Raw genomic sequence first — 121,896 nt, forward strand, 5'->3', positions numbered from 1 at the left:
AAACAGCCCAGGTATGTTACAATATAATGTAGTTTCACCTGGAGTAATTTATAATGCAATACTCATAGATTAAAGGCAGAATTGCGGGTGATCTACGCCAGTTGCCTTCATGCCTGTATGTACTTCTCGTTCCAGCCAGTGCGCCACAACTGGTATATCAAAGGCCGTGATATGTGCTATCCTGTCTGTGAGAAGGTGCATATAAAAGATCCCTTGCTGCATTAGAAAACATGTAGCGGGTTTCCTCTGATGACTACGAGTCAGAATTACCAAATGTTTGACATCCAATAGCCGATGATTAAGTAATCAATGTGCTCCAGTGGTGTCGTTAAACAAAACAAACTTATTTTAACTATACATTGGCTGTTTCATCAGTTGCCTTCATGCCTGTATGTATCGCTGTATCAAAAAACAGGAGATTTTAGCTATGTAATTGTATGGTAATTTGTAAAGAAACATTTTTATTTATACTGATTTTTGTTTTCAAAAATGTTTTGCGAGTTTAAAACGTAATATATTCTGACATGAATTTTAACGTTATTCATTATGGAGTTACCTTTTGACGCAAACGGACTATTCGGTTTGTCAGAAACACACGCAAACGCAACAACTTAATCTAGAGTTAAAACGAAAACGTCGACATCATCACCGTCACTGTGGCTGCAGCCTCCGGAAACAACATTTAATCTGTATTCAACATCAATGAGCAAAGCCAACATTCAAATTGCGAAATTTTTACATTATCGGAATGCTTTTAAGTGATCGGTGCTACTAAGCCCTGGTTTCCGATGTAGTTTAACTGAATTCAGAGTATTGCATCCCACTGGTTCTTTGAGCCAGTGTTTCGATTATTGAAGATTTAATACGACATATATACTAGCCTTGATAGCATACCAATCAATGTGATTAACACATTTTCTTAGTGTGGCTCGCCGTAAATATTAATTTGTTACAAATCGACTCACTATTTACCCCCACTTTATATTTCCTGTATCGACTATGGTTGAGTCGCAAGTGTACAGTATTATCAATATTTGTGCCACGCTTAGGTTATTTTCCCATTGACAAAAGTGTGCAATAAATCTGTATAACACACACTCACCCCAAAACACAACACAACACACACACACACACACATGCGTGGTAGTGTTGATATAAAGTGCTTAGCTCATTTGGTAGAGCACATACAGGCAGACAGACAAGACAGACAGACAGACAGATATATTAATGAAATTACCTTTCAACTGAATCACTGTTAGACTGGTAGGTTGCTCTACAACGGAAAAGCCTAATTAAGCATCTTGTTACTTTACTAATGGTGTATGCGCATCTCGTGGAACCACGTTAATGACTTGTGCATTGTCAACAATCTCCTGGTCGTCTTGTCTGTCGGGCAGAGGTTTAAGATTCACCCGTGGGGCAAAGATAAGCTCAAATTCCATGTATATCCGGCGTCCTTCTTTTATTTCACCCTTTCATTATCTTCGTTTAAAACAAATCCACACAGATATATACTGATGGAAAGAATTAAAAGCACACATGGTATCTGAGACCAAATTCATTACTGGAGTATGGTTATGTACGTATGACCGGCCTCGGTGGCGTCGTGGCAGGCCATCGGTCTACAGGCTGGTAGGTACTGGGTTCGGATCCCAGTCGAGGCATGGGATTTTTAATCCAGATACCGACTCCAAACCCTGAGTGAGTGCTCCGCAAGGCTCAATGGGTAAGTGTAAACCACTTGCACCGACCAGTGATCCATAACTGGTTCAACAAAGGCCATGGTTTGTGCTATCCTGCCTGTGGGAAGCGCAAATAAAAGATCCCTTGCTGCCTGTCGTAAAAAGAGTAGCCTATGTGGCGACAGCGGGTTTCCTCTAAAAAACAGTGTCAGAATGACCATATGTTTGACGTCCAATAGCCGATGATAAGATAAAAAATCAATGTGCTCTAGCGGCGTCGTTAAATAAAACAAACTTTACTTTTATGTATGTATGAAACAAAAACAGATATTGAATGTCAGTAACGTGGGACTGAATGTCAGTACAGTGGGATTCACGGTCAGTACTGCGGGATTGAATGTCAGTAATGTTGGATTCACTGTTAGTAATGTGGAATGGAATGTCAGTAATGTGGGATTGAATGCCAGTAATGTGGGATTCACTGTTAGTAATGTGGGATTGAATGTCAGTAATGTGGGATTGAATGTCAGTAATGTGTGACTGAATGTCAGTAATGTGGGATTAAATGATAATATTGTGGGACTCAATGTCAGTAATGTGGGATTAACTGCTAGTAACGACAAAACCGTTATCGACGATCGAGACCTAACTGCAAAATGCAGTGATGATGATGATAACTAGTTTAACGTGCCCATATACCACTAGGGTTTCGATAAGATCGGTGGCCTGACTCGGGATGAAAGGGGGGGGGGGGGGAATGGGCAGAATTTTGAAAATAGCAATTAGTAAAAAAGTTAATAGATTAAATAAAAAAATTTTTTAAAAAGGTTACAAGCCAAAATAAAAAAGAATCGACTGCTCGGCCGAATATTTATATAATTTGGAGCATTTTAGAAAGACAGTCCAAAATTAAATAAGAGAAAGAAGAGAGGATCGGACTATTTAATAATATACTCTTCAAAAGAAGAAACGCAAAACCACATTGTCGTAACATTTGGAGAATTGATTTAATTATTGAATGGTGAGTCCGATAATTACCAAATGTTGCAGGATTGTTCACAATTCACTCTAGTCCATTGTGAGTAAGTGATAGGACACACCACCAAGGTCAAGGTCATCTGGAGTCAATACCGGGTGTGGCCTCCGCGTGTGTTGACAACTGCCTGGCACCGCCTGCCCATTGAAGCAACCAGAGTACGGATGACGTCCCGGGGGATGGTGGCCCACTCGGCCTGCAAGGCTGCTGCCAGCTCGGGCAGGGTCTGGGGCTGTGGTTGTCGCTGTCGGAGGCGTCGGTCCAACTCGTCCCATAGATGCTCAATTGGGTTCAAATCCGGTGATATCGATGGCCAAGGAAGGACATTAATGTTGTTGTTCTGTAGGAAAGCCGTTGTGAGACGTGCTGTGTGAGGCCTGGCGTTGTCATGTTGGAACACTGCGTTGGCGTTGGCCATAACTGGAACGATGTGTGGCCGGAGGATCTGGTCAATGTAGCCCTGTGCATTCAGGTTGCCCTGCACGTGGACCAGGTCAGTTCTGCCAGTGTGTGAGATGGCTGCCCACACCATGACACTACCCCCGCCGAATCTGTCCACTTCCTGCACGCAGTTTGCCGCATAACGTTCACCACGACGCCTATACACGCGACATCTTCCATCATGACGTCGGAGCAGAAATCGGGACTCGTCACTGAACCACACCTGTCTCCATCGCAGTTGAGGCCATTGTCGATGAATCTGGCACCACTGCAGTCGGAGTCGACGGTGTTGTGGTGTTAAGATGACACCTCGAACTGGACGTCTGGCACGAATTCCTACCTCACGTAGGCGGTTCCGTACGGTCTGGTCGGATATCCTGCGCAAACCTGGTATTGCTGCGGCTGTGGAGGTGGCAGTAGTCAATCGTTCCCGAAGGTGGCGTACCCGGATGTAGCGGTCCTGCCCGGGGGTAGTGACCCGTGGTCGACCGGATCTAGGGAGGTCACGTGTTGATCCATGTTGCTGGTAACGGTCCCACAGTCTGGAGATGGTGCTTGGGGACACATGGAATGCCCTGGCAACGGCCGTTCTGGATTCGCCTGCGTCTAGTCGGCCGATGGCATTGTTTCTCTGCGGTTCACTGAGACGTGGCATGTCCTGGATTGTCAACTGTCGGCCAGATACAGAGGCCAGGCAAGCGAACACCCTGCACTTTTATACTGTCGGTGTTCATGTTGCACGTGCAGACAACGCACGTGCAGTGGTGACATGGTTTGCACGTGGCTGCGTTTTTGCGAATATTCACATTTTGGAACTTTATTGTACAGTAGCTGCGTTTTATCGAATGTAACCGTGGGAATGTGTTTGGGACATGCAATGACCTTATATTCACAAAGCATGAACCGGTAGGAAACATAAAATCGGAGTTATAACCCATTTGTACCCTTTTGCGTTTCTTTTTTTGAAGAGTATATTTAAAAAAAAAAAAAAAGTAATTTCGACATAAAATTTTGAACGCAGATCTAAAAGTTTAAGTCCGATCGATATGTCCACGCGAGTGGCCTCGTTAAGGCCGTTTGGGTGCACAGCTTAAAAGGACGAGATGGGTTGCATCCCGTCAAGAAAACCTCTAGATTGACAGTCGATAGACGTTGAAGGTGTAGTGCTGTGCTGAAATACAGATCTTGAGAAGCCGGATCCGTCTGAACGAGAGAGTATCAGACTAGGGTATAGTCCAGTCGTCATGGGTTGGTATAGTGGTGCGGACGGGCCCGACTCCGGAGGATACGAGATGGTATCACTATAAAGCAAGGTAAAGTCTAGAAAAAGAGTAATAGGGGCCGACCCCGCTTCCTATTTCTTCTTAGAGTGAGGCGGTCAATCTTCCAGTGCTGCTAGGACAGGCTCGGGCATGTAGAGACTAAACGCGAACAACCGTTGCGTTCTGCAGAATGGCCGTCATACGAGTGACGAAAAAAAACAAGTCGACAGTGAGACGGAGAAATGACGTGGAGGCAAGGAATCTCCTAAAAAAGAATCCAACCTGGTGGTGCAGGCTTTCGAAACGAGAAGCGTTCCAGCGTTCAATCAGTTCCAATGGCCGCATACATCCCAGTAGAAAAATTAATTTCGCTGACAAAAACAAATCGAGCACACGAAAGCATGTGCAGTGTGCACAAGCGAAACAAACACGTTTTACCGCGTGGAGCTCCAAACTGGGAATGTGCAAAATGCAGTGTTGAATGTGCATTTGGCAAAATAGTGGTTGATTCCACAAATGTCCGTCTAATGTTTCGTCTTGACTGCATCGCTCAAAAGAGGACTGCTACTCCCAGACTAGTGCACTACGGTAAATGAAAAGTACGACAGGACACGGGAAACGTCCTGATACTATTGATGTGGTTGCAGTCAATATTTGTTGTTACTATCCGTTACTATCTATGCGTTCCCTTATTTCTTCCCATCGGTATATATTTTCAGAAACATTTTTAATTATAAGACATTGGAAAGAAATACTTCACTTACGTTCTTGCATTGGCTTTGTTACTTAAAGCAGCGGTCTCTAGTTACCATCTTACACACTCGTTTACTGATGCAAGCTACAAAATTAATTAAAGCTCGCGCGTCTTCGCTAATAAGCGTATGCCGGCAAAAGGTTACGGTCACTGTTAAAGCCGCACACCCTAGTTCCATTCAGCGAAAATAAATTATAATTTGGTTAATCTACAAACCTGTAACACACTTAGATCACGTTTTTATCAAATGGAGTGAAAAAGCAGGTTTTATATCGATAAATACCATGGGAATCCCCATGTCCCAATTGCTTGAAATAATTTTGAAAGTTAGTATTCTGATGTCACCGGAAGAAGCACAACAATGCCTACGTCACGACAAATTTCACAGACTTGGGGTGCGTTCGTTTCACGTCTCCTGGACATGTTCCAACTATTCTGTCCTGGTCTTATCCCTAGAGGCACCGATTTTCCGGAATCGCGGACGGAATCGCGGAAATACCTATCTGAAACGGAATTCCCGATTTTTTTCCAAAACATTATTTAACTTTAAATAGCGCATTTGATTAATTAAAAATTATTTTTCGAACTAGAAATTATGGACACCGACATCTGCCTGTGCTACGCTACGACACTAGTACCTTTGTATGTTACGCCAAATGTAAAGTATCTAGACGTTTTACCAGTCGTGTTTTCTTCGCTTATTCCCGGCGATTTAACGGGAAAAACCGAAGCTAAAATTGTCCGATATTTACTCAAGTGAAAGATATGTTATGTTTGCTTATTAATTTTTAACATTTGCGGCATTGCCATATTTCTGATCTCACAAAGGAATGCAGTAATTGCATATTGTATGCCAGGCTTTGTTCAAAATAAATTATACAAGGGAAGTGGTTTATAGTGTGATCGTTTGTAATTATTTTCCCGATCATATCGTAAAGAAAACCGAAAATGTCCGAAGTCTGTGTCGTGGCGTATTCGTGTTTAAATTTAAACCAAAAATAAATACAAACTACTGACATGTTTTACCTCATTGCATATTTATTTTACACCAGCAATTAATTGCGGTGTGTGTGTGTGTGTGTGTGTGTGTGTGTGTGTGTGTGTGTGTGTGTGTGTGTGTGTGTGTGTGTGTGTGTGTGTGTGTGTGTGTGTGAAACAAAAACAGAATTTGTTTAACACTGAAACGGAAAAACCCGGAATTTGTAACATTATGAAACGGAAAAGGGAAAAATCTGAAATGGAAAATCAGTGCCTCTATATCCCCTCTCCAGATATCGTAAGACTTAGCAAAATTATTTGTCTAACGGTTTGTAACGTTTTGTATTGAGACACTTACTTGTCTGAACTTTATTGTTACTGAAAATGTTCACGAACTGTGAAGAAAAATCTCACAAATGAACAACAACAAATCGGATGTTTATTGCGCGAACCGTGCACGAGAAAACAAACCGAACCAAAATGATAACGATCACGTGATATACCAACGTCTGTGACATTGAAATGGAAATATCCCCTCTAAAAATAGATTGGACCTCGCTTGCTTAACGGTTTTTTCTCGACAACACGTTTTGTGAAAAAATGCAAAAAATGCATTTCGTGGTTTTACAAACATCAGGATTACCAAAAAGCACTTCAGGTGAATGGAAATGTGTATTCTAAATAATAAAATGTAAGTAAAGTGCAATTTTATTTGTGAAAAATGGGGTTTAATAGCGAAAAACAACGCCGTAATGGTTAACAAATAAACGTAACTAGGGTGTGTCCCTTTAAGCGGAAAACATTATTTATGTCAGTATGCTGGAAAAGGTTGTGCTCCGTTTCATATACATATAATTAAACAAAAAATACCAACACTTGTCTGAATTGAAAAAGGCCATTTACTAATGACAGAGAATGTAACAAATTATTCAACTATTCACAAACTTTCACAATAATTCTTGCTGAACCATGAAAGATGGGGGTCAAAAAACCGCCCAACGTCTAAAGTAACATAAATTCAGCTATCTGATACAACCCAGTTAAATGTTAAAAATCTACATAACCTACCATGCACATTCAACTAAAGCATAATCATAAATGTACATTTCGTCTAGTTAATAATGCTACCAGTTATACACATGAACATCTAGTCTAACTAATACTGCTATCAGTTATACATTTACGCATATACATCAATGGTATTAACATTAAAACAGTTTTTGACTAGGTGGAGGAGGGAGGGCAATTTCTTCTTAATAATCGTTGGTTTCGTTGTTTAAAATTTAAATGTTCACTTGTTAGCTTAGTCCTGGCGAGAGGAATTGCCAGGGGAGATCACCCCATATAAAATTATTCCAAGTTGGTGACAAAATGCGGACTGTTTCATTACCGTGCTAAAATGCGGATTTTTCTCATAGTGTAATTGACTATGGTGCATTTGCCATAAATTGTTTTATTTGCAATAAATACTGTTATAGTGATTTTGAGTTGTCAGGCTGAAAATAAAAGTACATTCGGAAGAATGGTTACCCAAGATAGCAATCTGGTTGAAATCACCTCTACTGGTCTACCAGTATTTAACCAGTGGAGCTGATTTTAATCAGATTGCCTAAATACGGGGTATCCTATAGTCCGTCCCACAGGGATCGCTTTTTTTTCATACTATGTAATTTACTACAAGTTATTTATTTCCGAGCCGATTGATTTGTATATTGCACACACAAATTGTATGTCTTTGTTATTTCCAAAACACTTTTACTTTTCTTCTTACGTCAAACCAAACTGAAATTATTTACACACAAAAAAAACATTTTAATAGAATGATGGAACGGATTATAGAATGAATGAATGTTTAACGACACCCCAGCACGAAAAATAGATCTGCCACTTGGTGTCAAACTATGGCAAAGGCAAAACTAAAGTGATGGACAACATCAATATAAAAATTCAAAAGTTAAATTAAAACACAGTGTAAAGAACTGTGCAAAAAATATATATATATCACAGATAGATACAATTATAATTTAGAATAAAAGTCAGTATCACGAAATAATTCCATCACATTTCTTTGACCAAATATATCTTTTCTAGTTTCGGTCAGATGCTTACATTCCACCAAAATGTCGCGTACCGTCAGAGTACACTGACAGTGGTCACATTGAGGTGGAGGATCTTTCTTTAAGATAAATGAATAGGTCAAAGATGTATGACCGATGCGAGCACGACACAAGATTATTTCATCCTTCCTACACTGTCTATATGAGGACTGCCACTTTCCCAAGACTGGTTTGATATCATGAAGCTTGTTCGCAACCGCACTGTCTCAATAATGTTGCCAAGTCGAAAAGAAAATTGGTTGATAGTATTTTTAAAATCAGTATACTAGTAAGGCACACCAACCCCGGCATGAGGCAAATCTAAAGCAGACTTGGCAGCTGAATCTGCCTTTTCATTACCCCTGATGCCAACATGGCTAGGCATTCAACAAAATACAATGTCTTTGTTGGCAATGGATAAAAAGACACACTTTCGTATCATCACCCCAATGAAGGGATGACCCAGCTTCATGTTTCGTAAAACTTGGAGACACGAAAGTGAATCTGTAAACATAATAAATTTGGATGCAATCGAATCCTTGATTTCTCCTAAGGCTTTAATGACTGTCCACACTTCAGCACTAAAGATACTAGTATTATGTTGTTTTTCTAATATTAGTATGTCTTTGGGACGGATTATCGATACAATCTAAACGTAGATACACCATATTAAAGATATACTAGTATTATGTTGTTTTTCTAATATTAGTATGTCTTTGGGACGGATTATCGATACAATATAAACGTAGACACACCATATTAAAGATATACTAGTATTATGTTGTTTTTCTAATATTAGTATGTCTTTGGGACGGATTATCGATACAATATAAACGTAGACACACCATATTAAAGATATACTAGTATTATGTTGTTTTTCTAATATTAGTATGTCTTTGGGACGGATTATCGATACAATCTAAACGTAGACACACCATATTAAAGATATACTAGTATTATGTTGTTTTTCTAATATTAGTATGTCTTTGGGACGGATTATCGATACAATCTAAACGTAGATACACCATATTAAAGATATACTAGTATTATGTTGTTTTTCTAATATTAGTATGTTTTTGGGACGGATTATCGATACAATCTAAACGTAGACACACCATATTAAAGATATACTAGTATTATGTTGTTTTTCTAATATTAGTATGTCTTTGGGACGGATTATCGATACAATATAAACGTAGACACACCATATTAAAGATATACTAGTATTAGAAAAACAACATTATGAAATGCGTTCATAAACTGCAAAAATTGAAGCTAAATTAGTGTAAATATGTGTTCATGCAATGAACAAATAGGTTAATGGGGAAAATATATCTACACATGACGATATGTAGAGACCAAAAGCTAAATCATAAGGAATATTGCTCGACAGAAAGGGAAATAAATTGAAAATTGAAAAATTGAATTAGGAACTAGGGGCTTGTGTCCCCTCTTTCCACACTTGAGGTCCAAAACATTTACTTTTTTGTCTTACTATGTATATAAACCAAAACAAAGTGTTTGTGCCCATACCTTCACACACACACACACACACACACACACACACACACACACACACACATCCCCACCCCCGTTCTAATATCTTTCTTGGAAGCATATAAAAATCGGCTTTAATATTACAAATGCTCTGGATATTCTGTTGGAACTACACATTACTTTATGTTATATTATTTGTATTATCAATATCAGCTTCTACATTTTTGTTTATGCTCGTGGTAATATCCTTCTGAATGGATTAATGATTCATATTTATGACAAATAAAAGATGTGCCGAGACAAGTATAATAATATTATTATTTCATAGAATCTCTTTGATCTTTATCTCTCCATTTCTTGTCTGTTTTTATCTTTTATTATTTAAACCTGTGCCTAGTGTTACCATCGCATGTTGAAATTTGTCGAGAACATCATGTGGCGTGTTTTTACGGAAATAGTTGTGGTTTAAGAACGCTTGATTCGTAACATCTGCATCGCACATTAACAAACAATAAAGGCGTCTGTACCACCAGGCACGGATCTAGGGGATGGGTGCCAATAAAGGCGTCTGTACCACCAGGCACGGATCTAGGGGATGGGTGCCAATAAAGGCGTCTGTACCACCAGGCACGGATCTAGGGGATGGGTGCCAATAAAGGCGTCTGTACCACCAGGCACGGATCTAGGGGATGGGTGCCAATAAAGGCGTCTGTACCACCAGGCACAGATCTAGGGGATGGGTGCCAATACGCTTACGGGATACCATTTTTGTAGGAGCGGGAAGTTGCCCAGTGGCAAAGTTCTGGCCTGATGTGCGGTCGGTCTAGGATCGAACCCCGTCGGTGGGCCCATTGCGCTATTTCTGGTTCCAGCCAGTGCTCCACGACTTGTATATTAAAGGCCGTGGTATGTGCTGTCCTGTCGGGGATGGTGCATATAAAATATATCTTTCTACTAATGGAAAAATAGCGGGTTTCCTCTCTAAGATCAAATGATAAAATTAACAAACGTTTGACATCCAATAGCAGATGATTAATAAATCAATGTGCTCTAGTGGTGTCGTTAAATAAAACAAACTTTAACATGTTACATTTAGAGTGATATATATATATATATATATATATATATATATATATATATATATATATATACAAGTCGTGATAATTTAGCCAAACATATTTTACACGGTCTAAAGAAAATGGGTCATCGGTTTTGAGAAGGGTTTTAACAAGGTACTTGTGCTTTTCTGAAGCAAAGCTACTTGAGATGCGAGTGTTCCTAACAAAAAAGGCTGCACACGCTTGGTGCAATTACATGTACGGCCGTCGTACACAGAATAAACCGTGATTAACCAGTTAAGTCAGCGCCACCTACAGGCGCTCGGACAGAAAAGGTCTCAAATCCGCGTTAATGGCCTCATTCGATTCCAATGAATAAAGTCTTAACACAGATACATCAGTTTTTCAGAATCGCCAAGACAAAAAAAGGAAAAGCTAATTCTGGGAGCCAATTTCACAAAGCATCGTAAGTTTATGTCTGCGACTAGCAGTTATACCAGTGGTTACACGTGTTTGGCATCAATTTCACGGAGAAAATTACATCATTACGAAAGATGGATCATCTTAAGGATAAAAGAAAACGAAATGATGTGTATTTCAAACTATATTTATTGTACTTTTAATAATAAGAATAAGAACTTTTCCTTTTTCTTTCTTTTCTTTATTTCTTCCCCACCCACCACCCACCACTACACACACATTTTCTGTACGTTTGTTATTGATGCTTTGATGCTGTTTAGGGTGAAAAAGATGTTTGATGAAATATATCTTAAACGGCCATTAGATTGGTACACAAGAATACCACTGTTTCGCGGTTGGAGCAGGTATTGGTGATGTCTTTAGATTCATTTCAATACTTTAAGAGGATCACATAACTGTATTGTGATATTTTGTGTGAAAGTGCATATAAAAGATCCGTTGCTGCTATGGAAAAATGCAGCGGGCTTCCAATTTCAACTGTCAGAATTTCCAAGTGTTTGACATCCAGTAGTCAACGATTAATTCATGAATAAACTCGAGTGGTGTCGTATTACGATATTTGTTTGCCCGTGGGATGTCCATCGTTTCTTTTCAAATAATAGAGCGGTTCAACAATGCCCAGCAGGCCATTTCAGCCGAATACTATGAAGTTTCAAATCTCGATTTTGTTTTACACTCTCTTTTTTTTCCTCTTTTTTTTCTTCTGTTTTTTTTCTTTATTTTGTTGGGTTTTTTTTTTTTTAGGAAAAGTAAACATCGATCAATGCCAACAAAACTTCAGTTTCAAGCATTTTCTTCAAATAAAGTAAAAAAATATAAAGAACTTTCACATTCTCGTTATGTTGTGTTTTGTTGTTATTTTTGGTTTCTGAGTTTTTGGTTGCTTTGTGCCTGTGCGCGTGTGTGCGCGCATGTGTGTGCGTTCGCGCGCGTGCGCGCGTGTGTGTGTGTGTGTACGTGTGCGTGCGTGTGCACTATTTCTTGTAGATTTCCACAGCTTCATACACTGTTTCAGTGGTTTGATCACACCATTTCACGTCACTGGGCTTTTGGTCTTGTCTTGTTTTGTTTGTTTGTTTGTTTATTTGTTTGTACGTCTGTGTGTATGTATATTTGTTTTTTTATGCTTTGTTTTCCAGGCTTTTAATGTTTCGTTCACGCAGCCATCTATTTCCACCTTTCGGTACTTAGGGGTTTTTCTACACACGGCAAACGATTTTATTTTTTTTAGCCCTAGAAATTCGTTTATCGTTTACAGTTTTACGAGGTGTTACATATTTCACTGTTTCTTTTAATGTACGCAGACGATACTGTGCTGCTATCAGAGTCTGTTGATGGTCTGCAAAAGATATTAGATTCGTTATATACTTATAGTACTAAATACCGGCCTCGGTGGCGTCGTGGCAGGCCATCGGTCTACAGGCTGGTAGGTACTGGGTTCGGATCCCAGTCGAGGCATGGGATTTTTAATCCAGATACCGACTCCAAACCCTGAGTGAGTGCTCCGCAAGGCTCAATGGGTAGGTGTAAACTACTTGCACCGACCAGTGATCCATAACTGGTTCAACAAAGGCCATGGTTTGTGCTATCCTGCCTGTGGGAAGCGCAAATAAAAGATCCCTTGCTGCCAATCGGAAGAGTAGCCCATGTAGTGGCGACAGCGGGTTTCCTCTCAAAATCTGTGTGGTCCTTAACCATTTGTCTGACGCCATATAACCGTAAATAAAATGTGTTGAGTGCGTCGTTAAATAAAACACTTCTTTCTTTCTTTCTTTCTATAGTACTAAATGGAATATTGATGTAAATATAGAAAAAAAACTAAATTGTTGTATTCAGAAACAGGGGGGAAATTATCAGTAAAGACAAATGGACTAACGTTAAATTACAATGGTAAATTTACAAAAACTCAAAAATTACCTGCTTTACAAGGCAGAAAAACCATGGGTCATATTCTCAGACTATGTAATAATCTATCACTTAATAAGGAACCACAGTTACATGTTTTTGATACTTCTATATCTAGTGTGTTCAATTATGGTTGTGAAGTATCGGGTTTTGACCCAGCTCATGATGTAGCAAAAGTTTATATGGATTTTTGTAAAATAATATTGAATGTGAAAAAAGGTACAATGAATGCAGCTGTGTTAACAGAATTAGGAAGATTGCCTTTACATGTAGTACGTAAAGTAAGAATTGTTAAATATTGGTTGAAGCTTTTAGAAATGAAGAATTGTATCTTGAAATCAATATATGATGATATGTTAGAAAGTCAGGAATCTTTTAACTGGCTACACCATGCAAAACATTTATTATCTTCTTTAGGATTTGGAGATGTGTGGTTTAATCAGCAAGTTGATAATCATGTAATATTTACAAAAAGAGTTAACATGCGCCTGTCAGATCACTGTATTCAAGAAATAGACAAATTGTTGAACAATTCACCAAAATGTAATATTTTAAGGTATTTAACAGATACTTTTTCTTTACAATATTATCTGAGGATATCATTACCTATTTGTTATTCATCTCTTATCACAAAATTTCGTGTTTCATCGCACCAATTACTCAATGAACAAGGAAGGTATTGTGAAACTGAACGATCACAAAGAAAATGTCGTATGTGTAATCGGGATAACATTGAAGATGAATTTCATTTTATTTTAATATGTCCATTGTATTTGCATATTCGCGTATTGTATGTAAAACAATACTACTGGTTAAGATCGTCTGTTTTTAAATTAATACAATTACTGTCTGTTCAGAATAGAAAACAACTTTGTAACCTTGGAAAATATTTAAAACATGCATTACATTTAAGATCGCAACATGTATAACTGTCTATCCTCTAAATAAACATCCACTTGTTTATGTTTATGCTGATGATTATTTATATATGACTTATAATATTGTATATACTTGTATGCTTATGTACGGCTTAAAGTAAATAAACTACTACTACTAATACGAATAACTTAGACTGTTTAATACTTCTAATAACATCGGATATTCTAGAAAAACTAATGTTGGATTCATAGAGATTATTATACGAGCTTGTGTGTCGTACTGATTTTACGAAATGAGTGTCAGGATTTTTGTATTACCCAAGGTTAGTTTAAAAGCACTGGCGTGCTTGAAGTAGTATTTATCAACAAATGTCTTTTTTAAAGTTTCATATCGTGGACAATGAAGAAGAAATTGAAACTCGTCCACAATAGCATTAATATTACATAGTGTACATATTCCGTGTATCCTCTCAATACGTGTGTACCTACCAGCTTCAGTATTTAAGCTATGTGCACAAATTCTTATTTTAGTTATTGCCTTTAAATTCCGTAAATTTATTGGCTTTGTCAGATGTTTGTAATTTATATGCGTTTAATTAACGTCGATATAGTCATCCCTTTGGCTATACTATTACTGTACTATAAAACTTTTGTTTAAATACATCACTTATTCTTTAATTATAATATGATAATATATAATTTGGATATGGGTTGATTTTCGTATAATTATAACTTAAGTCAAAACATATTACTTCCTGTTTAATGTATCGTTTGCCAGTTATTTCCATACTGATACATATCCTCACATATGTTTTTTAAAATACAATTATTGGTACTACCAGCTGCAGGTTTTATCGAATAGTTAAACATTCTCAGTTGCCTTATAATTACAAATGGCATATAGTTTTAGAAATGACCCTGTAACATCTTGAGCAGCAAAGGCATACCTGAATCGGGCGTTAGAAAACTGAGAATAGGAAATTCGGTGCATTTCAAACATACGATAGATAACAAGAGATCATATTTAAATTAAATTAAAAATTAGAGTTAGTGATTTGAATACTATCACTGACACGTGAATTGATGCAGTTGGTCCAAATCCCATAAATATACATCCCTTTTAGCATGTATATACTGTTCACACAAAAGTAACAAACACACACCAATGTTTACATTTCAAATCAGCTCACCCCAAGGCATGTAAAAAAAGGAATTCCTTTTAGTCAAGCTAAAAGGTACACCAGAATCATTTCAAATAGTGACAGGTTACAAATTGAACTAAATAGTTTGAAAAAACACTTGCTGAATAGACTTTACCCTCCTGCCATTGTAAATAATGCTATAGAAAAAACATTAATTGGACCCAAAGAAAAACATATCGAATCTCCTGCATCTACGTCTGAACAAGAAACAATGATACCTTTTGTCGTAACATACAACCCATGCCTACCAAATATTGGCCATATATTACACAGATATTGGGGAATTCTCGAACAGTCAAGTAAACTCAACATACTAGCACAAAGTAAACCAATTGTTGATTTTAAAAGACCACATAATCTTAAAGACATGCTTGTTCATTCTAAACTACAATCTAATGATGATAATAAAAAGCACTCTGCATTAAAATGTGGTAAAAGTAAATGTAAAAATGACAAATTCCTTGAAGAAAAAACGCACTTTGAAAGCAGTCAAACTGGACGCGTTTATCCCATAAAACATACTATGACATGCTGTTCTTCAAACGTGATTTATCTTATCACCTGCACAAAATGTAGTATGCAATATGGAGGACAAACAGGGGGTAAGCTGTCTTTACGTATGAATGGACATCGTAGCGACATCAATTTATATCCTAGCAAATCTACGTTGGTTAATACCCACTTTAATACGAATTATCATTCCATATCTAACTTTTCTTTTATGCCTATTGAACAAGTATTTAGCAATGATGAACATCATCGACTAGTTAGAGAAACGTTTTGGATACACGAACTGAGAACCAAAACGCCACATGGACTTAATGATAACGTTATATTTCATGTAAACACATCTTAGGCATTCAGTAACGTTATAAATATCCAATGCAGTACAGTGACATTACTTTGTGTTTCCATGTTCCATAATTAATTAAATAATCTTGTCTTTATAGTAATTTAATAAAATTGCTATAAAATGCATTTATACACTTATTATTACCTTTTTCTATTTAAAATGTGACATTGTTCTTTAAAATTTCAATATGTTCAGTTAAAGGTCTAATGTCTGTTTTGACGGCTACTTTTCAATGCATTAACCTGCTGTTTTTAGACTACTGTTGTATCTACGCAGATCCTGTACAAATTGATAAAACAATATTACAATAATGGAAATGAGAGTGTATAAATAATAAAAAATAATCTGTTTGTCTCAATGACGTCATGATGAGAATGACGTCAGGATGACGTTACGTCATCTTATTATTAATTTGAAAAAGGCAATATGCGGAAACATGTCATTATTTAAATGTAATTTTATATATATATATATATAGGGGGGGGGGGTGACGTATCCCGGTGGTATTTACCGTTCGTCTGATGCGCGGTCGGTTTAAGATAGATCCCCGTCGGTGGGCCCATTGGGCTATTTCTCATTCTAGCCAGTGCACCGCGACTGGTATATCAAAGGCCGTGGTATGTGGCAGTGTCTGTGGGATGGTGCATATAAAAGATCCCTTGCTATTAATGGAGAAAATGTATCAGGTTTCCTCTCTAAAACTATATGTTCGAATTACAAAATGTTTGACATCCAATAGCCGATGATTTATAAATCAATGTACTCTAGTGGTGTCGCTAAACAAAACAAACTAACTTTCTATATTATAATGTTCTACCGTATGTGCAAGGTCATTGCGCTTTGGTCAGCTGTTCCAAGTTTCGTGTACCATAATTGAATTTTTCTACATTACATAATGTTTACGCAAATTAGTTGTTAGAAAACTGTTTGCAGACGTGTGAGTAACACACCAAGACTCGGAGCCAGTACCGTGAATGATTTCCCTATAATAGAGTTATTCTACTGCCGCAGAGACACTAAACAGAGTTAGGACGTGATCCAACTTTGTGGAAGACAGATACTGTTAGGTAATTAATGTTATTCCTACTGCCGTTGGGACGCAATATAACTTAGTTGTAGAGCGATATCCGGACGTGCGTTGGGTTGGTGGATTGATGGACTCCGGATTTTTTGTTCACCCCGTCCAACCCAGTGCCCCTTGAATGATACATCAAAAGGATCGATCACCGTCGATGATTCTAGGTTTGTTTCGTTGGGGTTTTTGGGGGTTTTTTTCATTGTCCCATGTCTGCATCAAAGGTGGGGAAGTGCATATAAATTATGTTTCGCTGCTAAAAAAAAAAAAAAAATTCATTATCAAAATAATGATTCGCAATTGTGTGTGGGCAAACGTACGCTGTGTTCACTCTTAAATAAGTTAAAACAAGTTTAACTTTACTGGTTTAGCTAAAACACGTTTGGTTGGAAATGACGAGCGTTAACACGTGTAATAACTATAACCAGCATAAGACGATGGACTACGAGTCTGTTAGGATGTTGCTAACGCTCTTCCTGCTTATTCTGATTGTGACGTCACTGTTACTTCCGTCTTATACCGGCCTGCGTTCAGCTAGACCGAACAGAAAAACGTCCGCTAGACTGTTTAGGCGCATCACATTAAACCAAATGGCCACGTCGAGAACCAATCAAATAGTCCGCGAACGTTAGCGAAAGGTTCGCTGGCTGAACTTAACTAAAATTGTTTGCGTTCACTCTTATATTTAAACTGTTTTAGTTACACCAGTTTAACTAAAGTAGTGTCGGAAATAGAATAAAAATGATTTTGTAAATATTTTGTAAATACCTATTTAATGATAACCTACCTAATTTAGGATTTACCTGTTTTGGCTCTCATTGATGTACAAGATGGTGTTTACTCATGAAATTAAAATAAAGTTGTAAGTAAACAGGAGATGTGTGACCTTTACTGGAACAGACTATAACACATTTTGATGATGTGTGTCAATTTCATTTACCCTTAAACAAACTTTTAATTTAAAACTGCAAGTTAACTGATTATTTTGAATTGCGGCATAAATTATTAATTATGACCAGCATATTTAGTGAATATAAATTAAATATTAGTACATTAGAAATTATACAAGTTTGCAACAACTTAAAGGTGCTATATCATAGTTATATGTGAGTATCTGTTTGTGATAAAGATTTTCCAATAAAAATGTATTTTCTACTATAATATATTTCCTATAATCATTTATGGGCATATAGTTAAAGGTGTAGTCTTTAAATGTTAAAGCAAAATGTAATAAAAACATGATTTGCAATACCTGTCATTATGCAACTTTGAGATAGCACCTTTAATACCGGTATAATAGATCACAAACTCAGAATGGTTCTTGACAATTTTGCTTAAAAGTTACTTATAAACGTCTACAAATATTTTGTTTTGGAGAGGAATAGGGTCCCTCATATATTGTAACAGCAATGAAATTGATCCATGTTGATCAAAAGTTGTTATAATCTGTTCCAATAAAGTGCACAAATCACCTGTTTACCGACATCTTTATTTTAATTTCAAGAGTAAACACCACCTTGTACATCAATGAGAGCCAAAACAAGTAAATGCTAAATTGGGTAGACTATCATTAAATAGATGTTTACATAATATTTACATGTCTGTTTAATATGTAAGAAATAATCGACGAAAATCATTTTTATTCTATTTCCGACAGTACTATAGACCACATACCGAAGTGTTTTATCTATACCGGTTTAGTTATACCGACATAAACTGGTTTAACTGAAACATTTTAACCAGTTTAAAGTAGCTAATGACCATTTTATAAATATTTCACAATATGAATATTTATATGTTTATGTATATTTCATATTAAAGATTCAGTGGCGGAGCCCGAAAATCCATCATTGGGAGGGGGGGGGGGGGGATGACATGTAACCGAGGGCCACAAACGTTACCGAATGGATTCCTCGGATTCTCCAACGTAAAAAATGAAATTTTTTAAAATAAATATATAACTGTAATTTAGGGGTGGGGGCGGGCCCCTGGATCCCTTTAGATCCGCCACTGTGATCCATATGTGAAAATAGCAGATCGACTGCTTGATTGAGATGTTGAGTAATACATAATTATTTTATATAACATAATATACTGAATAACCGTGGAGTAGATATGACTAATAATACATGTATGTAATCATCCGGAGACTTTGTCACTTCGTCAGGTTTATTGGTGATCTCACTCCACAGTTTAATATCACAATGGACGTGTGATAACTTTATTGCTTTCTTTTTGTCTTCTGGCCTTGAGTTACATAACCATTTAGTCTTGTTCCTGATATGTGTAATTGTTACTTACTTTATGAATAACCACACACAAATTCTCTCTCTCTCTCTCTCTCTCTCTCTCTCTCTCTCTCTCTCTCTCTCTCTCTCTCTCTCTCTCTCTCTCTCTCTCTCTCTCTCTCTCTCTCTCTCTCTCTGTCTCTCTCTCTCTCTCTCTCTAGTATACATCAATACATACTAGTCAATGCCAGGTTTGCCCACTGTTTCATGCACGTGAGCGGGATCGACCGCGTAGCTTGTAGGCCCCATGCATGTGGTTGAGTTAAAAAGCATATTTTTATGGATGCCTCGATAGCTCAGAAGGCATCCATATGACAATTTGTGAGGCCAGAAAGGATTTAATTATCCCTGTGCCAGTGCGTTAATATTTATCTATGTAATAGTCGACCTCGACATACATACAATATATAGATATGCATACATCAATACATACTAGCCAATGTCAGGTTTGCCCACTGTTTCATGCATGTAAGCGGGATCGACCGCGTAGATTGTAGACCCCATGCATGTGGTTGAGTTAAAAGAGCATCCTTTTTATGGATGCTTCGATAGCTCAGAACACATCGTGGCAAGTTGCGTGCGCTTTAGTGCCACAGGTTCGAGTCCCAGCTACGGTATGGGACAATTTGTGAGGCCAGAAAGAATTTAATTATCCCCTGCGCCACTACGTTAATATCTATTTATGTAATAGTCAACTTCGACATGCATATAGTATATAGATATTCATACATCAATACATACATACGTACAATGAATCGGTATATAAACATGGCTCCTAAATTTATAATTTTGCGCCTAAAAAATATATTGGGTCCTAGGCAGAAAAGTTAACGTGGAGGGCTGAATTTGAGGCCTATCTATGCTTATACGCGTATGGGCTCACAGTTCTGTAGGTATGCAGGCTGGCTTTTCTCCGAATTGAATGCCCGAATCTGACTAACTACATTTATTCATATTAGCATTACTACCAAACAGATATATATAGGGTTGAAAACGAATCACTAAGCAATTTAATACATGGATTACAACTAATTTTGAGGGTAGAATGATAGAAACACATGGTAAAAAGGTCTCAGGTTAGAACATTTTGGTCGAATATCTGTATCATTTTTGCCCGAATTTGAGGTTTTGCTCCAGCAGTAGGAGGCAGTTGACCACAACCAACACCACACCACCCACACCCACACCCGCCGCCCATTGTCCCCACCCCACCCCACCCCTACGCTTATGCATGTCTGTTCTGCGAGTTCCGTCGTCTGCAATGCCATAATTATATGACAACCGTAAGAGTACAGAAATACACACGCTGTCTAGAGAAAGGCAATGAATATTAAAAGGATATTCCTGAGTGCTGCATTGTAAGATGTTTCCGACTAATAAAATATTTCTACGATTAAACATACATGTTAAATATATTTTCATGTTTAGAATATCAGTGTCTGTATATTCAATGTGTTTCTTGTCGTCTTAATATTTGTAAGAAGCCCAAACTGTATTTTCTTTTCAAATAATTTCGTACGTACGAATAAGACATTTTTAGGAAATAAAATGAAATTTAACCTAGTACAAATATCAGAACCATCAGAAACATGTTTAATATACATCCACTAATATTTTATGCAGAAAAATATACATGTATTTGATATGTAATTACAATCATTAAAAAGGTCTTTGTTAGTCGATAGCGTTTTAAAAATTGCAGCAAACTCAGGAATGTCCCTTTAAATCCGCACGCCCTAGTTCCATCCAGCGAAAATAAATTATAACTTGGTTAATCTACAAACCTGTAACACACTTAAATCACGTTTTTATCAAATGGAGTGAAAAAGCAGGTTTTATATCGATAAATACCATGGGAATCCCCATGTCCCAATTGCTTGAAATAATTTTGAAAGTTAGTATTCTGATGTCACCGGTAGATGTCTCTCGAAGCACAACAATGCCTACGTCACGACAAATTTCACAGAGTGCGCACAGACTTGGGGTGCGTTCCTTTCACCTCTCCTGGACATGTTCCAACTGTTCTGTCCTGGTTGTATCCCCTCTCCAGATATCGTAAGATTTAGAAAAATTATTGGTTTTAAGGGTTTGTAACGTTTGTATTGAGACACTTACTTGTCTGAACTTTATTGTTACTGAAAATGTTCACGAACTGTGAAGAAAAATCTCATAAATGAACAACAAGCAAACGACAACAAATCGGATGTTGATTGCGCGAACCGTGCACGAGAAAACAAACCGAACCAAAATGATAACGGTCACGTGGTATACCAACGTCTGTGACGTTTACACAGGAAGATTCCCTCTAAAAATAGATTGGAACTCGCTTGCTTAAAACGGTTTTTTCTCGAGTGCACGCGGCTTTTTAAGAAATACGAAAAATGCATTTCGTGGTTTTACAAACATCAGGATTACCAGGATTACCAAAAAGCACTTCAGGTGAATGGAAATGTGTATTCTAAATAATAATAAATGTAAGTAAAGTGCAATTTTATTTGTGAAAAAATGGGTTTAATAGCGAAAAACAACGCCGTAATGGTTAACAACTAGCCGTAACTAGGGCGTGTCCCTTTAACAATACGTCAGAATAGTGTTTAATCAGCGGTTGTCAGGTGTTTGATTTCGTCTGTCACATCTTCGATGCTAGCCTTTCATCAGTCGAGTCTATACATTCACATCAAATTAAGAAACTCTCAGTCGAACTAGCAATGAAGTTGGACGTAATTTCGTGCGCTCTCGACTTACCCCCCCCCCCCCCCCCCCACCTGGGGGGGGGGACTGATGGCTAGCTATGGCTTGCTGCTAGAGTACCGCGTCGCGTACACCGGGTCACGGGCAACCGGCAATATTCATATGACTTTGGTATATGGGGACGCGGCTACAGCCAAGAGGAAGAGAACAAGGAAGAGGAAACGTGCGCCAGGGGCGGCTCAGGCGGGGACAAAGCTGGCGGCTCAACCGCCAGCGGCGGTCCCGTCTGCGTCGCCGCCCCCACCACGACCAATCCGGACGGAGCGACAGGAGGCGACTCGCCAACCAGCAGATGCGGGAAGTGGAGCAGCCAACCAGTGCACCGCGACCAGCGTCACCTGTTCCCGCTCGTCGTTCGTCTGCGTCGAGACCCCCACCCACGGGGGACTCCGCGACGGCGACTTTGGATGTTCGGGCTGTCAAGAGGAAGGCCGTGACCCCGCCGGGGGACCAACCAGCCAAGACGCGGCCTTCTACTTCCTCTTCGGGTGACTGGAGAGTGGCAGCGCGGAAGATCAAAGGCCAGTACTCTAAGTACTTGGTGGGAGACGTCACGGACCCCGACAGACTGCCAGGCGGGGTCTACGAGGAAAACTTCAAGACGTTTCCCGATGGCCACCAGGTCGCCATCCACACGGTCAAACTACGGGGAGTGGAAGCTATTGTAGTGACGTCGCGCCGGGATGATCTTTACCGACAGGGATTCCTCAGCCATGACATGGATAACAACACCATCCACAGAATCATGAAGATCGTCACCGGCGCCCAGTACCCACAGATGGTCCACTGCCTTAGCACCCACAGCTACAGGAGACTGGTGCCTCACTTTGAGGAGAGGAACATCATCACCTCCCCGTAGATGCTGTGCACCCAAACGGCCTTAACGAGGCCACTCGCGTGGACATATCGATCGGACTTTAAACTTTTAGATCTGCGTTCAAAATTTTATGTCGAAATTACTTCTTTTTTATTTTTTATTATTATTAAATAGTCCGATCCTCTCTTCTTTCTCGTATTTAATTTTGGACTGTCCTTCTAAAATGCTCCAAATTATATAAATATTCTACCGAGCAGTCAATTCTTTTTTATTTTTGGCTTGTAACCTTTTAATTTTTTTAATTTTATCTATTAATTTCTTTACTAATTGCTATTTTCAAATTTCTGCCCAGTTTCAACCCCCCCCCCCCCCCCCCCTTCCATCCCGAGTCAGGCCACCGATCTTATCGGAGGTCGGACTCGGGATGGGCGTGTTCGAAACCCTAGTGGTATAGGGGCACGTTAAACTAGTTATCATCATCAACATCAAATTAATCCACACATCAACACCTGGTCTACACAACACAAAGGAAACGCACACCGCTCAAAATGAACTTTTATCGATGAAAACTCTGTGCAATTTGGGTGTGTTCTTGCATGGTTTTTTTTTTTTTTTTTTTTAGATTCAGCTAGTTTGCTGTTCGTTTGTTTCTATTCGATTTAATTCAGTTTCATTTTATTTATATATATTTTTAGTATTATTTATTTATCTTTTTTTCAATTTATTTTCGTGCTTATATCCAAGTAAGGTTCAAGCATGCTGTCATGGGCACACACACCTCAGCTATTTGGGCTGTCTGTCCAGGACAGTGGGTTAGTTGTTACTTGGTTAGTGGTTAGTGAGAGAGAAGAGGATGTAGTGGTCTTACACCTACCCACTGAGCCCTTAAGAACTCGCTCTGGGTTGCAGCCGGTACCGGGCTGCGAACCCTGTACCTATTATCCTGTAGTCCGATGGCTTGGCCACTGCGCCATCGAGACTTAGTAAGGGCGGTAACTCGAATGTAAGATTTTATACGTTAATTAATATCTAGAGACATTTTATTTCGATGTATATATTTTCGTTTAAATAAATTTTGTTTACTTTAACTACACCACTAGAGCACAATGATTTTATTAATCATTGGCTACTGGATGTCAAACATTTGGTAAATCTGACATAGTCTTGAACAGGAAACCCGATACATTTTTTCATTAGCAGCAAGGGATCTTTTATATCCACCATTCCACCGACAGGACAGGACAACACATACCACGTCCTTTGATTACTAGTCATGGTGCACTAGCTGGGACGAGAAATAGCTCAATGGGCCCACCGACAGGAATCGACCCCAAACAGACCATGCATAAAGAGAGCGCTCTACCACTGGGTTACATCTCGCCCTGGTTTAAATGATGCACTGACAAGTAACACGTAAAGCTGCTGGGAGGGAAAAGAAAATGAAAGAAACGTTTTATTTAACAACACGCTCATCACACTGTAATACCGATTATATGACGTCGGACATGTGGTTAAAGACCACATAGATAATTAGTGAGGAAATCCGCTGCTGTCACTCCATCAGCTACGTTCTGCTCTCAAGGTAGGAGAGAGTGTTATCGGACGTGTTATACATTTTTATGGGGATGGAAGGGTGTTTCTCAAGAGTTGCGTAACGTTTTCAAAACAATGTTTCATATTTATAAGCAGGACAGGATATACCACGGCTTTTGAATCTACTGAGGACGATCATAGGCGTATGGGCTCCCATTTTTGTTTCCAGCCAGTGCACCACGACTGGTACATCAAAGGCCGTGGTATGTGCTATCCTGTCTGTGGGATGGTGCATATAAAAGATCCCTTGTTGTCAATCGAAAAGAGTAGCCCATGTAGTGTCGACAGCGGGTTTCCTCTATCAATATCTGTGTGGTCCTTAACCATATGTCTGACGCCATATAACCGTAAATAAAATGTGTTGAGTGCGTCGTTAAATAAAACATGTCCTTCCTTCCTTCCCATTTTTGTTCGGGGTGAGGGAAGACGGAAATTTTTGCACAAATTAAACATACATGCCGTAATGGATAGCAACATTTATTCATGTTAGCTTTACTGTCAAAGAGCTATTATATATGGTTTTAAACGAATCACTATGCATTTTGACATGGATTACAACTAATATTGTTGGTAGAATGATGGAAATACATGGTGAATAGGTCTCATACCAGCGGATTTTTTTTACCTAATATCTCTCTTGGTTTTGCCCGAATTTGAGGGTTTGCTCCAGCGCTGGCGGCGGTGGGGAGCGAGGAAGTCGCTTACGTTTATGAGGACGATTGATCCTGACGAAGACGATTGATCCTGACGAGGGCGATTGATCCTGACTGTGCGTTTGTCTGGTTATAAAACAAAAATCAAACGAGAAAGTGTTCACAATAACCAGACAGTATGAGTATGAGGAATATAATCACTACTAGAAGATGGAGGAGGATCGGCCATATCCTAAGAAAGAAAGATGATAGCGTCTTCAAAACTGCACTGAGATGGACACCAGAAGGAAAAAGAAAACGTGCCCGGCCCCAATAAGTCTGGAAGAAAACTGCAGAAAAAGAACTAAAACAACTACACACAAGTTGGGGCCAGGCTGTAAAGCAGGCTGCAGATAGGAGAAAGTGGAGGACCCTTGTTTCTGCCGTATGTGCCAGTGGGCTCGATTTTTTTTTGTTTAACGACACCACTAGAGCGCATTGATTTATTAATTATCGGCTATTGGATGTCAAACATTTGGTAATTTTGACGTAAAGTCTTTAGAGAGGAAATCCGCTAAAAAAAAAAATTCATTAGCAGCAAGGGATCTTTTATATTATGCACCATCCCACAGACAGGACAGCCCATACCACAGCCTTTGACTGGAACGAGAAATAGCCCAATGAGCTCACCTACGCATCACGCGAGCGCTTTACCACTGGGCTACGTTCCCCTTCTGGGCTCGAAGGGGACTAAGAAGAAGAAATGAGTTAATCCGTACCAAATTCGTCAAGGACACAGATCTCAATCCCCGTGCCAAGACAGAATAGCAGCTTACAATTCGTCCCTTGGCTTGACAGATGAGAACTGAAGGATACACGCGGTCCCGGGGGTAACAGCGCTGTTGATAACTTAATTTAATGAGCTGGCCTTTCATCGAATACACACTGATCAACTGTCTGAAGCTGTCAGTGTTGTAAAATTGCGTAGGGGGATGTTGTTGAAAAACACGTTCGTTAAAGGTACACTGTCTTGTTTTCAAATGTTTATGCAAAAATGATACGTTCGAGATGGAAGATTTGTAAAATATATCTACATGAACATCTCCACTCATATTAACTTCTGTTCTAAATGGAAAGAACACATAGTTGGTGTGTGTGTGTGTGTGTGTGTGTGTGTGTGTGTGTGTGTGTGTGTGTGTGTGTGTGTGTGTGTGTGTGTGTGTGTGTGTGTGTGTGTACCAGGGACAGCGTGCTTAAACTATATGAAGAAAATAAAGTTGATAGGAAAAGTAGGAAGAAACGTTGTATTTGTCGTGTATGGTTTCTTTGTTGTTAAGCCTTGTGTGTTTGTTTTTTTTTTTGTTTTTTTTTTGTGTTTGGGGGGATGTTGTTGGTGGGGTTATAGGGAAGTGTGTGTTTGTAGTTTGTTGTTTGATTTTTTGCTTCTTTTTTGGGGGGGGGAGGGTTGTTCTTTTTAGCATATTTGTAATTAAAGTTTTTGTAATTGATCCTATCAGCCATTCATTAGGGAAAATACTGTGGTCTAGCATAAGATTAAATAGTTGCGGTTGAACTGTGCGTGTTTTTCCTGGATGTGGAATCAGTTGCCTGTATTACATAGGGAGATTTAACCTACAAACGATTTGATAACAATTTCTTAAGAAACCTTTTTATTCACACGGACGTTTTGAAGACTTTTTTTAAGAGAATAGGTATGGTGTTGTAACATAATATATATTTCAATATGAGTTTTAACGTTAATCATGGAGTTACAAGCCATTTCATCAGACATCTTTTTTTCTTCTTCTTCTTTTTTTTTACACTAACAGACTATAGGATCAGATGTCTTTTTCATTTGTGGCACGTCCTGTAGGGAAATAGCTTCCAAATGCCTACCATACATCTTTTAAGACTGCTTTGTAGTAGCTGAAAAGAAGTTTTGTATATTTAAAAAAATGTCGCATGTTTCTACATTAACTGTTCTGATTTGAGATTTCAGTGGCCTGGGGACACCGTTGACATTTATATAACAATCACGAACGTCAGCATTTGGACACGCTAATCCGTAAATAACACGATAGAACAGGTCCGAGTTTTAGCCTGGACCTATTAGTATAACTACTTAGACAGGGATCGGAAAATCAGCCTGCCGAAAAACGAAAAGCATTTCATTTTGTAGAATTATTTGAAATAAAAATTCACCTGCTAAAATTACAACAATAAAAAAATCGCAGGTCATTTTTCAAGAGACAGATGTATGTACGATCAATAAGCGTACGAGACAGAAGATCCCTCGAGTCAGGATATACCAATGACTAACAACAACGTTAAGTTTGTTTTGTTTAACGACACGACTAGAAAACATTGATTTATTAATCATCGTCTACTGGATGTCAAACATTTGGTAATTTGTATATATAGTATAAGGTCTCACTACACAGATGTCATCTGCCATTGAAACCCATGTTAAATTACCCGACTTCAAATGGAGATTGCCAATAGAACGGGTTCTCGTTGGCACTAACAACATACACCATTGCGAACATACATTATGTAAGCCTTTACTTTCACTCCAAAATTGAGAACATTTCCGTCTCAGTTTTTGTTTTGTTTTTTGTTTTGTTTTTTGTTTTTTTTCCTACATGACCGTATCTGGCTGTAGTACCGGTCCGAACAGGTGGTTCATTAACCGATTCACTCCGGCTGTCTCTTGTGTTATACACCCATGTCCCAAAAGGTCAATGCACAATATTACAAAATAGCATGGGCAAAATACAACCAGAAGGCTTACCATTAAATATATACATTGTTTTAATTCTTCAGCATTTCCTGGAAGTGAATATGTGAACCAGAACATGTGTCACAATTAGGAACTATAGTCGACCGTCATTAACGAACTCTCACCCGGAAGTCAACTGTGTAGTGAGACTTAAGACAAAACAAGCTACATTTTCCATTAGTAGCAAGGGATCTTTTATATTCATTATCCCACAGACATGATAGCACATACCACGGTATTTGATTGAAAAAATATTTTATTGTATAAAATATACAAAAGGATTGGGCATAAGTTATCCAGCTTACGAGGTCCTTTCCTAATTACAAACATTGATATACCAGTCGTGGTGCACTGACTGGAACAAGAAATAGCCCAGTTTGTCCACCTACAGGGTCAAATATTTATGCAAAATTATATGTTTGATATAGAAGATTTGTAATACTAGTATATATCCACATGCATACACCTACGCATGTATTAAATTCTGTTCTAGACAGAAAGACAAAGGGAATTTTCATATGCACCATCCCACAGACAGAATAGCACACACCACGGTCTTTGATATACCAGTTGTGGTGCACTGGCTGGGACTAGAAATAACCCGTTGGGCCCACCGACGGGGATCGATCTTAGAGCAACCGCGCATCGAGTGAGCGCTATACCACTCGGCTAAGTCTCGCCCAATTAAATATGACGATTTCTTAGAACGCGCGTTTCTATGTTAAGATTTATACCAGTGACTAACAAGTCTTGGGATTTCTTTCCGGATTGATTCGGACCGAGTGACATCCCGTTTATTTGCTTTCTACTTTGAGGTTCATCAGTAAGAAGTGGCGCACCAGTTACAAGACTGACAGCCTATAATGACCATTGTCACGTCGCGGTGCTCCAAGAAGTGATCGTTAGAGATTTATTTCCAGCATGGCGGCAATCGACACCAAGTAAATTAAATACTTAGTGATAGGGTTGTCTGCTTCAAATATTGATTGAATATATTTAGGACAAACACAAAAATAAATGCCTGTTTTGGGTGTTTTGCAAAAATTATATATATATATTCGAAATTAATTGGAAATAAAATCTAGTTTCGGCTTTCAGAAACATTCAGGCGATCTAAACATTCCATATGCAATTTTTGTCATTAAACATACTCTGTCCATCTGCAAACTTGGGACTCTCTTTAAGATGAAAGCTGGACGTGGCCCAGTGGTAAAGCATCCGCTTGATGCGTTGTTGGTCTAGAATCGATCCCTGCCGGTGGACCCATTGGGATATTTCTCGTTCCAGCCAATGCACTACGATTGGTATATCAAAGGCATAACAACTGTATAACAAATAAAAGTGTATTTATTAATTGTCAATGGTTAATAGTATTTGCATAAATAATTAATATCACATATTACTACCAATCACAGCCACAGCTATGTTTACTCCGTAAATATTTGAACTTTGACACGGAACTCTCTTCAATGGTACTATACAACCATAATGTGAACGGTGTAGACGATGCTATATCTTCGATGGCAGGGCCGTAGCTAGCGGGGGGCAAGGGGGGCAATTGCCCCTCAAGAAAAAATCCGCAAAGCATTGTAGAAATTTAAAGAAAATTCGCTTCTTAACTGTTTAAGGAGTTTTAGACTATTAACTACTCAGTTGCCCCCCCCCCCCCCCCCACCCAAACAAAAAATCCTAGCTACGGCCCTGGATGGTCACCGATAAATCGACGGATAGGAATCATGGGATGCCTGCAATATGTCATGTCATATAACAGTAATAATAACGAAATAATAGTGGAATTTGCAAATTAAAAAAAAAAATAACCGAATGAATCTATCACTGTACGTAACTTTGAAGTCTCACTACATAATTTGCACCATAGAAATTGCGACTTGTGCTGTGGTTAACATATGCACTTTTGGTAATTTAGGAAGAATTAAAATGGTTTGTATCGTTCAATGGTGAGTCCTCTGACAGAAGCTAAGAGATTGGGCTGCCAAGATGTTGGCTAATATAATGAGATCAAGCAGGCACTTTACGGTAATTGGGGAGACTTCAGACGTCTGTTGCGCATGATTACGATATATGGTCAGGTGGCATTTGCTGGTCTTGAGGGCGAACCGCAATGTCCTCTAAACAGTTGAGACGCGAAGAGTGCAATAAATAATTCAGACGCTTGTGAAATTCAATTGTTACCCTTCTGTGGTGGTGTTATTGAAAATATTCACATACAAAGTTCACGTATGAATAACTGGAAAAGAGCATGTGTTTAAAGTCAAAATTTCTGGTATATTTTCGGTATTTACTGGAATTTTCAATCAGTAACTCGTCTTTTCCCAGTTTATGCTTTCGATGTTATTTGTAATTTAGGTCACATTGTCTTAAAAGGATAACTGTTGTTTTAAAGTCGCACGCCCTAGTTTCAGCCCGCGAAAATTAATTCTAATTTTGGTTAATCTACAAAACTGTAACACACTTAGATCACGTTTCTATAAAATAGAGTGAAAAAGCAGGTTTTATATCGATAAATACCATGGGAATCCCCGTGACCCAATTACTAGAAATAATTTTGAAAGTTAGTATTCTGATGTCATCAATAGATGTCGCTCGAAGCACAGAAATGCCTATGTCACGACAAATTTCCCAGAGTGCACACAGCCTTGGGGTGCGTTCCTTTCACCTCTCCTGGGCATGTTCCAACTGTTCTGTCCTGGACAGCGAAAGGAATGAGTTTGGAACAGGAAGTTACTTTACCAACATGGGTGCTTCTGTTGAGGAAGTGGCTGCTGCAGCAATCATGATACTTGAATCGGAATAAGACGACAATGATAGTCCGTAACTGACCATGTTGACTATACTACAGTGTTTGAAATAATAAATTTTATATATAAACCGCAATTAGCCTACATTTGCTATTCGGCACCGGGTACTAGTGGCTAACCTATTGTTATTATCAATTAGATGCACCGTTTATTATTGTTGGTAGTAGTAGTAGTGGTAGTAGTAGTGGTGGTGGTGGTGGTGGTGGTGGTGGTGGTAGTAGTAGTAGTAGTAGCACAGTCTGTAGGAACCAGAGGTGGGGAGGCACTTCCCCTCCCCAGGACGAAAATGTAAGTGGGTTTTTTGTCCTACTCTATTTAAATAAAGGTAACAATATAGCTTGTGCCTCCCACCCGCACCCCCCCCCTCCCCCCAAGGTTGTATCCCCTCTCCAGATATCGTAATACTTTTGTATCGTTTTGTATTGAGATACTTACTTGTCTGAACTTTATTGTTAATGAAAATGTTCACGAACTGTGAAGAAAAACCTCACAAATGAACGACAAGCAAACGACAACAAATCGGATGTGGATTGCGCGAACCGTGCACGAGAAAACAAACTGAACCAAAATGATAACGATCACGTGGTATACCAACGTCTGTGACGTTGAAACGGGAAGATCCCCTCTAAAAATAGATTAGACCTTGTCTGCTCAACGGTTTTTTCTCAGACGCGCGTGCGTTTTTAAGAAATACGAAAAATGCATTTTGTGGTATTACAAACACCAGGATTACCAGGATTACCAAAAAACACTTCAGGTGAATGGAAATGTATATTCTAAATAATAAAATGTAAGTAAAGAGCAATTTTATTTGTGAGAAAATGGGTTTAATAGTGAAAAACAAAGGCGTAATGGTTAACAACTAGGGCGTGTCCCTTTAACGACACCACTAGAGCACATTGATTTATTAATCATCAGCTATTGGATGTCAAACATGGTAATTTTTGACAGTCATAGAGAGAAAACCCGCTACATTTTTTCATTAGTAGCAAGGGATCTTTTATATGCACCATCCCACAGACAGGATAGCACATACCACGGCCTTTGATATACCAGTCGTGGTGCAATGGCTGGAACGAAAAATAGTCCAATGGGCCCACCGATGGGGATCGATCCTAGCCGACCGCGCATCAGACGTGCGCTTTACCACTGGGCTACATATTTCTGATAAATGTAGCTGTGATTTTATTTTACATGAGTAAATGATGAAATAAACTGGTTAGACAAGGATGTAATGCATCGTATTCATGTGCTAACGACTGGGGAGAGGGGGCACTGTAAAACACGTGAGGGTGCGCACCAGCAACACCTTCCTCCTGGGTCCACGGCTGATGCTATCCAAAAAGCAGACAAACTGGTTAAAACAAATGAAAAATACATAGAGAATACTTCATGTTTTTTGTCAAATATGATTTATATCTCATAGAGTGAAGTTTGCAATCATATCTCACGAGTCGCGCTTGCTCGACGAGTGTGATATGATTGGAAACTTCACGAGATGAGATATAAATCATATTTGACAAAAACCATGAAATGTTCTATTTATTATTATAATGGCAATTTACTTTTATTTTTAAAATGCCAGCAGCAAAATAGTTCCGTGCTTTCTTATGGTGAAGACATCACTTTCTACAGTGACAATAACACATTTTAGAGTGAACTAGTGAAATTTTCACTCTAAAATGTGTTATCGTCACTGACTGACTGATAACTCTTTTATTTCACTGATATTTTAAGATATTTCACTAAATGTTATATAATAAAAACTATTTAATATTCAAAATGTTAATTGCTTTACTGCTTTTTTTTCAAAATGTTCTTTAACAAAATTAGAAAGCTGCTTAGAGATGCTTTGTAGTTATTTTCAAAATGTTCTTTAAAGTTAGAAAAAAACTGCTTTATTGTTCTATAGTTACAAAATCGTTTACCTTTTTGTATATCTTCGCAAGATAAGGTACAGTTCCGTAGAGTATACTACATACTATACGGAATAGTATCTTGGATTACGATGTTGGTTTTTTGCCTGATGTTCGTTCGGTCTAAGATCGATCCCCGTCGGTGGTCCCATTGGGATATTTCTCGTTCCATCTAGTGCACCACGACTAGTGTATCAAAGGCCGTGGTATGTGTTATCCTGTTTTTGGGATGATGAATATAAAAGATTCATGCTATTAATGGAAAAATGTAACTTGTTTTCTAAGACTATATGTACAAATTACCAAACGTTTGACATCCAATAGCGGATGATTAATAAATCACTGTGCTCAAGTGGTGTCGTTAAACAAAACACACATTTTTGTACTGTTGCATCCAGACGGAGAAGGAACTGGATGTTAATATCGTATTGGCCTTCAAGTTCATGTGCCGTTTGTTGTATCGCGCGATATATATTAACTCTACCCGAGGACTGAAAATACCGGCCACTTAAAGGGACACACCCTAGTTACGGCTAGTTGTTAACCATTACGGCGTTGTTTTTCGCTATTAAACCCATTTTTTCACAGATAAAATTGCACTTTACTTACCGTTTAATATTTAGAATATACATTTCCATTCACCTGAAGTGTTTTTTGGTAATCCTGGTAATCCTGGTTTTTGTAATACCACAAAATGCATTTTTCTTATTTCTTAAAAACGGACGCACGTTTGAGAAAAAACCGTTGAGCAGACAAGGTCTAATCTATTTTTAGACGGGATATTTCCATTTCAATGTCACAGACGTTGGTATACCACGTGACCGTTATCATTTTGGTTCGGTTTGGTTTTTTCTCGTGCACGGTTCGCGCAATCAACATCCGATTTGTTGTTGTTCATTTGTGAGATTTTTTTTCACAGTTCGTGAACATTTTCAGTAACAATAAAGTTCAGACAAGTAAGTGTCTCAATACAAAACGTTACAAACCCTTAAAACCAATAATTTTGCTAAGTCTTACGATATCTGGAGAGGGGATACAACCAGGACAGAACAGTTGGAACATGTCCAGGAGAGGTCTGTGCGCACTCTGTGAGATTTGTCGTGACGTAGGCATTGTTGTGCTTCGAGCGACATCTACATCAGAATACTAACTTTCAAAATTATTTCAAGCAATTGGGACATGGGGATTCCCATGGTATTTATCGATATAAAACCTGCTTTTTCACTCCATTTGATAAAAACGTGATCTAAGTGTGTTACAGGTTTGTAGATTAACCAAATTATAATTTATTTTCGCTGGATGGAACTAGGGTGTGCGGCTTTAAAGATACAGTATTTCTTACAGATCGTTTAGAAACACAAATTAGACTGGTAAATTAAAAATACCGGCTACTTAAAGATATTATATTCCTTACAGATCGTCACAGAAATACGAATTAGTCTGGCAAACTGAAAATATCGGCTACTTAAAGACACTATCTATTGGCAAACTGAAAATACCGGTTACTTAAAGACACTATTGGCAAACTGAAAATATCGGCTACTTAAAGACACTATTTGCAAACTGAAAATACTGGCTACTTAAAGACATTATATTCCTTACAGATCGTCACAGAAACACGAATTAGTCTGGCAAATGAAAATACTGGCTACTTAAAGACATTATATTCCTACAGATCGTCACAGAAACACGAATTAGACTGGCAAATGAAAATACTGGCTACTTAAAGACACTATATTCCTACAGATCGTCACAGAAACACGAATTAGTCTGGCAAATGAAAATACTGGCTACTTAAAGACACTATATTCCTTACAGATCGTCGTAGAAATACGAATTAGTCTGGCAAACTGAAAATATCGGCTACTTAAAGACACTATTGGCAAACTGAAAATACCGGCTACTTAAAGACACTATATTCCTTACAGATCGTCGCAGAAATACGAATTAGACTGCAAGACTAAAAATACCGGCTACTTAAAGACACTATATTTCTTACAGATCGTCACAGAAACACAAATTAGTCTGGCAAACTGAAAATACCGGCTACTTAAAGACACTATATTCCTACAGATCGTCACAGAAATACGAATTAGACTGGCAGACTGAAAATACCGGCTACTTTAAGACACTATATTCCTTACAAATCGTCACAGAAACACGAATTAGACTGGCAAACTGAAAATACCGGCTACTTAAAGACACTATGTTCCTTACAGATAGTCACAGAAACACGAATTAGTCTGGCAAACTGAAAATACCGGCTACTTAAAGACACTATATTCCTTACAGATCGTCACAGAAACACGAATTAGTCTGGCAAATGAAAATACTGGCTACTTAAAGACACTATATTCCTATAGATCGTCACAGAAACACGAATTAGTTTGGCAAACCGAAAATACTGGCTATTTAAAGACACTATATTCCTTACAGATCGTCACAGAAACACGAATTAGCCTGGCAAACTGAAAATACTGGCTATTTAAAGACACTATATTCCTACAGATCGTCACAGAAACACGAATTAGTCTGGCAAACTGAAAATACTGGCTACTTAAAGACACTATATTCCTTACAGATCGTCACAGAAACACGAATTAGTCTGGCAAACTGAAAATACTGGCTACTTAAAGACATTATATTCCTTACAGATCGTCACAGAAACACGAATTAGCCTGGCAAACTGAAAATACTGGCTATTTAAAGACACTATATTCCTACAGATCGTCACAGAAACACGAATTAGTCTGGCAAACTGAAAATATTGGCTACTTAAAGACACTATATTCCTTACAGATCGTCGTAGACATACGAATTAGTCTGGCAAACTGAAAATATCAGCTACTTAAAGACACTATTGGCAAACTGAAAATACCGGCTACTTAAAGACACTATATTCCTTACAGATCGTCGCAGAAACACGAATTAGACTGGCAAACTGAAAATACCGGCTACTTAAAGACACTATATTCCTACAGATCGTCACAGAAATACGAATTTGACTGGCAAACTGAAAATATCGGCTACTTTAAGACACTATATTCCTACAGATCGTCACAGAAATACGAATTAGACTGGCAGACTGAAAATACCGGCTACTTAAAGACACTATATTCCTTACAGATCGTCACAGAAAGACAAATTAGTCTGGCAAACTGAAAATATCGGCTACTTTAAGACACTATATTCCTTACAGATCGTCACAGAAACACGAATTAGACTGGCAAACTGAAAATACCGGCTACTTAAAGACACTATATTCCTTACAGATCGTCAAAGAAACACGAATTACTGTGATCATAGGTACTTGATGACAGGACAATAAACGATTTCCCCCCACGATACACTTACTGTATATTTAGCAACTATGATACAGTTACTGTATATTTAGCCACTATTGACGTTGTAAACGAGTATATAAGTGTAAGTTAGTTTGTCACCAAATCCCAAAATGTAATTTTTTTTATGAAGAACGGTTCGCTCATACTTTGTACCTGAGAGAGAAAACCGTGATCCCCGGTAGCCTATTGTTTACACTCTAAAGCTTGCCCAACTCTTCGTGATTCACTTTAGATGACTGATAGGTGTTTACTCCAAGACCTGACCACCAAGGTCAGTGGTTGATAGATCAACTTAAACCAAACACCATTGGATCATTGAGTTTCAGGATATTGCAGAGTTGCAACTATAGGCGACTGGCCGACTCTTTGATTGGGTTTTCCTGCATTGTATGCACATCTGACTCCGTGTCAAAATAAAGTGGGCTACGATTGTCCTTAAATGTTTACATAAAAGAAATCTCTCAGTAACAAACAAATAAGCATCGACTCTCTCTGCTGATTACTGTTTCATCCAAAGGAGTAATGGGCTGTGAAAATTCGCACTCGCAAACAAAAAACAAAAAAAGGTTGTTTTGTTTAATGACACAACTAGAGCACATTGATTTATTAATAATCGGCTATTCGATCTCAAACATTTGGTAATTTCGACATATAGTCTTAGAGAGGAAACCCGCTAAATTTGTCCATTAGTAGCAAGGGATCTTTTATGTGCACCATCCCACAGATAGGATAGCACATACCACGGCATTTGATATACCAGTCGTGGTACACTGGCTGGAACGAGAAATAGCCCAATGAGCCCAACGACGGGAATCGGGAATGAGCCCAACGACGGGCGCTTTACCACTGGCCTACGTCCCGCCCACACCCGCAAACAATGACTGATACACATTTAGACGCAAATTTCATTTGTCCGTGTAGTCCAGTGTTAAAGAGATGGTGCATATAAAAGATCCATTGCTATTAATGGAAAAATATAACGGGTTTCTTTTCTTAGACTATATGTCAAAATTGCTAAAAGTTTGACATCCAATAGCCGATGATTAATAAATCAATGTGCTCTAGTCGTGTCGTTAGAAAAACAAAAACAACGTTAACGTTTCCATTTGTCTGTAATCCGTATGTGGATACGTAGTCCATAATGCATATATCTGCGCAAGTCGTCTGCTTTTCGACTGTGATTGTTTCATGGCAGACAGCTTTAAAGTGACAACTATACTCAACAACGAAAGTTTAGCTAATGTTAAAAGAAATGGCATAACATTTATAAATTAACCTATTTTAATTAATTAGTATTCACATCTGAAATGTTTACCATTTACAAACAACATAACTAATCAATCTTTGCCCTAACACAACAGGAGGACCTGGTTTTCGTTTAAGTTTATTCAACCATGGCAAATTTAGACGTCAAAGATATTTGCTAAACTTTCGTTGTTGAGTATCTTAGACTGAAGTTGACAGGGGACAGTATGTAGTTTTCTTTTTTTTATGTGTAACTTGTTAACATTAAATATATTTTCTGGTAATTCCAGCCCATGTAAATGTAGTTCTGTTTATGTAAAATGATGGTATTTGGGATGTTTAAACCTATATCCTGCGAAAAAGAGCCGGACAACAGCCCCAAGTTCAGCCAGTAAACGTTTCGCTAACGTTCGCGAACTATTTGATTCGTTCCCAACGTAGCCGTTTTATTTACTGTGAAGCACAAAACCAGTGTAGCGGACGTTTTTTCCGCTCGGTCTGGTTGAACGCAGCCCAGGGGTTGTCTTTTTCAGGGTTTGTTGACCCCAAAATCCGCTGGCCTACTGATATTAATAAAAGTGCTATACTATAGCCATTAACGCTGAAAATAACCATACAGCGTAAATAATTGTGGTCTGTGGCTAGATCCATCCGCGATTAACAGCACGTGATATAAATTTCCTATATATATTTTATAGCATCTGTTTTATACAGTGGAAATTGACCAAGATACCATCACAATTAAGGCAATCTGTTAAGAGTGGATTTTTTTTTTTTTTTAATCTTATATCACTATCAGACACGATGCACCGACACCACACGCCAGACAAAACGTTTAGATGCAGGTGCGCATTTTAGTGCCAGCCAATAGACTGTTTGGCAGACGGCGTTACTAGTTTGTTCTCCGTGAATTACACCTTCCTGAAAGCACCAGCGATAAGTGCGCCAACTGGAAGTCTTCAGCGTGTTGACGCTTCGCAGCACGCCGGAAGTATCGTATAAAATTTAATTTGAGCGAAACGCATATATTAGAGACCGGAATTTTAAGCTGTTAATATACTGCAGAGTCTAAGATTCAAGGTTAATGACATGTAGATCGTACTTTTCCTGAGGACGAGCAACTGACAATGGATCATGGAAGCAATCACGACTTTGCTTAAAATATCCTTTCGACTCTGCCTTGTGCAGAGATACGATTTTGTCATTCATATTAATTTCTTTTTCTTCTTCTTGCAGGCCCCGTGCATATAAAACTTTTATAGAGTCCAAGGCTTCGTTCAGCCAGACTGAGCGGGAAACGTCCGCTAGACTGGTTTGTGTGCTTCACGTTAAACCAATTGGCCACATCGTGAACCAATCAAATAGTTCGCGAACGTTAGCGAAACGTTCGCTGGCTGAACTTGGGGTAGACTTAATCTCTAATGACGTCACACACATACAATTTGTATGGCGTTGTCATGACATTACTGCCTCAGAGTCTAGACTATTAGAGTCTAGACTTTAAAAAGTTTTATAAGCCCCAGGCCTTTTGTTCGTCTTCTTTATGGACAACCAATCGGACATAGGAAAATAACTATGGCTATTTGCTGTCTAACGAACGATTATTTCGACACTGCCACCACATAAGCTACTGAATAGCAACATGGACCTATTTTATAACCATGTAATTAAAACCAACATTACAATAGTTGGGCATAATCTAAACCCAAGTCATGTTCAGGAGGGCAAGCGCTCCGATCGCTTGCTAGACTGGTTTTTGCGTCTTAATGTTAAATTAGGGGCGGGAAGTAGCCCACTGGTACAGCGTTCGCCTGATGTGCGATCGATCTAAGATCGATTCCCGTTAGTGGGCCCATTGGGCTATTTCTCGTCTCAGCCAGTGCTCCACAACTGGTGTAACAAAGGCCGTGGTATGTTCTATCCTGTCTGTGGGATGGTGCATATAAAAGATCCCTTGCTGCTAATCAAAAAGAGTAGCCGATGAAGTGGCGACAGCGGGTTTTCTCTCTATGTGTGGCCCGATGCCATATAACCGTAAATAAAATGTGTTGAGTGCGTCGTTAAATAACACATTTCCTTCCTTTAACGTTAAATTAATGGGATATGAAAGAACACTATGGTACCAGTCAAATAGTCCGCGAGTGCCCACTCCCTGCTTCCTGGAATCGAATTGGTGTGCGACTTTAAGAGTAGTTTACTATAATGCGCTTGTTAATTATCACGATAACGAGATTGGAATGTTACACGAATATTATAATTAGGCCTACGGTTTCCTGATAATGTTTGAACTCAGCTGACTCCGGGGTTCACAGATTAACGAGGCATGGGTCTTCTTTTAGTCTCCAATCAAAACCCGTTATTTCCGCATGGTTTACAGTATTTCAATTTACTGGTACATTGTAATTATGTTGCTCGTTGGTAATTACGCTCCATAATAAATCTTCATTTATGACATGGTAGCACTGTCTATAATTCTCTAATGAAGCCTACGAATACATATCACAAAACAAGCCCCGACAGATGGCAATGATTAGTTAATTGTCAACATACACTATATATAATTAGCATGTGTACGTCAAACATAATATACATGTAAATAGGCAAAATTGTCCCCTTTAACAAACTCTCCCTTCAAACTCGGGCTACCTTCAACCTTAAGATCAGTCAATGGCCACAGCAGAATCTGGGCCCAGGTTCGACATGCCTGAACCTTGCATGGACATTTGAATGACAAATGTGTTTGGAATTGGAACTCACCCTTAAAACCAACTGGGGAAAACATCGGTTAAAATTGTTTCTAATATAACAGGCAGCAGCAGCCTTGGCCATCTTTTTTGGCAGTTGTGCATAAAAATGTAACTTCTATGTTAGTTAATGTTACTGGTGCATGTAAAACGTTTAGTCTAGACTCGAGACCCTAATAGAGTCTGAGACATTAATGTCATGACAACGCCATATAAATCGCATGCATGTGACATCATTTGAGCTTGAGTGTGGACTCTAAAAAAAAATTTAAGCACGAGCCCGTGCTTATAAAACTCCGGAGTCTGGACTGAAATCTCCAATGACGTCACTGAGTGTGTCGTTAAATAAAACATATCCAATGACGTCACACTCATACTTTTTGTAAATGGCGTTGCCGTGGCTTTAGAGGGTCTGAGAATCTTGTGTTTAGATCCCGTGTTAATAAAACGATGAGTCTGGAATCAAGACTTGCGGGTATGAGACTTTAAAGTCCTGCCAACGCCATGCAAATTACGGGGGGCGGGACGTAGCCCAGTGGTAAAGCGCTCGCTTGATGCGCGGTCGGTTTAGGATCGATCTCCACCGGTAGTCCCATTGGGTTATTTCTCGTTCCAGCCAGTGCTCCACAACTGGTGTAACAAAGTCCGTGGTATATGATATCCTGTCTGTGGGATGGTGCATATAAAAGATCCCTTGCTGCTAATCGAAAAGAGTAACCCATGAAGTGGCGACAGCGGGTTTCCTCTCTCAATATCTGTGTGGTCCTTAACCATTTGTCTGACGCCATATAACCGTAAATAAAATGTGTTGAGTGCGTCGTTAAATAAAGTATTTCCTTCCTTCCTTCCTTCCTTCCTTCCTTCCTTCCATGCAAATTACATACAGTCTTAGTTGTAAAGTTGTATGAGCACGGGCCCTGTTACACTGCTGCTAGTTCAAATCAAACTGTATGGATTTAGTACTCCGATAAAACACCACCTTATGACAAGTCCTATTAGATATTTCACCAATAACAGTCACGGAGGCATTCGGTGCACGTTTGAGGGTAATTCGAACTTTGACCTGACCGGTGAGATGCTGTTTGATTTAGTATAGTGCAACCTGTAAAGTTTAAAGATTGTCATCTGGATCATTTCTAAAGCTAATTAACCAGATTAATGAATGTGGATTTTATCTTTTCATGTTCGATTTTGTCAATATATTTACGAGTGAAAGGCCAATCATTCAGAGAGCCAGCAAACTGTTAAATATCTGGCGCAGAAAAAGGGGTGGGTGGGGGGGGGGGGGGGGCATACACACACAACCCCTTTTTTTCTCACCGACGTAAACAAAGAAAAAATAATAATAATAATAATTAATAATAATAAAAACCTGTTCAAACACCTCTTACCCTGTCTGGCGCCACAACACCCCCTTCCCCCTCACAAATCCCTGGAATCGAGCCTGAATATTTATTTTGATATTCTTGCACTAAAAAAGGAAACGAATAGTTATTTAACGACATGTGTTTACTAAAATAATTAGACTACATTTGGTCCGCTTTCAGAATTAAAACATACAGGTTTATACACATGGAGTTTCTGGTGGTGCAAAAACAAAATAGAAAAGGTCCACTTGGTTCATATTGGTTCTGAAGTCTCCTTTTGTCAGTGACGTTCATCCTTCAAAGTAGGAACGATGGATCACCGTGGGCGTGGCTGTCCAGAAGACGAAACACTGGTGTTTCAAGGCATCAGTTGCGACCATCTCAAAACATCCGTTTGACTCTACTTTGTACAGAAATACAATATGAATGCGATAATTATTTCGCCGTTCACATAAAAGTTTGTTTGTTTTGTTTAACGACACCACTGGAGCACATTGATTAATTAACTATCGGCTATTGGATGTCAATTGGTAATTCTGACACGAAGTCATCAGAGGAAACCCGCTACATTTTTCCTAATGCAGCAAGGGATCTTTTATATGCACCATCCCGCAAACAGGCTAGCTCATACCACGGCATTTGATAAACCAGTTGATCCCAAACCAACCGCGCATCAAGCGAGCGCTTTACCACTGGGCTACGTCTTGTCCCAACGTTCAGATAAAGACCTATATACATGTAGTTACAAATTTTGGTTTGGTTTGTGCGCAAGTTTCTGTTAGTGTTAGTTAGCATTTGCTTTTTTATACTTTCTTCCATTTCACATATAAATGTTGTCTTTCGGTTTTCATATATATTTTCTTGGACAAGTTAACCCGTTATGTGTCATTGGTGTGTGTAATCTAGTGCAGTTCGTCATCTGTTTATCATTTGTGTTGTTCCAGTTTGTTTCTTTAAAATGTTTGAATATTTTGTCTGCCACGTCTTTTGTATACCAACATTGCGTCGGCGAAATGACAAAACCTCGTAACTACACTTTTTAAAATTTTACAGGAGAGCAAAAAAACTGAATATTTTTGGAAAAATACGTTATTTTGTTATAGTCGTTGTTATGCGAACATATTAACAGTTAATAGTGATAACTACTTAATAGTGGGTGTACCATATATGTCAGGTCTACAAGTGTACTTACGACATTTTACACCTGAAATGTCGTTGAAAATGTCAGTTACGACATTTTGATCTAGAATTTAACACAGGTTGAAGGAATGAGGCAAGATCTATACATGGATTAAATATACATACAATCAGGTGTAATTAACTGGTTTTATTTACATGTAATCCATGTAATGTGTGAACATAATGCAGTGTTGAGCGTCATGTCCACACTCTAGCTTCCCGCTTTGTAGATACGACGTTTTGTCATTTTGTTTCATGGACCAGTTATAATACGACTATTTGTCATGTGACAGTCAACCACTTTCTAATAAACTGATAGCTACGATCTTTTGACAAAAGCAGAATATGAACATTCTAACTGGAAATTCCAAAAAGTGATTTCTCGCCAAAAGCGTAGTTACGACCTTTTGTTATTTCGCCGACGATTGTCTTTTAGCTTTGTGTGTGAGGGCGTTTTGAGTCAACAGAGGAAACCCACTACATTTTTTTATTTACGGTATATGGCGCCAGACATATGGTTAAGGACCACACAGATTTTGAGGAAACCCGCTTACATGGGCTACTCTTCCGATTAGCAGCAAGGGATCTTTTATTTGCGCTTCCCACAGGCAGGATAGCACAAACCATGGCCTTTGTTCAACCAGTTATGGATCACTGGTCGGTGCAAGTTTTACACCTACCACAGACAGGGAAATGCCTCGACATGCCACGGCCTTTTACCAGTTGTGTCTGTGCACTGGTTGGAAGGAGAAAAACCCATCAAGTGGTGAACAAAACAAACTTCTTCTTCATCTACAAGTAAAACGGATAAAATACAAAGCTAACAAACAGTTTGACGAATATACATCCAAAAACATAGCAGTTCACTGGGGGGGTGGGGGGGGGGGTGGGGGGGGGGTGGTTCAAGACGAAAGTTTGTTTTGTTAACCTCACTAGAGCACATTGATTAATTAATCATCGGCGAAAACATTTGGTAGTTCACTCAGAGGAAACACCTCAAGCGAGTGCTAAAAATAAAGACACTGTGCTCGACTACACTGTGCTCGACTAGTTCGGCCATGTGTACTATAATCAAATCAGCTGTGCTGTCGTCCACGAGGCTCACAGAAGTCAACTTTCCGGAACAGTCATCAGACGTGCAGCCATTATTAAATCTTCTTACTCCACTTGTTTTACACACCTCGATTAACGATTTGTCATCACTGTTATGTACGCTATCGTGAATTCAGTATATAGCTGTACTATCTGAGATATAGTCAACTGTGATGTTTGTAAACTATAATCTTTCGCTATCATGAGTTCGGAGTAGATAATTATTTACGCTATCTAAGTTCAGTATATAGTTGTACCATCGGACATATTGTCAACTGAGATGTGTAATCTTTATAGTGTTGATGACTATTTATCTGCTTGATGAATTGCTTTCGCCATCATTGAGTTCGGAGTAAATTATTATCAACGCTATTCTTAAAGAAAGAAAGAAATGTTTTATTTAACGACGCAGTCAACACATTTTATTTACGGTTATATGGCGTCAGACATATGGTTAAGGACCACACAGATTTTGAGAGGAAACCCGCTGTCGCCACTACATGGGCTACTCTTCCGATTAGCAGCAAATGATCTTTTATTTGCACTCCCACAGGTAGGATAGCACAAACCAGGGCCTTTGTTGAACCAGTTATGAATCACTGGTCGGTGCAAGTGGTTTACACCTACCCATTGAGCCTTGCGGAGCACTCACTCAGGGTTTGTAGTCGGTATCTGGATTAAAAATCCCAAACCTCGACTGGGATCCGAACCCAGTATCTACCAGCCTGTAGACCGATGACCTGCCACGACGCCACCGAGGCCGGTACGCTATTCTTAAGTTAAGTGAGCTCCGTGGTCTAGTGGATAAGCTGCTGGACAATCAAGCTGACGACAGTGGTTCAAATCCTGTCAAAGCTGGCTCACACATTCATTCATCTTTCTCATCTATCACCCTCTGCCTATCATTCTCATAATCTTAATATTAAAAAAAAACTTTCTAATTTCTCCCACGATTTCAATCTGTTTCAACCCTTTCTGTCAGTTTCTTCCGACTCTGTCTTCTGAGCTGTCCACACCATTGCCTACCTGTCATCCTCGTCATCTGCCGCTAATGAAGCTGGTCTGACCCACGGCACTAACTAACGACCGCCGGTAGTAGGGGTGCATAGTAGGTGGTTGCAAGTGCCTCTTAACAATGCCAGACGTAACTACTGAACACTCCCCGAAGTGGTCAGACTAAGCCCACAGCTAAAAGCTGATGGGGAATGGCAGGCGTGTGGCACAGATAGCCACAAGAGACAAGCACCTGTCTCGCGGTTGGAGAGACAAGGACTGGGATGTGGAGGTGGACAGCGAAAGAAGTTGAAAGATAGGAGGAGTTGCCAGACCGGGAAGAAATGAGATGGAATTCAAAGGAGAGAAAGGAAAGGGGGTAGTGGGATAAAAAAAAATTAAAAATATTTAAAACAAATATTTAAAAAAAAGTTAAGTATACAAATGTATATTTGTACGATCTGAGATATAGTCAACTGAGATGTACGTAGTCTGTATCGTGTTGATGACAACTAATCTGCGTAAGGTATGACATCTTAGATGAAAATGAAATTTGAAACAGGTGACCTTTACAGTAAAATAAAAACATAATGATAGTAACAGTTTTCTTTAATTATTTGTTTTTTATTTATTATGTTCCTCATTTTTGGTAACAATCTTCAAACTATACTAGCACAGTTTTTATCTGAATTTTAAAAAAAACACCCCATCTTATTTCCTTTTATTTGGCATGGACGCTTAATGTGTAAGAATTAAGGAAGGAAATGTTTTATTTAACGATGCACTCAACACATTTTATTGACGGTTATATGGCGCTAAGGACCACAGAGATATTGAGAGGAAACCCGCTGTCGCCACTTCATGGGCTACTCTTTTCGATTAGCAGCAAAGGATCTTTTATATGCACCATCCCACACAGGATAGTACATACCATGGCCTTTGTTACACCAATTGTCGAGCACTGGCTGGAATGAGAAATAGCCCAATGGGCCCACCGACGGGAATCGATCCTAGATCGATAGCGCATCAGGCGAGCGCTGTACAACTGAGCTATGTCCCACCCCATGTAACACTTATATACACTAAAGCAAATTGACCTTGAAACGCCATGAAGTTTTGCTATGGTACATCGTAGAGTAAACCAGAGTAAAATCCACACTTGATTTTCTACAGCATATTCCCATACATATAACTATAATTAACAGATAGTAGAGGTTTATTTGATAAACTAATTATATACTCTTCAAAAAAAGTAGGGGAACTCTAATAAGAATTTACAATTGCCAGAATTGTAAGGTACATTAGCTGTGGGGAATGGTTATATGATAATAGTGAATTAATTGGGCAAACATTACAACCGGTAGTTCAGTGTTACAGAAGGTTTTATGACCATCAAATATCTTGAAGGACGATTGGAGTCAGAAGTGAAATTTGAAAGTTGACGTTTTTTTATCATTAAATCGCAAATTCAAACAATAAACATGGCTAAAAAACAAAACAATAACAACTGTGTGATCAACAGAATGAAAGAGATTGACAGAAATGTTCCACAGTGATTAATCAACCTTCCTGGAAATTGTCAAAATTGAGAATGACACCCCACGCACGTGTACGGGGCAACTTCTTGATGCACGTGCAGACTATGGAATGTGTTTCGGTGAGTTGATAAACAGACCTGAACGGTCTTTACTAGGATGTCTGTGGTCAAAACGTATGTTCGGTCTAATAGTTGATATTAACATTAATATTTCAGATTCCACTACTTTTTTGGAAGAGTATATTTTGCTATAGTACATCGTAGAAAACAAATCACACAGTAAAACTCAAACTGATTTGCTACAGCATTTTACAATACGTAATTATAATTAACAAATTGTAGATGGGTTTTTTTTTTTTTGTAAATTAATTATATGATGAATTTATAATCGAACATTCGGTCATTATGCTTATTATAAGACAAAAAATGTAAAAACAACATAATACACTGTATTTGCCGAATATCATCCTTTATTATTTGGTGACATAAGGCAATATGGAATTGCTTTTTCCTTTCTGGTTTTTTTTCATGGGGAAGTATTAATGACATTAAACAATACATGACAAACACATACATAAGCAAACCTGGTTCCTGTGGATGGTTGGATGGATGGATGGATGGATGGATGGATGGTGGATGAACAGAAGGATAAATGGAATGGTTTTATAAATAAATGCATGAATGTAATGGTTTGACGGATTATAAGGGTCTGCAACTGATGGATGGATGGATGGATGGATGGATGGACAGGTTATTGATGAAGTCAACTGACTGATAGTATAGAGTACTGACTTCGCCTATGAACTCCAGATGAATGCAATATGTATCACTATTCTAATTTGTATTTCAAGACAACAGGTGGGGTTTTTTTTAGGGGGTGGGGTGGGAGGTGGTTAGCAAAGAACAAGAACAAGAACCGGAACAATTTAATGGGTGGCACTAAAATCCAGAATTCTGGAAAATTCTTCAACTTTGTTTTAACTGAAACATATTTTATTGCTTTTCAAAAACAAATGAATTAAGCACAAATTTTTCAACTAACGAGGCCTTGTCCATAAAAGCTGTTGTACGGTCTGGCCCAAATGTTTAATGCAAATCAAAGCCATCTATAGGATTATCAGTATTTTTCTTTTAAAATATTTTTCACTAAACACAGATATTTTTGGCGGTTGTTGTAGTTTTAAATATTTCATCAATTGCTACTTGTACCGATTTAATATTTGGTTTTTAAAACATTCCCTCACACACTGGTTAAGTTAAACAATACTGGAACAACTGGTCGTCGGTTAATCTTTGGTTAAAGGAATTTGGGGCGGAATTCACAAAGGTCTCTTAGTCTCTGCTAGACAACAAAGCATCATCTTTGCAAGTCTTTTAGCATTGCACTGCAAGGTCATAAAGTTGTGAGAATTTAGTGAATCAGGTACCAGGAACTCTTATTGATACTTTTATCATTTGGTGTCTTTGTTAGGTGGTTGTTGTGACCAGATCAACTCTTGCAAGCTATTGGCAAAACAGAATTAGAATTTAGTCCTAGTTATTTCCTTTGGCCAAAGAGCCTAGTGCTGTGACGATAATGAACACACAGAGACTTCAGTTAACACTTGCAATGCATCACACAACGTACTATAATTACAATACAGCATAACATGTAACACAGAACATAAAATGATTTGAAGTCTTTTTTCAGTCCAACTCAAGTCAGGTCTCATTATAAAAAACAAGCACTCAACACATTTTATTTACGGTTATATGGAGTCGGACATATGGTTAAGGACCACACAGATATTGACAGAGGAAACCCGCTGTCGCCACTTCATGGGCTACTCTTTCTGATTAGCAGCAAGGGATCTTTTATATGCACCATGCCACAGACAGGATAGCACATACCATGGCCTTTGATATACCAGTCGTGGTGCACTGGCTGGAACGAGAAAGGTCTCATTAAAAATAGATTTCCATAACTGCATATATAATAAATGCATAATTATCTTTTTGCTTCTCTTTGGCAACTTAAAAGATATTTGATCCTCTTAGCAGGCTAAAACTTACTGTCTTGTACATCTTGAAATAGTAATTTCTCAATGTCTAATCTGTGGAATTTACATCCAAGTGAATAATAACCTACAAATGTGTTAAATTTTCTGCATTCACCGATTTCATAAGATTTGTAACAATGTAACAAGACATGAATCTACTTGCTCTAGACGCACTGTTTACACTGTGTATTGTCTTTTTAAATGGTGTTTAAACACATTAACATTTTCATATTCCCCGAGGTATTTATGTAAAGATTATGCCCAAGATAGATTAATTTGTAGTTAATTTATTACAAATATACTAGTACAGTGAAAGCTATCAAAACCGGACTCTCTGTAAATCGGAATTCCCTCAAAACCGGACTGTTTTTTGCATCCCCTTTCTGAATATCTGTATGGAAGAGAACCTCTCTAAACCGAATACCTCTTGAAACCAGACTTTTTGCTTGGTCCCAAGGGTGTTCAGTTTAGTGGAGTTTCACTGTATGTAAAAATAGCAAAACTGTGTCAGTTTTAACTATGATATAGCACCTTTAAGAAAGAGACCGTTCAATACTTAAACAGACTGTCCTGAGTTTGTTGCAGTTGTTAAGATGTTGCCGACTAACAGACTTTTTAACAAATATACTTACATGTACATACATGTATTAAATATATTTTTCTGCATAATATATCAGTTTGTTTTGTTTGGTTTTACCGACACCACTAGAGCAGACTGATTTATTAATCATCGGCTGTTGGATGTTAAACATATGGTCATTTTGACACAGTTATAGAGAGGAAACCTGCTACATTTTTCCATTAGTAGCAAGCGATCTTTTATATGCACCATCCCAAAGACAGGATAGTACATACCACAGACTTTGTAATACCAGTCATGGTGCACTGGCTGGAGCTTGAAATAGCCCAATGAGCCCACCAACAGGGATCGACCAAAGACCGACCATGCATCAGGTGTGCGCTTTACCACTGGGCTACATCCCGACCCACATAACATGTCAGTGTCTGAATCATGTATATTAAATGTCTTTCTGGTCGTTCTAGTGTTTGTACTAGATTAAACTCCATAACATGTCAGTGTCTGAATCATGTATATTAAATGTCTTTTCTGGTCGTTCTAGTGTCTGAATCATGTATATTAAATGTCTTTCTGGTCGTTCTAGTGTTTGTACTAGATTAAACTCCATAACATGTCAGTGTCTGAATCATGTATATTAAATGTCTTTCTGGTCGTTCTAGTGTTTGTACTAGATTAAACTCCATAACATGTCAGTGTCTGAATCATGTATATTAAATGTCTTTCTGGTCGTTCTAGTGTTTGTATTAGATTAAACTCCATAACATGTCAGTGTCTGAATCATGTATATTAAATGTCTTTCTGGTCGTTCTAGTCTTTGTACTAGATTAAACTCCATTTTATTTCATTATAGATTTTTTCGTACCGTACAAAACTATTTGCAGACCAAATCCAGTTTGGGCTACTTACAAATATCAAGACTATCAGAAACACATAGAATATACAGACACTGACATTCTAAACAAAAAAATATATTTACCATGCAATTTTAGTCGTTAAAATACTTCATTAGTCAGAAATATTTTATTTTACAAAACAGCAAAGTCAGGAAAGTCCCTTTAATTATCACCCAAACTTACAGTAGATTGTCAAAACAAAACATTTTTTTTTTTTTTAAATCCAATTTACTGTGCAATTTTAGTCGTTAAAATATTTCATTAGTCAGAAATATTTTACAAATGCAGCGAACTCAGGAAAGTCCCTTTAATTATCATCCAAACATACAGTAGTTTGTTTTAAAAAAAAAAAAAAAAAATCTTTTGACAATGTACAAAATATAAAAATACGACATGTACTTGTATTGCACACAAACACAAAAGCTGCTGCTCTATCCCAGTAGATAGCTCGTGTGATCCTCACACTTCTTAAAGGGACAGACCCTAGTTTTTTAAACACTAAGGCATATTTTTCACCAAGACCTTAGTTTCAACCCGTAAAAATGGGACACTAAGTTTGGTTAATTTACAAACCTGTAACAAATCTGGATACAACAGAGTCTGTGATGTTGAAATACCCTTAAAAATACATTAAAACACGACTCCATAGCTGTTACTTCTCAGAAGCACGTGCGTTTTCAAAAATATGAAAAATGCATTTTGTGGTATTAGAAACACCAGGATGACCAGAAACAGTTCGGTTGTACGGAAATGGATTATCTAAACAATAAAATATAAGTAATGTTTGATTTCAGTGATCATAAATGGCTCTAATAGTGAAAAATATGCCGTAGTGTTTAAAAACCAGGGTCAGTCCCTTTAAACCAATAACAATTCATCGGTTTTCAGTAACAATTAATCACTTCTGCTGATTAACTATTAGTCATCATAATTGTTGAATAGCAATAAATCAGTTATATTTCTTAATAATAATTGGTCATTGTTGATTTGCTTAACTATGTTGGTTGTCTTTGTTGAGTAACATTTATTTAATTTTTTTACATTAACATTTAATTCTTATATCTGCTGAATGAATAACTGTTAGTCATCATAATTGTCGATCTTAAAATATCATCCCCTGAACTCAACTCATGTGGCACTGTGTATAACAGCCCTGTAATTTAATACTAAAAATTAATACTTCAGTATGATTTACTATGATCATTCTTAACTTGATATAAACCAATATTTGAGTATAATTTACCCTAATATTGTTGCTCTCTAGTTAAATGTTTAACCAATGATAATTAAATTTCTGTTACATTCATTACAATATAACGTCATCCCATTGGTCAAGCCATAGCAATGGCAGTTTGTTCATTTCTCGATGAACGTAAACAAAATTACGTCGTCAGGGAATGTTATATCTGACGACGTCATTTTATATGGGTAAGTTGTCTTATTGAGCGTTATTGTTTATGGACCAAAAATAATTCAAAATAAAGTATGAACGTTTAATGTTATTATTAGTAGGTATGTTTTAAATTTAATTATAAGGATTGTCTGTTATTTCTTTTACGTTCATCTAGGTAAGAACAAAAAAAAAAAAACATTCGCAAACTTATGTGAGAACGGCGATTCACCCAATTTACACCTAATTAATCCCACATGAATAAATTAGTTGTGTCATTGAAAGTTCTTTTAACTGTACTGTGAGACCTTTTTTTAATATTCACTACAATAGACTTCTGTTTGGAATTTCTTCATCTCCAGCAATCTTTCAATGATGTATGGATAATCTCCTTCGTGTAGATTTTTTTTTTCATACCCAGATTAACGTAAAAGAAATAAGACAATCCTTGAAAGCATAATGCAATAAATATGATAGAAGTAGATGTAGATAACCCTGTGTTAAGTAGCTTCCAAAAGATTCATCAAGAGAGACGGTCTCTAAAAGAGAGGTGACTTTTTAATACAGGTCTTAGTGTACTGTATAGAGTGGTGTGGTATAATACAAAGGGATCCATTTAAGACAGGTGACTGCTTAATGAGCACGTTTGACTGTTTTATGTCTGTTTTATTACCCTGTTTGTACATACTCCTCCAAAAAACTTTTATCTTTCCAACAGTATGTTGACATATTTTATAATAATATCAATAATATATCATACACACATGCCTGTGCCAAATCCCAAAAATGTCAATACCATAAATTGAAACTGAACAGACATTTATCCTGCAACCACTGTTTCTATTCACAGAATATGACGACAGATAAAGTAAAGTCATATCCGTATAGTAGCAGGATATGACTCTTGCTGTCGCACACGCGACGTCACACGCATACATGTAGCTACATTACAAAATCACTCATTTGACCTCTAGGTCACCCTTACAATGTAGCTGAAATAACAGAAATCATAGCTGTTCTTTTTAATTTTTATGGTCTGCAGGATAAAGATAATAGCTAGTTAATGACGTCGGATATCGGCTTTATCCTGTTCAGACTGAATGAGAAATTTCGCTTGGCAGAGCCTCGTGGAATTTTCCGTTTTTACCTTCACAGGATAAAGCTGATTATATCCTACATCATTCACTAGTTATTCTCTTATATACCTCACTGCCATTGCAATTAAAAAATATCTCTTGATCATAAATTCCTTTTCTTTTCTTTTTTAGAGGGGGAGGGGGGGAAGAGTATTTTTATTAATAATAAATCTCGAATCTTATATATTTGCATAATTATGAAACATGAATATGAGAGCGAAGGGTTTTTATGTAACCGTAGACCAAAATGTTAGATTCACAATGTTTAACCGCTAATAGTCACGTATTAAATAAGGTACTATGTTGTAGTAAGGAAATCATTCAAACATTCTTTTCCTTAGTGTTACTGCCTATTAATAGTTAAACAATGAAACAATTAAAATTTCATCTGTTGTACATAGCTGTATTCTAATCATTATTAAAGTCACGAAACACTAGTTCCTGAGATAAATACTAATCCTATTTTGTATTAAAAGCATTTTGAGCTACAGGATAAAAAACCCACACAGGGATAACCAAGTCCCATGCTTACACAATTTTAGAAAAACATTGTTTTGCTTAATGACACTATTAGTGTACATTGATTTTGTTAATCATCGGCTATTGGATGTTGAAATATTTGGTAATTTTTTTACATATACTGTTAAAAAGTTAAATAGTTCAGACTCAAATCTTTAATGACATCACATACATTCACATGCAATTTGTACGGCAATGCCGTTTAGACTCAAAACATTTTATGACCATGAGGCCTGAAACTCAAAATTGATTAAATATGTGAAGCCATTGGGCTATTTCTCATTCCAGCCACTGCACCATGACTGGTATATCAAAGACCATGGTATGTGCTATCCTGTCTGTGGGATGGTGCATAAAAAAGATCCCTTGCTGCTAATGGAAAAATGTAGCGGGTTTCCTATGGCAATATGTTTGACATCCAATAGCTGATGATTAATAAATGAATGCATTCAAGTGGTGTCGTTGAAGAAAACAAACTTTAAATATGTGAAGAGATAAAAGTCATGTGCAATCTAAGGATATAAAAGTTATAAAAGCCAAAACTATTTCACACTTCCTAATAACTAAGGTCAGGGTCTTTCTAATTAACAAAAGCTTCTGCTGCAGATGGGGTTTCTTGTTTCCACTTTGGCTTCCAGTTTCATCTTGTTAAAACTGTTATGAATATTTGTCCACTGCTCATTAAGAGAACACCAGACTGTGGTGAAACTACCATGGAGAGTTCATTCCTAGTTTAGTGCCAAAGTCCAATCTTGCTCGTTTTTGTCTGCGTACAGACAGTCTGAAATAGTATGAAAGAAATATATAACTAGCGCAAGACATCTATTAGTTCTTCTAGACTTGTAGAACAAATTAATATAACAGATGCAAGTGATTTTTGAAAGCTATAGGTACATGTATCTTGCACAAACATCCTTTTCTTAAATAAAAATATTAATTTAAATAAAAATATGAAGTCAGCATCCTAGGTTTTTTGTTTTAATTCATGATGTAAAAATATTTTTACAAATTAAAATTCATCAATTTTATTTTAAATAGGCAATGCAATGAATATTCGTAAAAATTCAAGTTTGTTGATCTAGGACAATGTAACAGTTGTGAGAAACAGAACAAAATACAAAATCTTGAGTACAGTTAAATGCAAAATAAATTATGAAAATTATATTTTTAGAAATAAATATACCATAGCTTTCTTTCACATTTAAATTTGTTAAAATATTAGAATAATCAAAAGAAAATATATTCACAATTATGCATAATTCTGCAAAACAGAAAGCAAATTGTTACATTTAACTGATATCTTCATCTTGAAAAAAAAACAAAAAAAATATTTTGCTTAAAAAATATCCTTTTTTTCTCTCTCATAACAGCAGATATCTGAACAGCCTATAATTGTAACAACAAACTCATTAATTCTGAGTTCTTATTAATGAACAGGAACTCAATATGTGTGCTCAAAACCACAAACAAAAGACAGCACAAAGGTTTCTGTTGGCTCTTACTTGATTTCTCTTCGTTTGACCAGCTCATTAACAGTAACAATAACAACAGGCCATGCAAGGCCCAGCGCCCACACAGCAGGGTGCACCTTGGAAAGAGGGAGGGATTTCTTCACATACAAGTTCTGTACAAAAGTATCACAGGCAAAATACACTATCTGCACAACCAATCTGAAATTAAAAAGTTAAATGTTACTATAAAAAGTTTTAAAAGGTAAAGCTTGTTTTGTTTTAATGATACCACTAGAGCACACTGATTTATTAATCATAGGCTATTGGATGTCAAACCATTGGTAATTCTGACACTATGTTCTTAAAGAGGAAACACGCTACATTTTCCCACTAGTATTGAGTATCAAGGTATCTTTCATATGCACCATCCCACAAACAGCAGTGTTTCCCCAAGGGCCCATTTGGATCCTGCACCGACCCCATGAATTTCTTTCCTTTGACCGTAAAATTTGCAACCAGTAAAAAAAGAAAAGGATTCACTTTTCCGATCAATTCGCCGATAGGATAGCTAGCACATTGTTACTATAAAATGTCAGTCATGTGTCAGGACATTGGCCTTGGTCATATATGGAAGGAAATGTTTTATTTAACTACGCATTCAACACATTTTATTTATGGTTATATGGCGTCAGACATATGGTTAAGGACCACACAGATACATATGTTCCACTTTATGGGCTAATTTTTTTTTTCAATTAGCAGCAAGTGATATTTTATATGCACCATCCCAGACAGGGTAGTACATATCACGGCCTTTGATATGCTAGTTGTGATGCACTGGCTGGAATGAGAAATAGCCCAATGTGCCCGCCGACGGGGATCGATCCCAGATGACCGTGTATCGAGCGAGCGCTTTACCACTGGGCTACATCCCACCCTGGTCATATATGGTTAAGATATCAACTTTAATTCTGGCAGAAGCTGGGTTTGCATTTTAGTACCTGCTCCCGTCTATCTATAGCAGGTTTTAATGGCTTGGTGTGCAGGTGTATGACCACTACAATGACTTCTGTCTCACTAGCTATTAACAATTAGCCATTTACCCAAGGTTTTTGGACATCATGATCATCATCATCACATTTTTCAAATTAATTTTACTCTATTTGATTTGGGCTACTGGTCACAAAAATACTCACAAGCTCAGTGCTTGATTAACTCAAGCTTAGCTGTTAATCTATGTCCTGCTATACTGTACAATGTAATTACTGGTGTGTGTGTGTGTATATATATATACTCTTCAAAAAAAGAAACGCAAAAGGGTACAAATGGGTTATAACTCCGATTTTATGTTTCCTACCGGTTCATGCTTTGTGAATATAAGGTCATTTCATGTCCCAAACACATTCCCACGGTTACATTCGATAAAACGCAGCTACTGTACAATAAAGTTCCAAAATGTGAATATTCGCAAAAACGCAGCCACGTGCAAACCATGTCACCACTGCACGTGCGTTGTCTGCACATGCAACATGAACACCGACAGTATAAAAGTGCAGGGTGTTCGCTTGCCTGGCCTCTGTATCTGGCCGACAGTTGACAATCCAGGACATGCCACGTCTCAGTGAACCGCAGAGAAACAATGCCATCGGCCGACTAGACGCAGGCGAATCCAGAACGGCCGTTGCCAGGGCATTCCATGTGTCCCCAAGCACCATCTCCAGACTGTGGGACCGTTACCAGCAACATGGACCAACACGTGACCTCCCTAGATCCGGTCGACCACGGGTCACTACCCCCGGGCAGGACCGCTACATCCGGGTACGCCACCTTCGGGAACGATTGACTACTGCCACCTCCACAGCCGCAGCAATACCAGGTTTGCGCAGGATATCCGACCAGACCGTACGGAACCGCCTACGTGAGGTAGGAATTCGTGCCAGACGTCCAGTTCGAGGTGTCATCTTAACACCACAACACCGTCGACTCCGACTGCAGTGGTGCCAGATTCATCGACAATGGCCTCAACTGCGATGGAGACAGGTGTGGTTCAGTGACGAGTCTCGATTTCTGCTCCGACGTCATGATGGAAGATGTCGCGTGTATAGGCGTCGTGGTGAACGTTATGCGGCAAACTGCGTGCAGGAAGTGGACAGATTCGGCGGGGGTAGTGTCATGGTGTGGGCAGCCATCTCACACACTGGCAGAACTGACCTGGTCCACGTGCAGGGCAACCTGAATGCACAGGGCTACATTGACCAGATCCTCCGGCCACACATCGTTCCAGTTATGGCCAACGCCAACGCAGTGTTCCAACATGACAATGCCAGGCCTCACACAGCACGTCTCACAACGGCTTTCCTACAGAACAACAACATTAATGTCCTTCCTTGGCCATCGATATCACCGGATTTGAACCCAATTGAGCATCTATGGGACGAGTTGGTCCGACGCCTCCGACAGCGACAACCACAGCCCCAGACCCTGCCCGAGCTGGCAGCAGCCTTGCAGGCCGAGTGGGCCACCATCCCCCGGGACGTCATCCGTACTCTGGTTGCTTCAATGGGCAGGCGGTGCCAGGCAGTTGTCAACACACGCGGAGGCCACACCCGGTATTGACTCCAGATGACCTTGACCTTGGTGGTGTGTCCTATCACTTACTCACAATGGACTAGAGTGAATTGTGAACAATCCTGCAACATTTGGTAATTATCGGACTCACCATTCAATAATTAAATCAATTCTCCAAATGTTACGACAATGTGGTTTTGCGTTTCTTCTTTTGAAGAGTATATATACATGTATATATATATATATATGTATGTATGTATGCATGCATGTATCTTTATATGTATATGTATATGTATATGTATATGTATGTATATATATATATATATATATATATATATATATATATATATATATATATATACATTGTGTATATATATATATATATATGTAACATGTATATATATTTATCATATAATATCTTACATTTTCAGTGCAATCAAAGTATGTGATATTTTTCAGATCACATACTTTAAGAATTTGATAACTTTGCAAATTAGATGTAAATTAGTCGAGGTCTCGGCACTAGCTTTATTGACATTTAAGCAAACGTACTTGGGTGACACTCCATGACTGACGTATGCATTCATAGTCATCAAATAAAAACATTTCAATGGCAATTTGACCCTGAAAGCTGTCCAGCGTTCAGAAAACAAAAAACGTTAGGCATAACTTTAGTTTGATGTAAGGACATCAAAATGACATCATTCAAGTTTGACGTCATTTCCATTCAAAAATACACCGCACCACACATTCTTACATCTAGTAATGGCGGACTGGAATTAAAGTTGTGTGTACAGTTTACAAAAACACATTGTATTAAGCTTGAGCTTATATGATAAAGAGATTATTACCCTCGTGTATTTCGGTATCGTCAATATCATATATTAGGAATAAAAATAATGTATCATGCTCACCAGAGGCTCGCATAATACAATTTTTATTCCTAATATATGATATTGACGATACCGAAAAACACGAGGGTAATAACCTCTATATATATATATATAACATGACTATAATTTGATTGAAGACTGAGCCATAACGTTGAGCCATAAATCTTAATTAAAAACAAAATTAGTGCTTATATCTACTAACGATTCAAGAATACAGACCTGGACAAACACTTCACCTCTCCAGGCTGTCTGTCCAGGAGGTAGGTTAATGACATTTGCAAATTTATCGATGTATATCAGTCACAAATTTATCGATGTATATCAGTCACAAATTTAGCATAAAATAGCTTCGCTATGCTACACGCTTTAATCAGGGCTGCTAAAATGTTATAAAATCCACTGGCCATGGGATGAGTGATTTTTCAAATTTACTAGATACGATTAAAAATTCACTAGCCCTACTTTACTTTAAGTTAGTACAATTTTATTAATAGTAATAATGTCACCTAAAGAGGGAGACAGAGCTTAAAACACTAAGATTGGGGAATGGGGGCTGGGCAGGATATTAATATTTATAAAATAGACTTAAATACAGCACTTGTCAACTTTTTTTCACTAGCTCTCGGGCACAGCAATAAAGGTTATTTACTTGCACAACATTGAATATCACTAGGCATGGGAGTGGGGCTACCATAATGTAGAAGCTCTAGATTTTATCCAATTTATGACTGTTATACATCGATAAATTCACAAAAAATTACAAACAATTCTTATTTAGAGATTGGAGTTGTCTCAGAATTATAAACTGTTACAAGGGGGAGGAGGATATAAAAAAAAGGTAAAATTATGCATTATGTAACTGATGAATGACCTCATTCTTAGGTTGGAGGGGTCCTGGGAAATGAATCAAGTACATACACCACAGGTCCAATGCAATATTTATACCTACTGAGGTCAAATGAAGGTCGATCATGTTAGTTATTGTAAATCATAAAATATTAGCGATCTTGGAATTTATGGAAATCCAAATAAGTGACATATTAGCGACATAGAACTTTAGCGAGGTCATCATATCAGAAACTTATAACAAAGAATAAGCTAAGTCGTAAGTTCAGCTGAAATAATATATTTGACCAATTTTAACGTTATGCAGGTTACAGACAACTTAAATTTAGTCGAAAAATTAGCAGTAATGTGCAGGTTAACTATTGTTGTTTAGTATCCTTTTGGTTTGATCAATAGCATGTAACCAGTGTTGTATATTTAGATAATCACTAATAAAACAATCGCACATACATTGTTTTGATTTTTTGGGGACAGTCTGTTGTCCATCTCTTTAAATTCAGCATCATGAAATAGTAGCATCTTGTATTATATTCACTAACATTTCCTGATTTACAGTATTTTGGTTGTTACCAATACTATGTTTTGTGAAAATACATGCAAATTGGACTAGGACCACATTAAAAGTTTGAACTACACTGGTACTCACAGAGTCGGGGTAATGATGGACCACAGTCTATTTGTAAATGGAGGTTTCTTCCACAGATGATCAGACCAATGGACGTAACTCATAGAGATACATGCTGAAAACCAAAACAGAGCTACTGGTTATGTACAGTGATTAAACAAAATTCATTCAAATTTCTGCTGTTGTACATACATGTAGCATATACCAACAAAATCACCAACATTCTGTAAAAGGTATGCAAGTATCCACAACTAAATACATTGTAATAAACTCACAAACAAAAGCAACAATGATAAATAAAAAAATTCAGGCTTGTTTTATGTTATTTATTGTTAACAAACTGTTAAATTATGTACTATTTCTGCAGCTTTCTTTCTTAAATCAAAAAAGTTTGTTTTGTTTAACACCACCACTAGATTTATTAATCATTAGCTATTGGATGTCAAACATTTGATAATTCTGACTCGTAGTCACCTTGGTGTATCCATTCAATTTATAATTGGGTTTTTCTCATTCCAACCAGTGCACCACAACTAGTAAAAGGCCGTGGTATGTGCCTTCCTGTCTGTGGGAAAGTGCATATAAAAGATCCATTGCTGCTAATGGAAAAATGTAGCATGTTTCCTCTGATGACTACGAGTCATAATTACCAAATGTTTGACATCCAAAAGCCAATGATTAAAGTAATCAATGTGCTCTAGTGGTGTCATTAAACAAAACAAACTTTAACTTTATCCACCATTAAACCTAACTGGCCTCAGTGGCGCAGTGGTTAAGCCATCAGACTACAGGCTGGTAGGTACAGGGTTCACAGCCCGGTACCGGCTCCAACCCAGAGCGAGTTCTTAAGGGCTCAGTGGGTAGGTGCAAGGTCACTAAACCCTCTTCTCTCTCACTAACCATTTACCAGTGTTCGAGATTAACGGTATCCCGATATCCCAGGGATACCAGAATTTAATTTTGGATACCAGACTTCAAGAACCCAGTATCCCACCAGGATACCACATAATACTAAATTCTCAGGTGGGATACCAGATTTTGAAATGTTAGTATCCAACTGGGATACTGGCCAAAAATCTTAATCTCTAACACTGCTAACCAACTAACTACTAACCCACTGTCCTGTACAGACAGCCCAGATAGCTGAGGTGTGTGCCCAGGACAGCGTGCTTGAACCTTAATTGAATATAAGCACGGAAATAAGTTGAAATGAAAAATTAAACATAATTACATATCATATAACCAAATAATATTATCAGTATTGAAAACATTTCACTACCCAAAATGAGAGACGAGTTAGAACAATTCATAATAGCAACAAAGTTAAATGGACATTCCTGAGTTTGCTGCATTGTAAGATGTTTCCGACTAATAAAATATTTCTACAATTAAACTTACGTATTAAATATATTTTCTTGTTTAGAATATCAGTGTCTGTATATTCAATGTGTTTCTGGTCGTCTTAATATTTGTAAGAAGCCCAAACTGGATTTTATTTTCAAATAATTTTGTACGTACGAAAAAATTTATTTTAGGAAATAAAATGAAAATTAACCTAGTACAAATATGAGAATGATCAGAAACACATTTAATATACATCCACTAATATTCTAAACAAGAAAATATATTTAATATGTAAGTTTGTAAGTTTAATCGAAGAAACATTTTATTAGTCGATAACATCTTAAAAATTTCAGAAAACTCAGGAATATCCTATTAAGAAATCCAAATACTTACCATAATACAACACTAGTAAAAAGAGAACTATATTTTGTGCGAGTATTAATCCACCGGAGTATTTTTCATACCACGAGCTGAATATTTTTTGACTACTGCTATTCCCAGAGTCCCTGCAAACAAAAATACTAACATTTTACTGCCATTTTATTTTCAATTTGACTCCTTTCTGGATTGGAGCATTACTGGAATATGAACCAAGTACATACAACATAGTCCCAATGCAATATTTATACTGCAGTTTATAAGAAATTATCTCTGGATAAATAATTTGAAATGAAAATAATAAAATAATCAATATTATTATTTAGCTTCTTTTTTTTTTATCAAGAAAGTTATTAATCTCAGACTGATTTGGAAAGAAAAATAAAAACATTTGTAAAAATAAAATCTTAGTTGCTATTAGAAATGTCAGGAGCATCATCAATAGCACTTTTGTGTCATTGGATAAAAATTACTGCCATCAGTCAAGCTGCTCAACAATGGCAAAATGTATCTACCTGGTATATATTATCTGCTAGTATTTAACATTTGCACGTTTTAAATGTCTACATACAACAAAATAACCTTTCAGTTATGTTGATTTGCTGCAAATGTCACTTACAATTTTTTTTAATCATAGCCATTTCATCATTGCCATGGGTGACAAATTTTTAAGTTCAAGCACTGCATGATGTGTTGTTTATTTCTGTACGAGAATAAAAACCTGAATATGTAGACATCACAGAGGTTGTATGAGAAATAATACCTCAATATATAGACATCACACAGGTTGTATGAGAATGAATACCTGAATATATAGATATCACACAGGTTGTATGAGAAACAATACCTGAATATGTAGACATCACACAGGTTGTATGAGAATGAATACCTGAATATGTAGACATCACACAGGTTGTATGAGAAACAATACCTGAATGTACAGACATCACACAGGTTGTATGAGAAACAATACCTGAATATGTAGACATCACACAGGTTGTATGAGAAACAATACCTGAATATGTAGACATCACACAGGTTGTATGAGAAACAATACCTGAATATGTAGACATCACACAGGTTGTATGAGAATGAATACCTGAATATGTAGACATCACACAGGTTGTATGAGAAACAATACCTGAATATGTAGACATCACACAGGTTGTATGAGAAACAATACCTGAATATGTAGACATCACACAGGTTGTATGAGAAACAATACCTGAATATGTAGACATCACACAGGTTGTATGAGAAACAATACCTGAATATGTAGACATCACAGAGGTTGTATGAGAAACAATACCTGAATATGTAGACATCACAGAGGTTGTATGAGAAACAATACCTGAATATGTAGACATCACACAGGTTGTATGAGAAACAATACCTGAATATGTAGACATCACACAGGTTGTATGAGAAACAATACCTGAATATGTAGACATCACACAGGTTGTATGAGAAACAATACCTGAATATGTAGACATCACACAGGTTGTATGAGAAACAATACCTGAATATGTAGACATCACACAGGTTGTATGAGAAACAATACCTGAATATGTAGACATCACACAGGTTGTATGAGAAACAATACCTCAATATGTAGACATCACACAGGTTGTATGAGAAACAATACCTCAATATGTAGACATCACACAGGTTGTATGAGAAACAATACCTCAATACGTAGACATCACACAGGTTGTATGAGAAACAATACCTCAATACGTAGACATCACACAGGTTGTATGAGAAACAATACCTGAATACGTAGACATCACACAGGTTGTATGAGAATGAATACCTGAATACGTAGACATCACACAGGTTGTATGAGAATGAATACCTGAATACGTAGACATCACACAGGTTGTATGAGAAACAATACCTGAATACGTAGACATCACACAGGTTGTATGAGAAAGAATACCTGAATAGGTAGACATCACACAGGTTGTATGAGAAACAATACCTCAATATGTAGACATCACACAGGTTGTATGAGAAACAATACCTCAATATGTAGACATCACACAGGTTGTATGAGAAACAATACCTGAATATGTAGACATCACACAGGTTGTATGAGAAACAATACCTGAATATATAGACATCACACAGGTTGTATGAGAAAGAATACCTCAATATGTAGACATCACAGAGGTTGTATGAGAAAGAATACCTCAATATATAGACAACACACAGGTTGTATGAGAACTAATACCTGAATATGTAGACATCACACAGGTTGTCTGAGAAAGAATACCTGAATATGTAGACATCACACAGGTTGTCTGAGAAAGAATACCTGAATATGTAGACATCACACATGTGCTGTTCTGCCTCCCAGCAATACGAGTGTAGAGTGAGACCGAAACACAGGAGTGGAATGATCACAGACGGGAAGTACCGGAGAGCGAACTGCACGGAGAACTGTAATATCATCTGTAATGAATAGACAAATTATTACATCAGCAAAATGTAACACTTACATGTATATAACAAGCATTCTGAGAGTACTGCTTAAACAGTACATTACCCCTACCGGGCCCTACCAAGTGTTTAAACCAAATGTATATCGTCCAAGTTCAAGATAAATTTCATTTTTGACACAGCTATGGCCCTTGAATAAATTCTCATAAAAAAAAAATAATAATAATAATTGTGTTTTGTTTAATGACACCACTAGAGCACATTGATTTATGAATCATTGGCTATTGGATGTCAAATATTTGGTAATTCTGACATTAACAAGGAAACCCGCTATATTTTTCCATTAGTAGCAAGGGATCATTTACATGCACCAACTCATACACATGATAGCACATACAATGGCCATTTTTTCCCCATCGTGGTGCACTGGCTAGAACAAGAAACAGCCCAATGGGCCCACCGACGGGAATCGATCCTAAACCAACCATGCATCAAGCATGTGCTTTACCTCTGAGCTACGTCCCGCCCTTAGACAAATTATTACATGTGAGACACAGAATGAGTTTTGGAATAAGAAAATTCCCATTTAAAATATTGGTTTTCCTTTTGAAACTATCAAAATTAGACAAATTTTCAGCTCGATAGCTCAAGGCATTGCAAATAAAGTCTAAAAAATTATGTTTGGGACAGATGATAGCAGGGCACAATATTTCACGCGAACCGCTGTTCTGTTTGCATGTCGGTTACGCAAAATTAAATTTACGCGAACCACAAATTGGTTACGTCATGAACTGTAAACGTTCAGAAATTAAAACTTGCAAACTTCACGATTACAGGAAGTTTATTCATCCAGACATACTACTACTAGTACTAGTATTCCGACAAATGTTTTAGGCTGAATTGTAGATACTTGATGCGCAGCAAACCAGTAAACAACATTATATTGCAACAGTTGTAACGTACGACCAAATTATCTACTGCTATTTTATCTCTTAAAGGTATATATGTAGATATAATATTGGATTGGCTATAATTTAGCCTATGTTAAAAACAGTAAAAACATAAACAGGAATCCAAAAGTGTCACAAAAAATGAAAAAGATTAACATCGCATAATGAGCTTTATAAAAACAAACATTTGGAACGTCACTGTAGTATAGAAGGACCATCGATAAAGTGAAAGTAGCGTAGCCAATGCAAAATGCAAAAAGGAATCCCTCCAAATGACAGGGTTTCTGCAAGAGGGTAAAACGGGTATGGCGCCATACCCAAATTTGTGTGGCATATTTAATTTTTTTAAGGTAACATTTTGACAAAATTACTCTTATCATTACTGTATGATTTCCTCAACCATAACCCTAAACTTAACCCATTTTCTCTCTGGGAGAGGTTGACTGCATGTGGTTGCATTCAATTCCATAGCGCCATACCCAAACATTTCTTTCTGGCAGAAACACTGAATGATTATGTATATATTTCAAAGGCTGTCTGTAATTGTTCTATAAAATATCCTCTTAAAATTGACTTGAAAAAAAAGATTAAAAAAAAAAAAGCCTCCGAAAAGGCTCAGATTGCATCTACAGGCATCCCGAGTTTCAAACTTTTCACAGGGGAAGGCCCCCCCCCCCCCCCCCTCCGAATATCCCCGCTTGGGCGTAATTGTAAAAAACATTCTGGCTACGCCCCTGTATTTTGTTTCAGTACTGGGGCTGATATTCGGTTCTTTTATAATATTGTTAATTTTAGCAAGCATTAAAGAAATTTTTATGGTAAAATGTTTTCTTTTGTATTTGTTTTAACTTTCTGTTTCAGCTAAAAACTATGTATTTAAAATATAATTTCAACGTAATTTTGAAGTAACCGATCAGGTAACCCACGGGTTTCGCAAATATAATTCATGTAACCAAACAGTTGGTTACCTAGGTAAAAACCACGTGAACCGACTTCCGGTTCCCTCAGATTTCGAAATATTTCAACTTATTTTCATGCTTATAATCCAATTAAGGTTCAAGCACGCTGTCTTGGGCACACACTTCAGCTATCTGAGCTGTCTGTCCAGGACCGAGGGTTAGTGGTTAGTGAGAGAGAAGAGGGTGTTGTGGTCTTACACCTACCCACTGAGTCGTTAAAACTCACTCTGGGTGGGAGCCGGTATCAGGCTGTGAACCCTGTACCTACCAGCCTCAAGTCCGATAGCTTAACGACGACACCACCGAGGCCGAAGGACAGACAAAAAACTTATAGTCCCATCTGGTTGGACCGGTATGGTTGGACTGGTAGAGAACTAATAACACCATTTACCGTACATGTATCTAAAGGGCAAAAGCAAATTGGATTTGTTTTTATACAATGAATTGTAAGATAAATGATATTTACATCGTTTATTATTAATATGATCTTTATTTTTTTCCTCTTGTTATGTTCATGATTCCAGGATCCACAAATGTACTCATCAGACTGAGTCCCAAGAAGCCCACACCACATCACACATGACAGAAGTAAATGTATTCAGCAATCAATATAATACATGTATAACAGAAATAAATGTGTTTAAAAAATCTTTGGATTTACTTTCTTTCTTTTTTTTTACATACCTGTTTAATAACATGATCTTTGTTTTTTCTTATTGCTATGTTTCTGATTCTTGGATCTACAGGATTACCCATCAGACTGAGTACGAGAAGAGGAACCACCACCAGGAGAAGCCACATGACATATATAACAGAAATGACTGTTTTGGGGTGTGGTTTTTGCCCATACCTGTTTATTAACATGATCTTTGTTCTTTCTTGTTGCTATGTTCATGATTCTTGGATCGACAGGATTACCCATCAGACTGAGTCCGAGGAGGGGCACGACGACCAGGAGGAGCCACATGACATGTCTGCTAGCGAGAATGGGCGGCAACAGGAAGACACTGGCCAGCATCTGGGCGAGGGAGATGGACAGGTTGAAACACAGCATCAGGTAGAAGCAGTTCCGCATCGCAAACGTGAAGTGACGAGCCTGAAATAGGGAATAAAACAACTAAATAAATGGTTGGGTTTTTTGTGGGTTTTTTTAACAACACAACTAGAAGACGTTATTAATTGTTGAAACACGGCATCAGGTAGAAGCAGTTCCGCATCGCAAACGTGAAGTGGTGGGCCTAAAACAAGAAATAAAAAATGTTTAACGACACCACTAGAGCAAATTCATTTATTAATCATTAAAACACAGAATCAGGTAGAAGCAGTTGCTCATCACAAATATGAAATGACGGGCCTGGAACAAGGAATATGAAAAGTTTAATGACACCAGTAGAGCAAATTTGTTTATTAATCATTGAAAAACCGCATCAGGTAGAAGCAGTTGCTCACTGCAAATGGCTACAGGATGTCAAATACTTGGTAATTCGGACAGTTGTTAACATGATATTGGGTTATATACATAAGACTTAAATTATTTTTTAACAACACCACTAGAGCAAATTGATTTATTGATCAACAACTATTCATTTGATTCAGTGGAAAACTATATGTAGGACAGATGGACAGACAGACAGACAAACAATCAGAAAGACCAACAGATAGAAGGATGGAGATGAAACCTATTGTCCCCTTCGGTTGGACTGGTAGGGACTAATAACACACTTGTCCCAACAAATCCAGCATCCACCCATGGAATAAACTTTTTAATTTGAAGCTGAACTGACCTCGGCTATGAGCTGCACCAGACATACGTTGTCCCTCCGTTTGAAGGCAATGGGGCACGGAATGTTAATTAGGGTGGTTCGGAGAAGGGAGGGTACCAATTGAATACACTGACCTCAGCTATGAGCTGCACCAGACACACGTTGTCCCTCCGTTTGAAGGCAATGGGGCACGGAATGTTAAGCAGGGCGCTGGCCACCTGGTTTGGTTTCATCTTGTCGTTACCCGACGGCTCAATCAGGATCGGGTGTTTGGCACAGAGCTGTGGGAAGAGTGGCTCAATTGCAAAACTAGTGAAAACAAAAACAAAATTAAAATGTCTCCTGTGTGATTGTGAAGATGGATGGATGGATAGATGGATAGATGGAGGGAGGGAGACAGAGGGAGGAATGGATGGATGTAGGGAGGGAGGAAGGTAGGAAGGGATGAATGCAGGAATGGAGGGAGGGATGGAGGAATGGATAAATACAGGGATGGATGGAGGGATGGAGGGATGAATGCAGGGATGGATGGATGGAAGGATGGACGGACTGATGAAGAATGAATTAATGATAACAAAAATTCAGTATTTCTTAATGACATTCTGTGGAATTAAAATAATTCCATATCATTAAAATGCTTACCAATTCAAACAGCTAAAATTTTAAAGCAGTTACTATACAATATAAATGTCTGAAAGTAATATTAAACTATTTTTTTACTGAAAAAAAACCCATCAGATTAACATATATTAGACAGAGAATTTTAAAGTATACTAAGATGTCATTTTAAAAAATCAACCCAGAAGTAGTCTCCCTTTCAAGTATTCAAATTTAACCAAACTGATTGGGGTTTGGCATCATCTGTCTTGGTTTGAATGCTCAAAAACCTGTGGTGTTCCTTGGTAAGTGGTAAGATTTGGAGTCTTTTAACCGGCCTTGGCAGCATCATGGTTAAGCTATCGGACATAAGGTTGGTAGGTACAGGGTTCGCAACCCAGTACCAGCTCCCACCTAGAGCGAATTTTAACGACTCAATGGGTAGGTGTAAGGCCACTACACCCTCTTCTCTCTCACTAACTACTAACAATTAACAACTAACCCACTGTCCTGGACAGACAGACCAGATAGCTGAGGTGTGTGCCCAGGACAGCATGCTTGAACCTTAATTGGATATAAGCACGAAAATAAATAAGGGGAGGGGCGAAAGGGAGGGCGAAGGGGAGGGGGTGAAGGAGAGGGGCAATGGGGAGGGGGCAAAGGGGAGGGGGAGTCATTTAAAATAGTTTTCCAATATTCTTCATAAAGAATATAAAATGTACGACAGCATAGTTTTGAAGCCCGATATGTTACAGTTTGCCCAGACTAAACCAGGGATGTTAAGATGTACCATAAAAAAAAATGTATGCAGTAACTGATTTGGGGGTGAAGGAGAGGGGCAATGGGGATGGGGTGAAGGAGAGGGGCAATGGGGAGGGGGCAAAGGGGAGGGCGAGTCATTTAAAATAGTTTTCTAATATTCTTCATAAAGAATATAAAATGTACGACAGCATAGTTAGTTTGCCCAGACTAAACCAGGGATGTTAAGATGTACCATAAAAAAAAATGTATGCAGTAACTGATTTGGTGTTAGCAAACCTTCAAGTAACTAGATTTACTTCCTTGGAACATTTTTGATGTGTTGTTCGTGGGGGTTTTAAAAACACTAATAGAGCATATTGGCTACTGGATGTCAAACATTTGGTAATTCTGTCACAGTCGTAGAGAGGAAATGTTGTGTGTTTCTGGATGAGATGTTATTCTTAGAGGGGTTGAGCAGGTGCTTGTTGTTTGTTGTCTCTAAGCAAATAAGAATCACCCAAACAAACAACAAATGAGAAACCTACCTACAGTCTGCCTGTAGGAAGATGGGCGTGTTCTGCATGTTCATGGAACTGCCAAAACACAGCACCACCTCCCCGTATTCCTGCAGGATCTTGATCATTTCTCTGGTGGCTGAAATCAAAACAATTAACCCATCATATGCTGTCAGGTGGGATAGGGAAAATTACACCATTGATGGTGAAATTTCGACCCTGGGATTTGGGAAGCCTCCACCACCTTGGGTGTACTTTTTCTATCCCACATGACTCCATATGATAGTCTTGTAGAATACTTTGACTAGATGGTAAAATACATGTATCAAACACCACTGAAAATTACTTGGGAAATTAATTTATTCATTTATTATTGAAAAAGAAAGAAATGTTTTATTTAACGATGCACTCAACACATTTTATTTATAGTGATATGGTGTCGGACATATGGTTAAGGACCACACAGATATTGAGAGAGGAAACCCACTGTGACCTACTCTATTTCGATTAGCAGCAATGGATCTTTTATATGCACCATCCCATAGACAGTATAGCACATACCACAGCCTTTGATGTACCAGTCGTGGTGTACTGGCTGGAGGGAGAAATAGCGCAATGGGCCCACTGACGGCGATCGATCACAAACCGGCTGCGCATCAAGCGAGTGCTTTACCACTGAGCTACGCCTCACCCCCGTCATGTGCGATAGGGAAAATACACCATTGGTGGTGGAAATATCGACCTGGGACTTGGGAAGCCTTGCCTCATGTCGAAATTTCAACCACCTTAGGTGTACTTTTTCTATCCCACATGACTCCATATGATAGTCTTGTAGTAACCTTTGACTAGATGGTAAAATACATGTATCAAACAGCACTGAAAATTACTTGGGGAAATGAATTCATTAATTTATTATTGAGATACATTACCTGATTTCCAGGGGCAGGATGTAGCCCAGTGTGTCATCGGTCTAGGATCAATCCCCATCGATGGGCTCATTAAGCTATTTCTCATCCCAGCCATTGCACCACAACTCAATATCAAAGGCCATGGTAAGTGCTGTCTGTGGGATGGTGCATATAAAATATCCCTTGCTACTAATGAAAAAATGTAGCGGGTTTCCTCTCTGAGACAATATGTCAATTTTTTCAAATGTTTGACATCCAATAGCTGATGATGAATAAATCAATGTGCTCTAGTGGTGTTGTTAAACAAAATAAACTTAACTTCACCTGATTTCAGTGAAGTAAAACACACTCATGCAAATTTCACTAAAGACTACCAAAACAGTTACCAACATTAATTTATCAAAGATAAGAGTTATAAAAAAAACAATTGTTATATGAGCTATGGTACAGGAATTTGTTTTAAATTATTATCAGAAATTGGGTGCACCAAGGGAATTTTATCTTACAATCAAAGCACCTAAGGTGAGCACTCTACCAACTGAGCTAGATCCTGCTGTCCCCTACCCCACCCCCATCCCCACTAAAGTTTTGGTTTAACGACACCACTACAACACAATGATTAATGAAATATCGGCTACTGCATGTCAAATATTTGGGTAATTCTGACTCGTAGTCATCAGAGGAAACCCGCTACATTTTTCCTAATGCAGCAAAGGATCTTTTATATCCACTTTCCCACATACAGGAAATACATACCACAGTCTCTGTCCACTTGTGGTGCTCTGGTTAGAATGAGAAAAAAAAACAATAACCTGAATGGATCCACTGAGGAGGTTCGATCCTGCGATGCAAGCACCTCGAGCGAGCACTCAACCGACTGAGCTAAATCCCGTCCCATCCCCACTAAAGATAAGACAGTCAAAAAGTTACTTTTAGCAGTGCAGTCTGTAAAGAGATTGACCAGTAGTGGAACATTGTCCACACTTCTCAGATGTGGTCGAATGTTCTCAATACCCCGCGGTAACTTGGCCTGCAAATAAAAGGATTCTTTGTTAAGGATACTTTAAAGTAGGGCCATTTAACATCTAACATGATTTAACAACACCGTAGCACATTTTAAACATGTTATTTGGCATCTAACATTGTTATTACAATAATTGGTCTGGACAGTAAACGAAGAAACACAATACCACCACATAGGATATTCCTATGAAACAGCAGAAAGGCATCTTTTATATTCAGGGACGGATGAATCAATGAATGATTGAATGAATAAATGAATAGATGGATGGATGGATGGATGGATGGATGGATGGTTGGATGGATGGATGGATGGTTGGATGGATGGATGGATGGATGGATGGATGGATGGATGGATGGATGGATGGATGGATGGATGGATGGATGGATGAATGAACTAACAAATGAATGAATGAATGAATGAACGAATAAATGAACGAACAAATGAATGAACAAATGAATGAATGAACAAATGAATGAATGAACAAATGAACAAATGAACAGATGAATGAACATCCAAACCTACCACATTGTCGAGAGCTCCAGTCAAGCTGTCGGTATTATCTGTGACGTAGCTCGACGTATATCGGCTGTCGGACAGGAATTCCACGTCCCCGTCCCCGTCCCCATCCCCGTCAATGTCCCCGTCCCCATCTGTACTCGAACTCCAGCCTCTCTTCCTCTCAGTACGAATCAGCGGTCCATTCTCTCCGTTAACATTCTCGTCGTCCTGATCGTCCACAGCCGAACAGTTCTCAGTTACGTCCCTTCCAAAGACTTTATCACACATTCTGTGCACGTCGAAGCGGACCTGGGGTTCGTCCACCTTGATCATGCTGGGCGCGCTCAGGCTGCGGCCTCCCATCATCTCACTGGTTACAGTGGTGCTGCCCCGTCGTGATGGGTCCAGTTGTGGGTCCGGTTCGGCCAGGTGGTGGCGGCTAGAGTGGTGGGAAGGGAGGTGGGACGCGTCGCACGGTGATGGGCAGTCATCGGGGCTGGTGGCACTGATATCGTGTTTGTTGTTGCCATCGCTGGAGACGAGAGACACGTGACAGTTCCATCCTGCTTCGAGTCCCATCTTCTCGGAAAATACCTGTCAAGTACGTGTGAAAAATAAAGAATTTCTTTAAAAATAAATATTTGACACACTAGTGTTGTTGCTGGGTGAAAATTAAAGGGGGCGCGGCTGCGCAACCCAAACACACACACACACACACACACATCTTTCCAAAAGAAATTTAAAAAATAGAGTGCATTTTGAAATAGCAGAGCAAATAGAAATAAAATTAGGTGTAGTAAAATATAGTAGGTAGCAGAAAAATAAAGAGGGGCGCAGAAAAATAAAGGGAAAAAGAAAAGGGGGTGGCAAAACATGAAAGGGCGGCACAGAATCCCCTAAAAGAGAAAAGTGAAGAGGGTGTAGTGTTCTTACACATACCCATTGAGGCATTAAAACTCGTTCTGGCTGGGAGCCAGTACTGGGCTGCAAAACCTGTACCTACCAGCCCTATGTCCGATGGCTCAACCATGACACCAACGAGACCGTTTTTTAAAGTTAAAATTGCTAACACAAGATGAAATCAGAATTATCTAAAGTGTCAAGGGACATAACTCTCACCCTGCTTCTTAGCTCATTTTCCTTGGAAAAATGTACAAATCTAATGCAGGCACTTTCTAGCTTGTCAATGAGCTGAACGATATCCTGGAATGAAAAAGAAATATAAACACTAAAATCACTATCAAGATACATTGAGAGAAACACTACAATTTATAAATGGAAACAAATCAAAATTAGAAATATTTAACCTATACAGTATTTCATTAATCAATGAAAAAAGATATTGTTTTGTTTAATGACACCACTAGAGCACATTGATTTTGTAATTCATTAATCAATGGTAACATTTTATTTATAAAAGACCACCAAGCCAAACTTAGTAAGTAGATGTACTCTGCATGTTTGGAATCTTAATGAATTTTTTAAATTGTACCATAAAATCATAAAATCAAATTATCATCTATATGTATATTTCAATGTATATTTCTAAAAAAAAATAAAAAGTCCTTTTATACAATACAGCAATTAAAAAGGACAGGTGGTTTTGCAATTTAATTTTATGTTTTTAATCTTATTCACAACTCCCTGAGAAAGTGGGTAAAATTATAAGTGGTTTATTCTGTTAAGTAATACATGTATGTGAAATAATCCAGGTTCTTCAAGACTGCCAAGTCTTAATTATCTCAAACTTAACAGCTAATAATCAATCACCTGTCGAGCCTGGTACTGAAGCGTTACCATGCCGATGAAGATCTGATTGTTCTGTATCTCATAGCAACCAGACACGTCGTCTATAGTCGTGTTACTACTCTCGGTTTCCAACAGGGAGTCAAAACTGAGACAGCGTTGATCCAATTTGAAAAACTCGGATTTTATTGTATCATCTAATTCAGCGTATCTACAATGAGAATTTAAAATCTTGATGTACTACGCATGTTTTTAACAACACCTTCATTCAGTATAAACTTCAGATATTTCAAACAAGCATTCTGGGAGTAATACATCGTCTCCTATCGGGCTCAATTAATTTTCATATCTCTCAAGTTCAAGGGCCCAGGGGTAAATCGCTATGAAAGTCAAACTTGATCTGTAACAGTACATCACAAAATGATGCACAAAATTTCAGCTTAATATCTTGAGGCATTGCAAAACAAACAAAAAACAAATTTTTGTTTTGCTTCGTATCTCCTAAGTTCATGGGTTTAACTGTCAAAAACATGTAAGTAACAATAAAAGTCAAAGTTTATCTGAAACAGTATGTGATAAAGCTATATATATATAGACAGACAGACTGACAGAAGGACAAAACCGAAATCTATAGTTCCCTCGGTTGAAATGGTTGGGGCTTAATACACTAAAGCTATTTTAAATTACCACAGCTGTCAACATCTGGTCTAATGAATAAGAGTCAAGATTGTTTTTGTTTTTTTGGTTTAACAGCACCACTAGAGCACATTGGTTCATTAACCATCAGCTATTGGACGTCAAACATTTGACAATTCTGACATAGTTTTAGTGGAAACCTGCTACATTTTCATATTACCAGCAACAGATTTTTATACCCACTTTCAAACAGACAGGACAGCACATACCACAGCATTTGACAGACCATTCACAGGACACTGGTTGGCATGGGAAAAACCTAATCAGAGAATGTGTTCACTGAGGGAGTTCAATACTCCAACCCAAGCACCTCAAGCCAGAACTCTATCAACAGGGAACGCCTTTTTTCAAACTATGCAATTTACTACATATTATTTATTTCCGAGCCGATTGTTTTCTAAATTGCATACAAAAATAGTAAAATAATTTGTTATTTCAAAAACACTTTTACTTTTCTTACATCAAACCAAACTGAAATTTTTATATAAAAAACATTTTTGTAGGATGGGATGGACATTTATAAACCCCCATTTAATAAATTAATCAACACAGTTCTTACTGCTGAGCTCTGGTTATGGACAGGGCCAACTGACTGTTATTATCCGGGAGCTGGATGTAAATGTTCTGTAGCGACGGTGCGATGTTGTTTGTTAACGGCCGGTAGGAGAAGGCGGTACAGTACGTGGTCATGCTATTCCGGTGGTAGAAGTCCAGAACCTTCTTACTGAAATAAAAACAGCTCAAATGTTAGTACCCATAAAAAAAAAAAATAATAATAATATAAAGCATACAATAAAAATGTTCAAATAACCTTCTGAGAACTTGGTGTCAAAAATTTGGACTGAAATCGTGCAATACAGTATCTAATATTACACTGTGTGTACAATTCACCGAGGACATATTTCTTATCCTATTATTTTTTAAACTTTTTATTCTGTGTACTTACAGATAACAACGAACTAAACAAGAACGGAGACTTCTGGCAACCCCATGCCTCACAATATCCGGTAAGTATTCGGAAGTCTGTGAACAATTTTTAAACAAAGTCTTTAGCCGAGACTGTCTTTCTGTAATTCTTAGTTTCTATAAAGTACTGTTTGTTTACATCTGGTGTTAAGCCAAACTTCTTGATGGTTTCTATCTATGATATAATATATGATATATATGATATCTATCCTAAACACACAGCCCAGACAGGTAAGTGTGGTCCCAGGACAGCGTGCTTGAATCCTAATGGTTAATAAGCACAATCATAATGAAAAATGAAAAAAAAAATAATAATAAAAAAAATTCTTAAAATGCACTCAACACATTTTTATTTATGGCTATATGGGATCAGACATATGGTCGAGGTCCACACAGCTAATGAGAGAGGAAACCTGCTATCATTACTACATGTGCTACTCAGTACTATTTTCAGTTAGCAGCAAGTGATCTTTACTATGCACCATCCCACAGACAGGTTAGTATACAATATGACTTCTGTTGTACCAGTTGTAGAGAACTGTCTGAACAAGAAATAGCCTAATGGGGCCCACAGATGGGAATCGATTCTAGATCAACCGTGCATCAGTGAGTGCTTTACCACTGGGGTATGTCCTGTCCCATAAAATGATATGACTCATAACTTTTACTGACTAGGGTCTCCACGAGTACTCGAGTACTCGGGCACGGGTCGAGTCTAGCAAGACTCGAGTCCGTTCACAGGACTCGAGTACCCATTTAAGGAAGAGAACTCTATTTAATTATATTTTTTACGTCATTTTGCCATATGCTCATCACCGGTTACAGTATAGAACTATGAGACATGGAGGGAAAACAAAAGTCGAATGTGTGGAATACAATGACTTGACATCCATGTCCAGCACTGGAATTAAGATGCACAATGCTAGTTTACTTTATTCCTTACTCTTATTACCATCTACTGTAAGTGTCGGGTACTCAGGTCCGGGTCGAGTTTGACCCTCGAGTACTCGAATCCAGTATTCTGGACTCGCAGAGGCCCTGTTACCGATCACTTACCGGTCATTCTCGGTGAGTAGACAAACATCCATTCCCGTCCAGAAATCAGTGCAACTCTCTAACAAGATGTCTGCCGTCCCCTGAGACATAAACTGAGACATTCCTATTGAAAATATAACCATAGTTACTATACATGAAGGTTCGGTGTACATCCATATTGAAGGAACAGACCCCTGTAACGGGATGTGTAGGCATTAACAATAGCATTTGTTTATTTACTGGAAGCATTACAAAATGTTTTATATGCTGGGAGTGAAAAATATCATTATTATATAAAAATATTTAAAAATCTGAAAATAAGCAAAATATTGGTATAGAATTAAGTAGGCATGAAGCAGGGTTTATAGATTATGATAGCCCCACTCCTATGCCTAGCGATATTCAATGTTGGGCTAGTAAATGACTACCATTGCCATGCCCGACGGCTAGTGAAAAAAAAAAGGTCAAATACTGCATTTAAGTCTATTTTGTAAATTTGAATATCTTGCTCCCCTCCCCACAAACCCAAACCCCAATCTTAGTGTTTTTAAGGTCTATCTCCCTCTTTAGGTGACAAAATGATCTGATTGTTACTTTCAGTAAAATTGTATTAACTTAAAGTAAAGTAGGGCTAGTGAATTTTTAATTGTGGCTAGTACATTTTTTAAATCACTGATTCCATGGCTAGTAGATTTTGTAAAAATTCTAGAAGCCCTGAGGCATGGAATTAATTCATTCATTTACATAGCAATATCACAGAATGAATAATATAATAAAACAAAGGGTAAATTCTTCCAACTTGTATTTAACAATTGTCTGTTATTTCTTTTACATTCATCGGGTATGAACAAAACAAAATCATCCGCAAACTGTGTGAATCGGCGAAGCTGTTTTCATATAATCTTGCAGATGATTTTTTTTGTTCATACCCAGATGAACGTAAAAGAAATAACAGACAATACTTATAATTAAATTTGATTCATACAGGCTAATAATAACACTAAAACGTCATACTTTATTTTGATTTATTTTTTTATCCATAAACAATAACGTTCAATAAGACAACCTGCCCATATAAAATGACATCATCAGATATGTTGTTCCCTGACAACGTAATTTTTACGTTCATCGAAAAAGGAACAAACTCCCATTGCTACATCTGGACCAACGGGATGACGTTACGTTGTAATGAATGTAACAGAAATTTCATTATTACTGGTTGAAATAATTCATCACTTTATCGGCAGTAAGATGCACACATTTAGAGCTCAATTTAACGACACATTTTGTTATTCATTTCACCTGAGATCTGATCCCTGACGACCACGGACAGCATGTTTGGCATGGGGATCTTGTGTTGGATGAACGACCGCGCTCGCTGACTTCTCTCTTTCGCAGCTTCCTCAGCAGGCTGAAATTAAATGTCTCGCCTATTAAACACTTCTTTGGTGTCATTGAAAAGTGCATCAATAGATATTCATCCCAATGTGTGTTATACAAACAAGAATTCTGCAGAATTAAAAGTCTTGGCTATCATACACTTCTTTGGTGCCGTTCAGAGTTGCATCAACAGATGTTAATCTCAGTGCATGTTAAACAAAAAGAAGAATTTCGCAGAATTAAATATCCCACACATCATACACTTCTATGGTGTCATTGAAAGATGCATCGATAGATGTTCATCTCATTGCAGGGTCGTACCTTGATTAAAATCCGGGGGGGGGGGGGAGGAGACACTTAAAATCGGGGGGGGGGGGGGGGGGGGGGGGGGGCACTACTTTTTATAAACAAATTAAACACTATACAAATTAAATCCTGAGATGTGTATGCTATTTTCTGGAGTAAAAAAAAAAAAGATCTGAGATTCTCAGGGGGTTAACTATTACGTCAGACATAATAGTTAAGGACCACACAAATATTGAGAGAGGAAACCCACTATCATCACTTCATGGGCTACTCTTTTCGATTAGCAGCAAGGGATCTTTTATATGCACCATCCCACAGACAGAATACTTCATACCACAGCCTTTGTTACACCAGTTGTGGAGCATAGGCTGGAACGAGACTGTTTAATGATGTCTTAGCAACATTTACAATTCTTATGTCCCTCTATTGTACATCTTTCCTAATTAACACAGTACTGATCTTAACTACATGTATGTTAATAATATGACATTAATTTTTTTTACTGTCTTTGATGGTCCATTTGGATATGATGTTAAAGGTGGTCAATCAAGTAGGTGCAGTGGGTTCAAATTCGGCCAATGTTTGTATTTTCAAGCATTATTCAGTGGTAGAGCACAGGAGCCCAATTCACAAAGGTCTCTTAGGCTGTGCTAGACAACATAGCATCCTATTTGCAAGTCTTTTTGCATCGCACTGCGATATCGCAAAGTTGCAAGAGTTTAGTGAATTAGGTCCCTGGGGCCTAATTTACAAAGCTCTCTTAGGCTCTGCTAGACAACATAACATCCTCTTTGCAAGTCTTTTTGCATTGCACTGCGAGATCGCAAATTTGCAAGAGTTTAGTGAATTAGGTCCCTGATCTGTTAAAATGTATTTATTGTAAGTTGTGGAGCTTTGGCTGGAATAAGAAGTAGCCCAACAGGCCCATTGGCTGCGATGGATACTAAATCGATCACGCATCAGGTAAGCGCTTTACCACTAGACTATATCTACGTCTCCCCACTATACCAAATAGCCATACTGTATATTTATATTTGTCACAGTTTGTGAATGTGAGGGCTTTTAAAAGTTTAGATCGCACCAAAGCTTAGGCAGTAAAGAGTGTGCTCAAAATAATCGAGCCCAAATTAAGTACAAACATGCTCACTTAAAAACATTTCACCTCAAAATCTATGGAATGTTAAGCTGTAATGAGATTAAAATAACTTGAAAAGCATTTCTAACTACAGTAAAGTACTCGTGTAACGAACCGGAAGGGACCACGAGAGTTAGTTCGTTATAGCAGTTATAGCAGTTGTACACATTTACATAAGGTGGTCATTAATATATAGGGAGATAAAACGGGACTTTACAATCAGGTTGCTCTATGCAGCAGTTCGTTCTAAACATGTTCGTTATAAGTGTACTTTACTGCATGTACAACTCTTTACCAGCTATTATTAACGTTACAGCACAAAAACAACCTTGGTGTGATGATAACAGACAAAAAGCCTGATGTGCCCAAATTCAGTGAGATTTAAAGTCCTGAATGTTGAGTTTAAAGAGATTCTCACCACTTGTCTGTACATGCCAAGAATCTCATTGTGGCTGAACGCTTTCCCAGCCTGCTCTGAGAAACCCATCTCCCTTGCAAGTTCACACAGACATCTAAAAACAAACATGAAATAATATTTTCTTGAGTCAACTATATATAGTCTAATGTAAGGAGAAAAAAAAAGGAGAAATGGTTTATTTAACGACGCACTCAAAACATTTTATTTACGGTTTTATAGCGTCGGACATATGGTTAAGGACCACACAGATATTGAAAGTGAAAACCTGCTGTTTCCACTTCATGAGCTACTCTTTTTGATTAGCAGCAAGGGAACTTTTATATCCACCATCACATAGACAGGATAGCACATACCACGGCCCTTGATGTACCAGTCGTGGTGCAACGGCTAGAGTGAGAAATAGCGAAATGGGTCCACTGATGGGGATTGATCCCAAACCGACCACGCATCAAGTGAGCACTTTACCACTGGGCTACATCTCACCCACCCCACCCACCCCTGCCCCCAATGTAAAAGTAAGAGATGTATATCAACTCAAAATGTCATTTGTAAATCCAGGTCTAAGTTCTCATTCATAGAATGGCCAAAACAAGTGAAAAAAAATTGTTTTGTTTAATGACACCACTAGAGCACATTGATTAATTAATCATCGGCTATTGGATGTCAAACTTTTGGTAATTCTGACATATAGTCTTAAAAGAGGAAACCCGCTACATTTTTCCATTAGCAGCAAGGGATCTTTTATATACACCATCCCATAGACAGGATAGCACATACCACGGCCTTTGACGTACCAGTCGTGGTGCACTGGCTGGAGCGAAAAATAACCCAATGAGTCCCACCGATGGGGATCGATCTCAGACCGACCGTGCATCAAGCGAAACGCTTTACCACTGGGCTACATCCCACCCCGGATGGTATAACAGAGGTCATATTCTATACTAACCTGTCTGTGGGATGGTGCATAGTAAAGATCCCTTGCTGCTAATTAAAAATAGTACTGAGTAACACACATAGTGGTGTCGGCAGGCTTCCTCTCTCATTATATCGCATTTTCCACAGCAGTTTTGCGGTTAATGTACATGAGAGGAGTTTAATTTGTCAGTATTACAACAACAACAAAAAGAAATTATAATAAGAAAACTGACACAGAAAATTGAAAGTTTTCACAGAAAAATAAATGTCACAGAAAAATAAATGCCACAGTAAATTTAAAATGCTGTGGCAATTGCCAAGGCACTACTGATTGCTGTGGTTATTTACAAGAGTTGAAATTCAAACTGCAATACCTTTAATGAGACTTAACATTGTTCATTTTGTGGGTCAGAAATGAATTATTTTTTTTTTAAAACATTTTGCTTAATCGCAAACAATACTCTGATTCACCTAAAAGATTGGCAATTTGTTTGTTGTTTCCACAATATTATATGATAAAATATTCTAGAAAAGTTATCTGTCCCTAGATATTTCATAATCGATCAATAAGACTTTTTGTTTATCAGAAACCTATAAGAATTAGCCTATAAAACTATGCAGGCTCTTGAAAAGAAAGGAATGTTTTGTGTACTTTCACCTGCAATTTTCCAAGGTCTTTCATTTTTGCACTGATCAGTTGGGTATTGATAGGTAAAAGTTAATTTTGTTTAACGACACCACTAGAGCACATTATTGGCTATTGAATGTCAAACATTTGGTAATTCTGTCATATAGTCTTCAGAAGAAACCCACTACAATTTTCACTTAGCAGCAAAAACTCTTTTGGTGTACCGGTCATGGGGAATTGGTTGTGATACAGAATAAGTAAATACTGATACACATGTACATAAACTGTTGACAGAGCCCATTGGGCTATTTCTCACTTCAGCCAGCACTGGCGTAGGAAGGTGCCAAAAAGTGGGGGTACACACTTTTATACTTACACAGTTGTATACTATTATAAAACAAATATAAAACAAAATATCAGAAAAGTGGGGGGCACTTGCCCCCCTTGCCCCCTCCCCTACTTCCTACACTAGTGGCCAGTGCATCACGACTGGTATATCAAAGCCCATGGTATGTGCTATCCTGTCTATGGGACAGTGCTTATAAAAGATCCATTGCTACTAATGGTAAAATGTAGAGTTTCCTTTCTTAGAGTATAAGTCAAAATTACCAAATGTTTGACATCCAATAGCCGATGATTAATGAACAAACTTTAACTTTAACATGTACATGTAAGTAGGTAACAGAGTGACATTGTATTTTAAAGACAGATTGTAGACACACAAGGTAATGTGTTTGCGTATGTTAGATAGGAAGGAAATGTTTTATTTAACGATGCACTCAACACATTTTATTTATGGTTATATGGCTACTCTTTTTGATTAGCAGCAAGGCATCTTTCATATGCACCATCCCATAGACAGGATGGCACATACCACGGCCTTTGATATACCAGTCGTGGTGCACTGGCTGGAGCGAGAAATAGTGCAATGGGCCCACTGACGGGGATCGATCCCAAACCGACCACGTATCAAGTGAGCGCTTTACCACTGGGCTACGCCTCAACCCTTTGTATTGAGATAGAAACTCGAACCTTCTGTTGACTACAGCCACGGTCTCCTCCTTCTCGAGGGCAGCACACATCACATGGTCGGAGAACTGGGTGTACGCCGGCACCGTCGACTGTTCACATGTGTTCAGTAGAATGTTCAAACCCTGAAATATAGCACAATGTTCAAACCCTGAAATATAGTAGAAAGTTCAAACCCTGAAATGTAGAAGAATGCACAAACCTTGAAATATATAACAATGCTAAAACCATGAAATATAGCACAATGTTCAATCATTAAACATTAACTTTATAACTGGTAGTTAAATATCAGGGTAAAACATTACGTATGTTTTAATTTCCAATAAATGTTATTTTAACAACAAAAATTAAGTATTAAAAATCCTGCATTAAAATTGCTTTTTGGCTAAAGTGGAAAATGACAGTAGAATAGTAGAATAGTGATGTAATTCGGGAGGATTTTCCCCAACTGTAGATTTGTAATGACTTACTGAAAACAATCTGGCCTGGTGCTTATAAAACTTCTAGAGTCGAGACTAAGAGAGTCTGAGACAGTAATGTCATGACAACACGATACAACTTGTATGTGTGTGATGTCATTAGAGTCTAGACTCGAGACTCTAAGAGAGTCTGAGACAGTAATGTCATGACAACGCCATACAACTTGTATGTGTGTGATGTCATTAGAGTCTAGACTCGAGAATCTAAGAGAGTCTGAGACAGTAATGTCATGACAACGCCATACAACTTGTATGTGTGTGATGTCATTAGAGTCTAGACTCGAGACTCTAAGAGAGTCTGAGACAGTAATGTCATGACAACGCCATACAACTTGTATGTGTGTGATGTCATTAGAGTCTAGACTCCAGACTCTAAGAGAGTCTGAGACAGTAATGTCATGACAACGCCATACAACTTGTATGTGTGTGATGTCATTAGAGTCTAGACTCGAGACTCTAAGAGAGTCTGAGACAGTAATGTCATGACAACGCCATACAACTTGTATGTGTGTGATGTCATTAGAGTCTAGACTCGAGACTCTAAGAGAGTCTGAGACAGTAAAGTCACGACAACGCCATACAACTTGTATGTGTGTGATGTCATTAGAGTCTAGACTCGAGACTCTAAGAGAGTCTGAGACAGTAATGTCATGACAACGCCATACAACTTGTATGTGTGTGATGTCATTAGAGTCTAGACTCGAGACTCTGAGACAGTAATGTCATGACAACGCCATACAACTTGTATGTGTGTGACGTCATTAGAGTCTAGACTCGAGACTCTGAGACAGTAATGTCATGACAACGCCATACAACTTGTATGTGTGTGACGTCATTAGAGTCTAGACTCGAGACTCTAAGAGAGTCTGAGACAGTAATGTCATGACAACGCCATACAACTTGTATGTGTGTGATGTCATTAGAGTCTAGACTCGAGACTCTAATGGAGTCTGAGACAGTAATGTCATGACAACGCCATACAAGTTGTATGTGTGTGATGTCATTAGAGTCTAGACTCGAGACTCTAATGGAGTCTGAGACAGTAATGTCATGACAACGCCATACAACTTGTATGTGTGTGACGTCATTAGAGTCTAGACTCGAGAATCTAAGAGAGTCTGAGACAGTAATGTCATGACAATGCCATACAACTTGTATGTGTGTGATGTCATTAGAGTCTAGACTCGAGACTCTAAGAGAGTCTGAGACAGTAATGTCATGACAACGCCATACAACTTGTATGTGTGTGATGTCATTAGAGATTGACTTTTATAAGCACGGGCCCTGGGGTGGCCTAACACTGAATAATGATTTTATTCTTGTTTCTGAATAAAGTTTGGAACATTTAGTATATGTATTCTGTAAGACGATTTGCGATGCTTATGTGAAAGCAAAAGTAGGAATAACACTTTTAACTTGTTATTCAGTAAAATATATTTAAACTATATAAAATGTAGCTCATATATGTAGCTAATAATTGTTCTTTTTTCAAAACTTTGCTCTTGTTCAAATAATCTTTTAAAGAATTCTTTTCAGTTTGTATAAAAATAAGTTGTTCCTTTTTTCTCTGAAGCTCTAAAAATGAGTTAGGCAGTTATGCTAAGAGGCTGATGACAGGATAGTACATACCATAGCCTTTGTTATCTCAGTTGTGGAGCACTGGCAGGAACTAGAACAAAAGGGGCTCCATCCTAGACTGACAGTGCATCAAGCGAGTGCTATACTACTGGGCTACATCCCACCCCTATTGTATTGTAGTTCAATTCAGTTCAACTTTATTTTCGTGCTTATATCCAATTAAGGTTCAAGCACGCTGTCCTGGGCACACGTTTCAGCTATCCAGGCTGTCTGTCCAGGACAGTGGGTTAGTGGTTAGTGAGAGAAAAGAGGGTGTAGTGGTCTTACACCTACCCACTGAGTCATTAAAACTCACCCTGGGTGGGAGCCGGTACCGAGCTGCGAACCCAGTACCTACCAGCCTTATGTCCAATGGCTTAACCACGACACCACCGAGGCCGGTTGTATTGTAGTGGTACAGCGCTCGCGTAATTGGTCTAGGACAGATCCCCACCATGGGACTATTTCTCATTCTACCCATTTTTTACCCCCCATCCTAGCCAGTTCTCAATAAAAGGTGTAACAAAGGTTGTGGTATGTACTGCCCTGTCTGTAGGATGAAATAAAAGATCCACTGCTGCTATAATCAAAAACTGTAGCAGCAGCAGCAGAGTTCCTCTTTGCCTGAGTTCTTAACTATGGTATTTGTCCAACACCATATACCCGGTAACCATAAATAAAAATGTATTGAGTGTGTCTTTCAATAAAACATTTGTTCCTTCCTATAAACTATAAATTCATAAATTATAGATTTAAAAATATTATAAATAGTGTTTGTTTTCAGAAAGTTCATTTATGAACAGAATTTTATTTAATAATTAGAATAGTTAAAATCTCTCTACTTGATACTATTTTTATTTTATATTTCAAACCAACTACATTGAGGGTACACTGTATTGATTTGGGCAGTTTGTTGCAATAAAAAAGATCCCTAAAAATGTGTAAAATGTTTAAAAAATAAAACATTAGACACATATATGTGTAAAATTAATCTTTTCTTTTCTTTGTTTTTTTTAAATCTTATTTCTAACAATTACACATTATTCATAGCTCTAGACTAAAAAAGAAGTATTTAACTCTTTTTTTTCAAAATAGATACACAAATTGACGTCTTTTAATTCATTGGTAGACAGCAAGATGTTATTTTTCGTGGCTAGTACACCAGAATAATTCCATTAATTCATGACAAAACGACCGAGAACTAAAACAACCTAGGTCAGACCTGCCTACTTTGTCAGATAGGCCACTACTTACAAAGTCAATGAATATCAGTAATCTTACCCATTATTTAATTCATTTTTATTTGAGATAAACCAGATTTCCTATTGACTATATATATATATATATATCCCTCTCTCCCCCCCCCCCCCCTCTCTCTCTCTCCCTCCCTACCTCCCTCCCTCCCTCTCTCTCTCTCTCCTTTGTTTCTCTCTGGGGCAGTCCATTTCTGACACTAAATAACCTTGTGATTAAAATGAACTCTCCCAATGTGATAGATTGCCCATTCATGATTTTTTGATGGACCAGTCCATATGTTGGTAAATGATTATTGTGCATTGCAGAAGTTAATTAGCTGATTTATTCCAGCCGATAAGTCCTATATAGAGAATTTTTCTTCTTTTCTTTATTGTACGAGCTTGTAAGCCACTAATAACTACACATCAATGTTATTAAATATGTATGAACATCTGGTATTTACTAAAAAAAAAAAATCAATTTCTGCTCCACACAACTTTTGTATTACTCCAGACATACACCTACGTTTTATTGGCTGATTGGTCTATGGGAATTTGCCTTGAATCAGTTTGGGTTAGGTATATTATCCCAATGGGGTGGAGTTCATTCCCACACTTGTATTTTTGCAGGTACGACTGGTATCTTGAATTGACCAGAGGTTCATGTACAACACTAACGGAAATATAAAATTAGAAAACACTACTGACTGAAATATAAAATCACAAATCATCTAGGCTGTGTACAATCGTGTTACCTGCACACCCTATAAGCAACATGGTACACACCAGTAGGGTAGTGTCAGGTAAACAACTCCACGTTACAGGATCCTGTTTGGTGTACTTAAGAAGACATTTCTACACTCTAGACATCCGGGTGTTACCTTGTTGCACTCCGCAGAGACTTGAGTGCCCTCAAGAGCATCTTATCAAGCTGTTTTTAATCTCGGTTAATGAACCCGAGAGCTGAATCAATATATCACATATTACGATTAACCTGCTTATGTTACAGCTAACAGGAATATCAGTCAACTAACAACACCTGATGTGTGGGAATTTTAATTACACAGAAGCAGGATTTAACTTTAGCAGGTGTAGAGAATGGGTCTTGGGGATCAATCCCCCAAAGGAGACATGTTGGGGGGGGGTTTTTTCTCTCTTTTTATTTAATTTTGTTTGTTCAATCAGTACCCCTAGGAGGACCTTTTAGGATTTGTTGTTATTGTTGTTTTAGAAGACATGTCAGGTTTTGTTGTTGCTGTTGTTTTTATTTGTTGTAGTTGATTATGTTGTTTTTTTGTTGAAGATGATGTTGTTTTTTGTTGTTGTTGCTGATCTGGTTTTGTTGTTAATGATGATGTTTTGTTTTTGTTGTTGATATTTTTTATTGTTGATGATGATCTTCTTCTTGATGTTTTTGTTTATGATGATGGTGTTTTTGTTGTTGTTGATATTTTTGTTTATGTTTGTGTTGTTGATGATGGTGTTTTTGTTGTTGATGATGATGATGTTTTTGTTGTTGATGATAGTGTTTTTGTTGTTGATAATGGTGTTTTTATTTTTGATGATGATGTTTTTGATTTTGATGAGGAGGATGGTGTTTTTGCTGTTGATGTTTTTGTTGTTGATGATGGTGTTTTGTTGTTGTTGATGATGGTGTTTTGTTGTTGATGATGGTGTTTTGTTGTTGTTGATGATGTGATGTTTTTGTTGTTGATGATGGTGTTTTGTTGTTGTTGATGATGGTGTTTTGTTGTTGTTGATGATGGTGTTTTGTTGTTGTTGATTATGATGTTTTTGAAGATGGTGTTTTGTTGTTGTTGATGATGGTGTTTTCGTTGTTTTTGATGATGGTGTTGTTGTTTTTTTGATGATGGTGTTTTGTTTTTGTTGATGGTGTTTTGTTGTTTTTGGTGATGGTGTTTTTGTTGTTGTTGATGATGATGGTGTTTGTTTTTGATGGTGTTTTTGTTGTTGATGATAGTGTTTTTGTTGTTGATGATAGTGTTTTTGTTGTTGATATTTTTGTTGTTGTTGATGATGTTTTTATAGTTGATAACAATATTGTTGTTGATGATGTTTTTGTTGTTTTTGATGATGATGTTTTTGCTGCTGTTTTTGCTGTTGTTTTTCTTTGATTTTTGTATTGAATGTTTTTTTTGCTAATTTTGTTTTTTCTCTTGTTTTTTCAATCAATACTATACAATTGGTACATATGAGGAAAGTCTATATACAAAATAATACATGCCTAATAATCAATGGTTTCAAGGAATTAACAGTGCCACAATGTTCAATCTCCTATCACATATATAGTGAAACCCCTCTAAACCAGACACCTTCAGGACAAAGTAAAGTTAGTGTTATTTAACAACGCCACTAGAGCACATTGATTATTTATCTTATCATCGGCTATTGGACATCAAACATATGGTCATTCTGACACTGTTTTTTAGAGGAAGCCCGCTGTCGCCACATAGGCTACTCTTTTACGACAGGCAGCAAGGGATCTTCTATTTGCACTTCCCACAGGCAGGACAGCACAAACCATGGCCTTTGTTGAACCAGTTATGGATCACTGGTCGATGCAAGTGGTTTACACTTACCCACTGAGCCTTGCGAAGCACTCACTCAGGGTTTGGAGTCAGTATTTGGATTAAAAATCTCATGCCTCGACTGGGATCCAAACCCAGTACATATACAAGCCTGTAGACCGATGGCCTAACCACAACACCACCGAGGCCGGTCCCTCAGGACAAAGTAAAACATTTAATTTTTAAGAGTATCCAGTTCTGTTCTGATTTTTGAAAGGGGACCATGAAATTTGTTTGAGGGAATTCCAGTTTATAGAGGGTCTGGTTTTGAGAGGTTGCTCCGTACATATCTTTACCGGTGCCACAATGATCATTTTCCGATTGCAAATACACATCATACCAGCAGCAATAGCCTCTAGGAATGTTCACACAATGTTCAATTTATTATCATAATAGAAGACATTCTATTTGTCTATAAATGAATCCATGCTGGATTTGGTTTAGAAACAAAAACAACAACATAATAATCATACACACATCTTACCAATGGTTTCAAAGAATTAACATGCTGTTTCCAAGATGGGTCATCAAAATGTAGCCCAAACGCATTCTGAAAAATAGGTACGTACAATAAATTAAAGCACGAAAAGCATTAGATTTTAATTACAGGTACAAGCATGGCTGAAACCATGATTTTGTATTTAAGGGGTGGGGAATTTCCCAGGGACGACTGGTGAGGGGAACCATATGCAATCTGCAAGAGAGAGCTCTTTTTCTATTCCACATGGTTGCGTACTACTGGTATGTAGTCTTTTTTCTCTCATCTATCTGGTAAATAAACTATGATTTTACACAAACTGACATATAAGTTAACACTACAAATGTACAAGACAGCTTTTGTAATGAAAGTTTGAATTTTAAAAAACATCAATCTAAAACAGCTGTGTGATGACCTCACATGACCGTCTTGTATTATTAATATGACACTATATAATATTATCAATGATGTCATACTACCCTTGTTAAGTGTAATCATGTAATAGCCCATGATAGATAGAAATATCTTTCATAACTGTCTTTTGTGGGATATTTGGGTCAGGACGTAGTCCAATGGTAAAGCGCTCGCACTGTCAGTCTGGGATCAATCCCCGTCAGTGGGCCAATTGGACTATTTCTCATTTCAGCCACTGCACCATGACTGGTATATCAAAAGCTGTGGTATGTGCTATCTTGTCTGTGGGATGGTGCATATGAAAGATCCCTTGCTACTAATGGAAAAATGTAGCGGGTTTCCTCGCTAAGACTATATGTTAAAATTACCAAATGTTTGACATCCAATAGCCGATGTCAATGTGCTCTAGTGGTGTCCTTAAAACAAAACAAACTTTAAACTTTTATGGGATAGCTCTGTCCTGTATACTTAAGAATAAGACCATCACAATAGCCATCCACATGAACGTTTGACTGACCTGAAACAGCTATTTTATTTAAAACCACTAAAACCTAACCTGATACGAGTTAGTGAAACATGTGGATAAAGGCCAGCCACTGAGCCCACAAGGGGCATAAGTTATAAAATATCTATCCACATGCAAAAAGAACATCAAGGCTTAAAGTTTGTTTTTGTTTAACACCACCACTTGAGTACACTGATTAATTAATCAGCTGCTGGATGTCAAACAGGCAGTCTTCAGATCAGCATCTACATTTTCCTTTAGCAGCAAGAGATCTTTTACGTGTACTTTCCTACAGATAGGACAGTCAAGTGTTTCTGCCAGAAAGACATTTCTAGGTATGGCGCTATGGAATTGAATGCAACTACAGTCAATAGCAGGGTTGAAATTTAACATGAAAACGATGGTCGCCAGCAGGGCCAGTTGAAGAAAAATCTTACCGGCCCATCTCATATTCAACTAGCCCTCCAATTATCACATTGAAATTTAACTGCACAACCAAATTCAAAACTAGAATGTTCTTTGTTGAGTAATAACCATGTGCTAACCGTATAATAGTTTGTTTGCGTCAAAAGGAAACCGATAATAAATAAATTAATAAAGTTAAAATTCATATAAAAACATGTTACTAAGTTTTAAACCCATACCAATTGAAATAACATTTCTTAAAAAAAGAAATCCATTGTAAATAAAACTATTTCTTTACAAATTACCATTTAATTATATACAAATTAAATATCATTTTTAATACAAAGGTGAAGACAAAATGCAAGAACAGCCAAGATATACAGCTTGACTTGCATTGTCTCTGAAGTAAAATATAATGCAGTACAAAGTTACTAAAAGTGTTTTAGTCAACTAATCTGGGAGTGGCAGTCCTCTGTGGTAATGCAAGAGGGATGGAATTTTTATTAAAGGATTTCCTCGGGAGTTGCTGCCCTATAAACGAGGCACTAGAGAGCCATGGAATCATTTACACATGTCATTAAATTCAGGATATCTTTTATATAGACATAACATGTTATACAAATGTTCAATTCTCAGAAGCCTGAGGTATACAGCTCTGTACAAACTGATGGCTGTTAGACAGAGGGAGGGGTACAATGTTTAAGAAGGGTTCCTCTATAGTATTAAAATTTCTCGCTCCAGCCAGTGCACCACGACTGGTACATCTAAGGCCATAGTATGTGCTATCCTGTCTATGGGATGGTGCATATAAAAGATCCCTTGCTGTTAATCGAAAAAGGGTAGCACATGAAGTGGCGCATGTGGGTTTCCTCCCTCAATATCTATGTGTTCCTTAACCATATGACTGACACCATATAACCGTAAATAAAATGTGTTAAGTGTGTTGTTAAATAAAACATTTCCTTCCTTCCTTTTCCTATAGTATTGAAAAGTATCACTGTATTCATTTGCTAACCTCTGATTTTTATGGGCCATTTCAAAATTAGGAGGTGTACACCCCTGCACCCTCCCGTGGATCCACACCTGCTATATACTGTGCTCTAGTGGTGTCCTTAAACAAAACACCACTTTATCCATTAATTTACAAAAAAACTGACTTTTTATTATACCCGACACTATGAAAAATCTTTTCTTTTTCTTTTTAAAAAAGAAAACAACCAAGTCTTCCATGATTAATCAGTGCACCGTTTGTTCTGCTGTCGCCTACAACAAAACCTGACCCTGACAGAAAAGAGATCACCACTACTGAGATAAATGGCCTGTTATTGAGTGTGGAGCTACATGATGCCCTGCTGTTATTTCTCTATTGATCCGGCTTCTGCCAGTGCACTGCAACCAGTACTATTAAGTGAGGTCAGCAGGAGGTGTGGTGCATTCAGGTCTGATGACTTTGTCCTGAGAATGCACTCTCCTCACCTACCCCTTCACACTGATATGGGTCAGACCTGCCTAACCTCCCCCTCACACTGTCATGGGTCAGGCCAGGCCACCATCTGCACTTTGCTGTCCCAGAAACAGAGGTGGCTGTCCTCATATGACTTCAGCTGACCCGGTGTGTGACCTCACAAAGGTAAAAGGTCTGTGCTTGGTCTATGAGTACTGGGAGCTGGTTGGGTTGTTATTAACAGGAAGAAAAGCTTGACTATTAATAATGGGAGAAGCATAGAAAAATGGAATCGTCCATAGTTCATGACAACCTGTTTGGTTTGGAATGTTTATTAGGGTTTCATGGTATTTGCTTTCATGGTCATTATAAATCTGCTAACAGCATAGTTTTTGTTATTTTATTATTTTAATCTGACAATGTCATAAAGTAATGTTTTTTGGGGTTTTTTTGCTTAGAATATTGTATTCTGAATTTTGTTTGAATCTGTATTATTACAATATAATAATAAGATTGAAAAATAAGTGATCCAATTTTGTATATATTAATTTTATCTATTCTGGAAACAAAAATATGTACTGAAATACATAATTAAAACTAAAAATGATTTGACTTCATATTTTTCTTTTTTCAAACTTTAACATTTTAAAAATATTTATTTATATTTTTATTACTTTTTTATTTTAACTATTATTATTATATTATATAGTTACAAATTATATAACAGAAATTCTTATTGTTCTTATTTTTAATTTAATATTTTTTTCATTTCTTTTTTAAACATAAATTTATAATAAAATAAACCAAAACATTTATAATAATTCTTTTCTCTTTAAATATTGTTTTTAATCATCAATTATTAAGACCAGTCAATGGAATGGAATTTTATCAGCTCTTTTATTAAATGACTACTACTATGTGCTTTTACATCAGTCTACTTTATATAAACTCACCAAAAAATTACATTTCCAAGGTGTTTTTATCTTTTTTTTCATGTGCTTTAAAATATAAATTTATAATTATTAAATTCCCCCTTCTCCTTTTTGAAGTAATAATCCAAATTGTCCATTAGTATTCTGTCCCGGACCAGGCCACTGGCTATCCAGAGACTTGGCCCGCGACAGATCTGCCTGAACCGTAGTGGAACATGGGCATGTTAAAGACACAAACACACACACCCCTCCCTCTCTCCCCCTCCCTCCCTCCCTCCCCCTCTCTCTCTCTCTCTTATAAATTGACTAATTTGGCAATGTGCTAGGTGAGCCATACAGGTACTAACAGTGAGTGACCATGCAATGTTTCCGATGTATTGCTATTTCAATATTTGTCATAAAATAACTTCAAAATATTGACTAGATTAATTTAAATACTGCAAAGGTTAAATTATTTGGAATCTGTTATTTTGTAATAAATCTTTTTAAACACTTATTAATTTTCTTAAACTGGACTATATTAAGATGCTACATATAGTAACAGAGAAAATGGTGGTGAGGTGTCTTAGATGTGACAAATCAGTTAATAATGTTCACATTATGTGGGTTTTTTGTTTAGTTTTTTTATACTAAAAAAGTAAATGCAGGTCTACAAATACAAAATAACAGATATGGAACAAATATTATACAATTACTGAAAATTTAAATAACAAAGACAGAGCAAAATGCAAACATTTATAACATGAATTTATGGAAATGCTGTACTAGAAATAACTGATAATGAAAATTACTAATAACAAGAGCAGAGAGATGTAAAACGATCCTATTTGGTGTCTAATATTGGTTATTTTGATTGAGAGAGAGAGAGAGAGAGAGAGAGAGAGAGAGAGAGAGAGAGAGAGAGAGTGAGAGTGAGAGAGACAGGCAGAGAGAGAGAGCCAGACAGACAGCAAGAGAGAGACAGACAGACAGACACAGAGACAGACAGAGAGAGGGGAGGGAAGGAGGGACAGACAGACAAACAGACAGACAGATTAAAAGTGAGTCATAGAGTGTGAGAGTTAAAATTTGTTTTGTTTAATGACTCCACTAAAATACATTGATTTATTAATCATCGGCTACTGGATGTCAAAAATTTGGTAAATTTGATAGTCTTAGAGAGGTAACCCGCTACATTTTACCATTAGTAGCAAAGCATCTTTTACATGCACCATCCCACAGACAGGATAGCACATACCACAGCCTTTGATATACCCGACATGGTGCATTAGCTGGAACAAGAAATAGCCCAATTGGAACACCAATGGAAGGAAATGTTTTATTTAATGACGCACTCAACACATTTTATTTTCGGTTATATGGTGTCGGACATATGGTTAAGGACCATACAGATATTGAAAGAGAAAACCTGCTGTCACCACTTCATGGGCTACTCTTTTCTATTAGCAGCAAGGGATCTTTTATATGCACCATGCCACAGACAGGATAACACATACCACAGCCTTTGATATACCAGTCATGGTGTACTGGCTCGAGTGAGAAATAGCCCAATGGGCCCACCGACGAGGATCAATCCCAGACCAACCGCGAATCAAGCGAACGCTTTACCACTGGGGCTATGTCTCAGACTCTCACCAGTGGAGATCGATCCCAAACCGACCGCGAATCAAGCAAGTGATTCTGCTTCTGCCACATAGTCTATTCCTGCTATTAAAGCAGCAAGGAATCTTTAACATACATTTTTCCAGACAGGGCAGTACATACATGTACCATAGCCTTTGATGTATCGGTCATGGGGCACTGGTTGGGAAACTACCATTAAGCTGTGTGGTCTATCATGAGTTTGTACAAACTGATCAGTGATTAATTAATGTCAATTAAAAAGTACACTTTAGGTACTTACATGTGAATGTAGGTTTTTCTCTATTTCATTTCATGAAGAATATTAGAAAACTATTTTAAAAGAATCTCCCCTCCCCTTATTTATTTTCGTGCTTATATCCCATTAAGGTTCAAGCATGCTGTCCTGCGCACACCTCAGCTATCTGGGCTGTCTGTCTAGGACAGTGGGTTACTTGGTCAGTGGTTAGTTAGAAAGAAGAGGGTGTAGTGGCCTTACACCTACCCATCGAGTCCTTAAGAACTCGCTCTGGGTTGGAGGCGGTACCAGGCTGCGAACCCTATACCTACCAGCTTGTAGTCCGATGGCTTAACCACGACGCCCCCGAGGCCAGTATTTCTCTATTAACAACTTTAAAATCTTTTAAAGAACGTTTGTTGGAAAACTAATTAAAATATTTAAAATAACTATATTTTTCAACAGTATTTCATTATATGATGCAGTAAAAAAAAACCAGATATTGAAGCAATTGTGCACTTTATGGTACAAGCATAAACTCTGGCATTGTTATACAACAACAGTGCTGCACCGAGGGCCTGGGAATTAAAAGGGAAATAACTCTGTCTTGTAAAAGATCACAAACTGGTTAAACCGAAAAAGCAAGTGATCCTCCATGTCATCAAGGTAATGAGCATATCATTATTGGAGGTGGACAGCAAAACAAGTTGAAACATTTGGGAGTAGCTGCTAGATTTGGTAAAATGAAACTGAACTTCAAGGGAAAACAGAAAAGGTGACACACAGGACATGAAATAAGTTATAAGCATTGAATAGCAATATTTGCAAAGCGAACATAAATTTGGTACAGCATTCTTCGAAAAGCTTGCTTTAAATCTGATCTTAATTTTTCACCTTTATATAGTGCATATATAACTGTTTAAACAACATATACATTATAGACTTGTGCAAGTCAAATAATTTTTTTAAAACATTACTATTACAGCTGAATAAAACACAAAAATAAACAAACAAAATATTCAGTCCAATTCTTAAACCAAATGGGAGTCTACTCCATATGGTATAGTAATTAGTAACCGTTAAGTCTCATCATTAAAGTCTGATGTTGGGGGTTAGGGAATGCACAAATCACAAAATAAAATTGTCATAAAATAATATTTCTGCTAATTCAAAATCCAGAGTTTATTTTTTTTTTAGGGGTTACACATTACAATAAAGAAAGAAAAGAAATGTTTTATTTAACAACGCACTCAACACATTTTATTTACGGTTATCATTATAATAACAAAAGGATCATAAAATAATATTTTTGCTACATGTAAGTCTGGTTGACGAGATTTGTTGGCATTTTTTGTTGGGTTATTAGTTTTTTCCCCACAAATTACGACAACAAAATTATCATAAAATAAAACTGGTTGCCATTTTGAAATATGGTGGGATTTGGGGGGGGGGGGTGTTGTTGGGGGGTGGGAAGGGCGGGTGGTCATAATGAAAATATAAAACAAAATAATGAATATTGTTTTCTAGTAATAAACAAGGAAACCTGCTGCCACCACACAACCTACTCCTACTGAACAGCAGCTAGGGCTCCTTTTTCATGCACTTTCCCCATAGACAATAAGCACTAGCACTGAACTACACCCCTCTCCAAATACTTAGTTACATATTCTACTAAGTACACAGTGCCACTTGTTGAGAGTAAAATACCATGCAGCAATGAAAATACAACCTGTGATGTAGAGAGTATTGAAGGAAGAAGGAAATGTTTTTATTTAACGACGCACTCAACACATTTTATATATGGTTATATGGCGTCGGACACATGGTAAAGGACCACACAGATATTTAGGGAGGAAACCTGCTGTCACCACTTCATGGGCTACTCTTTTTGGATTAGCAGCAAGGTATCTTTTATATGAACCATCCCATAAACAGGATAGCACATACCACAGCCGTTGATGTACAAGTTGTGGTGAACTGGCTGGTGCGAGAAATAGCCCAATGATCCCACTGACAGGGATCGATCCCAAACTGACCTCGCATCAAGCGAACGCTTTACCATTGGGCTACATCTCGCCCCCTAGAGATTTATTGAAGTAATATTAGGGTGACAGTTAAAAATAAAGTTTGTTTTGTTTAATGGCAACACTACATCGCATTGATTTATGAATCATCTGCTATTGGATGTCAAACGTTTGGTAATTTGTTGACATCTGGTCTCAGAGAGGAAGCCTGCTATATTTTTTTTAGTAGTAGCAAGGGATCCTTTATGTGCACCATCCCACAGACAGGATAGCACATACCACGGCCTACAGAGGATAACAAATATTACAGCCTTTGATATACCAGTCGTGGTACATACTGGCTAGAACTAGAAATAGCCCAATGGGCCCAGCAACAGGAAATACATCGTAAAAAGATCTCAAGCAAGCTCATTTTACCCGAATATCTCTATCTTTTTTGCCCGAATTTGAGGATTTGCTCCACCCACTGCCCCACTGTTTCGTACACTGATGATAACACGCATCCTTGCACCTGAGATACAGTACTAAGACACACTGATTTATCATTTTTCTTTTGGTAAGATTTGAGCTTTCTCACGATTGTTAGGTAAAAGAAATCAATTGGCCATGCACATATAAACAATGTGGTATGTTGTAATAAATAGAATACTACACTGCTCTCATGTATTATGAGAACATTTCTCTTTTCGACCTCATGGCTGTGATGTATGAATTATGCTTCTTTTCTTTTTCTTTCAATATTTATTTGTGTTTATATTTTAATTGCATAAATATACTACTGTAATGACGTGTATGTATTATAGAAAAGACCTAGCAAGCATTGTATAAAGTATTCCTAATCCATTTGTTTTTTGTTTTTTAAAAAGCAATAAAAGATCTTTCAATCAGATGTATGATTGAAAATACTTATAATATAAGCAGTGTCTTATGGGCACTCGTTTAGTATATTTTCTAAATATCATCTTATAAACATATATAATAATCATGCTATAACTTCTGTTGCCACAGAGAGAAAAAAAACGGTAATTTCATATTCAACAATTAAATATGTAACACAAACTCAATAACAAAATTAGTCTGTGTTAAATATATACTGAACCGCAAAAGAAACGCGACACATGTGTGGCTGAGAAAATATGTTTCAATTGATTAATATCAAAGATAAATTTTGAAAAATCTGATAAAAGTCAATTTATTGGATCCACTTTGACCACAGTCTCTGGGTCGTTTGCCTGTGTTCAGGTAGTGGGGGGATCCAGCACATCGAGATTGTAGGGCGTGACATGTTCAATACCGTGTATGTCCTCCCTGGGTGTTCAAAAACGGCCATACACCGTCGGTACATGGAGTGCACGAGGCGGTTCACAAAAGCCATTGGCACCTGTGCCCACACCCTCAGGAAAGCTGCCTCCAGTTGCACACGAGTTGTCGGCCGTGGGACCACCTGGTTAAGCCGTCTGACCACCTGGTTAAGCCGTCTCTGGATTTCATCCCACAGGTGTTCAATCGGGTTCAAATCAGGGCTGAGAGCCGGCCACGGCATGGTTCTGATGTTGTGCTGACGCAGGAAGTCCATGGTGATCCTGGCCGTGTGGGGGCGAGCATTATCCTGCTGGAACACGTGGTTATGGTGATGCGTGAAGAAGGGCACTATGTGAGGTGTTAGAATCTGGTCAACGTAGCGCTGCGCTGTGATGCCATTCCCTCTGCCTGCACCAACATTTTGGAGCGAGCGTTCTACCGACTTACATGTATCTGGATTCTGCCTGCCCCTTAATTGTAACACACGATTGCAAAAAGTGTTATTTAAAGCAGATTTGTGTTAGCAGTGGCTGAATGTAGCAATCGTTAGTGCAGTTTTCAGAGCATTGACATGATGTGTAACAAGAGCTGACTGTATCAAAACCCAGACTCACCATTTTACCTTCTAAGTCTGTCGCAAGTTCCCAACCTTCTGTTGCGTGCTTCAATAGCAATTCGTTAACATACACACATACACATATATATATATACAGTGGACTCTGTCTAAACCGGACTCGCTTCGTACCGTTGAAATAGTCCGGTTTATACAGAGGACCGGTTTAGCCAGAGTTCGTCCAGAGTTATGGTTCTTGAAAGATCGGCGACTCGCGATCAGCAGTGACATTTACACCGCAAGCCAGACTTTCAATCGATCATTTCAAAGACAATAAAAATATTTTTAAAATGCAAAACCTCTTAACACATAAAACATAAAACGTAAAATGAATAAATAATTTATTGATTTAATACACATCAAATGGCACAAGGACATGGTAGTTTTAACAAGTGTCACATTGATTGAATGGACTGTATCGAATGAATAAACATTTTATTTATTTAAATAGCAAGTGTCACTGTTATTAGTTGAATGAATGTACACGTAGTTTATCGAGTTTCACCTGAGAAATAGTCTGTCACTGCTGTCTGTTTGTTCCTGATGTTTCTTTCAAGGGCAAACTCTTCTGTCATGACTTCCAAGTTTAAAACTGGTTGTAAAAGTCTATTTTCTTTAGTTGCCGCAAAGTTTTTAACTTGTTTTATAATTTTTAGCACTTCGGTATAATTTAGTTCAGGCATTGTGTCCAACTCTGTGTTGTTGTCATCGTCTGAGCTGTCGTCTGCTGGTTTTTCCTCACCTTTGTCGGTAGATTTGTGCGCCGCCACTAGTTGAGTTTCCCAGTCACTCGCATCCGGGTCCTCTGTGGGAATATCGTGATCGAAATTAACAAACTCAGCCACTGGAACTTCACTTGAGATGGTGGTTAGCAATGTAGCGAGAGGAATATTGTCATCATTTTCATCATCAGATTCCTGCTCGGAGGTGACAGGAAATCCGCACATCATAAAACACTTGGCGATTGTTGTTTGTTGGGTTTCCTTCCATGCTGCGTTAATCCAGTTTACTGCATCCAGAACCGTGATTGCCTTGCAGAGCTCGGTCACGCTTGCACAGTCTTCCATCCGCGAAATGAGTGATCGAATCAGATACTTTCGGTATCGTGCTTTGAAAGCTTTGATAATACCCTGGTCTAATGGCTGCAGCACTGAAGTGGTGTTAGCAGGGAGAAATTTCACCGTTACGTTGCTCACACTTAGATCTTGACCGTGGGATGGTGCGTTGTCAATAAACAAAAGGATTTTTCTTCGCTGTCGCCGCATCTGTCTGTTAAGTTGTTGTAGCCAATCGTTGAACAGTTGAGATGTCATCCAAGCTTTCCGATTGGCTGTCCAAGTGACAGGTAGTGAGTCCTTATTTATGTTCTTAAAACAACGAGGATTCTGTGCTTTGCCAATCACCAAAGGTTTTAACTTTTCTCCCATTGAACTGCAGCACAATAAAACAGTTAATCGTTCTTTCGAAATTTTCGATCTTGCCTGATTAAACCATTGGTGCAACAGTCCATTTAGATTTTCAAACTTTCCATTTGTTATTCGTTTTCTCTCCCCAGAAATGTTTGCATCGTACAATTGCAGGTAGTGTTGTTTACGCTTTATGATGTCTGATACTGTCTGTTTTCCGATTTTAAATTTTAGTGCTAAATCTTTCTGTTTTGACTGAGGATTTGAATCAAATTCTTGTATTAATTTGACTTTAGTTTCTAACGAAAGTTCGATACGCTGCCGTTTTTTGGGACGTACCGCCATTATAAATGAATGAGAACACAAAACATACGAGCGACTCGCACATATTTATACATGTGTTAGTTTGACAAGTACAACTCACAGAATTCGTAAGAGTGAAATTAGTTGTGTATCAACACACACACTAATTTTAATCTGACTGATCTAACGGCCGACCGTAATTAGAGTAATATTCACACTACTGGGATTACGTTTTGTATTTGATCTTGCGACGGCGTCCCGATTCCTTGATAATTGGCGATCATTGTTTCACTAATTAAGAGGCCCGTCGTTTCGGGAAATCCGAAACCGGTGTAGACAGAGGTAATTAATACATGAACGGTTCTTTCGTTCTTGATTTTTGGTCCGGAGTCTGGAATACACAGAATCCGGATTAGGCAGATATTTATACCTAAGAGTTTAACGGTAGCTGGGCGGGACTTTAGAAATGGACCGGTTTACACAGAGATCCGGATTACACAGAATCCGGTTTAGACAGAGTCCACTGTATATATATATATATATATATATATATATATATATATATATATATCATATCACTACTAAGGAATAGCATTGGGCATGCCTATTACATAAATCACATATTTTGAGACATAAGTATGCAAATATTTAGAACATATATGTAAGTATGCAAATTACATTATTACGCAAATTATATACCGAAACGTGGAACTATTTTCACCTGTCAAAATTGTTGACGAACAAACATGGCGTTTTTTGAAGTCGTCTTTTGCAAGTATGCAAAGTATGAAAAAATCCTCATGTGGGCAAACACACAAAATCCCCTTCGATGTCCCGTTGAAGTTTTCAAGTTTTATTCTTCAAAACGACCACGAAACTTTTGTGAAGCTGACAACCCATTCTACATTGCTACATACACACACTCGGTATGCTGAAAACAGGAGAACAGTGGTTCCTCAGGCAATGCATTGGTAGAAATAAACTTGCTGGACTGATGAAAAACATGTGTTTGAGTGGTAATATTTGTACCACTAAACACCTGATAAACCACTCTGCACGCAAATATCTGGACCAAAAACTGAATGACAATCACGTTCCTGCTCATTAGGCTTAAATCATGCAGATAACAGGACACAAAAATATTCATTCAGTTAATGCATACAGCCATATAAATCACGACCAACACAAAGAACTGTCGCACATTCCGTCAGCGCCATCTACATCTGGTGAATCCTCAAGTTTGGTTCTCGCGCATTCGTCTTCGAAGGAAATCCGACAAACTTTTAAATTCGAAACAATCACAGATCATCAATATTTTCAGTGGTGTGAACACCATGTTTGGAGGCAATGTCAGTGGGGGCAACATCGTAATAAATGTGGCTCAGCCTAAAAGTCCTGTTGTCCCCATAAAACGACGAAGAATAATTTTTGACAGCGATTCCGACTCCAACTGAACTTGATGAAGCCCTTAAATAGGTCAGTGACATAGATACGCCTATGTCTGACAATGACATAGTACTCGGCAAAATGCAGCGAAAAGTTATTTTGAAAAATTTGGCTGTTAAATTAGTATTAAATTGTTTAAATAGCTACAATCGTTCTGTCCGCTTTTAACCTAGTTTTAGAAAGCATAGATAACCTTCAAGGTGTATTGACAAACCAATTATCAGCCGAGTGATTGACATGTACATGTATTCATACGTCATAACAAATTGTTACGTCCGAGCATTGGGGTTTTGTTTATTAATCATTTAAGTGAAAAATAAACAAAATTGACAGTGATATGATAAATAGAATTCATCACTCGTATTTTTTAATATGGTAAATATCAACCTCGGCCTGTTAATCTGTATTTGTCTCGCCAAATACAGATTAACGAAGCCTCGGTTGATATTTCCCATTATTAAAAAATACTTGTGACGAATCCTCTATTTATAATATATATATGATTAAGTTTATATTGGCTGTTACGGCCAGTACTACTACTAGTATTTAACTCTAATGCAACGGCCCATTTCACTAAACATCGTAAGTATACATCATTACGGAAGGTGGAGTATTTTACGGACAACTGAAATTGAAATATGTGGTATTCAAACTAAAAAAATTTCAACTATAATAGTAATAAGAATTGGGGGGGGGGGGGGGTAAAACTGCTAATAACCCAGGGTTTTTTAATTTTAATTTTTCTTATTCTTAAGAATGTCTTTGTAGTTATTTAAAGAAACTGTCCTTAGTTTGCTGCTATTGTATCACATTTCCAACCAACAGAGCATTTTTATTAAAATATCACATGAATGATTTTCTTGTTTAGAATATCAGTGTCTTTATTTACAAGGTTCGTCTGTTCACCTCAATGTTTTCAGAAGATGAGACTAGATTTTACCTCCCAATAATTTTGTACATAAGAAAAAATGTATATTAGTTAGTAAACTGAAGCTTTAGATATTTAAAAGCATTAGACCGACTAAAAACACACTGAATATACAGACAATGACGTTCTAAACAAAAAACATTATTTAAAGTCGCAGATTCTACAAGTTTCAGCCCATAAAAATGGACACTAAGTTTGGTTAATCAACAAACCTTCAACACATCTGGACAAGGTTATAACAGAGATGCTGAAATCTGGAATGTTTAAACATGGAAGTACCATCTAAAAATAACTAGAGCTCGCCTCTATAACCATTATTTCTCCTTTTGCAGTACGCCTTTTGGGGTACTGCAAAAATGGAGAAAACTTGAGTGTTTTCTCTTTTATAGATACATTACCTGTCCTCAAGATTCATCCCGCCCGGGCCTCCCCGCTTCCTGTTCTCCGTGCGATGCGCTCAGGGAAAAAGAAGGAAGTTACAGTCATGTGACCGGAACTAGAGAGCAGTATGCAGTAGAAGAATTTAGGCCATCCCATTGGCTGTTGGGATGTTCGGACCAGACCACTTGCGTGGGGGGGAGGTGCACTTGTTTGAGGACAGGTAATGTATCTATAAAAGAGAAAACACTCAAGTTTTCTCCATTTCTATAGACATTACCTGTCCTCAAACAAGTGCAGCATTCAACAGATGGTGGTGGGTGCCGAGATCCGTAGATGCTTGTGATAACTCCCCAACCGGAAAGAGGCTGACTAGTGGAAGAATAAGGCCAACCTTGGTAAGCCCTCATCCTAGGGATGCCCGTCACAGACCAATGCAGGTGATGTTAGTAACAACAACCAGAATGGTGGCATCCGTCAGCAGTGGCAGGTACGGCTCCTAGAACACATGGACCAGGAGGCGGAAGCCACATCTCATGCTGGTTCTGACAGGGTGGGAAGACGTAGCCACCAGGGATGCAGGTGTTAGGTAACCCTCACGTATTGAAGTGTTATAGTTTTTCAATAACAAGCGACAACCTAATGAGGTGCATCCGTCAGAACATTGAACAAAACAAGACCCCCGAGTGTTTTCTGTCTAGTACACCAAAGATCTGTTAGTTCAATAACGACAACCAATAACCACATGCAGTGCAGGGTAAAGGTTATCGAGACAAAAGTTCCGGCACCAGTACGTGAACTGTGCAAAAGAACAAAAGTCTAAGCAATCCTCATCTGTCTATTCGATGGACATCTCGGTATGCAGCCCAGAATCAGACAGACATCAACGGCGACGAGGACGGCTTGTATTCAACAGAGTCTGTGCAGCAACAACCGGACCCAGATGATGGAACCCCTCAACGTCTTCTGTGGTGACATCCCTCAGATAATAGTTGGCGAAGATGGAGTCCGTAGCCCAGAACCAACCAGTGATAATGTGCTGAATGGGTGTGTTGCAGTGCAGGGACATCGTGGCAGCCAAGGCACGGAGTTCATGCGGATTAGAAGCAGACGGAGCAGGTAAACCCTCCTTCTGATAGGCGGTCAGGATAGAAGACCGGATCCAGGTGGCCACCGTGTTCTTGGTAAGGTCCCTCAACCGACTCTGGTTACAGGAAAGGAAAAGTCTTTTGCGATGTTGTCGAAAAGATCTGGTCCTCTCGATGTACTGGTGCAGGGCTCTGACAGGGCACAACGCCAAGTCCTCAACGTCCGCCGGACCAACGATAGAGGAGAGGGCCTGCACAACATACGAACGAGGCGCTTGGTCTGGTAACTGATTCTTTGCAACAAAGTTCATGAGTAACCCCAAGTTGACTGCACGCCGATCTTGGTGAAAACGTACCAAGTCTACATCAAGAGCATGGAGTTCTGAGACACGGGCAGCCGTGGCAAAACCGAGTAAAAACACCGTCTTCCGCATCAAGTCTTGCAGGGAAGAGGATTCGATCGGCTCATAAGGTGCGGTCGATAACGCTCGTAACACCAGATTCAGGTCCCATCTTGGTGGCCGAAACCGGTGTACTTGATCATCAAGGCGAAACCCTTTGATCATCTTATGGATCTCAGGAATACCCGATAACTTCGTTCCAGTAGCGACATCACGAACAGTAGCGATGACCGAAACGTACCCAGCGATGGTAGACCCCTTTAATCGTAAAGTGGTCCGCAGATACAGCCAAAAAACCCAGCAAGACGAAGTATCTGGATCGTCTGAGGTTTGAGGTTTTGCCGGAAACACCCTCGGTGAAAGCAAAGCCATCTGACGTTAGTAGTAGATGATCTGTGCGCTTTCAAAATGGCCGCCGTAGACTGTGAAGAAAAACCTTTCTTTCTCAAACTCTTGGCGATAAAGTCCACGCGTGCAGTTGGAACAACTGCGGACGTGGATGGTATAGTCTTGACGTGGGATGCAGCAACAGATGATCCCAGTCTGGCAGCGGTAAAGGATGTGGATCGGCAAGACGTATTAGATCTGGATACCACATCCTGGATGGCCACATTGGAGCAATGAGTAACAGGCGACAATGGTACAGCTGAAACCTCTGAAGCACCCTTGGAAGGAGGATTCGTGGAGGAAAAGCGTACGCGTCCATCTGTTCCCAGCTGATGGCCAAGGCGTCGAGATCCAGAGCTTCGGGATCCAGCACCGGAGACACGTAAACCCTCAGCTGATGGTTGAATCGTGTGGCGAAGAGATCGATGTTTGGTGTCCAAAGTCTGTCGCACACCCATCGAAACGCTTCGGGATGGAGCATCCATTCCGTCGGCTGTGGAGACGACGGCCGAGACAGTGTGTCGACTAGTACATTGGAAACCCCTGGAATATGGCGAGCCCGAAGTTGCAACGGAATCTCGTCAACCAGCTTGTAGAGACGATAAGTCAACTGCAGCAGACTGCTGGAGTGGGTTCCGCCCTGACGGTTGATATAAGCCACCGCGGTAGTACTGTCTGTGGCTACCATGAGAGAGGCGCCTGACAGCATCTCTCGCCAATGAAAGATGACGTAACTGACAACATCTCCAACAGGTTGATGTGTAGATCGGCTTCATCTGGAAACCACAGCCACCAACAGGGACTGGACTGCAAGGCGACTGGTAACCGGATCAGCAAATCTGCGTTATTGTACTGAATGCATGGATTCAGAAACAAACTGGATACCGCGACCTCTAAGCATAAAATGTTGCGCCGACGTCAAAATTACTCTTGCAATGATACTTCATGAAACAGTAATAGAGTGATTCAGGAATCAAGACATCGGAAACAGCGACCCCGTGATACAGGCAAGAGCCAAGACAGCGTAGCAACTCGCTACGCTACATGCCCGATATACCTGGAAGTGAAGCAACGCAAAACAGCAACCGGCTAAAATCCACGGCCGTCACACCACCCGGTGCGAAACAGCAGCAGAGACCATCTAGACAGCATCGGTCACGAACTCTGGCGGTAACAACAGTAAACGTCAGTGAGTTGATAAGCCGCAATGAACCATAGGAAAACGGTGACGGTAAAACCCCCGTACCACGTGATGGCAACTGGATAACTTCCGGAACCAGCGGAAGTAGCGACTGTCTTGCATCGCCACCGGATATAGAGAACGATCTGCCGAATGTCGCTGAACCTTCCTCGAACAAGAGAATATCGGTGCACGGGATCTCAACACAAGTGACCGGACCAGTAGACTTTCTTCGTCACCAACCCGGAACGCTTGTAACGTCGACCCCTTCACGGCAAAGAGCCGTATGTAGACCACAGGTCTGCCAAGATTACCGGCTTGTGCTGAAAGTCAAGAATGGATCGCTTCAGGCAAGTCGGTTGACGATAGTGTGCAATCGTAGTGCACATCGACGTCACGGAAGATATAAGGTAGACCAACATCATCAAAGTCGACGGCTAGAACAAGGCATATCCTCTGGCATCCTGCACATGAGGAGTTATGGTCGCCATGTACAACATGTACGCTGAACTGAAGCCATCGACAGGACGTGCCAATCTGTAAGTTCTAGGAAGACGTCTGGTCCCGCCGGAAACAGCGTCATCCAAGGCCGGCGTCACACCGTTGAAGGATAGGTTGAAGACGGGATACGTTCGTTGTGACGAATGGGGAACGGCACAAACGAAGTCTACTCAAGTAAACCGACATCGGATCAGTCCTCAAACGGAAACCTTCTAGAATGGTGCGAGTGGACTGTGAAGTGACGAAAGCATATACACCGCAGCGAGACAAACAGTCACAGCCATGTGGGTCACTGCGTCCGGATCTTCTATAACGGAAGGTGCCGACGCATCATCTGGAAAATCGGTCAGTAACCTGGCACAGGCACTTCGATCCAATGTACTGGCTGCATCGGAAACACGGACCGTGGACGGTCCCGTCAGGAGCCGGTGTAACCCTGAACGCCGAATCAGCTGCCGACTGGTGTGGACGGTACGATGTACACGGACCGGCAGGAGCCGGTGGAACCCTGGACACTGCACCACTTCGATCGATCACGGGACGACGGTACCGAACGGTGAGCCGATGACGCAATTTTCCAATTCGTTACAGGGCTCCGTCTGCTTGCTGGAACAACGATACGCACGGGCCAGTTACTGGTAGCCGTGTAAACCGACGGGGGCCTGTGGCAGCCAACGATCGAATGCCGATATCTGCCGGTGGAACCTCCGTGGCGATCATCGAACCCGGACCCTTCTTGGCTGAAACCGGTGGATGGGCCAGCGGCGGTAGCATATCAGATATGACAGCCAGACAATCCCTCAGTGACAAGTGGTCCGCCGCATCCAGATCTTCCAGCACCGCATGAACCGATACATCATCAGAAAGTCACGTAGCACCCGTGAACAGGCCAGTCGCTCTGGTCATGGCCCGATGGAGATACCGGAGAACCGGACCGTGGGCGGTCCCGTGTGGATACCAAGGAACGGATGACCACATCGTCGTTGGATGTGGCAAGGACGGCAACATGTCGTAGACAGCCGCCAAGCAATCCCTCATAGTCATATGGTCCGTAGAGTCGGGCTCTTCAATGACAGATGCCGCAGGCGCTTCATCACCAAAGTCTCGTAGAACTCGAGCACAGGCCAATCGATGTACCGTAATGGAAGCCGCTGGTTAAACCGGACCGTGGATGGTCCCGTCTAGCCCTCGGAGGCCTTGGAAGCCACATCAACTGAAGGTTGGCGCTGACGATCTATGGAACCCGTAGGGAGCCATACAGGTCATGTGGAACGGCTACGGTCCCGGCTCCGATGCGCCGAAGGGGACTTCCCCGCCGAAGATCGGTGAGCCTTGGAATCCGTGGAGCGTCTATCTGAATGAGCCGGCTTCTTAGAGGGCTGCGTAGAGACCGCAGGCCTGTCATCCGAAGTCTTAAGTAACGGTGGAGCTGAAGAAGCCGCACCCCCTGAAGAGGGGACTGGAACCGGACCTGACCCCGAACTCGCCGATTTAGGTAAGGTCGCCATTGACGCCATTGTTTCTTCCAGCATGGTCGGTAGAATTGAACGTAACTCTTCCGCCACGGAGTCAGCAATCGAAGGCGAAGATTCCACCTTCTTGGTCCTCGAAGATTCCACCTTCTTGGTCCTCGCTGACACCACCTTCAGGTAAGCCGCGAACTCGACATCAGACAAGCCCGCACAAAGGTCGCATCTAGAAGTGAGGCCACACGAACACGACAACCTGGGTCGCCGCCGGCTAACTTCTTCCAGCGTAACACGCTCGAACTAGTCGCCTGAACATTATCAGATATGATAATAGTAATTTTTCAATCTGTGAAAAGAAAGAAAAACCAACCATAACACAAATACAAAGCCGGTAAATAAAGACGCCATTTTGCAAATGGCGTCCGACACGACAACCGGCGATATAACAACATTTCATGTAATTAACACTTGGCAAGTCAAGCGAAATACGCGAAAGACATATGAAAGCTAACGAAAGCTAACGAAAATTAAGGTGAAAAACATTTCACCCAAACACAAAGCCAGTCAACACAGACGCCATTTTGCAAATGGCGTCCGACACGACAACCGGCAATATAAACAACATTTCATGTAATTAAACGCTTGGAAGTCAAGTGAAATACGCGAAAAGAACATACGAAAGCTAATGAAAACGAAGGTGAAAAACATTTCACCCAAACACTAATACAAAACCAAAGGTCTTATAAAAGTTGACTCCAAACAGAGCCAAGCAAAAGGACGTCCAGACCCTTTAGCGAAGAGAAAAAGAAGGAAGTTACAGTCATGTGACCGGAACTAGAGAGCAGTATGCAGTAGAAGAATTTAGGCCATCCCATTGGCTGTTGGGATGTTCGGACCAGACCACTTGCGTGGGGGGGAGGTGCACTTGTTTGAGGACAGGTAATGTCTATAGAAATCTTAATGACCAGAACCACTTCAGGAATATGAAAATGAATATTTAAATAATAAAATGTAAGTACTAATTTCAATTATTAAAAATATGTTGTAGTGTTTAAAAATTAGGGTCTGTCGCTTTAAGACGTAATTTTAGTTGTTGAAAAGGCTGCTGTTAGTGACAAAACATTTTACAATGACAGCAAACTCAGGACTGTCCCGTTACTGATTCCGTGGGGCACACGTCTGCACAGGTAATACTACTGCTATTCAGATTCACTGATGGCCTGTTAAAATGAAACTGAATTTCACAGCTCACAACAATGAAAGACTCATAGAAATATGATAAATATTTATTTCTAAAAGAAAGTAAAAAAGCATTTTAAAAAAGCACATGTAGTGAAACAGTTTTAGTCAGTGACAATGAAAATTATTTCACGAGGGACATAAACATGATACGAAATCGTAGTGAGTTTAATATCCTATTTATTAATCATAATCAATCATAATTTATATCACTCAGCTCGTATGGCTGACGTTTCTGTATGGTTGTAGTGCGCCAATCAATGATCTAATCATGTGACGTCGAAGTGTCACGTCCCACTTGGCGTTCTAGTGGGACATATCACTTTGATATATACCAGGATATTTTTAACCATATGAGTAATAAATGAATGTTCTCACACAGATTATTGCTATTTGGTGGCCAACGTATGGTTAATGTGACACTATGTCTACTTACTGAGAAAAAACCTGTTGTCACATACATGTAGGTTTCTCCCACCAAACGGCATCAAGGAATCTTTTATATGCCATTTCCCAAAGACAGGAAAGCACATACCAGTCATGGGTGTACCAGTAATCGAATAGGAAGAACCTGAATGATGTTTAATCCTTTGAGATAGTGGCAGGGGTAATATAAGCCAATCTTTCAGAGTAAAACAACATTGGTCTTGGTGGCATCATGATTAAGCCGTCAGAATTAAGGCTGGTAGATACTGGGTTCACATCCCAATACCAGTTCCCACACAGAGCAAGTTTAACAACTCAATCGGTAGGTTTAAGGCCACTACACGGACCTCTCTCTTACTAACCACTAACAACTACCCCACTGGTCCTGTACAGACAGTCCAGATAGCTGAAGTGTGTCCAGGATAGTGTGCTTCAACCTTAATTGGACATAAGCATGAAAATAACTATAAAGAATGAAGAAGAAGCAGCTGTCTGAAAATGTCAGACTGTTCCATTTCTTTTAACAAAAACAGACTTGATGTTTTCTTATTATAGGCATAGACTTAACTACATTAATGTATGCACTACACAGCTGGTTGTACTATACCACATAAAATCCCATAGGCGATCATGTTAATGTTTGTGTTTAAAAACACTATATATCAACCATACTATGAACCATCAACTATGACCCATAAATGTTAGTACTACAACCCCTACCTCAAATTATTAACTGAAGAAAATGGTACCTTTCATGGCTCATTTTTGGTATAACCAGATGTTTTTACAACACCCCTAGTTTCACACAAAATTTGAGAACTTTTTTTTATAGGTACCCCATACGTTTCATGCACAAGGCTACTTGACACAGTGGTACTAGAAGAAATAAAATTTCATAAATTTTTTGCCCAGATAAAACTATTTTTTTTACAACCAACACACTCACATTTATTTCACCAATCACAGGACTTGTGGTGTTAACTTATAACTCAATAAAAAGTTTTGTGCATCTCAAACTTTGACCCAGCCAGAAGTTATTTGGTTTAGTACTACCAGCTAAGATCTGATAACAAACTGCTTAACAATGATATAAAGTTCTTATCGTGTTAATACCAACCTTTGCATCGTGGGTGAGATCCATGACTTCAATATGAGGGGAAAATGCTTGTGCTGTAAAACAAATTTATTTATTCATCACTGTAAATTGTTACATTAATGTGAGACACCACCTACATGCTAATAAAATTTCATCTTTAACCTCTTATATTCACTCCAGTATGGCTTGAAAAATAGAATTAACAGCACTGGATTAGATAGTCCAAATGGCATATGTATGTAATAGGAATACAACAAATAATCCTGTCTCTATTTAATTTCAACTGAAATATTTTGTCACTTGATAGGTTAAGGTTTGCAAAATATTTTAAAGCTAAAGTTTTTGTTTAACAACACCTCTAGAGCACATTGATGTATTTATCATCAGCTACTGGATGTCATTTGACAGGCCTCCGAAAATTGTGATAATGGTCGTTCCGTTCACGCGTTGCTCGCGTCAGTCTAATTTTGCGTAACCTATTGTGTGTTCACACAAAATTTCAAGCACCATTTACATGGATATAACTGGTTAAGAAAAAATTAAATGGGTTACATGGATTTATTTTAGCATAACCGATAAATGGACCACGCAGATTTTCAATTCTCAGAGGCCAGAAAGAAAGGTTTTATTTAATGACGCGCTCAACACATTTTATTTACGGTTATATGGCATCAGACATATGGTTAAGGACCACACAGATTTTGAGAGGAAACCCGCTTTCACCACTTCATGGGCTACTCTTTCCGATTAGCAGCAAGGGATGTTTTATTTGCACTTCCCACAGGCAGGATAGCAGAAACCATGGCCTTTGTTGAATCAGTTATGGATCACTGGTCGGTGCAAGTGGTTTACACCTACCCATTGAGCCTTGCGGAGCACTCGCTCAGGGTTTGGAGTCGGTATCTGGATTAAAAATCCCATGCCTCGACTGGGATCCGAACCCAGTACCTACCAGCCTGTTGACCGATGGCCTAACCACGACACCACCGAGGCCGGTCTCAGAGGCCAGATAATTATGACAAGTAATCTTAGATGAAACTTGCTACATTTCCCACTTAATAGTATGGAATCTTTTATATGTACATTCCAATGGACAGGACAGCACATACCACAGCCTTTGATATACCAGTCATGGTTGTAAAATATTTTAGGTGATTACTCTAGATAGGGGATCTTTCTCTTTTTTTCTGTCAAAGATAATCATCTCGTATTGAAAGTTTATAAACTCTTGGTTTGAAATGCCAGTCTTGTCACCAGACTTACAATATTTTCGTGAAACTTCAGGTTTTTTCTTGGTGCTTTGAGAGAAAAAGAAGATTTTCTCAGCAGAAGGATTTGCCCAGGATAAGACTCCCTTCTTGTCCACACAGCACAAAGACTAAAATAAAATAAGACAAAAACTAAATATTGCTACAGTTGCAATAATATCAAAGGCATAATAACATAACTGCCAACCTTTGGCAGGAAAAACTAGGAATCTTGAGGGGGTTGAGATAGGAAGGGGGAACCCCCTCCAATGTAGTTAGTATTTTAACATCTATTAATCACAAGTGTAAAATACTTTAAACAGTATATTATTTTATTAGTATTTACCAGTAGTCGCACTTGTTGTTTTACAACTACCAGTTGACAAAAATAGTCTACTGACCTATTTGGACATGCTAATGGTGCATATTCTACTTACAAGCAGAACCAACTAGTGTACAAAAATAGTCTACTGACCTACTTGGACATGCTAATGGTGCATATTCTAGTTACAAGCAGAACATGCGAAAAAACTGTGGTTGCGCTAAAAAGCAAACCGACTAGTGTACAAAAATGTGCACATCAAACTTAAATAGTCCACCGTAACACATGTATCGATATTGTCTGTTTGAAATTCATCAGCATTTCAAATAGCCATTTGGAACAACTCAACAGAGTATTAGTGCTTCCTTGACGAGTAATTGTCAAAGAAACCAAGGTATTCAAAATGCCTGATAGTGATTGATAATCGGTCTAAGACTTTGGAGGGAACAATTTAGGGTTTCCGGTTTTGTTTACAGTAGTCCCATCGACTTCTACCACTTCGTTTTCACAACTGGGGGGAAATTGGGGTGGGTTTTTTAAAGTAGTGAACAAACTTAACATTGGCTGTAGAAAAACAAAGCTAAATTTAATTTTTATTGTCCTTTTTGAAAAAAAGCAGATGAGTGAGCCTGTAAACCAACAAATAAAATTGGAGTCGTTTAACATTATGCCAGGCATTTTTTTCTTTAGAAAACAAACATGCAAATCTGCAAAAATAAAATGGGCGCTCCAGTATCTGTTGTGCTTAAAATCCCAGGAAACAAACTTACTGTGACACTCTCCAGCACATGCAGAATATTGCTGTGCTTGGTAACAACCTGCGCCCTCCCACACAGGATGTCCTTGAACCACGCGAGAATGTTCCTCCATGTCATGTCCACACGCGCCTCTTCCACGGAGATTGTGCTGTCACTGTCAAAACTGTTCTCCGATGCTTGCTACAACAACAAAAATAAAACGGAAATAAACTTTAACAAAACAGAATGGCAAACGAGTCAAAATTAGTGCAAGGGCCATAACTCTGTCACAAAAAAAGAAGCTAAATTACTATGAAAGTCAAATTTCATCTTTAACAGTCTATGATAAAGCTATACATAAAATTTCTACTCCTTATTGTGAGGTAATGCAGTGAAAAAAAGTTTTAAAAACATTCAAAAAAAGTTCAACAATCATAACTCTGTAAAAAAATTATAAATCGTTACGAAAGTCTAACTTGGTCTGTAACAGTACATAATAAGCTACACACAAAATTCTAGGCTAATATCTAGAGAAATTGTGAAAACTACTTTTTGTATCGCCTAAGTTCAAGGGCTATAACTCTGTGAAAAAACGGGTAAATCATTATGAAAGCCAAACGTTTTCTGTAAGAGTACAGGATAAAATTATATACAAAATTTCAGCTAAATATCTTGACACATTGTGGAAAAAACATCCAAAAAACTATATGTGTGACAGACGGACAGAGATGAAACCTATAGTCCCCTCCAGTTGGACTGGTAGAGGACTAATTAAATCGTGTAGACTTTATAATGAACAGAAATTAGAAAGATGCAATCAGAAGACCATGTATCTCTGTGTAAGGCAAACAAAATGAATGAATGGAGATATGGATTGACGGATCAACAAATGGATAAATGAATGTTTAACATACTTCAGTATGAACTGAAACATCAGCTACATAGTTTGACATTAATGAAGAAATCAAAGACATATCTATAGCAAACATACAAATGGAAATAATTCATACAACAGATTTCAGTATCTAAAGAATATATAGTTTTTAAGTGCAGTTCAGTGCTGGAATAAATAAAGAATGAATGAAATAACAAAATGAATTACCTTGAAATATCTAGCAATATTAAAAGCAGCAAATATTCTCGCCTGTCCATATGTGTTGAGAGAGAGCCACATGAATGGAAATATCAAGGAAATCAGTGGCAGAATACTATGCACCTACAAAGTTTTAATTTTGATTAATAATCCATACAGTTCAAAACAAACAGTTATAACAATCATATTGATACAAGTAAAATAATTTTCTGTAAATATTGTGTCAAGTGACCATAAATGTGTTGTCATGTTTCTTTAGAATGCTTAGGTGGCTAAAGACTTGCCTAATAATACAACAGCTGTTTTATTTCCGATAAATAGAGGATATTAAATAAACATCCATTTCATACCATGTGTATGTCCCAAGTGAAACAATTGTCAGTTGTTACGAGCTTTGCAAGGACAATAAATATTATTTCAAGACAGACATAAACTTGATGTGAAATGGTAGCGAGTGTAATATCCTATTTCAGGGCTTCTAGATTATGGCAGCCCCACTTCCATGGTTAGTGATATTCAATGTTGGGCTAGTAAATAACTAGTATTGCCATGCCCGACGGCTAGTGAATTGTTTTTGGTCAAAGGCTGCAGTTACGTCTATTTTGTAAATATGACTATTCTGCCCCCAACCCCAATGTTAGTGTTTTTAATCTCTATCTCCCTCTTTAGGTGACACATTCGATTATTACTACTATTTAGTAAATTTGTATTAACCTAAAGTAAAGACGGGCTAGTGAATTTTGAATCATGCTATTAACTTTTTTTTAAATCACTGATCCAATGGCTAGTGGATTTTATAAAAATTCTAGAAACCCTGCCTATTTATTACCCATTATTGATTTAAATTTATATCCTTGGGAAAAAAAGCATTGCTTAAGCATATTACACCTGATTCATCCACTACAAAATTTGTTCATTGACTGTGTATGGTGGTTCTGTGGTTTATACTTCAAAGAACGTCAAAATGTATTAATTAATAAATAACATATTTAAACATACCAACAGTACAATGATCATCTCTGCCCAGTGGCCGACGTGTTTGTCTAAATAAACAAATCTCAACGTATTTGTTAAAGTCATCACACCCTACAAAATAAAATATGGATATAATTACAAAACCTATGGTGGAAACCACAACAACAAAAATTGGCAAATGAAACATAAAATATACCAATAAAATACTGGCTAGAGTAACTTTGATTTTTATTAAAAACTGTGTAAAAAAGTCCTTAACATTACTTCTTATTAAGTCATACGGATCAGAAAAGAAAGTGAGAGATTTCAAATACTAAAGTCACTGGCCTTAGCTATTAAACCTGTCTACAATATTGTGAGCCTTTATAGCATGTTTACTATTAAGTTACACATTACTAACAACTGCTTGCAGGGCAAGCTCTGGGTGAGTAGAAAAATTCATCTATTTAAACTTAAAAATTGCAAAAACCCAGTTATTTTCTAATAAAATAACAATTATTATATAAAATTTATTCGCCAAATTAAAATAAAATTCACCAATTGTTTTTAAAATTCGCAATTGACGAATTTGGCAAGTGCCAGAGCTAGCCTTGTGACTTGGAAATTAGAGTTAGTGTTCTATGGTTAGGGTTAATTAAGGCATGTGTATATTTAGTATGTTGACAAAGTTTACCACAACAAGAGGAATTATTAGTCTCTCCAGCCAGACTCGTACTATCAAGTGTTTTTCATTTTCCAACATGGTCACTGTCCGGTGAAGATCATAGTCCAGGATGCATCTAAAAACAAAAGGTTTAGAAACCGTAATATAACTGTTTTATTTGGAAAAACACATTTCATATAAATCATGTGAGTCATCAATGCAATATGTTTATTTAATATTCTACATGACGCCAAAATTAACTTGAAGAATAAAAGAATACAAAGCAATAAGGATCGTGATAGGGTTAAAATCTGTTCTGTAAAGTCAATGGGCAGCTACATGTATCTCAGCTTCTGACATTTTAATCTGGAACCAAGAAAAAGGAAGGACGTGGTTTATTTAACGATGCACTTAACACATTTTATTTACGTTATATGGCATCACAACACACAAATATTGAGAGAAAATCTGTGGTTGCCACTTCATGGGCTACTCTTTTCAATTAGCAGCAAGGGATCTTTTATATGCAGCATCCCACAGACAGGATAGCACATACCACCATCTTAGGGGATCGATCCTAGAAGACCGACCGCGTTTCAAGAGAACGCTTTAACACTGGGCTACATCCCGCCCCCTAATATATCAAAGGCTGTGGCATGTACTATCCTGTCTGTGGGATGGTGCATATAAAAGATCCCTTGCTGCTAAGCAAAAAGAGTAGCCCATGAAGTGGCAACAGCAGGTTTTCTCTCCCAATATCTGCATGGTCCTTAACCATGTCTGATGCCATATAACCGTAAATAAAATGTGTTGAATGCGTCGTTAAATAAAACTTGTCTTTCTTTCTTTCTTATCCTTATGTTGGTATACTTGGCGCCAAGTTTTTAATTTGAACAGATGTACTATGCTTGGAATTGGAAAACAAAATCGGTTTGTGAAACTGATTATTAGAAAGCATATTAAAATATGTGCATTGTGAGTGACAATTGACAGGCTTCATCCGTAACTTTTTTCAGTGGCTACCAGGTTGTAAAATCTGTCAGTCCTCAGTAAAAATAGGTAGCCCATAATTTTAATAAATTAAAAAATAATTTTAATTAAACATTTTGTTTTAGGGTGTTTTTGATTTAAATCATGAGCAGTATACTGTGAAATATACATTTATGAAAACTACATTTATGGCAATTTACATTACTGAATGAATATTTAATGACACTCCAGCACGAAACACACAGCAGCTATCGGGTGTTAAATTAAACATGCAAAAAAACCTCTAGTAGGCCGGTGGACTGGTAGCCCTAGCGATAAATTGGTAGCCAAAACACACCGGGCTACTGCTAAGGTCGAGCCCTGAATTGATGCCACTTGCGCCCTGTTAACTTCAAACTTTAGGACCTAGCTACAACAAACAGATTGCTCTTTTCAAGAATAGTCCTACCTGATATTTTTAAGAAAAGGAGTTTCTAAGAGAAGAAATTTCTTCGCCTTGAGTGGAATTGTGGCTTTGGGTTCATTTGGGTTGTCCGAAAGACTCTCTATTTTGGGAGAATATATTTCCTCTTCCATCAACACCTGTTCCTGGGTTTCATCCAAATCCTAAAATACAAACCAAGGAGGCGAATGTGTAAACAAAACGAAGGAAATTAACACATACAACAGGAACAAGGCTACATACAGATCTGGACCACATTCAGCCAACAATTTCTAGTTAAACATTTGCAAACTATTTCGACTGGTTTCTGAAGTGATCATTCACCTTAATGTGTAGCTTAAAAACTAGTTTAGCAAGCATTAGCAACAAATAGCTGACAGAACTCACCCTAGGTGCCAATTATTTCAATAAACTGGTTTTAATAACTATTGGTATGATAAAGAATGAAAATTATCTTTCACAATTACAAAAGAAGAATTGTTTGATCTAATAATGCTCAACACAGTTTAATTACAGTTACAATATCTTTCTGCAATCTTTTTATCCAATCTCCTCTCTAATTATTCCATTTATTTATAAACACATACACCTACCTCCAAATCTCTACACTTTGCTGGCACTGTCTGACCTGGTCTGAGCAGGATTACATCCCCTTTTACGAGCAGAGCGACTGGTAAATTAATGAGCTTGCCATCACGCATTGTCCACTGTAGTGAGACGCATGGAGAAAGAGGCGAGTGAATGTTCAGGTAGTCATCTTGCTTCCACGACTCATTTTGAAGAGAATCTGAAAAAAACAATAATAATAGTTTAGAGTAATACAAAATAAATATATTAAATGCACATTGCCTGGCTCGGTCAAGTGCTCTGAAAAGAAGACACATCTATTACCAGAACTGCAGTATGCTGGACCCCTGAAGGGAAAAGAAAGAGTGGACGTCCGAAAACAACATGGTGCCAAACAGTGGAAATAGAGATGAAGGAGACAGGACACAGTTGGGGCACCATCAAGATATTGGCAAGGACCGACGTGGAGGAACTTCGTCGCTGCCCTAAATGCCACTAGGCGTGACAGGAAATGACAATGATGACATTACCTGGCTATTGTGCAACATAAAATAGTTCTGTTTATGTATCACAGCTTTTTTTTGGGGGGGGGAGGGCTGTTAAAAAGTGATAGAATTAATTATGAATTATGGATAGATCCCTGTCAGTGGGCCCACTGAAATATTTTTCATTCTGGTATATCAAAGGGTTTGGTATGTGCTATCTTGTCTGTGGGATAGTGCATATGAAAGATACCTTGCTACTAATGGAAAAATGTAGCAGATTTCCTCACTAAGACTACATGTATATGACAGAATTACCAAATGTTTGACGTCAATAGCCAATGATTACTAAATCAATGTGCTCTAGTGGTGTCATTTAACTAAACACACTTTAAGTTTTTAAACCTACTAATATGATTATTAAGCACACAGTATCAGCAACAAATTAAATTTATATTAAATATATACCAGTACAGTTAATCCATTGGATGAAACTACCAGTTACAACAGGCTGCTTTTTTATATTCCTGTGGGGCCAGGGTTTCTGCCAGAGGGTAAAACAGGTATGGCGCCATACCCAAATTTTTTGAAGATTTTATTTGTTTTTACACAATTATGATTTGTTTAACCCTAACCCTAAACCTAACCCATTTTCTTTTGGGGGGAGGCCCCCACACACCCCATCGACTGCGGTTGCATTCAGCATACGCATTGTAAATATTCAATTCCATAGTGCCATACCCCAAAATTTCTTTCTGGCAGAAACCCTGGGGGCGTATAAGACAGGTTTGTCAATGTCTTAGTAAATAAAAAAATAATAAAAAGGAATATAAAATTACAAAATGTTTCAACAAATAGCTTTTTCGACACTTAATCTAGATAATTAGAGAAACCCACTGCTACTACATAGGCTACTCATACCAAATAGCAGAAAGAGACCTTTTTTATGTACTTTCCCATAGATAGGGCAGTACATATAGCAGATATGTGGCACAGGCTGGGACCAAACCCAAACCTGATGTGTCCTGCAAAGCACTCTCTTCCACCAAGCTATACTTCCCCCTACCCCCCGATTTTTAATACAATTAATCTGCAATGTGCAAATATGTGTAATCATGCCTACCATATGACAGTCGACTATGTAAAAAATTAAAATCAAGAACTGAAGTACATGTATTAAATAAAGAAAGAATATACATGTATAGAGGATACTCCCCGAGTGTCTTGTGATATCATAATTTATCAGCATGAGTTAATAAAAGTATGAAATCTGAGATTTGCCGAGAGTTTTATACTTTTATCAACGAGTGCTGATAAATTATGATATCACAAGACACGAGGGGGGTATTCTTTTTATCATCCATTATCATTCGCGACAATTGTAAACAATGTCAGTAATGTGGGCTGAATGTCACTATATTTGGCAGCAGTAGACTAATTAACTAGCAGAACGACAGCGGCGTGACGTCACTAATGATAGGTTTAGCATTGAAACATACACAGTGACATAACAAAAAGAAGCGATATCTCCTTGCAGAATATCGCAGGAGATATTGTAAATTATAGTGCCAGCGATATCTCCTACAAAAGCCTTTAATGGATGATAAATCTAAATACCAAATATACCTGTAGGTAACTACATGTATGATAATAAATTACATTTTCCATTAACTCTTTTAAACAGGGCTCACCCCACACATCTTTAATAACTTGTTTCATGACTGTTATCAATTCCATATTCTCCATTCTGCTGTGCCACAGGTTTAGTGTAGAGTTGAAAATCATCACGGAAAGCAAGAAGGTTGCCTCAATTAACCACCATCCAGTATTTGGTCCCTCCCTGCAGATAAATCATATTACATTACATTAAAAACACGTGGCAAGCTCCACCGTTTATCAGCCATGATCAATCATTTATTTACAAAATGACTTTAGACGGCATTTCCTCGGTTTCTCTCCAATTCAACCAATCGGATATCAGCATTTCGATCATCTTAATTGTGAAGACATACCAAAAAGCTGTCTTAATAACAAGTCATGTGACCAAAATTACTTCGACACAATTGGCCAGACATCATCGCCAAGTGCTGTACGAATGACGTAAAAACAACTGGTGAGAACATGCAATGATGCTTGCCCCACCCATATCAAGCAATGCACCTATGAAATGCTGTCTAAATCGGTTAGAAGGCTTAAGATGTTTCTTCAGAAATAAGAATGGGCTCCACTTCGCTCCGTCCCTTTTGATTTCTGAAGAAACATCTTAATGCCTTCTAACCTATACAGAGCCAATGAAAAATATATGTAAAGGACTTAGTGAAATAAAGTAATAAGTATATCACACTACAAACATTAAGAAAAGACAGATAACATTTACTTCAATATTAATACTTACTTCAATATTTTATATTAATCACTTTACCAAAAATACATGTTACACCAGGGCTTAAACTTAATAATGGCACCTCTCATAGTTACGATATGAATTGCAGACTTTTGTCACTGGAGAAACATTATTGTCATCACATGAAGGGATAAATTATGGTTTTTATATCTGGTGCAAAATTTACTTGCCATACATTTGTAGGCGAGTATTTTAGCTCTAGCAAAAACATTTCAAAATTGACATAGGTAAAACATTCTTAAGTTCCAGCCCTGAAATAACAGTTATTATACTGACAGGGCTTCTAGATTATGGTATCCCTACTCCCATGGCTAGTGATTTCAGTGTTGGGCTAGTAAATAATTACTATAACTAGCCCGACGGCTAGTGGAAAAATCCCTTGTCAAATTCTGCATTTATATATTTTGTAAATTTTTTATATGAATATTTTGCCCCCTCTTTCTACCCCAATCTAAGGATTTTAAAGCTCAATCTCCCTCTTTAGGTGACATATCTGAGTATTACTATTAGTAAAATTGTATTTATTTAAAGTAGGGCTAGTACATTTTTAATCATGGCTAGTACATTTTTAAAATCACTGATCCCATGACTAGTCAATTTTTATAACATTCTAGAAGCCCTGGACTTAGTTAATCTCATAACACTTTTGTTACAAATTGAAAACACATGTACCTTGTATCACCAATGCAGAAATAAGCGATGAGCAGGCAAATTACAAGAATAACAATGATGGAGCACGTTGTCCAGTGGTACAGGGAGTGGATCACTGTGTGGTGAAATGATCGGAACACTTTCATCCAATCCCCTCTCTTCTTCGTCTCAAACCGGTCAATCTCCTGCACCAGTTCAGTGTACAGGGCATCAAGGGCCTCTTCTGTTTTGTATCCATGATTCTCAGAATGCTGATTAACATTCGCACCACTCTCCTGAAACAAACAAAGGCAAAACATTTTAATTATATATCATTTTACATACATGTAATTTAACTAGCTCTGATGGCCACAATATGAAGTTACAACCCTGTCCCTCTACCACACTTCCCAACCTCATATACACTGTACGACCAACTCCCATCTAAAATTACACATAACATTTTTGTAAACAATGGCTCTTAACCGAGGGGGGGGGGGGGGGGGGAGTCATGTGATCCCTCCTGATCCAAGGGAAAAAATAATGCAGAATATCCATATAGAAGCAGGCATTGAAATAAGCATTGTGTCTGGTAACCCATTTACAGGTTACCACAAAATATAGCCTGGTAACCTATAGGTTACCACATTGGTACGAGAAACGAAATCCAGATGTAAATCATCTAGCGGGCGCTGCTTAAATGCAGATTGCCGAAATTGCTTGCAATTGCACAAGTGCACACGAACATCGGTGCAATTTTGTATGAGTAAACGAAACGCGAAGTAAATTCATCTAGTGGACGCTGCTTAAACGCGGAATGACTATAATTGCTTGCAATTGCACAAGTGCGTGCGAACATCAAAGCAATTCCATACGAGAAAATGAAACGTGAAAGTCCTGATTCTTGAATGCATTGCCTGGTTTAAGTTCGGAAGTAAAACTACCGTTCGTTGTAATATTTGTCGAGAATGAAACACCCAGTAACCTGAACGACAGTTCTCAACTTATTTCGATGCCTGTAGAAGGGGCACATTTGTTACAAATTTCAATTGAATCTGAAACTGAAGTGTGTGGGACACTAGTTGATTTGAAATGGATCGACACTAAAAGGTTACAATGTCTGCAGTTTACTTCATGGGCTGGATCAAATAATGAAACCAAAAAGCATGATTTTAAAAATCCTTCTGATTCAAAGTCAATCCTCCCCATTTGAGATGCTGGTTAGGGGTCTGAATTAAACACACATCACTCCTTCCACTGACACCATGACATAATATTGGGGTTTTTTTCTTTGTATCAATGAATGAATGAATGCTTAACAATACCCCAGCACAAAAATACACATCCGACATTGGCTATAATAGTATCAGGTTATTTGTATCACTTAACAAATACTTGATATTTAAAAAAATCATATTTAACACTGTAAGAGTAAAGTAAATTTTGTTTTATTTAACGACGCCACTAGAGCACATTGATTTTTTATCTTATCATCGGCTATTGGACGTCAAACATATGGTCATTCTGACAGTTTTAGAGGAAACCCGCTCTCGCCACATAGGCTACTCTTTTACAACAGGCAGCAAGGGATCTTTTATTTGCACTTCTCAGAGGCA

The 121,896-nt window shown here is 38.2% G+C and overlaps 1 protein-coding gene across 1 annotated transcript; it reads right to left on the minus strand.

Annotated features, from left to right (window-relative positions):
• Positions 1-51,332: 51,332 nt before the first annotated feature.
• Positions 51,333-120,559, minus strand: LOC121378951 (transmembrane protein 94-like). Its single transcript, XM_041507348.1, has 28 exons — positions 120,323-120,559; positions 118,938-119,086; positions 116,791-116,984; positions 116,204-116,361; positions 114,796-114,901; positions 114,147-114,233; positions 113,157-113,270; positions 112,088-112,255; positions 111,012-111,126; positions 109,770-109,822; positions 88,010-88,075; positions 81,610-81,731; positions 79,035-79,128; positions 77,098-77,206; positions 75,817-75,919; positions 74,354-74,518; positions 73,123-73,309; positions 72,472-72,555; positions 71,377-71,946; positions 70,761-70,860; positions 68,953-69,061; positions 67,204-67,378; positions 66,157-66,402; positions 63,273-63,409; positions 60,971-61,083; positions 59,255-59,348; positions 54,353-54,520; positions 51,333-53,631 (listed from the first exon to the last, which is right to left on the minus strand). The coding sequence occupies exons 1-28, from the start codon at positions 120,445-120,447 to the stop codon at positions 53,559-53,561; spliced, it is 3,984 nt and encodes a 1,327-aa protein (XP_041363282.1). The 5' UTR covers positions 120,448-120,559; the 3' UTR covers positions 51,333-53,558.
• Positions 120,560-121,896: the final 1,337 nt, after the last annotated feature.

The sequence above is a fragment of the Gigantopelta aegis genome, chromosome 8 (assembly GCF_016097555.1).
Source record: "Gigantopelta aegis isolate Gae_Host chromosome 8, Gae_host_genome, whole genome shotgun sequence".
In the NCBI taxonomy this organism is placed as follows: domain Eukaryota; kingdom Metazoa; phylum Mollusca; class Gastropoda; order Neomphalida; family Peltospiridae; genus Gigantopelta; species Gigantopelta aegis.

Bases quoted from the DNA above. Each gene is read 5' to 3' on its own strand.
- LOC121378951 (XM_041507348.1), bottom strand. From the start codon at position 120,447: ATGAAAGTGTTCCGATCATTTCACCACACAGTGATCCACTCCCTGTAC. The intron at 116,362-116,790 runs GTAGGTGTATGT...TTTGTATTTTAG, and splicing joins CAAAGTGTAGAGATTTGGAG to GATTTGGATGAAACCCAGGA. The intron at 74,519-75,816 runs GTAAGTGATCGG...TTTTTATTTCAG, and splicing joins CTACTCACCGAGAATGACCG to TAAGAAGGTTCTGGACTTCT.